Source organism: Colossoma macropomum, unplaced genomic scaffold, assembly GCF_904425465.1.
Source record: "Colossoma macropomum unplaced genomic scaffold, Colossoma_macropomum, whole genome shotgun sequence".
Classification (NCBI taxonomy): Eukaryota; Metazoa; Chordata; class Actinopteri; order Characiformes; family Serrasalmidae; genus Colossoma; species Colossoma macropomum.
In genome coordinates, this window is record NW_023494790.1 from 39,370,657 (window position 1) to 39,514,835 (window position 144,179).

The following is a 144,179-nucleotide window of genomic DNA, read 5'->3' on the forward strand; positions in this document are numbered from 1 at the left end:
GTAGTCCTAGAGTGAACTGTTCCCTCCCATCTGGCTCACAGTGCTGCCCCACAAGCCTTAAAATGAAATTCACAGCTCCCATTGGCCGCAGAGAATCAGCAGACAGCATTGCATAAGCGAGAGGGGTATTAAAAGATCAGGCTGGATTAAGAGTATATTGCACCAATTAGCATTCAGCAAGGGCGGGGTTATGTAATTTCGCCTTGTAAAAAACACCAAGGGTCTCTCAGTTTGTGGTTAAAGCACACCCCAACGTTATTATAAAACACAGACAGGAGACGTACGAGCAGCTTAGAAAACAAAGGTAACAGTGTTGTGGTTCACTGAGGTTTCTGAGGTCTCACCTTTGTGTAAAGCGTTTATTTTAAGGGACACAAACTGAGAATTCACATCTAAATGGTTTATTCACTGTGTTATTAACTCATTATTAACTGCATTAGTACATGACTGGTGCTCTCGAGTGAAAATACTAATAATAATTGCATTATTGGTTGCAATAAAACTTTGCTTTGACCTTGTTATGCATTTTTTGAGCATTTTATGAATTGTTGAGCTTCTTATTGGTGTATAATTGGTAGGATTTCATTCCTATAGGTTCTAGATAGCAAGTGACTTCTAGAGGTTGTTACTTTGGAGCTATTAAAAGTTTTGCATCACAATTTCAGTGTTTGTATATTTAGACTGTGAAAAAAAAACATTAAAAACTCTTTCATGCAAATGTTTGATTGTTAAAATGTTTTGAAACACAGTTAAAATATTTCCAATTGTACTAAAAATCAAAGAAATCGTCTTTACGTTAGAATATAGGACATAAATTGACCTACTGAAAACCTGCTTAATGCTGAACTCCACTCAGCTCTTCAGTAATAAACTCTGGAAGTCATGCCATGCTAGAACCTGTCGCCAGATATATGCTGATAAGATGTAAATGAAGATGATTGATTCATGCTCAGTGATTTGCATAACAAGAATAAGAAAGTGTTGTTGAGCATCACACCAGCAAATAATACGATTATTAGTTGTGTACATGCAATGGTATTAATACAGGTCATAATGAACAAATTCACGATTAATAACGTATTTACAAGTGTCTAATTATAGCTTTACTAAATACGTTTATTGATTAATGCCCATAATGTGTTCCTTAAAATAAAGAGTTACCAGCATTTTGTGTATGACGATGCTTCCAAAATAAAGTCATGCTGTAATAACTCATTCATACTGCAGATTGATGTCATCACTCGTGCTGACGGTGGTGGTGATATCCCTCAAATACATATATTTATGTACAAATGCTCAATAATGAGAAGGAATCCAAGCAAAAGTCATTTTCATATTAGATTAACCCTCTATTCCATGAATTATTACTTAAGCATGATAAAAAAAATAAATGGGGTATTTGGTAAATTGTTGCCATATGGCAACACTGCGCAATCGTACCATATCACCATAAAATAAAATAAAAAAAAGAACCATAAAATCTAAACATCCTTTTATTGAAAACAAGAACAAACAAATCCAACTTATACTTAGTGAAATGTACAACCCAGTATTTACAAACATTGGAAATGAATGCAATTTCAATTGGTATTTGGAATGTATGGTAATAACAACATCATAATAAGAATTCCTGGTCATGTAATGTCATGAAGTATTAGTCCTTTCAAAGTAAAAGACCCTTTTCCTACAATTAAATAGGAAAACACAGATTTTATTTTACTGATTTTCAGTGAAATTGAGATAAAGTAACTGTTGCCATATGGCGACACTGTGCAATACAGGGTTAATTCAGTGATTTGTTCAATTGATGATTTGCTGACTTGGTCTGTGGTTATCTTTATCTAGGTCACTCTAAAATTTTGTACCTACTGAAACACACTCTATCCACCACTCCACTTTGAAACAGCAATTTTTGCCTGTTATTGTCTTCCTGATGCACCAAAGATAATGCGATTAAAGGTTTATTCGGTGGAAAAGCCTCTTATGTCAGTGTTGTTGTCCAAAACCTGGCGGTGAAAGCAGAGCCTCATCTAACAAAGAACTGCTTCCTCTGAATGAATGGGTAAAAACAAGAAGAAATACAGCAGACATGGCTAGTGTTTCAGCTTCGTTTGCTTTGATTTCAGTCTTCTGTCGAGTCTTAATTGCTGATGCATCATTTCAACCTGCCCTGGTGCTGGACATGGCTAAAATTCTGCTCGACAACTACTGCTTCCCAGAGAATCTAATCGGCATGCAGGAGGCAATCCAGCAAGCTATAAACAGCGGAGAAATCCTGCACACATCGGATCATAAGACACTTGCGGCTGTACTGACCACCGGCGTGCAAGGTGCACTCAATGACCCCAGGCTGACCGTGTCGTACGAGCCTAACTACGTCCCCGTCACGCCACCTGCTCTTCCGACTCTCCCCACAGAACAGCTGATACGGCTAATCAGGAATTCAGTTAAACTGGAGCTGATGGATAACAACGTGGGCTACCTGAGGATTGACCGCATTATAGGTCAGGAGCCAACAGCAAGACTGGGGCGTCTTCTCCACGAGAACATCTGGAGCAAACTCGTCCATACTTCAGCGATGATCTTCGACCTGAGGTTCAGCACAGCAGGAGAGTTGTCCGGTGTTCCATACATTGTTTCGTATTTCTCAGACCCTGACCCACCTCTCCACATAGACACAATCTATGACCGACCCACTAACACAACTAGGGAGGTATGGACGATGGCAAATCTTCTTGGAGATAGGTACGGTAAAAGAAAAGACTTGATCGTTTTAATCAGCAAGCGCACCGTGGGGGCCGCAGAAGCTGTCGCCTACACTTTAAAGCATCTCAAAAGGGCTATTGTTGTTGGCGAAAGGTCTGCAGGAGGGTCAGTCAAGGTTCAAAAGATAAATATTAACGATACAGGTTTTTACGTTACAGTCCCTGTTGCTCGATCCACCAGCCCTATTACAGGCCAGAGCTGGGAGGTCAATGGGGTTTCACCATCTGTTCCAGCAAACCAGAGAGAAGCACTGTCAAAGGCCAAGGCCCTGCTGGCTGCCAGAAGAGCCATCCCAAAGGCAGTCAAGAGAGTATCGGAAATTATCCGACAGTTTTATTCATTCACAGACAAGATCCCGGCTTTACTGAACCAACTAGCAACCACAGACTTTTCCTCAGTCATTTCTGAGGAGGGCTTAGCAGCCAAACTGAATTATGAGTTGCAAACTGTGTCTGAAGACTCACGTTTAAGTGTCAGGGTCATGCAAGAGGTTCTGGTCATCACTGAAGATGTCCCAGATGTAGATGCAACCATACTGGATGCAGACCTTGTTGACACGTTGTTTGAAATTGAAATATTGTCTGGAAATATAGGATACGTCCGCTGCGATAGGTTCCCCAAATCATCAGTCTTTGGTAGGCTTGCAGAACAGGTCTGGGAGGTGATCAAGGAAACTGAAAATCTTATAATCGACTTGCGCTACAACACTGGGGGATCATCAGAAGCACTGCCTGTTCTCCTCTCCTACCTGTATGACAGTTCACCAACCATTCATCTCTACACAATCTATGACAGGATTCAGAACGTAACTACTGATTTCCATACTTTACCTAACATCACCGGGACCTCTTATGGTTCCAAAAGGGGAGTATACGTGTTAACAAGCTATTACACTGCTGCAGCTGGCGAGGAGTTTGCCTACCTGATGCAGTCCCTCCACCGGGGTACGGTCATCGGAGAGATAACGTCCGGGACACTCCTTCACTCAAGGTCTTTTCAAGTTGAAGTCACAGGCATCTTCATTACTGTTCCAGTCATGAACTTCATCGATAACAACGGTGAATGCTGGCTAGGCGGTGGTGTAGTCCCCGACGCCATAGTGCTGGCCGAAGATGCAATCAATCAAGTTCATGATATCATAGAGTTTCACAAGAACATTCACTCCTTAGTGCAAGGAGCAGGTGACCTCTTAGAAACACATTACGCCATTCCTGAGGTCGCATCCAAAGTCAGTCAAGTGCTCCAGTCCAAGCTGGCAGAGGGAATGTATCGCTCAGTCGTCGATTATGAGTCTCTTGCATCTCAGCTCTCTGTGGATCTCCAGGAAACCTCGGGTGACCACAGGCTTCACATTTTCTATTGCGAAATTGAACCAGAGTCCCAGCACAAGCCGCCCAAAATCCCGTCGCCTGAGGAAGTGGCCTATATTCTTGAGGCCCTCTTCAAAACGGAGGTGTTTCCCGGGAACGTCGGCTATCTGAGGTTTGACATGATGGCTGACATAGAAGTTGTGAGAGCCATGGGCCCACAGCTGATCAAAATGGTGTGGAGTAAGCTGGTGAACACTGACATACTGATCATCGACATGAGGTTCAACACAGGAGGCTATTCCACGGCCATTCCACTCTTCTGCAGCTACTTCTTCGAGGCAGAACCCTTGAGGCACTTATATACCATTTTTGATCGCTCCACTACAACCATGACTGAAGTTATGACTCTTCCAGAGGTTCTGGGACAGAGGTATGGCTCAAAGAAAGACGTTTATATTCTGACAAGTCATGTGACCGGGTCGGCTGCGGAGACATTCACTCGGACTATGCAGGACCTGAAAAGGGCCACGGTGATTGGGGAACCTACGATCGGAGGCTCCCTCTCTAGCGGGACGTACCAGATTGCAGACAGCATCCTTTACGCTTCCATTCCTAATCAGGTAGTTTTGAGTGCAGTGACTGGAAAAGTGTGGAGCGTATCTGGAGTTGAGCCACATGTATCGGCTCAGGCGAGCGACGCTCTGAATGTTACCCAGAGACTAATTACTGCAAGACGCCAGACATTAGAGTCCGGGATGTAGTGCAGGGGGTAGTACACTTAGCAAATGAAAACATTGTAAATGTAGTTGATATATATATAATTTCTTATTATAACATTGTTGAAAAAGTATTATAAGGTGATTCATTTTGTCTAGACAAATTATCTTTATGCAAAATTATCTGACAATAGAAAAAGACAGTTTGCCTAGATACATTTCTTTAAACAAGTAAAAACACACAGAAAGCTGAATAATCGTATACTACTATTATTACAACTTTATAATTAGATATATCAACTAGATTTAAGATGCTTTCAGTTGCCAAAAAAATCACTTTTTGCAGTGTAGCTTATCTACAAATGTTAAAATTGTTAACTATCTGGTGAAAACAGTGTATGAACAGTATTAGTAGAGTTTAATTGAATTTAATACATATTTAGTTGGATGTAAGTTGGAGTGGAATTCACCTTTTTTTCCAAATTCCTGCATAACTCAGTGTGTGAGATGTAAACAGAGAGATTCAGAGTGGTTTGGTGTGAAATGGTTCAGATGTCTTTACAGTGGTGGTGATAGGAACCAGGGGTCGCCATGACTACAACACAAATATAGACATTTTAATCACCATTATCACCAACACTGTGACTAAGTAAGTTTCTCTAGAATGGAGATTTCACATTAAACCGCTCTGAATGACTCTGTTTATCTTAATCATGTATTTATGCAAAAATCTGAGAGGAAATTTGTGGAATGCCCACCGACGAGGCGTCTGTGGACCATCAAAATACGATGTTTCCTAAATGTTCTTTTATTTTCTGAATCGTTCTTTGCACTTTTCTTCACTTGACCACTGAACACGTTTTGTTTGTGTCTGTGTTTTAATGAACTTCGAAAGAAAGACAATAAAACACACTTTGTCTTTAAAGCTATTTATCTTGTTAATGTGATAAAAAAAATATATATATTTTTATGTAATTATTTTCAATTTTGAATTTAAGGACCATCACAATAAAGTGTTTCCAGAACGTTATTTATTTCCTGTATTGTTATTTGCACTTTGAATGGTTTTGAATTTAGATTTAGGTTTTGAATGGAACATTAACGTCACTGTCCACAAGTAAAACATCCTGTTGGACTATGGACAATTTGAGAATCCTCTGTTTATGTTACTGTACAGACCTAAAGGAGACTGTATTGATGTATATGAAAGCCCATTCTCACCAAGTCAGGCAGGAAATAAATAACCCACATTTTTTTTTCTTTTTCTCTATTTCTGGGAGTAATATGTCAAAATAACAATAACAATGATCTTGAAATAATTACTTACTTTATTTTACATTTGAAATTTTACATGTTTGGTCATTATTACTAAGTCAATATTTTGAGAAAATTATTATTTCAAAGTACCAAGTCAATAATTTCAGAAAACATATATTTTTTTTAACCCTAAGTCAATTTCTGAGAAAATAAGTCATCATTTTGAGATACTAAGTCAAACATTTAACATACCCCTGCCGAAAACAGAGAAGAAGAAAACACCTGATCTTTTCTCCTCTACCTGGTCAGAATGGGCTTCCATAGATAGATCCCACTTGCAGAAATACATACATTTTATAGCTCTACCACTTTTTCTGCATGTAACTGTTACATAAAACTAACAAATAATGTTTACATTGTGCTCCTAAAGCCTGAAATAGCTTTAACCCCTATTAGGCTTAATAGATTCTAAGCTTACCTAACAATAAATGCTTTTATACAACACACAGAAATGCTTTAATAAAACATACACCTCAGTGAATAAAATAAAGACTTATCCTCACTCCAGATGTTGCGTATCTACAAATACAGCATCTTTTATTTTAGGCCACATGCAGTGCATACATTATTAGTCTGTTATTGTCTTACCAAAGCAACTGGGCTAATGAGATTAAAGGTTTATTGCAAAAGCCTCTTATAAGAAACCTGATTGTGGAAAGAGTCTCATTTGACACAGGACGTGGCACTGCAGCAGCACCAGAGCTACACAACCGGCCAGAATGGCTCGAGCGTTAGTGGTTTTAGTGTCCCTGTTGGCCTTCAGCAACGTCCTTTATGCTTTTTCGCCTACACTTATTAGGGACATGGCTAAAGTTCTCATGGACAACTACTGCTCACCAGAAAAGCTGGCTGGTATGGAAGAGGCGATCGATGCTGCCAGCAGCAACACGGAGATCCTTGGCATCGAAGATCCCACTATGCTTGCGAGCGTGCTGACCGACGGAGTTAAGAGTACGCTCCGAGACTCCAGAGTTAAGGTCACCTATGAGCCAGATTACGTCCCGGTGGTACCGCCAGCAATTCCTGACATCCCACCGGAGCAACTGGCCGCTGTGGTGAAGGGCACCGTAAACGTAGAGGTCCTGGAGGACGACATTGCCTACCTGAAGATCCAGCACATTATCGGGGAGGAGATGGCTCAGAAGATCGGACCACTTCTGCTGGAGCATGTCTGGAGTAAAGTTCTCCCGACCTCTGCGATGATCCTGGACCTTCGCTACGCGGTCACTGGGGAGATGTCCGGCATCCCTTACATTGTGTCCTATTACACTGATGCTGAGCCACTCATCCATATCGACTCCATCTATGATCGTCCCTCAGATAATACCACCGAGCTCTGGTCCATGCCCACCTTGCTGGGAAAAAGGTATGGAACCTCCAAGCCCTTGATCATCCTGACCAGCAAGAATACCGTTGGTGTTGCGGAAGACGTCGCCTACAGCCTTAAAAATCTCAAAAGAGCTACCATCGTGGGGGAGAAGACCGCTGGAGGATCGGTGAAGATTGACAAGATCAAGGTCGGTGATACTGACTTCTACGTCTCGGTTCCCGTAGCTAAATCCATCAGCCCCATCACCGGCAAGAGCTGGGAAGTCAAAGGAGTAACGCCAGACGTTGAAGTCGACGCAGAAGAGGCCATGGATGCCGCCATAGCCATCATCAAGCTTCGTGCTGAGATCCCTGAGATTGTCAAGGCTGCTGCTTCTCTGGTTGCTGAAAATTATGCCTTCCAAAGCATCGCGGTCGACGTCGCTGAAAAACTAGAGGCTCTCGCGAACAGCAGCGAGTACAGCATGATTTCCTCGAAGAAACAACTGAAGGAAAAACTCTCGGCTGATCTCGCAAAATTGTCAGGGGACGATTGCCTGAAGATCACTGACAGCTCTCCTATGATGCTTCCAACGGTGAGAATTCAGTATTTCACTCTCAAAAGTAAAGGTTCTTAAGTGTTCCTCAGCTTGGGTACATGGTTCTAGAAAAATCTTTAAATTGGTATAAAACCTTTAAATGTTAAAAAAGTTCTTCACACCACAAAATAGTTCTTTACAATAGTTTTTGGTTCTCAAACTGGTTCACATTTTTGCTATATCCCCATGTGTTGTGAGTTTGGTTTCCATGGCTCCAAAGAACCATCTTTATTTAGAACAGTGTTCCTACTTTGAACCATTAATACACAACCTTATCAAAAAGGATTCAAGGTTCTATGGCTTGTAATAATAGTGGAATCCTTTTTGGTGCTCCATGGAACCACTTTGTAAAAGTTCTTTAGAGAACCATACACAACTCCGTTTAATCATGAAAAGAACCATTTATACTTTCAAGACATGCTTCTATATAACCATTACCTGTACTGAAGAACCCCCTTTTCTAAAGGTATACAGTTATTGTAATCATCAAGAGACACACATTTTTTAAAAACAACGGTTCTTTAAGGGTTCTTAAGTAAAAGCAATGGTTATTCATATAAGCGTGACAGCTCAAAGAACCATCTGAATGCATAAATGGTTCTTGACATGGTTAAATGGTTCTATTCTGTGTTGCAGCTGTTGTTTGAAATGGTTTTAAAAGTTGGTTCTATGTAGGACCAAAATGAGTTCCTTTAATGTGGTACTATGTAGTGCCTCTTTTTTGCTACACTATTAAAAAAATATATCTTAGTAAGCTAAATTATCTTAAATCTAGTTGATATTTCTAATATAATAAAGAATATTATAAGAATACTTAACTTATTCCTATGCTCTTAAATAAGATGGTTCTTCAAGGGTTCTTTAGCAAAGAAAATGGTTCTATATAGGACCATGAATGGACAGAGAACCCTTTGCATGATTAAAAGGCTCTTCAGATTGATGGAGAATGCGATTTAGATGGTTCTATACAGAAGCTTTTTGAAAAGGGTTCTATATAGCACCAAGAAGGGTTCTTCTTTTGTCACAAGCTTTTTGTTATATAGCAGAACCCTTTCTGGTGCTATACAGAACCCTTTTCAAAAATGTTCTCTATAGAACCATCTAAATCGCATTCTCCATCAATCTGAAGAACAATTTCACAATTCAAAGACCCTTTAATCATGTAAATGGTTAAGTGTTCATGGTTCTATATAGAACCATTTTCTTTACTAAAGAACCCTTGAAGAACCATCTGTTGTAAGTGTGTGGACTTGATTAACACTGACGTGGTGGTGGTGTGTTAGTGTGTGTTGCGCTGGTCTGAGTGGATCAGACACAGCAGTGCTGCTGGAGTTTTTAAACACCTCAGTGTCACTGCTGGACTGAGAATAGTCCACCAACCAAAAATATCCAGCCAACAGCGTCCTGTGGGCAGCATCCTGTGACCACTGATGAAGGACTAGAGGATGACCAACACAAACTGTGCAGCAGCAGATGAGCTATCGCCTCTGACTTTACATCTAGAAGGTGGACTGACAAGGTAGGAGTGTCTAATAGAGTGGACAGTGAGTGGACACAGTGTTTAAAAACTCCAGCAGCACTGCTGTGTCTGATCCACTCATACCAGCGCCACACACACCAACACACCACCACCACGTCAGTGTTACTGCAGTGCTGAGAATGATCCACCACCCAAATAGTACCTGCTCTGTGAGGGTCCATGGAGGTCCTGACCACTGAAGAACAGGGTAAAAGGGGGCTAACAAAGTATCAGAGAAACAGATGGACTACAGTCTGTAACTGTAGAACTACAAAGTGCACCTATATAGTAAGTGGAGCTGATAAAATGGACAATGAGCGTAGAAACAAGGAGGTGGTCAGAATGTTATGCCTGATCGGTGTACATTCTTATACATTTTGATATATATATATATATATATATATTAAATGGCTCCTCTCCTCCAGGACGCTTCACCAGAGATGCTGATTGAGCTCATCAAAGTCTCGTTTCAAACCGACGTGTTCGAGAACAACATCGGCTACCTCCGTTTTGACATGTTTGGGGAGTTCAACCAAATCGCTGTTGTGGCTCAGATCATTGTGGAGCAAGTTTGGAACAAAGTGGTGGACACAGATGCCCTGATCATTGACCTCAGGTAAGTCCTCACAGGGCTGGTGTTCTAGCCGTACAGTAGGCCTCTTGAATTAAAGGGCCCATACCATGGAAAAACAAGCTTCCCTTCACTTTTTTGATACACAGTTTAAAAAACGCTGAGTTTGATGTAGCATGAATACGGGGCTAAAGTTTTAGCACGTACCTGCTGTTTTACAATCCTCGTTTTTGTGATGTCACAAAACCTATTCATATATACAGATATCTGTTTAAGGATCCCTTTATAGGCCTCGTCTTTTCACACTGAAGTTATAAGGAGTGTTTTAGTCTGGACTGCTTTTTGAACCAGGCAGCCAATCAAACCAGAGCTCATTTACGTATATCAGCCTTAAAGGGACAGTAACAAATACAGCCTGTTTAATTCTATGGCATAAATAAAGGCCATGTAAAAATTAATTATGACTTTTTTATTAACCATGAATTGTGCGAAAAATGGTATTTTGACCACTGAAATCATCTTAAATCCGGCTAATATATCTCATACTTCTCATTTTGAGATTGTTGTGAGCTTATTATAAATTATTAATGTATATCTTATAACTTATAACTTATTTTTTTTATTTTAGTAATCAAATGATCTCACTAGATTGGCAGATAACATGAGCAGATTTCTTACAACAAGCAAACTTACCTCACAGTATAGTGAGATAATTTCACTTATTAAAATCAATTAAAACAGGCAAAAAATGTCAAGAAATAAGTTAAATAATCTTTGTTTAGTGAAGAAAATGGTTCTATATAGAACCATAAACACTTCTAGAACCCTTTGCATGATTAAAGGGTTCTTCGCATCATGAACATGTTCTTCAGACTGATGGAGAATGTGCTGTGTATTAGTTTACAACAGTCTCAAAATGAGAAATATTAGATATATTAGTTAGATTTAAGATGATTTTAGATTTGGCAGCATATAAGCAGATCTCAAAAAAACAAAATTCATGAAAAATATAGAATATAAGCCCTTTAAAGTTACAGTCAGCTGTTTAAAATAATTTTAATGTAACCAGATTGAGTCTCTACTCAAATAATAATATCTTGTCAAGTAAAATTATGTTAAATATAGACAATAAATGTAATATTTCTCCTGTTGTGATTGCTGTGAGCTTAATCTAAGATTGTTTACCTCATTTCTTGACATTTTTTACTTGTTTTAAGTAAAATTTATTAAGCATATAATTGTGCTTGTTGTGAGAAATGTGCTTGAAACCAGCAAAATTATCTGCCAGAATACTGAGATAATGTAACTTCATAAAATTACTGAAAGCAAGTGAAATATAGAAAAATAGAAATAAGACAGATAATCTTATAATAAGTGCACAACCATCTCAACATGGGAAATATTAGGTATATCAACTAGATTGAATATCATTTCACTTGACAAGAGACTTTTTTGCAGTGTGCCCTTCATGTTCATCTGGTGTCCAAAAATGTTAAAATATATTTAACCAACATTGTTTAAATTGAGTTTCATTGATGTTTGATTGTTTTGAAGGAACAACGCTGGAGGGTCTATAAACCCGATTGCCGGATTCTGCTCCTACTTCTTTGATGCAGACAGGGAGATTGTGCTGGACAAACTGTACGACAGACCCTCAGGCACCATGAAAGACCTCGTCACCCTTCAGGAGCTGACAGGTAATGCGCACACCTTACGTTTAAAGAGCCTGTATGAACAGCTCGCTCTCATGTCACTCCCCGAGCTCCACTTATAACATTTATATACCAAATAAAGTCTTAATTCTTTTTCTGCATAAACATTTCAAACCACACTTTATCCCTTAGAATGAAGCAGGCTGTGTTACTGAGCCTTTAAGACTCATATATGAAAATGAGCTCTGATCTGATTGGCTGCCGCATTGGCTGAAACACTCATAGATTCAGTGTGAATGGGCGGAGCTAAACTGCTATAGGCTGAATATTCAGATTTATGGATGATTCTACTGAACTGGTCCAGAGTCAGAACCGAAACTCATTTGGGACTTTTAACTGATCTTGGACTTTAGACTAAAATCCTTTTCTGAGTGACTCTGAACCTTAATTATGATTATTTTATTAAAACTAATGATTGAACATTCCAAAACGATCATAACTCCACCAAACTGTACCAGATGTGTCAGTAGTGACTGTTTCAGTGACAATTTTAGCTCATTTAGCTCAGAATCTCAGCCAGAACATGATAAGAAACACAGCTTTGAACAGCTGTTCACACAGAAAATCATCATATTTTACATTAAAACACTAAAAAGTGCTGAACTGCAGAAAATATGGCGATTCTTAATGTTCCACACTGATTTTCAGACTTTGGGACACATTTACTTCAAAACAATGGGATCTAACTGCTCACCATGTGGCCATGAGGGGCAGGGATGCAGCCTCACTTCCTGCTCTAAGTGCAGGGGTGGGGCTAAAATAAGGCTCCACCCACTGACTGAAACTCTGTGTTTCTGAAGTGACATAAAAAAAAATGTGGGACAGCATTTTCATTGAAAAATTAAACTGATGACAAATCTAAATCAACTTTAAAAGAAAACGAACAGATCTTCAATAAAAGAACAACAATGAAAAAAAATACAAATACATTTTAAGTGTTATTTTCACAAGTGTGAATTTAAGGGTTAGTGTTTGGGACAGACTCCTCCCAATGATGATTTTGTATATATTTAACTTATCACTATCTCTATTAATGCTTTGGGATTAAATAGATCAGAACATAATCCTTGTAAATATCTATGGTCTGAATACTTCGTTGTTTTTTAAAGAGTGTTTTTTACAGAGAGACCTGAGTTTCAGCTGATTCAGTCCACATATGTGACTGTTCTGTTTTTTGACGTTTCAAAAACAAAGAATGAAAAATGGTCCATTTTTGCAGCTCATTTTTAGACTTAGGAGTGAATGGTACATTCTGAGATGCTGTTTACATGCTAGTTTTAACCCTTTAATTAAAAAAGAAAACCAATGAAAGTTTTCAATATTAAGGGGCCTTTAACCCTTGTGTGGTGTTGATGTGTGTGTTGCTCAGTGGTCTGCTGGACCCACCACATTATTGTTCTTTAAATCAATACAGTCAAAACAATTTATGTAAAAATACCAGATGTTTAAAATATCACAAGTGTCCAGCGTAGGGTTCTCCTTTAGCAGCTGTAGCCAGTCAGCAGCCTGTCCATGTTGTCCACCCTCACACACACACACACACACACACACACACACACACACTAACAGCAGGCCATGTAGGAGGAGAACAGAGTGAAGGACACAGCACCTCCACACTTTTACTCCCTGTGGGTTCAGCCCAACACCACATGTGTAATATAAATGTGTGGGGGGTGAACAGAGTGAAGACACTGAAAATGGATTATTTTATATGTTCTTCACAGAAAATAGACACAGGACAAGAATCTGAGGCTGAAATAATAATAAATCACATATTTTTTTATTTTGGTAAACATTAGACCTGAACACCACACAGGGGTAACTGATGTTGCAATAATCCCTTCAGCACAAATCTAACCATGCTGCTCTCTGCACAGGCAGGAGATACGGCTCCAAGAAGAGCCTGCTGATTCTGACGAGCGGCGCGACGGCCGGTGCGGCCGAGGAATTTGTTTACATCATGAAGAATCTCGGCCGCGCCATGATCGTGGGCGAGCCGACCAGCGGCTCCTGCCAGCCCCCGAAGCCTTTCCAAGTCGGTGACAGCGACATCTTCCTGGCCATCCCTACCACCCACTCATATACGGTCCAGGGTTTCGCCTGGGAGGGGACCGGAATCGCCCCTCATATCCCGGTGCCTGCCGACACGGCGCTGGACACGGCCAAGGGAATCCTCAACAAGCACTTTTCAGGCCAGAAATAAGCTCCTGAGCTGACGAGGCGGCCTAAGAACAGAGTTAGAAGTTAGAGGTGCTGTTTTGCATCCGTTTCTGAAGAAACTGTAGACTGTAGACCTTTAAAGGGCCCATATCATGGAAAGCTGTACTGAAATAAAAGAGTTTGAGGTAGCTGTCCGGTCGTACCATTCCCTTCTCAGTCTGTACTGTCTATATATGGAAAGTGAGCTGCTTTATTTTTGTGATGTCACAAAACACTGACACATTTATTTACATACATTCACCTATCCAGCCCATAGCTGTTTAGCCCCGCCCACTCACACTGAGGTTATTAGGAGTGGCACAGTAACAAAAACAGCCAGTTTAATTCTGAGGGATGAGAGAGGTTAGAAAATGGTCAAGAACAAATGAATTATGGCTGTTTTTGACGCATGAAACCACACTAATGTTATAAATGGACCTCAGTAGAAAAAAATAAAGTTATGGGCCCTTTGATGCTCTTTTATGCCACGATTCTCAAAGTATCCAGATACATCCAGATGTTATTTATGTTGTTTTGTCTCTGTATGGTCAGTTTACTTCTGTTTAACATCTGAAGTAACCATAAACGGACATGTACAGAGCGTGAAACTGTTACGGATGAGAAGCTGATTGTAATTGTTCCCTTTTTTGCTGCATGTGTGAATAAGTAAGAGTTGTATCAAAACCAAACAAAAGAGAGGAATAAAGGCAAAGGGGAGGAGAAGAAGACTGCTGGTGTGTTCTGAAGAGCCTGTGTCACTCCAGTGATGTTCAGTGATGGAATTTAGGATTCGGTATTCAGTGAATTTGTTGGAATTATAACCTACACTGTTTATGAAAGTCGAATTCAGAGTCAAGTGGTTGGGAGTTTTGTCTGAGAGTGCTCTTAACAAAAACACGACAACAACAACAACAACATCAACAACATAAAAAACATTAGACTTAAGCTTTAGAATTACTACCTTATAATCAAAACAAAAAAAGGGGAATTCCACCAATGTTTCAAAATTCCTGCATAGTTCAGTTGATGAGGTGTAATCAGAGAGATTCAGAGTGGTTTGGTGTGAAATGGTTCAGATGTTTTTACAGTGGTGGTGATAGGAACCAGGGGTCGCCATGACTGCAGCAAGAAACCACGCTTGTCTTTATAGTTTTTATATGGTGGTACAATAGTGGAACATCTGAAATAATAAGTTTTCTTTGGGGACTATTTTGACTCACCCTGCATGTTATGTATCCCTCCACCATGAATGGAGTTTAGGCCACAAATCTTCTCAAAACTATCATAAAACAGTGTCTCAGTCATCAGGCAGGGAATTCATAACCACCTCATGTAGTAACTTTCTGTGAGGGAGCTTTTAGAGGTGGACGTCTGGTTCCTATCACCACCACTGTGAACAGTTCTGACTCACCAAACCACTCTGAACCACTCTGTTTACCTCTTAACTGTTTAATTAGGCAGGAATTTTGAAAAGTTGGTGGAGTTCCTCTGTAAGTTCTGCTAAGTTTTGATCTTCTCTGTTTCGTCTGCCTTCATGAAGCTCTGCCTGCAGTACAGAGCGCTGTGTGGAATATTATTACTCATTATTGGTTCAGTATTCCAGTGAAAGACACTTATCAGGGTTTTTCACACACGTGCCCCCCCCCCCAACACACACACACATACAGTAAAAAAGAAGTAAACAATGCAAAAATAGATTGTGGGTTATGAGAAAGTGGGCATGAAGGCAGAAATGTCCATAATGTAATAATAATAACCACAGCTGTTTGACAGCTCCAGTTCCACTTCTGCTTACGGGACACGTCGTCTTAGTAATTCCGTTTCTCTAGAACCATTTAGTCATGCAGAAATTATGAAAAATTGGTAGACTTGCCCTGTAAGTGTCCAAACAGACACTGTGAAGTTGTTCTGCCTGACCTGAGCCTTGTCCTCCTGAAGGGAGAGGGTGTCAGGAGGGGGTTACATGGTGCAGTGATTTCATACCTTTGTGCCAAATGCTGGAGAGACATTGAGCTGTGAATACAGTTCTCTGAAGCTCACAGCTGTGGAGCTACCTTAGCAAACAGGTACACTGCAACAAACGGCATCTCGTCAAGTGAACTGATCTTAAATCTAGTCGATATATCTAATATTTCCCATTTTGACATGGTTGTGCACTGTTTATAAGATTATCCAGCTTATTTCTAGACATTTTCACTTGTTTCCAGTAACATTATAAAGTAAAATTATCTCACCATACTGGCCGATAATTTTGCTGGTTTCAAGCTCATTTTATTTAACTTACAATTACTTAAAACAAGTAAAAATATCTAGAAATTAGGTAGTTAATCTTAAATTAAGCGTACAACGATCTCAACAGGAGAAATATTAGATTTATTGACTATATTTAAGCTAATTTTACTTGACAACATTTTTGCAGTGTATAGAGAGTGTGAGCTCACTTTCTATCAGTTTTGTAACCGGTCAAGTGAAATTATATTATTTTGAGTCAATATATCTAATATATCCAATATATCAATATATCTATATCACATTTCAAAATGTGAGATGGTTGAAGGAACATTAGACTATGAAGATTATGTCACTTATTTCTAGTCATTGTTTTAAGTAATTGTAAATCAAATAAAATCACCTCACTGTATTGGCAGGTCATTTAGAGCATGTTTCTGACAATAAGCAAAGTTATCTGCCAGCATAGTGAGCTCATTTTACTTGACAAAATGGTAAGAAATGATGAGAAATACATCAAACAAACTTATAATAAGCTTTCAACAATCTCAGCATGAGAAATATTAGAGGTATCGACTGTATTTAAGTTACTAATTCTGTCACAGAAGGAATGAGGTCACACTGTAGAGAGCCATGAAACTGGAGCTGCCAGCCTGGACTAAAGCTTAGAACCTGGACATCCACCAATTCCTGACATTCTTATGCAGCAAAAAAGCCTCTTATGAGTTTGTCCTGTGATTGGGCAGATTAGTATGACTGCGGTCACGTCAGGCCTACTTAGGGACACTTAATTCAGGGATTATTTAAGAAGATTTCACAGCTTAACAGACCACATAACGAAGAGTGTCACCTTGACACCGATGAATATCTGCAGCTCTGCCTGGGCTTCGCAGTGTTGTTCTAGAATAGGAAGGTATTTCTCAATGAAATACCATAATTCCTCCAGAAGAGGGCAGTAGGTCACTTATACACAGCCTAAAGCTGTATTTCTGCACTGCAGAATGTGTTTGTCAATAGAAATACACTTACACAACAGCGCAGTTGAATTACATTCCAGGAGGACATACAGTATAAACACACGCCAAACACAAGGATCAGGGCTAAACCTCAGTAAATAAACAGCCTGCTGTTGCTAAGATCAACTAGCAGGAACACTTTACTTAAACCCTGCTACGTAACACTGACATAAACCAAAAAATCCTCGTCTAGGCCCCATATGTCAAAAACAAGGACCACGGGCCAAATCAGGCCCACAACACAATCCTATCTGGCCCACAGGAGTATTTTAATTTTCCGTCAATATTAGAACATTTCACAATGAGCTGCACTACAGCCCCCAGCATGCACTGCAACGTAATGTGCGCTCTGACTGTCCTACCCATAGATATACATACCTAGATGCCGCATTGGGTCCATTCATGCACGTCAACAGCGCCACCATTTTGGGGAGGTCAACATCGCTGCTGGACTGCATTCAGTACCTTTCCAGAGCGGCAGGTTAAGAAAGATACTGTCCAAATTTTCCTGTTCCACCTTAAATGGTGCAGCTTCTGGCACCAGAAAGTGACTGCTGCACCATTTAAGGTGGAACAGGAAAATTCGAACAAGAAGCTGGCGAATAGGAGGCCAGCTTCAGCTTTGTCCTTCTCACTCGCTCTAAACTCGGACGGCCAATTAGCACAATCAGTTATTAAAGTAATAAAAGCTACAGAGAGGAGTTGTTAATCCTGAGACTCTTCGCCTCTCAATACAAGTGAATTTGTTCACAAGCGGATCTTGACCTCTCCAACATGGTGGACGCGCAGACGTATCACCTCAGATAGAGAACAACAGACAACGTAGCATCTAGGTATGGATATCTATGGTCCTACCCCAACAATAATCTATGGGACAGCAGTTACACCTCAGTTCTACAAACGTCTACACAATTCCACATCAGTCAAATCACCAAACACACTAACTGTGTTTCAGCTGCAGTTCAACCAACATAAACACTGAACGTCAGCTCAGCAGCTCAGAAACAGAACCTGCAGTAAAGAAATGATTCCAGGTGTTTAGTTCAAACATATAGGCAGGTTTAAAAGACTGAGCTCCTGGCGACATTTACATTATGAGTATTTCAATATTGATGTAATATTTCAAGGTCTACACCAAGTGCCTGTATTTTACTGCTGAAGTTTTTGCGTATTTTGAATAAACAATGTCCAGTTCGGGTTGAAGCACAACTTTGTTAAAAAATAAAATACATTTTTTTTTCTCTGGTCAACAGATTTGTTGAGATTTGTTAAAATGGCCAATTTAGTGGTTGAGTTTGACACTCCTGGTCTAGGGCTTCAGAGAATAGAAGGCCTACACTGCAAAAAATTGTGTCTTGTCAAGTAAAATGATCTTAAATATAGACAGTAAATCTAATATTTCTCCTTTTGAGATTGTTTTAAACTCAATTAAAGATTATTTACCTCATTTTCTTTCCTGGTTTTTAGTAATTTTATTAAGAAAGGTGAGACAAGCAAAATTATCTGCCACTACAGTGAGATAATTTTACTTAACCCTTTTCTGCACACATTATGAGAGCAATTTAAAAAAAAATCAATTCACTTTTCTAGCATAAAATGGTCCTTGATTTATTTTTTCGGACCTGATTATTAAATTCAAAAACATTTGAAAACAAGGGGTCCCTTTTGGAGTACGTTGCCTTGAGGCAACACTGTGCGAGAATGGTAAGAAATGATATAGAGCTGTATAGAGCTGTATTGGGCTGGATTTCTGCATGACCTGTGCAGGTTGCTAGAAGGCTGAACCCCCTGTTCATTGGAGATCGAGTGTAAGCATGGAGAAAGAGGAGGAGAAGGGAGGGGTGTGAAATTTCATCATAAGAAGGAAGGACATTTATAGGAGTTAGGAAGTGAGAAGGAGGAGTTTCAGGTGTGGTCTTTCCCCAAACTTCAGTTATTCCATAAGTCAATCAAACACTGTTAGTTGCTGCATCCAGAAGTGCAACTTCAGACTATAGTATGCTCAGTGGAAGTGATATACCTACAACCTCTAGAAACGCCGCCGACTTCTCTGGGCTAAAGCTCATCTGAAATGGACTGATCCTCAGTGGAAACGTGTACTGTGGTTTGATGAGTCAACCATATGAAAATAATGGATGCTGTGTTCTCTGGGCCAAAAAAGAAAAAGACCGTCCAGACTGTTACCAGTGTAAAGTTCAAAATCCAGTGTCTGCTGTAACGCATTAAAACTTTTTGGAACAACATATGCTGCCTTCTAGACCAGGGTTCTCAGCCTTTCCCAAAGCCCACCTGTGCATAACTATAAAGCCCACAGAAAAACTAAAATCAAGTTTTTTTACTAGCTTTTTTTCTTAATTGCTCACACTGAAAGCCTGTGAATTGGGGCCTGAAAAAGATCAGTCCCATTTCAGTTTAATCACAGAAACCAAAATTTGCAGTTACGTTAAAAAAACATGACATGTTCAAAAACCACACGTTTGCAAAGATGTCAAAAAAGGGGAAAAGAAATAAAGGATGATATAGACGTGGACTTTGATTTGGAGCTGCAGCCCATCGCATTTTCACTGGAAACACTCTTGTGGCTCCCACAGGAGTCACTGTTTGGTCTCTTTAGTTTTGAGGGTTTTAGCACCTCATGTTTTAGATTAGCGTTGTCACAGTCAACCATAATAACAGACCTCAATAGATGTCACAAATGTTGTGGATGAACTCTTTAGTGTCTGACTTGTTTCACCCCAGTCTCAGCTGAGTAATACCTCCATAAGAAAAGTGTGAGATCTTATCGTTCTCTTATGCAGCTCTGTTCTAGATCACAGAACCCTCTCAGCAGTCTGTCAGTGCAGAAAGAGAACTCATGCTTTTCTCCTTCATCACCAGAAGAGACACTGATGTTAATCTCCTCTTTTCTCCTGAGGAGGTTCAGGAGGAACAGTTCAGAAATCAGTCATCCTTCATTAATATAATACTGAGATCAGCTTTATTTCTCTGAGAAAAGCTTCTTTGTCATTAGTTTATCAATTAGAGTTTAACGACTCAGGTCGCTGATGCTCGGCCAATAATCAAACACATCTCTTCACTATTATTTTATGGCTCATCTGTCATTTTTATCAGCTGCAGCTTGAGCTGCAGGAACGACATGAGAGTCTGTAAAGAGTCAGACGTTAAAACAGGCAGATTATAGTGACAGTATACAGCGCTGATGTGCTGCTAGAAGAGGAAAGCTGGCTCTGCTGATTAATCTGCTGATTGATCCCCCGAATACAGGCCAACAGACCACTAGAGGGTGCTTCACAGGCCCACTGGTGGTCCGCGGCTCGCAGGTTGAGAAACCCTGTTCTACACCATGTCTTTTTCCTGGACGTCTAAGCTTATTTCAAAATCCCAACATGAAGTCACATTCTGCATAACAGCATGGCTGTGTAAACAGAAAGTGTGTGTGCTTGACTGCTAGTGTGTCACGCCATGGAAATGCACTTGTGAAATGTGTAAACATGAATGGAGATTAAAAATGTGCATTACATGTGAAAAGTCCAAATGTGTGAAAAATCCAGTGACTGGGGTGCAACCTGTGTCCCACTGATACTACATTTAACAGTATATATGTCAAAAGACATTCTAAAGACAGATAAAATGTCCTTCACAAAGATTAATAAGTAGTTTCAGATAAGTAACTTGAAACATTAATCTACAGTACTTAGAATACCCACCATCACTGCACTTTATCTTCAGATATAATCATCAAAATAGTTCAGAAACTGTTTATTTTTGCATTTTCCCAGAGGAAAAAAATCTTTCTTAAGATTTTCTCAGAGAAATAAAGCAGATCTCAATATTATTTTAATGCAGGATTATTGATTTCTGAATTGTTGCTCCTAAACCCCTTTTATCGCACATCTTGCACGTCTGGACACTCCACCCCTAAACACTTTAGACACTTATTTATTCAGTATTGTCATTATATGCTGTTACCTGCGCGTCCTTGTACAGTCATTATTGCATCTAGATCAATGATCTATCTATCTATCTATCTATCTATCTATCTATCTTAGGAGAAAAGAGGAGATTAACATCAGCATCTCACAGTGAGAAGTTCTGGTGATGAAGGAGAGAAGCGTGAGTTCTCTTCTGCACTGACAGACCGCTGAGAGGGTTCTGTGATCTAGAACAGAGCTGTATAAGAGAACGATGAGATCTCACACTGTTCTTATGGAGGTGTTACTCAGCTGAGGCTGGGCTGAGACGAGTCAGACTCTAAAGAGTTCATCCATATGTGGGACCACATTTTGATCAAAGTGAGAAAATCTGAGTTTTATTTCTCAGGAGCCGAATTTCAGAATCAGGAGAAAACGGCTTCAGTCTCACTCTGATCCAAAACTGGACTGAACTGTGTCCAGGAGAAGAACCTGAGATCAAGAGGAGATTCATTTAGAATATTTCTTTCCTCTGGGAATGTATGTGAGTCAGTTTAGCATCTCACTCTCAAAACACCATTTTTCATGAGTCATGATATATTTGGAACATTCATCGTCTGAATTTCACGCTGATCAGAGGAACATGTGCTCAACAACGCTCTCATTCTTTATGTCTCTTTATTTTCAGTGATATTGTGATGTTGACTGGCGATGTCAGCTCTGTTGCCCTAATTACAGGATGAATGATGATTATTAATTAGAAAAATAAATATTAAGCAAATTATTAGAATGTCCTTAAAGGGGAATTCCACAGATTTTCCAAAATCACTGCATAATTAACTGATTGAGATGATGTAAACAGAGTCGTTCAGAGTGGTTTGGTGTGAAACGCTCTGTTCTAGAGAAACTTACCGAGTCAGAACTGTTCACAGTGGTGGTGATAGGAACCAGACGTCCACCTCTAAAAGCTCCCTCACAGAAAGTTACTACATGAAATGGTTATGAATTCACTGCCTGATGACTGAGACACTGTTTTATGATAGTTTAGAGAACTTAAACTCCATTCATGGTGAAGGGATACATGCAGGGTGCTGTGAGGCAAAATAGTCCCCAAAGAAAACGTATTATTCCAGATTTTCCACTATTTTCCCATCATCAACATTCCATATAAACTCAGAAGACTCGTGTAGGTTCACTGGTGGTTCTGGATAGTAAATAAAATGTCTATATCTGTGTTGTAGTCATGGCGACCCCTGGTTCCTATCACCACCACTGTAAAGACATCTGAACCATTTCACACCAAACCTCTCTGAATCTCTCTGTTTACGTCTCACACACTGAGTTATCTTCCTGTTTGGTTAAATGCATGATGTTGAAAAATGGTCATTACTGGAATATATGTGACTGTTTACACATATGGAAAAAAATATATGGACATATATGAATTTATATTTGAACTACATATCAAATACATTGCAGGCCATTCTGAAATACATTCCAAACACTAAAATATATTTCAGAATATATCACCATGTTAAGCAAATATATTTTAAAATGCATTTATTTTAAAATGTATGGGGAAATATTACACATAGAAATGTACCATACAAAAATAAATGTATGTAAGTGTGTTTATCAAAAATTGATAGTGGAACTTCCCTAGTAGGGGTGGGCAATATGGCAAAAATATTGTGATACTTCAAGATATTTCCACCATATTGAGAAATTATATAGTTTAAATAAAAATAATATCAAAGCGGTGCATGCAATTATACAACCCCATTTCCAAAAACGTTGGGACGCTGTGCAAAATGTAAATAAAAACAAAATTCAATGATGTGCAAATCATTTAAATCCTATATTTAACTGAAAATACTACAAAGACAACATATCAAATGTTGAAACTGAGAAATTTTATTGTTTTTTGAAAAATATTTGCCCATTTTGAATTTGATGCCAACAACACATTCCAAAAAAGTCGGGACGGGGGCCTGTTTACCACTGAGTTTCATCACCTCTTCTTTATCAACACTCTGTAAGCGTTTGGGAACTGAGGAGACACTGCTGTAGTTTAGAAAGTGAAATGTTTTCCTGTTCTTGTTTGATACAGGATTTCAGCTGCTCATCAGTTCAGAGTCTCATTTGTCATATTTTTAATTTCATAATGCGCCAAATGTTTTCAGTGGTGACAGGTCTGGACTGCAGGCAGGTCAGTTTAGTGCCCGGACTCTTTTAATACGGAGCAATGCTGCTGTAATACATGCAGAATGTGGTTTTACATTGTCTTGCTGAAATAATCAAGAGCTTCCCTGAAAAAGACGTCGTCTGGATGGCAGCATATGTTGCCAAAACATGTATATATCACTCAGCATTAACTTCTGTTGCCCCGTCCCAACTTTTTTGAAATGTGTTGTTGACATCAAGTTCAAAATGGGCATATATTTTTCAAAAAACGATAAAAATTCTCAGTTTCAACATTTGATATGTTGTCTTTGTACTATTTTCAATTAAATGTAGGGTTTAAATGATTTGAACATCATTGCATTTTGTTTTTATTTACATTTTGCACAGCATCCCAACTTTTTTGGAAATGGGGTTGTGTTCATTTAGCATTTCACACATTGCACTGAACAGATAAACAGGGCTAATTTTGCTCTCTTTGTAATGAAACCTGCAGTTATTCAGATAAATATTATCATTTTGTCCACCTTACAGCCAAAAACAGTGTTTTTTTCAAAAATTATTTGAAAATGTGTGAAAGTATCCAGAATCCTGTCTGATGCTCTTCACTGTCTGAAATGAATTTGTGTTCCAGTATCTTCATTTTAAATCTGATCTAATGATCCTTTATCAGGACAGAAGCGAGTGTTGTGGGTATTGATACTCTGTGAAAATGCAGTTATGATCTGATATCTTGTTTATGTGAAATACATTGTGTGTGAGAGTCTGACTGCAGACGTACATGGTTAATGTAAAGTACAGTGCAGATCACAGTCAGTACGTTTAGGTACATCTGGAACCTTCATTACACAAATCTGTTTTAAATATATTTAACAAATATGTTTTTGGCCGTTTTCATACATTGCAAAAATATATCTGATAAATACATTTGGGATATATTTTTTCCATATGGCTACATGTGAAATTGGTGTGATCAGTGTGGGCTGACCCTCAGCAGGCCTTCAGAGTGAAGGGGGGGTGGACTTCTCCTGTAAAAGTCACAGCCATTTTTTTCCCCAGAAATTTGACACCAGGCGGTTTGTTCAGCCCCTCTCAGCCTCTGCGCTCTCATTCCTCCACAAGCCTGCGTCCGATTAGCGCAGCCCAGGCGAACCAAGCTCACCTAAAAGCTTCATTTCGGTCAGAAAGCTGAACTCAGAGCGTTGCTGACCGGCTGAGGAGCTCACGAGACAGACAGTCTGCGAGCCTCGCGCCTCCTCGGATGCAAAAGTCAGCGCGAGCTCCACAGCCGCCTGCGCTCTCGTGCTCTTTGTGTTCATTCTGCCTTGCCTTGGCGAGCCGCGTCGCGCGCTGCAGGGCGTTTTTCCTCCGCGCGCTGCGGGGATAATGTGAAGAGGCGCTGTTTGGAGGAGAGGGTTTCTGTTTATTCTCTGGTCAGTGAGGATGGCGAGTTTTCTGCAGCGCGCGCTGCTCCTGGCTGCTCTGTCTGGATTTCTGTTCTTCTGCGCGCCCTCAGGAGCTCACGCGCAGGACGAGGAGGATCAGAGGTCCTGCCAGGGCGCCTTCGACCTGTACTTCGTCCTTGACAAGTGAGTGAGAGGCTTTTACAGCTGTTTCTAACCTCTCTCTCTCACTCTCTCCCTCTCTCACTCTCCCTCTCTCCTCTCTCTCTCTCTTTCTCTCCCTCTCTCCCTCTCTCACTCTCTCTCTCTCTCCTTCTCTCTCTCCCTCTCTCTCTCTCCCTCTCTCACTCTCTCCTTCTCTCTCCCTCTCTCTCTCTCTCTCTCTCTCCTTCTCTCTCTCTCTCTCTCTCTCTCCTCTCTCTCTCTCTCTCTCTCTCTCTGTGTGTTGTGAAGACTCTGCATCTGGTTTTGTGCTTTGTTGGCTTGTTATGCTCAGCGTTTCCACTGGACGGGGATTCTTTAGTAAAGATAGTGGTTCTGCTTCATGCTTAAAGGGTTCTTTGCATGGTGAAGTGGTTCTTCAGATTAATGGATAGTGTGTTGTAAATTGTTCTGTGTAGAACCTTTTTAAAAATGGTTCTAGAGCCCCCAAAAGTAGTTCTGCTATTGTTACAAGCTTGACATCATAACAATACACTCTTTAAAAGATGGTTCCTCAGGGGTTCTTTAATAAAGATAGTGGTTCTATTTCATGCTTAAAGGGTTCTTTGCATGATGTAAAGGTTCTTCAGATTCATGGACAATGCATTGTAAATGGTTCTGTATAGAAACTTTTTAAAGTGGATCTATATAGCACCAAAGGGGCTCTGCTATTGTTACAAGCTTGATATCGTCATAATATGCCCTTAAAAAGATGGTTCTTCAAGGGTTCTTTAGTACAAGGGAATGGTTTTGTTTAGAACCATGAGTTTCATAGAGAGCCATGAGTTCTATATATAACTATTTGCATGCCTAAATGGTTCTTTGCATGGTGAATCTGTTCTTCAGATGGATGGAGAATGTGTTGTATATGGTTCTATGTAGCACCAAAAAGGGTTCTTCTGTTGTTACAAGCTTGACATTGTCACAACATGTTCTTAAAAAAGATGGTTCTTCAAGGGTTCTTCAGAAATGGGAATAGTTCTAATTAGAAACATGAGTTCTGTATAGAACATTTGCATGCTAAATGATTCTTTGCCTGGTGAAATGGTTCTCCACATCGATGGAGAAAGTGTTGTATATGGTTCTATATTGACCCTTTTTTGAAAATTGTTCTCTGTAGCACCAAAAAGGGTTCTGCTGTTGTTACAAGCTAGACATCGTAAAAATAGAACCCTTTTTGGGGCTATATAGAACCATTTTCAGTCTCAAGAACTATTTCACCCTTTTACTATGCAAAGAACCATTTAAGCGTGAAATGGTTACATATAGAACTCATGGTTCATTCTGTTTACTAAAGAACCCTTGAAGAACCATCTTTTTTTAAAAGTGCCTAAGTAAAAGAACCTTTCCAAGAAAAAGAAATGAGTGAAAAGACAAGCTGAGCATAAAACATCTCAGGCATCATTAAGCTGATTACATTTAATCTCAGTGGACAGTGATGGACAGAATTCACCTAAAGGGCAGATCTGCATTTGTCTTCAGGTCCATTTATAACATTTGTGTGGTTTTTATTTCCCAAAAACATAATTAATTTTCATTTGACCATTTTCCATCATCTCTTCATCCTTAACAGTTACACAGGCGGTTATTGTTACTGTGCCTTTAAGACTGATATGCAAATGAGCTCTGCTCTGATTGGCTGTGCCTCATTCAAAAAGCAGTCCAGGCTAAAGACTCCTCATAACTTCAGCATTGGTGACAGAGCTAAGCTGCTGCAGGCTGAAGAGATGGATATATATGTAAATGTGTTGCCTTTTGTGACATCACAAAAACAGTGAGATGCAAACAGTCTGCTGAGTGGATTGGGGTGTGAATAGTTTTGAAAATGTAACTACTTTTTTTGTTTACAAACCATTTAATCTTGCATAAAACTTAAAGGGCCCATATCATAGAAAACTCTTTTTTTTTAAATAAAAGAGTTTTCTATGATATGGGCCCTTTAAGTTTTATGCAAGTGACCACTGGAGGGCCCCTGTTATTACATTGCAGTGGAACTTCCCTAGTAGGGGTGGGCGATATGGCAACAGTATCACGATACTTTCACCATATTGAGATATTATATAGTTTGAATAATAATGATATCAAAACTGTGCATGCTAATTTGTTATTAAACAGGACTAATTCTGCTCTCTTTGTAATGAAACATGCAGTTATTCAGATAAACATTATCATTTTGCCCACGTTACATCCAAACACAGTGGTTCTTCAAGGGTTCTTTAGTAAAAGCAGTGCTTATAGAACCGAGAAAGGCTTATGTGAAGTTTTTTGCATGGTTGAATATGATGGAAAACCTGTCATATATTAAAGAACCTTTAAAAATAGTTCTATGTAGCACCAAAAGGGCTTTGCTATTGTTGTCATTAAGTCATATTCACTAATATCCTTATTTAGAAGTGAGTGTTTTCATCTGAAAGTGCTCAAAAAAATGTGAATCCAAAATATTATTGAAGTAGATGGAAGTGAGTAAGTGAAGCCAGTTTCTGGATGTGGATGGGTTTGAGAGTGTGTTCCACATTAACCTGGATTTACTGTATGTTTACATGATGCTCTGCAGTTGATGGGATTAATTAGTGTTAGTCAGTGAGGATAAGGAACACTGAACTAATGCGGTTCTGCTGTGCGCATCATTTCATTCTTTCCTTCTTTCCTTCTTTCTTTCTTTCTTTTTTCTCCTTAAAGGGCCCGTATCTGATGTTTTTCCTGTTTTTTTCTGCTCAGGTCCACTTATGACAGTTCTAGGTAACAAAAATGTCACTATATCATTATTTTACATGAATAATGTAAATGAGCTCTGTTCTGATTGGCTGCCTGATTCAAAATACAGTCTTGCCTGAGACACAGCTTATAACTTTACTGTCAGTGGGGGCGCATAAGCTGAACAGGCGGATACACATGTAAATGTCTTTTTTATATCTTTTACTTGTATGGACTGTCTAGACTGTGTAAATCGTACCTCTGGAAACTTTTAACAGTGTTTACATACTTTATAAGTCTCTTTTGTTTAAAAGAAAGTGAGGAAAAGTGAGGAAATTTTAAATTTCCATGACATGTGCCCATTAAAGGGCCCATATCCTGTATATTTCTATTGTTTTTTTTGTTTGTTTGTTTTAAAATTAAACAGGCTGTTTCTGTTACTGTGCCTTTAAGACTGGTATATGTAAATGAGCTCTGTTCTGATTGGCTGCCTCATTCAGAAAGCAGTCTGAGCAGAAACACTCCTTATTATTTCACTGTCAGTGGGCGCGCATAAGCTGAATAGATGGATACAGATGTAAATGTCTTGGGTTTTGTGGCATCACAAAAAAATCTAGACTAGACTGTCTAGACTGTATAAATCATACATTTGAAAACTTTTAACAGTGTTTACATACTTTATAAGTCTCTTTTGTTTAGAAGAAAATGAGGAAAAGTGAGGAAATTTTACATTTCCATGGCACATGCCCTTTAAAGGGCCCATATCCTATATATTTCTGTTGTTTTTGTTTGTTTCTTTGTTTGTTTGTTTGTTCTTTTTTCCCTGAGGTCCACATATGTCTTTTGTCTAGTTTTGATAACAAAAACAGTCATTATTTACTTTACCTGATCTCTCTTTATCCCTTAGAATTAAACCGGCTCTTTCTGTCACTGTGCCTTTAAGACTGATATATGTAAATGAGCTCTGTTCTGATTGGCTGCCTCATTCAAAAAGCAGTCCAGGCTGAAACACTCCTTATAACTTAACTGTCATTGGGCACGCATCATCTGAATAGGTGGGTATACATATAAATGTCTTGGGTTTTGTGACATCACAAAAAAGTGGACTATTTTTGCATCTTTTACATGTATGGACTGTCTAGACTGTATAAATCATACATTTGGAAACTTTTAACAGTGTTTACATACTTTATAAGTCTCTTTTGTTTAGAAGAAAGTGAGGAAAAGTGAGGAAATTTTAAATTTCCATGGCATGTGCCCTTTACAGGGCCCATTAAAGGGCCCATATCCTGTATAATTCAGTGTTTTTTGTTTTCCCTGAGGTCCACATATGACTTCTGTCCAGTTTTGGTAACAAAAACAGTCATTATTCATTTTACCTGATCTCTCTTTATCCCTTAGAATTAAACAGGCAGTTGCTCTATCTTTAAGACTGAAATATGTAAATGAGCTCTGTTCTGATTGGCTGCCTCATGCAAAAAGCAGTCCAGGCTGAAACACTCCGTGTAACTTCACTCTAAATGGCTGGAGTTAAAGCGCTGCAGGCTATACAGGCAGATATATGTAAGATATATGTATGTAAATATGTTGATTTCTGTGACATCACAAAAGAAAGAATTCAAAACGGGCTGTTTTTGTGGCTGAGTTTGTGTGTATGGACTGTGAGTGGTGCGTTTGAAACAGTGTTTACATAATACAGAAAAAAAGAAGTGTTTTCCTTTATAGGGGCCCTTTAAATAGACCTAAGCTTTTGTCTACAAACAGATCTAGATATCCTCTCGGCTCCGTCTGCGTCCGTGTCTGTTTGTGTAATGACGCAGAGAGGGCTGGTATGTGTAAAGTTTGCTGAATAAGCAGTTTGAGGCGATCACAGCCTCGCTCCTCTGCGGTCAGTCTTTTTCCACCCCAGCAGTCCAAGAAGGATACGTCCAACATATAGGGTCCAGCCAAACAACTTCCTTTCTCACGATATGTTAGCGTCTCTAGCTGGAAGGATGTCTTCTGAACTCGTTTTCCTGCGCTTGCTGCTGTTCTTAAAGTGAGCGGCACAGCCCGGGCCTTTCTAGAGCTGCCCATGGCCTACTTTTTGGCCCAGACTTTTAAGCCACATGGGAAATGTCTGTGGTGCCCAAACCCGACGTTCATCCACGGAGGGGAAAGAAAAGAAACTGCGCATTTTTTTCTTGCTTCTTTAAAAAGTTAGAGCTGATTACTGGTAGCCTGGCTGCTTCTGAAGCTGGAGGAACTTTATAGGAACTTTAAGGGTGTTAGAAGTTCACTGGTGTTCCTTCAACACTTGAGATATGTTACATAGGCTGCTGCTGACTGCACAAATGTTTGTTCAGATGTGTGTAGATGGTATACGGGCTTGCTGGCTGTGAGATCGAGACCTAAAGCTCTGTAAAAGAAGTGATTATTGAACTTTATGACATTCAGGAAACCGTCAGCAGGAGTTCAGTGGAGTTTAATGACAGTGGGGAGCAAACGCTCTTAGGGAATCAGGTGAAAGTGCTTCTCATCTGTATGTAAATAATATATTTTGTTTGCATAATGTGCGTGTAAAGCAGAACATTGAAGAGAAAGTCAAAAAACAGTGTACAGAATCGGATCCAGGCTTGGGCCAGGCTGTGTCTGTACATACTGTATATATATATATATATATATATATATATATATATTTGTATATATATATATATATTCTTTTTTGTCGTTTTTCTGTTTTTCACATAATTTGAAATACCTGTTGGCTTTTGCATTGTGTGTAAATTTCATGAAGTATGTTTTTTCCTTCTCCTGTAAAGTTACCATTTTGGAGATACAAGGTTTTCTTCCGACAACAACGAGATAAATATACATACATATATAAGACAGAAAGCACCAGCGAGCAAATAAACAGCTAAACAGCTGCTTCTTATTAAGGGGAATTTCCCAAAATTTCTTTTTAGGTTAATTGTGAAACTTACTGACTCACATATGTTTACAGTGGTGGTGATAGGAACCAGACGTCCAGAGCTTTTAAAGGAGAATTCCACTGATTTCTCAAAATTTATGGATAATTTAATTGTTGAGTCGTTCCAAGGAGTTTAAGTTAAAATGCTCCATTCTAGAGAAACTACTGTGACTGCAACACAAATGTAGCCATTTTTTTTGCTATCCAGAACCACCAGTGAACCTACACAAGTCTTCTGAGATGTTGATGATGATGAAATAGTGGAAAATCTGAAAAAATATGTCCTCTTTCGAGGCTATTTTACTCCTCCATCCTGAGTGGATTCATGAGCCCATATCCCGTATTTTATTTTTCCCCCCTGACGTCCATTTATGACATCGACGTGGTTTTATTTACCAAAGTCATTTTGTACATGTTTTCCAGCCTCTCTTTATCCCTCAGAATTAAACAGGCTGTGCCTTTCAGACTGATAAATATAAATACGGTCTGTTCTGATTGGCTGCCTCACTGAAAAGCAATCCAGGCTGAAACACTCCTTATAACTTCAGCACGAATGGGCGGAGCTGGACTGCTGTAGGCTGGATAGGTGGATATATCTAAAGGAGCTGTTTTTTGTGACATCACAAAAACAATGAATTTAAAAGTGTTTTTGCAGCTTAGTTTCCATGTATGTTTGTTTACAAACTACACCAAACTCTTTTGTTTAAAACACGTGAGGAAAATTACATTTTCTTTAATGAAAACAATTTTTGGGCCGTTTTTTGTGTTGGAGGTTCAGAGTGCAGTGTTTGTGGTGGACCAAGGGCTTTTTATTACACTAGCCTATATTTTTTGTAACTAAAAAAACTTCAATATACAATCATAAACAAAGTTACGGCGTAAAAATATGTTTGTTCTGTTATGAGAAGGGGCAGGGTGGGATTGGGATAACTTTCTGGTGGGCCAAATCAAATATCACTCATATTTATAACCATTTCATGTAATACCTTTCAGTGAGGGGCTTTTAGAGGTGGACGTCTGGTTCCTATCACCACCACTGTGAACAGTTCTAACTCTTTAACTTTCCTCTGAACGGAGCGTTTCACACCAAACCACTCTGAACCACTCTGTTTACCTCTTAACTGTTTAATTAGGCAGGAATTTTGAAATTTCAGTAGATTTTTTTCTTTCATGCTTTCAGTCTAGTCTATTAATGTTTCGTCTTCATTCATGAAGCTCTGCCTGCAGTACAGAGCGCTGTGTGGAATATTATTACTTATTATTGGTTCAGTATTCCAGTGAAAGACACTCATCAGGGTTTTTCATACAGCCAACCCCGCCCCCCCCCGCCGACACACACACACACATACAGTAAAAAAGAAGTAAACAATGCAAAAATAGATTGTGGGTTATGAGAAAGTGGGCATGAAGGCAGAAATGTCCCTAATGTAATAATAATAACCACAGCTGTCTGACAGCTCCAGTTCCACTTCTGCTTACGGGACACGTCGTCTTAGTAATTCAGCATCGGTGTTTCAGCCTCAAAACACAGATAACATGAGCTCTGTCATCACATTGCTCACACTTTACCCCTATGAAAAGTCCAGGAACTCAAATATCAGCAGTATTGGACAATATCCGACTAGACTAGACACATTGACCTGTTATCAGTGCGCTTTGGTAACAAACCTTGTTACAGTAGTGTAAATTCTCAGATATATTTATTACAATATATTGCAATGAGGAAGAGACTCAGATGTCTTTACAGTGGTGGTGATAGGAACCAGGGGTCGCCATGACTACAACACAGATATAGACATTTTATTTACTATCCAGAACCACCAGTGAACCTACACGAGTCTTCTGAGTTTATATGGAATGTGGATGATGGAAAATAGTGGTTTTACCAATAGATAGATTGATGTGTTGTCAGGGTGCTTTAGTAACAAACTTTATTTCAGTGTTGTACACTCTAGGCCTGGGCGACAGAACGGTGTAATGGGATATTGTCGATAATGGACAGGTAACCCGATGGCGATTTGTAAAAGGTGATAATTGCAGTTTTGGTAAAAGAACTGGGAGGGAATTAGAGAGGACTGATTTACCGTTAAACAGCTCGAAAAATGTGCTGGGAAGCTGGAGTTCATTATGAAAATGCCAATGTAAAGAAAAAAATGCCTTGTTTTTAACGTGGAAAGTGCACCGGCATGGCTTTGGAAATCAGCTGCAGTCTGAAGTTTCTCCAGCAAGGGCACTATTAGCATGCAAGTCTCCATGAATCTGCGACAGAAGAAACTCATGAACACACGTTTGTTATAATTAAGCAGTAGAACACAAAGGGAGTGTGTTATCGCGAAATAACATCACAGCTGTGATTCGGTCGCCGTAGATCATCACAGCCGTGATGTTATTGGTGATAACACACTCCTCGAGTGTTCTACTGCTTTAATACAACAGTTAAATAAATAAAGTAATAAATTAATAAACTGGGCTGTGAACGCGGCGTTTAATATGTTTTAATGTTCGCAGCTCCTTCACCAAATTATAGTTCCTTAACGAGCAGCTCGTTGCTACGTCAGAGTAACGAGCTCCGCCCACTCGCTGCACAGCCGGCAGTTCGTTCTCCAGCTCCTTACACTAAATTCCCAAACTGTCATCACCACTGAGCAGCTTTTCAGTCGGCAGCTGTGACAGAAGAACAGCTGAACAACCTGGAATCAGCCAGAAATGAACCCAACACCATTCGCCAAACTAAATGGGCTGTAAGATGCTTTACAGACTGGCTGGAACAAAACAACATTAATACTGATCTGGCAAAAACTGACAAAACTGAGCTGAACTTGATATTGCGGCAGTTTCATGGCTCAGTCTGATTTGGTCAGACTCTGAAGATCAGACTACACGTTTGGCGAATGGTGTTGGGTTCATTTCTGGCTGATTCCAGGTTGTTCAGCTGTTCTTCTGTCACAGCTGCCGACTGAAAAGCTGCTCAGTGGTGATGACAGTTTGGGAATTTAGTGTCGTCTCATCTTCAGAGTCTGACCAAATCGACTGTCGGTCAAATGTGATCTTAAAAGTGTCCATTTTCTGTTTGTGGCAAAGTAAGAAGTAAAAACGTTCAAATGTCTTGAGCGTCTCCTACAGCTGTCAAAGTCGTTGCTTAGCAACAGCGTCTCAGCGGAGTGATACAGCGTTTGTGAAAAACCTGTGATGTTATGGTGAAATAACAGCACGGTTAGAACACTTCTCAACCAATCAGCTCGCGTGGCCGGAACTGTTGTATAATGTCAGATGAAGCAGTTAAAAGATGTTGGGTTTCTCAGTTTATTATTTCATGTGTGAGTTTTATTAAAGATTTTCATCAGAACAGTTAATATTAAAAAAGCACATGAACTAAAATGGAATAGAAAGTAGGTCAAAGCTGCCGCAGACCGCATGTATTATTATTTATTTTTTTGGAAGGGGGTTGGGGGAGTGATATTATCGATAATCACAATTTTTTAATGATTCAATATTGTGCTAATTATGTTTATATATCACCCAGGCCTAGTATTGATTACAGTATATCGCAATGAGGAAGAGACTCATTAGCTAATGCAAAGCAATTGTATGTACTGTACCTAATATGCATTGTAGGGATTACAGTATGTGGTCTTGTTTGTGCTCTTCACTTACTGACTAATGAGGAAAGAGAGGAAAAAAGAGGACAGTGACTAACCGAGTCCTGTAGTTGTGTTTATTTTGGTTCAGTGCAATATTTCAACAATAGTATCTGGCCAATTGTGTCACAATAGCAATATTGCAATACAGTTGAAATTGACGTAGTTAAGCTGTCCACCTCTTATTCACATTATTGCAATACAGTCTAACCCAAAACTGTGAGAAACCCTAATCAAATGACATGGTTTTCATATTAGGAGAAAAGTATATATGAACCATTCCAGTAAATTAGTTCACCCACAGAAAAAAAACTGTTCAATAAAACAATGAAATATTCAAATCTTAGATATTTACAAAGATCATGTCCTGATCTATTTAAACCCAAAGCATTGATAGAGACAGCAATAAGGCAAATATATACACAATCATCATTTATAGGGTACTTTCTATTGGGAGGAGTCGAAGTTGATTTAGATTCATTATGACATTAATTTTTAAATAAAAAATGCTGTCCCATGATTTCATGTCACTACCAAAACACAGGTTCAGTGCCACGCCCCTGCATTTTAGAGCAGGAAGTGAGGCTGCATCCCTGTCCCTCATGGCCACATGGTGAGCAGTTAGATCCCATTGTTTTGAAGTAAATGAGTCCCAAAGTCTGAAAATCAGTGTGGAACAATAAGAATCGTCATATTTTCTGCAGTTCAGCACTTTTTAGTGTTCTTGGTGAAGGTCTCAGTGCTCTATGGCAGGTTCTCGAATCCAGTCGTGAATCATAGTGAAACACAGTGAGCAGCATGATGTGGACAGTTTTGCATTTTTATTTTTAATGATTGTTTTATTGTACATATTGCACATGTAGACTGCTATTTAAACAAATTACATTCATAATGTACCTTTATGACATTTTTATGTATTGTTGTTTATTTGAAATATTGTGACAGTATCATAAACAATGAATTTTTTTTTACTTGTTTTAAGTAATTTTATGAAGTAAAATTATCTCACTATTTTGGAAGATAATTGTGCTTGAAACCTTTTTTACTTAATAAAATTGCCTAAAACAAGTGAAAAATGTCTAGAAATGAGGTATAGACTAGATATATCGACTAGATTTAGGATCATTTCACTTGACAAGAGACCAATTTTTGCAGTGTAAATGAAACTGCAGCTCTTGCGATGTGAAAATTGCAGTTTTGTTCGTCTTCCAGCCTCACATTTTACTTTGTTTTTTAACTTTGTCCAAAGCAAAGCAGAGGGAATCTAGCGAGCTGTGGCGTTTTTCAGACATGCTTTCTCACTTTAAAGCTTTGGAGTCGACTCTCGATTCCCAGATGCCTGGAATCTGAAATCGCCTCTTGTTTGGGATCGACTGGCAGCCCTGCTGTGACTTCTAGGCCAGGACTCTGGACAGGCTGCGCATTGTTGCTCATGTTCTTGGTAGATAAAATGAGGTTCTCAGTACTGTTGTGAAAGTTTGAGCTCAGACTCAGTTCCAAAGTAATAGCATCATAGCATCAGACTCCAAGCATCTGTTCTGAGAAAACTCTTTTATGTTTGTCCTTCTAGGAGCGTTAAATCATGGCGAGGTGCCGCTGCTGCTCACCCAAGTGTTCTTTCACTTAATGCTGCTTCATCTGCTTTGCAGACAACAGCTGTGAAGTGTAAAGAACTCAAATATGACAGGAGTCTGTTTGTGAGGGACACACAGTTATTAGACAGTAAGCCTGGATTCAGCTTCATTAATGCCTCGTTAAACGTTGTTCGGCGGTGTATAAACAGGAGAGAGGCGGCGGGGAAGTTTGCACCTCAGGTTAAACGGTGCTCGGGCGTGCAGAGGGTCCATATGTTTGGATTGGGGGAGAAAAAAGGGGGCCGAGGATGAAAGGAAGTTGTGGAAAATGGCGTATGGGGGTGGGTGGTGGGGAGGGGGGGGAGTAGGCTCAGTTGCGCTGCGGAGGCCTCAGGCTGAAAGTAGGTTAGCGGTTTCTCTCAGTACAAATCCCAGTGCCTAGTCAGTTAAATTGGAGTGTTGTCATTGGTCCCAGGCTGGGGTGGTTCTCGCCAAGGCTGGAACAGGACCCTTTTCCCTCTCCCTACAGCGTGAGACAGGCCTGGACGATCTGAAGAAAATATCGAATTGCGATTTTTCTTATCATTTCTGTGTTTGAGATTTAAATCGTGATTATTTTCTATAAAATAAGTGCAAGGCCTGTTTTGGTTTTGGCCAAAAATGCCAGCCAATCCAGTCACTTCTGGTCTAAACTCAGGCTAAAAGATTAATAATTTTATTTTAGGTCATATTCGCTTTTTTAGAGAACACATTATTAACAAAGTTGTCTTGCATTTAAAATGGGGAGATTTAACCTAATAACACAGAGTATGAACTACCTGTAGAAGAGTTAGACCAATCAGAAGCTAAAGAACACCCAGGTTCTGTACTTGTGACATCATAACCATCGCTACTAACTGGTAGTCTGGTCTTCAAGATTCATGCCATAAAAAGTGGATATTCTGCTCTTCTTTGCCAAAAAAAACAGGCCTGGATTAATTTATACACAATAATTGCATTGAAATTGCAATATCGATCAGAAAAATCGCAATTAGAAATTTTCCCCAAATCGTTCAGCCCTAGACTGAACGCTGAATGTAGTGCACCTGACTGCCAGTCACTTGTGGTTGTGATGTCACATTTGGTTGCTTCTTATTGGTCTAAAGGCAGATTATGAGCTTCATGTTATTGGATTATATTTCCCCACTTATTAAAATAAGTTTTAATAAAATTTGCAGCTCTTGCGATTTGAAAATTGCACTCTTATATTGCGATTTCAATATAAAAACTATTAATTGTCCAGCTCTGGCATGAGAGCAGATTTGATGGTGTTGTGCTGGACCTGTAAAGGGCAGTGTTGGGGAAGTTACTCCAAAGAAGTAATACATTACAAATTAATAATTAGCTGAAAGATTAATTGTAATCAAATCAAATAAAGGAGAAGTGAAGTCTTAAAATGGAATATATCCCACACCACTCAACTCTTTTCAGTTATAGGAACATTTTTGATTATTTCTCTATTTTATTGGCCACTGGTTCCATCTATTTGCATGTTGGGCATCTTTTCTCCTTGTTTTATTTACCGTCTCTGTTGTCTTTCTTCTCTTGAGTGGTTGTTTATATTTTGGGCCAATGTTGTTGGCATTTCCACATTCTCTGTTGCTGAGTGTAGTTCTGAACTGACTGGACATAACAGTGACCACTTTTAGACCAGCTGTAGTAAGAGCGGTTGGACGAACAAATGTTAAATCAACACTAGTAATTTAAGATCAATGAACTGTAATGAGTTGAGTTGGAAATCTGATTAAGTTTAGCCAATTTAAGTAAATAAATAGACCTACAGAATCACCTTATTTTGAAAGAACGCGTTTTAATTGTATGGAAATCTTTTCCATAAGTCACTTAATTTCAGGTAAAACATGTTTTAGTGTATTAATTAGAAGGTAGATTAAGGAAGATTAAGACTTGTTGAAAATTAAGATTAATATATAGATAATATTCCTAACCTGCCTAAAAATCTGTCAGTGCTACTGAATGTAGACAGGCTGAAAGACTGTATGAGCATGCAGGCTGCTTTCCACTGCATTTTAATGTAAAACAGCCCTGAAGAACTACAAATAGAGGTGGGCGATATGGCAAAAATATAGTATCACAATACTTTAAGAACATTTCCCAATACATGATATGTCACGATATTTTGTTTTTCTGACAACTAATCAGTTGGAACAGAAAGAAAAGAAGCAGAAGTGCCACATTTACAAAAATATATCAAAAACAATGAATGCTATGATTTGTGTTCAACATTTCACATCCATTAATTCCAATTAAAGAGCACTAATTATCTCGTTCTAGTAAAATATGCAGCTGGTCAGTGATAATGATAAATATCGTCATATTGTCCAGCTCTAACCATGAACTCTTCTTAGTATTAAGTTTGCAATGCAGTCAAATTAAAGGCTCCATTCGGGAGTTCTGTTGTATCAGGGGGCCGTTTAGCTGCTGCTTGATTTTGTTCAGGCTCTGTTTTAGTAGAGCCGTTTAAGCACAGCGCTCCAAATCAGTTTGCTCCGCTTTAGTTTGATGGTGCTGTATTGGCTAATATTGGACAGTGTGCGCAAAATATGTGCAGCTGAGCTCCTTTATGTTTCTGTGATGCAGCTCTTTTTCACATTCACTGCTGTGAGACAGCAGCAAAGGCAAAAAAGGAGTCTCTGACTACCAGCTCTACTAAACCGTGGTTTAGTTTGGCCAAGCAGGAGAACAATTTTCCACACTGTTAGAAATGAAGGTTCTGTTCAGGTACATTTTACGTTCATCAAGGTACAAACAGTGTAAATGTTCCCTCAAAGCTCCAACAGTGGTTCTAAGGTCTGATTGTGAACCTTAAATCAGTTTTTCCAGGTGAAAAGTTGGTATTTGTACCTTTTCATAACCGAATGTTTTAAACAGAACAGTAAAATAAAAGCCTGGAGACGAGACGGGGTGTGTGGAGTCAGTACAGCTTAGAACATATCATTTCAGTGGATTATGGTTCAGTTATGTTCCCTGACTAAAGGTACTGAGATGGAGCCTTGAAGGGAGTGCCACGGGGACAATAGGGGAACTGCCCCAGTGACAGTTTAGAACCTTTATTTCTGAGAGTGATGTAATGAAGAGGTTGGCAACTCAAGATTTGTTCTCGTTCTAATTCTCTTAGGGGTGTGTTCAGACTCGGCAGGTTCGGTTGGATTAAATCGAGGCCTGGTGCGATTGCTCTGTTAGTGTGGTTCATCAGAGCGGGTTTGAACGCTGCTATCCGAATTCTGTTGCACCAAGTAAGAGGACCAAGACCCCCTGAGCAGGTCGGTCTCAGTTCGCTTCTAAACCAACTGATGCAGATCGTTTGAAGTGTGAACGCAATACAGACCAAAGACAGAACAAACCGGCGTCTCCTCTCTGCAGAACCTCTCTGCCTCGTGGAGAAGACGAGACTCTGATGCTGTTCGGCTGCGTACATGTTTATCATCTCTTCATCAGCTCTGAATCTGTAGTTACAGAACGGACAGTTTGGGTTTTAAACGATGTTTGAAGTCATTCGACTGCACACATAAATGATATTCTGTATTAAAGTGTTGGGGTTTCTCTGTTCTGTAAAAGCAGTGAGGCAGTCGAGGCTGTTTCAGTTGGATGTCACTCTGCTCTGTGTCATAACCACAGTAATGCTGTGAGTCTCTCGGCTTGTTGCTCTAATATCACAACACATAAATAAAACCAGCGAGTCCAGACAGAACAGAGAACAGCATGTGGCATGCGCCCACCCCCCCCGGCCCCGATGAGGGCTGCAAGAGCCTGTCGGAAGGTGGGGCCCGAACACCGAGCGGTGACGAACCCTGGCGAGGATGGCGGGGAAAGAGCTGCAAGTGGGTGGGGGACGGAGGACAAAGCCCAAGCTCCGCCGAGGGACAAGAGTGACGCAAGTGACGGCGGGAGGAGAAGGACAACAGTCCCGGCCACAAGAAGCAGCCTCCTCGTCACCGCCCCCCGCTCACAGCTTGTCCGCCCGGATCAACGGTGAGGCTAATTAACGTGGCCTCACTGCGGGACCGGAGGTGGTGCCCAGGAGGCAGGGCTCGGGAGTCGCACGCCTTCCCTCTCTCACTCACGGTGTTCGTCTCCCCACTGTCCTTGTCGGGCTCTGTCCCCGCTCGGAGCTCGGGGCCCGGTAGATGAGCTCACGCCACAGAGCACAATTCAGAAATTTGGTTACAATTAAAATCCACCCAATCAGTTGTGACCTTTCACCCGTCTGACTTTTGGATCGATGTTAAATGTGTTAGTGTGAACGCTGAGCGCACCAGAAGTAAAATGCACCAACGTATCATTTCTGCTTTGCTCTCCAGACCAAGAGAACCCAACTACAATTATAAACACACCCTTAATGTAAAAATCCGGTTTGCATTGAAAATTCGGTTAGCATTTTGCTCACGCTGCAGAACCCTGAACAGTCCTGTTTGCTTTAGTTGTGGATGCTGATGCTGTTTGAAAGCTCAGAAACTCAGAAAGAGTTGGAATAAATAAAAACTCATATCAGAGTGGTTAGTTGATTGGACAGAATGTTTGTTGAGTCATGCAGTCAGCACACAAACACACTGATTACATACAAGCACAGACAGACATAATCTATATAGAGGAAACTGATGATTTAAATGCATCATGAGTAATTAATATTCTCAGTTAGAGACATATAAGTAACGCGTAAAGTGATATAATTCTTATTAAAGTCGACATGAATCAGAAGTCAGAACACATTTTTCTTCCTGAAACATGACGTAAGTAATAAAAGACACTCGGCTGGCAAATTAATGTGGCCAGGACGCTCAGGATTTGATTGGATTGTACAAAGCAGACCATCCGAAACAAACAAACGCTCTGAATTCGTCTGTTTTGCAGAAAAAATCTAAGAAAAAAAACAAAAATAAACAGATCTGATCAAAAAATGAAGCACTACGAAATTCTGAAATTCTGTAGTTTCCAAAACACGAGTCTTCATTTGTCGAAAGCTTGATTTTAATGTGTATTTTTTAATTTTTAAGACATAGACAAGGCAAAGCGCTGGTTAGCATGCTAGCTTTTTAGCATCCACGTTGCTTTCGCTTTTCTTTCACTTTCACAGCAAAGCAAAAGCATAACTTCAGGACAGAAGAAGTCAGGCTATCATTAAAATAGACCTGTGTATGAGTTTAACTACCAAACGCATAAAACTTTAGAAAACAGCACAAACACTGACAGATATTTGAACCTCCTCACTCGTGTTAACATGAACTCGGGTTTTCAGCACAAATCAGCTGAAATAACTGAAATAAGTGATTTTATTTTATAAGTAGTCCAAAAGCTGAAAGTGAGAGAACAAAGTGAGGAGGAGGAAGGAGGTCACCTGCCGACTTAAATGTCCGTGCAGACGGGAGTGGAGGTGATGACGAGTGTCAGTGATTGGTCAGGTGGGAGGAGGGAAAACATGGTCAGATATTATTGGTGTTTATTTTTTTTCACTCCCACGATTACATAAATAACAAACAGCATTTAGAAGCTTTTAAATGATATGACTCAATCGACTGAGCAGAAAACGACCGCAGGCACAAAATAACAAAGTGAAAAGGTCCCTTTTGATTTCGGGTTGACTTTGAGTCGTCACTTTTTCCTGTAATGAAGCCGGCAAGTGTATTTACTGATCACCTTTCATTCACTGCTGTCGTTCTCACACAAATGAGACATACAGAGTCATTTAAAAAGGAAAGTAAAGGAGAATAGAAATTAAAAACATGATTAAAACAATCGATTTAAAAAAGAAGATCATAAAATGCAAAATCAAACTGGAAACTAAATTAGGATCATTAAAAATGAGATTAAACACAGTAATCGCATTACTGTATCGTGGTGCAAAGCAACCCCCAACGCTGGTGAAGGACCTTGTTTTCCTCACTGTCTTTCATGCAGCTAATCCTTTTAGTGCTTATGTTCAGCAGAAAACCGTTACAAAACACATCATTCAGGCCGGTAATGGACAGTGACTCAGACGAAGGCCTTCGCTCAGATGTAACTCTGAAAGCACTGCTGGTTCTGTTAAGCTCTGTGAGGGACGAGTCATCCTGAGAGTCACGCTGTGATCCAGCCATTACAGCTCCTGGAGGAGGGAAGGGCTGGATTAGTGCTCTGCTGACTCCGCACAAAGCCTGGAGCTCCACATTCTCAGTTCCTCTGGTGCTTCTCAAAGAACACAAATGGGAAGCAGGTCCACTGGAAGGTGATTTCCCACAATACGAGCTGCTGTGGGTTTTGTCGCAATGTGTCACTCTTGATGTGGAGGCCACTTTTAAGGAAATTCTGTCCCATGCTCTTTTTTTGGAAATGGCTAATCTTGGCAACGTTGTGGTTGCAACTGTCAGCATCAGTGATTAATGCGAAGTGATTAACAGTTTCTTTTTAAATAGATGTCAAAAAGTACAGGAATCTTGGGTACAGACTACATCACACCGGGCGCAACAGTGACGACAGACAGCGACGACTGTACTAAAAACTATTAGAAATAAAGGTTCTGTTCAGGTACATTTTTCGTTCATCAAGGTACAAACAGTGTAAATGTTCCCTCAAAGCTCCAACAGTGGTTCTAAGGTCTGATTGTGAACCTTAAATAAGTTTTTCCAGGTGAAAAGTTGGTATTTGTACCTTTTCATAACCGAATGTTTTAAACAGAACAGTAAAATAAAAGCCTGGAGACGAGACGGGGTGTGTGGAGTCAGTACAGCTTAGAACATATCATTTCAGTGGATTATGGTTCAGTTATGTTCCCTGACTGAAGGTACTGAGATGGACCCTTGAGGGTTCCACCCCAATGACCAGAGTGGAACTGACCCAGTGACCGTTTAGTACCTTTATTTCTGAGAGTGCATCAAACCCAGGGCCTGAAATTTACACTGAGAACAGTGTCAGTCTTCATACCTTTTAGCTGGAAAACTCGCTGATATCTACCCTTTAAAATTCACTAAAGGACAGAGAAAGTTTTATTCCGTTAAATCTGTGTGAGTAGAGTGTAAAACAAGCTTGAGCTTCTTATGGGCTATATCTGTGCTTTGTACTATCTGTGATTTAGCACTAGAGAGAGACCCCAGCAGAGATGCAGTGATGCAAACTGGTCAAAATTCATTCATTTTCAATAAGAGCTGGTGTTATCTGCCAACAGGATGCAACATTGGCAGCACAAAGTGAGCGGAATCAGTGATGCAACAAAGTGTAAGTGACCCTTATTCGTCCCACAACGGGGAAATTTCACCTCCGCATTTCAACCCATCCGTGCAGTGAAACACCACATACACACTAGTGAACACACACACTGGGGGCAGTGAGCACCCTTGCCCGGAGCTGTGGTCAGCACTATCCACGGCACCCAGGGAGTTGGGAGTTAGGTGTCTTGCTCAAGGGCACTTCAGTCACATACTGTCGGCTCAGGGGATCAAACCGGCGACCTTCTGGTCACAAGGCTGGTTCCCTAACCTGCAGCCCACGACTTTGTGCAGAGTAGGAGTGACGCAATGTGGTGATGCCCATTGGGAATTGAGCAGGGTGTTACATGCTTGGTCTCCACCACCTTCGGAAATGGGGTGACCCTTTTTTGGTTCCTAGGTATTCGTTTGTACTAGGAATAAAGGAACGCTGCTGGTGCTTCCGCAACAAGTACACGGCAGCAGTCGCAAAGACCAAACGCTTTTCTTCACAGACTTTTCTTCACAGAGTGTGTGTGTGTATTCACTAGTGTGTATGTGGTGTTTCACTGCACAGATGGGTTAAATTGCAGAGGTGAAATTTCCCTGTTGTGGGACTAATAAAGGTCACTTAACCTTAATTCTGTCCGTGAACATATATCTTCACTTTAACCCCTTAAAATCTCTTATTTCATTGCTAAGGCTTATTATTCAGTAACTACAGGGACTTCACTGCAACCTGGCTGAGCTATTCTTAGGTTATAAAGTGTGTAATAAAACTTTGACCATGAAAGGGTTAAAACTTAATTATTTACAAGTAGGAAACAGAAATGATGAGCATAATTTAGCACCCGTATGCCTTTGTGATGTGTGGGTTAGAGTTCAGCACAACCTGCTGTCTAAAGTAGTTTTGACCTTTTTTGTTTTATTTATGCAGCTCATACTGTGTCCTAAACTACATCTACAAGTCTGCACTACCTTAATAAAGAGCTGGATGTGGTTAGAGAGACGTTTTGGGGATGTATTTACAAAAAAGATTTGGGTGACTATTGACGTCAGGTGTTAGCAACATTAGCCTCATAGCTTCAGTGCAAAATGAAGAAGCAAAATGTGGACACCAGACATATTTTACATATCAAACATATTATTGTTGACTAATATTAATTTTACTCAGTGTTTCAGTAGGTTTTACTCACTTCAGCTGTTTTATAATAGAAGATCTATACGCAAGTGCATTTCCTCTAGAGTCGGTTTATAGCGGGCTGTTTGTGCTTTGGCAGGCAGATGACAGTCTTAGATGATCTCAACCGTCCTGATGAAACACAGTTTTCCAATTATCAATCCAATCAGTCGTCCTCTCTGAACTCTAGTACCATCTCCTCAAAATGACTTTCTTGAGTCCCCACACAGGCATCCATGTAGGAAAACATCAGTCTGGTTATTTTGAAATGACATCACTCATTGGCCGCAGATCATTTTTTAAATGAATAACATGGTGTTGGTCGCGTTCATCCTGCTGAAATCTGAACTTCTGGATCTCGTGTGGCCTGGTGCAGTCCATTAAAACGAGATCAAAGCTCTGCAGAACATTTCATCAAGGATCTCACATGAAAATAGCCACTTCCTGCTCCGACGCTGTTTGCACAGGTGAGGAAAGTGCTAGCTAGGCACCAGTGCTGCGATTGCTGGTACCTCAGAAAAACCCACTCGTCCAAGATAAACAGCCTCCATTGTGATGTTAGGCAACTTTAAAGTTGAAAACCATGGCAAGTCCTCAGCCTGACCCTCCACATCCATGGTAGGGTTTGCCCCTCTCTGGCTTTTGCTCTGTTTTGCACGTTTTCTTGGTCTTTTGTTGACTCTGTTGGACCAAAAAAAAAACTCCTGGTTTTCATTCTGTGAGTCATCAAGATGAAACGAATTCATTAGCAAGCACTTTTTTGGAGGCGGATAACACAAACATGCTTTCCCATGACCTCTGAAATACAAACAACCTCTGCCTTGACTGTCAGTGTCTTAATCCTTAAAGGAACATTAAGTTTACAGAATTTCCTCACATTTCCTCCATCAAATGTAGTCATTAGACAGGTAGTGGCGTAGGCAGACACAGGTTTTTGGTTAGGGTTAAGGTTAACTTGGTAGATACATTTTCCATTGTCCTGCAATGTCATAACATCCGGTTATAGCCTCTTTCTAACCGCAGTGCAGTCGTGACCTCACCTATACCAGTTCTTCCCCCTTATAGTGATACAAAACAATAGGAAGGCTGTGTACATGTTAGCGAGAATGCTGGATTCATATAAAGGCAACCAAAACTGCAGCACCTTCACTATAAAGCATGCAGTCACCTCAGGTACCACTTCTGCCCAGTGAAGTAGTGTAGTGTTGTACCGATACCGTATCGGTGTTGGTGCCGATATTGGCACTGAAATGCAGTATCAGTATCGGTGATGGGGATACTGATGCCTATGACCGATTCCACGAAACAATTTATGACGTGTTCAATGGCACCAGTAGACAGAACTTAACAACACGTTGCTGGTGTGGGACGACAAGCACCAGTATAAACATGCATTGCGGAATGTGTAACGGCAGTTTTTGGTGGGAAAAACATGCTAATGGAGCCGCTTACCTGAACGGCCGAGCTGCTTCTTTCAGTAATCGCTTGTCTGCTGCTGTGTGGTCACTTACAGTCTGAGTTAATGTTATTAAAGAAAGCGTAAGGAACTCTCGGTATAATGATAGCCTTAGTCTTGATTTAGCCTTTAGCATAGCAGCCCACTAGCCATGCCTGTGCGTCCACCAGCCCCGCCTGCGGTGCCTCCATCAGTCAGCTGTATTTCTCAGCAGTGCGAGTGAACAAGATGCACATATGAGACAAATGACTTTGAATGAATTTGGGTGTGAACAACATTCAGCTCCACTTTTGAGCCAGAGAAGCTGCTGTGTGCTGATGTTTTCACACCAAAGGATTATCTGTTTACTGCTCAGCTCGGATTTTAACTGTTTTGCACAATAAAGCTATTTTACATTTACCTAAGTTGTTAATCATGGTTCTTATAACTAACTATACGATAGTAAATACTAAATATATACCGGAAATGAACAAAAAAAGGTTTTCTTAAGCATCTAATAAATATAATCCAACAAGTAAATGCCATCTAGCCAAGCTGAGTGTTTTATTTTCGACACAGAAAATAGATTTAACCAAAATAAAATATTTTAAAAATGTAATTGTATAAATTTCAGGACTAGGTGAGTTAGGTTAGAGTTAGTATCGGTAGCAGTATCATTATCAGTATTGGAAGGGAAAAAGTGGTATCAGTGCATCTCTTACAATGAAGACAACATAACAGCGCAAATCAGCTGAGATGCACAAAGATGAAGAAAAACAACACCTTGAAATACCTAGAAAGCTACATCATCCTCGACTAGTGCTGTATTTACACTTCTCTGGCACGTCAGTGCTCTGCAACTTATCCTGTTCATTTTTCAAAGTCCAGTGCGAAGCCCAGTCTTGCACGCCCTCCCTGATTTCACTTCCCAGTGAGTGTTAGCAAGTTTTAATGATCATGCAGCCATTATAGTTAACTGTAAAACTACTGTAGCACTAATTTAATTCAGTTGTTTGCTAGATTTCTTGCATTTGTTCACAAATATTTTCAAGTTCACAAAAAGGCAGGCGCACATATATTTACCTGTGTTTTTTGAGGTCTCTCTCAGAGTTGTTGATTGACAGCTGTGATATGTAAGATTCATCCAATAACACTGGGAACATTGCAACATTGCGGGAGATTGAGATCCGGCCAACGTGATGCGTTTAACCAATCAGGAGGCAGCCGGTGTTGCCGTGATTCATGTCTGCAGCTCAACATATGAAACATTTTTCCACACGACATGAAAGAAATTTTTTAAACACAACTGTTTACTTCCAACATTTACAATCAGATCCGTTGGATGTTAATAAATTGAAATGACTGATGTTGAGCGTGCGAGTGGTAATCAACAACCTAAATCCTAATCTTTGGTTTAATCTTATTAACATTTTTTTTTAAATATTAATATAGTCATGCATACTACTTTGACTTTCTGATTATGTAAAAAAAAACAGAAGTAAATAAAAGGATAACTATAATAAATATTGAGTAAATTTCAATTGAATTGGGGGAGGATGCATTCATGTCACTGTAAAAGCACCTTAAACCACATTGGCATGCATGAAACAAGTTTAGCGCCCATTTCTGTCTTACTTTTGATGACTCGATGCACTGCAGTAGACGTTTGCTTTGACACTTTGACAGTCTATTTCAGCTTTTGTAGCAAAAGAGACCCCAGGTTCATTTTTTGACCACCGCTAGAGCTTCAAATTCAAAGCACCAGCATGCTGATAAAGAACTGAAGGTTTGAGGCAGTGGTGGATAGCAACGATTGCAAAGCTGTCACTGGAGGGCAAATAACATTAGGCGAAGCTTGGGAGTGGACAGTTGGACTATACCTCGTATATTCAGCCATGATGCGGAGAGCATGATGATTCTATTGACCCAGTTACAGTGGCAGCACTCGCAGAAAACAACATTTCTTAAAAAGTGCAGATTAATGAATACTCTTTCCTCGTTTGATTGGGCAGACCTGTGATCACTCAGTGATACCCCCCTGCAGACAAAGCATGTTTGGTGTCTGAAGGCTGCTCCTTGGGAACTTGAAGCTAAAGATTTAACCATAGCTACATGAGTTGTAAATATAAATATAAATCCTTTTAAAGACTAGGAAAACCCCCGTCTGATGATGTTTCTTGAGGGGTGATGGAATTACTACAGCTGTTTTGGGGTGGATGTTTTGGGGGCTGTGTTGAAATGTTTGTTTTTATTGTTAGTTGGTGACCGCAGAGGGAACGCGATAGCTAACGTTACTGCTAGCATCTTACTGCAGCTGTAGTAACTGTCTTCAGATCATCATTACAGTGGAGATGATTGTTCAAGTCACAGAAATGACTCTTCAGATGAGGAGGACAAGAAGCTAACAGCTAAAGTTCGAAAAGTAGCTTGGCTGTCTAGATACTTTCCTTCAGTTTGGCTGGTTTCCTCTGAAAATGAAAAAGTGCTCATTTAATGCTGAATAAAGATTGTTTTCTTTATGATTTTGTTCACTGTGTGAGTTAAGAGTTACTCTAGTGCTAGCTTGTTTGTATTTATTAGTCTATAGTAGGGCTGGGCAATAAAAAAATAGTATATTGTGATACTTCAAGACTTTCGATATGCATCGTGATATTTAGTTTCTCTGACATTAAGTTGGACCAGAGAAAATAGAACCTGTAGTGCCACAAACAAAAAATACCATAATGAAGGTAATAATAATAACAATAAGCCTACAACTACAGTGATTTTTATTCAATGTTTCATTAACTACACTGTATTAAATCCAATTAAAATGGCCTAGTAGTGCTAACTTTGTAATGTTAGTCAGTGTTTCTTAACTTTAAGTACTGACAACATCTACAATATGCTCAGAAAAGTGTATTGTGACATAATTTATCTCAATAACAATTATATATATTGACATATTGCATACCCCTAGCCTATAGCTCAGTGGCTAGCACATTGATGAACCAAAAACATAAAATTTTGAATTCTGTTGATCTGAGGAGGTTAAAGCCCAGATAGCAAGCATATATCAGTCCGCTGGCTTGATAAGGTCGGCACCCCACTAACTATACGCCACTGGCGGTCCACCCTGCATACATGCTCTAACTAGTTTTTTATCCCCCCCAAACAGATTTTAAATGCACACGTACTTTTATTGTAGAGAATAAACTAAGACAAATATTGCAAACAACTGAGAGAGAAAAAATAATGACTAGGTGCTAGATTGAAATTACTAACTAAACTACTAGTTTATAAAGTATAACTAAAGAAAAGAAGGAAGGAAAAATCAGTAAATTGGACTGAGAGTGGAGAATGAGTGACGATAAGTGGAATTTTGTCTAATACTCTACTTAACCATCGGTGGACTGCCCAGAAAACGCTGAGCAAAACACCATTGGATCAGCGGGCCAACAGTGGTCCACTATCCTCTTGCTATCAGGGAGGACACAGTGGTGCCCCACAGAATACTGCATAAGACAACAAACAGCATATAAAACTGCAGTTTTTGGCCGGAATGCCTGTTTATGAAGCTCAGAAGTAAAAGAATCTTATCACCTACCAGTTAGCATTATACTAACTTCATGCCTAACCCACTTGCCTCAGACGATGTCGAGTTGATAAGTGCTCTCACTTACTTATGTGGTTTCCTTACACACTGTTTCTTAGATCACAGTTGCTTGGGCACTTTGCAGTAAACGCTCATGGATAGATAAAAATGTGGTTTATTTGCAGATACATATGACAACCCGAGAGAAAACCTTCCCGCTCTGATGCTGGAGAGCAGAAGGGGTCCTCTGCCAGTGCAGCGAGAAGTACAGGCTTTATACAGATACAGATCTAACAGAGGCCTTGTGGCCTGGTGTGAAGTCAGACCCCAGACTGTCTACATGATCCAGCAGTGAATGTGGATTCAGGGGGCTGAGGTGTGAGAACAAATGGCAGATCTCCAAATTGGTTGATGGGGCTATTAGAATTACAATAGAGCAGACGCCCTGAGACCAAATGTCCTAAGTATCGGTAATAAGTAAGCACGGCTGTACCCGCCACTGAGGTCCTCAATTTTTTCTGAGGTATATAAAATAAGAGATGTCAAATAATTCCTTAAAAAATCTAATTTGCTGCTGCAAAGATGTTGTACAACGCCTGCTTTCTCATCTGATCACCAGCGTCATTGCTTTACCGTAAGTGGAGAGAATGATCTCATCACTACTACACAGTCTTTACTCAACACGGTGGTTTATTGATTATGTGAACAAACTGGACAGGCAGCTTCTTCCGCCAAAGTGTGATAGACATTACTAGGATTTTACTAGCAGACTGTTCAAGTTCAGTGCAGTTCATCCTCAGACATCAGGTGTGTCCACATCCCTAGTGAGCTGTCATGATGCTGGTGTTGCATCCAGTTCTGCTCAAACTTAAATTCACGTTCCGTCTGATAAATCAGGCCACTGGCGCACACATTCATGCTGGAACAACAGAAAGGGTCAGAAAGTCTTAAACGCCTTAATTCAATAACCCAGGCAGCGTCAAAGCGCAGATTTACACCCTTTCCGCCATCACTTAGTTGCAGTGTTGGTTGTCGCTGATTTCTCCTTAGTGGATTCGGCTCCTGGGACTTGATTCACAGAGAGGAACATGATGGAATTAATGTTAGCTGCCCCCCGGACCCCGCTAGCAAGCTCGGTATTCCTAAAGCCCTGTGTGCAGCCATGTCTAGAAGCCTGAATTTTGTCTGTATTTTTTTTCAATTTTCTCCGCAATTTAGTATCCAATTCCACCCACTAATTAGGACTCCCCCAATTATATGATACCACCAGCTCTAGGAAGGCGAAGGTGAACACAGGCTTCCTCCGAGACCTGTGAAGCTCCACCACATCTTTACGAGCTGCTGTTAATGCAACGTCAACAGCTGAACACGCTTGGAGGAGAACACTAATCACCAGTTCTGTTACAGCAGCTAAGAGACTCCTGCGCTGGCTAGCATCACACTGAGTGATGGGGTGGAGACGGGGGGGGCATCCTACCCACCCAGAGAGAGCGAGGCCAACTGTGCCCTCTTGGACAACCAGCCACGGACGGATGTAGCATCACCAGTGAACTTCCTGATAAACAGGGCCGACGCTTAGACAGGAGCTTGTCTGTAATTTTGTCTGTTATTGTCTGCTTGTTAGATAGTTTATCCTCATAGCTACAGTACAAAGCTAAACCATCAAACTAAACAGTTTGAGCCAAACGTGTGATGATTTAGGTGTGCAGTTAGCAGTGTGCTACTTGGAGTGTGCGATTCCCTTACTAACTACATTAGCCTTGTAGCTCTAGTGCTAAAACTAAAGAAGTAAACGTCAGACCTGACTGACCAACTACATTGTTGGCAGGAGAGGACACTGGGTCAATTTTGATGTTTGGTGAACTGTCCCTTTGAAGTTCCCTTAGGTCTGTGATGTCTGTCAGAGAGGAAGACTGTGAGCTGCGGTTAACGTTATGTCTGGCGTTATTAACGTTATGTCTGGAGCTCTGACTAAACCCTGTTACGTCAGCGAAGATCCGCTTTAGTGCCTGTTTCTCAGTTTTTACTGAAGTTAGACGGACTCGGCCGCGGATGGAGACTCAGTTAGATCACTTCCTGTTTGTCAGCTAATGCTAATGAATCACCAGTGGCTCTCTCAGTGTGGGGGCAGGAGACGTTCAGCCCACATACACTTTTTACTGCCCTGCCTCGGGGTCACAGAGCAGAGCGGGGCAAAAACAGCGGCCCATTTATTCCTTCTGCTTCTTTCCTCGTAGCTGTGGTGCAGCAGTGAGCTGGACTTCAGCACAGCTGAGTTCACCACAGGAGTCTCTAAACTCGCTCGCTGGTGTCACTCAGTCCTTTCTAACCACTGTCAGACAGCCTGGAACTGTTTTAGTCGAGTTAAAATTTTTTCCTTCCTTCTTTTTGTTTAATTTTATTATTTTTCCAGTTTTTCATTGTATTTCAATTGTATTTAATTTCATTTTATTTGGCTGATTAAAATCTTAATTTCTTTATTTGATCTTCATTCTATTACTGTTTTTATTTAACTACTTATTAATCATTTAACTTGATAGTTTCAAATTTTTGTTTGCATTATTTGTCCTTTTTTGCTGAAATGTATTCATTTAAATCAATTTATTTAATTGTTCCCCTTCTTATTTAAATCGTAATTGTGCTCTTAATTTTTTTTCCTTTTATCTTGTTTGATTTTGTTTGTTTTTACTCTTAATCTGTTCATGTAGATCTGTTCATTTTAGTTTAAACTGATTAAATTCCATTTTGATTTCTTTTCTCTTTGCCCTTTAAATGATCGGCTGTATTGAAAATGAGGGTCCTCCTCAATGTATTTCCCAGTGACAATGAAGGCTGATTGATTGATGGATGGATGGATGGATGGATGAATGGATGATGATTGATTGATTGATTGATTGATTGATTGATTCGTTCGTTCATTCATTCATTCATTCATTCATTCATTGTACATTAATTGAGGGTGTTCCTTTATAATGTGCAGATTTTACAAATTGATTGATCTGAATTGAGCTGTCTAATTCGCATGATTTGAGAATATCAGTTGCTGCTGTAGTTTGCAAACTCACACACTCACATTTACGATTTCTCTCTCCGTTTTTCTCCTCAGGTCTGGAAGCGTGAAGCACCACTGGCATGAGATCTACTCCTTTGTTGAGAGTTTGGCAGAGAAATTTATCAGGTACAAAAAAATACCTTCCAGATTTTTTGTCTGAAGTGTTAAATGTGTGAAATATGACTGTAGTTATTGCTATTACATCACAGTACGCTGAACACTGTATATACAAGCTGTATATGGAAACGTTTTGGTCAAATTACATGATTGTGTTGATGTTCTAACAGAAAATAAGTGAAGACGTCCTCTACGGAGACTTCTGCACATTTTAAAACACAATTACTGTTTATTTACTGAATTTAACATGTTGGCGGGACAAAAACATAAAATGTGGCCTGTGCGAAAGTTATGGTACAGAATCCTTATCATGGTCAATGTCACAAACAGACTCAAATTTGACCCACAAATAGTTCAGAATCTTCAATATTTCTTCTGGTCATAACTTTCTGTTGTTTGTTTCCAGGTTTAAATGTAAAATAAGCCCAGATTTTCAGTGTGTCCTCAGACTTTTGGACACCACTGTATATCTTAAACGTAGCCTAAGTATTAGATTTTTCTCATTATGAGATTGTTGTCAGAATATTACAGTATATTTGTATTATTTTTATCTGGTCATATTGTCTTATCCTATTGGCAGATCATTTACTTTAAACAAGCTAGATTAGCTGCCAGTGGAGGAGATATTATTCTACCTTTAGGACAGTTTCACTTACCAAGTTTTCGTTTTTGCAGTTCATATTTTTACGTGTGGTGTTATCATTAAGGATGCACAGATGTGGGTATTGTGGGCCGATGCTGTTGCCTGATACTTTATGTATAACATATACACTTACATGCAAAAAATATAATGTTTCTGCTGGTTCTGGCTGGTCAGAGTCCAGATTTAAACCCTGTAGAGAATATTTGGTCTGATATTAAACTCAAACTAGCTCAGCAGTGTTTTTCAGCTGTGTGAAGCCGTCAGTGCTGAGTCCATCAATACTGACTCTTCTTTCTGTAAAAGACTGTCTGCAAATTTACACACAAAACTACAACATTTAAAGACTTCAAAGGGAAAATATCACACATATATATATATATATATATATATATATAATATATATATATATATATGTGGACCAAAAGAAACCCAAAAAGACTTTGGAGAAAACTGGATAAATCTATACACATTGCTGTTGTGCGAGCAAAACCTCGTATCTCCAAAATGGTAACTTTACAGGAGAAGGAAAAACATACTTTACTTTTAATGTAAGTCAGTGGAACCAGACTTTTTTCCAAGTAATTTTGGGTCGTTTCTTTTGGTCCATTCATCATCAAATTTACACACAATGTAAAGGACAACAGATATTTTAAAATTTTGTTGAAAGTTAGTAAAGCCTTTCTTCTGACAGCAGCTATATATATATATATATATATATATATATATATATATACAAAATGCATAGGTTACAAATGCAGTAAGATGAATAAAACGCAGATATTTTAATGCTCTTTTGGAGAATGAACACATCATCTCATATCAGTTTGAAATACCAGTCAAATCTAAACATCTGCCCGATGTCAATCTTTCTTTTATCTGCTGATACGACTCCAGTCTCATCATTACTGGGTCAACGCATCAAAGCTCACAGAAGTGAAACTTTGTGATGTGTATCTTGTCTTGTAAAGTGTTGTACAGTACAGTGTTATGCTAATGTCTTCACCCGTATGCCGTGTGATGTTTTTCTGTTAGATGTGCTACACAGGTCAACATGATGTGGTTCACTTGTTATTAACGCTAGCTCTGTTGTGTCTAAGTCCACCTGTGCTGTGTTTGTTGTGTCCTGCAGCCCGCTGTTACGGATGTCCTTCATCGTGTTCTCGTCTCGGGGGAACACAATAATGAGGCTGACTGAAGATAGGTATGGTGGGTACATGGGGTGTGATTTACTGAAGCTCTGGTCTTATAGGGAAGCTCTGTAGTGAACATGAACTACAATCTGTCCACAGCCAGGAGCAGATCAGCTCCTGTAGGAAACATCCTGATTCCTCAACGTGCTTTGCTTCTTGGGCATATTCATGAGGGATTGTGATAGTAGTGGACATGCTTTTAAAACGTTTTAGTATGTTTCATCTTATATACAGAGCCAGAACACCTCTGCTCAGTTTGCATTCAACACTGGTGACCAGTTATAGTTTATAAAACAACAGGAAAAGCTGAAACTGGTTAGTGCGCTCACATTGCTGCTCACAGCAGTGTGTGAGACGTAAACAGAGTGATTCAGAGTGGTTTGGTGTGAAATGGTTCTGATGTCTTCACAGTGGTGGTGATAGGAACCAGGGGTCGTGACTGTTTGTGTTACTGTGCGTTTAAGACTGATATATGTAAATGAGCTCTGATCTGATTGGCTGTGCCTCATTCACAAAGCAGTCCAGGCTGAAACACTTCTATAACTTCACTGTCAGTGGGTCCGGATCAGGTGAATAGGCGGGATATACATGTAAATGTCTGGGTTTTGTGACATCACAAAAACGCAGATCATTTTTGTAGCTTAGTTTATGTGGATAGACTGTCTAGACTGTGTGAATCATACATTTGGAAACTTTTAACAGTGTTTACATGCTTTATAAGTCGCTTTTGTTTAGAAGAAAGTGAGGAAAAGTGAGGAAATTTTAAATTTCCATGACGTGCCCTTTAAAGGGCCCATTAAATGCATAGGCGGAGCTAAACTGGCATTGGCTAAATTGGTAGATATATGTAAATTAGTTGTTTTTTTTGTTTTTTGCAGCTTAGTTTTCATATATATGCAGTATATTTACATAAAACGTCAAACTCTGTGAAATGGACCCTTTAATAAAATGTTTTTAGACCATGGATGTAATTTTTTGGGGGGTTGGGTATTTTTCTGGTGGGCAGTGAATTCATAACCATTTCATGTAGTAACTTTCTGTGAGGGAGCTTTTAGAGGTGGACGTCTGGTTCCTATCACCACCACTGTGAACAGTTCTGACTCGGTAAGTTTCTCTAGAACAGAGCGTTTCACACCAAACCACTCTGAACCACCCTGAACCACTCTGAACCGCTCTGTTTACATCTTCCCTGCTTAATTATGCAGACATTTTGGAACATCTGTAAAATTCCCTGCTGTTAACTAGAAGTACTAAATTCCATATGCTTTACTAATGGAATTTATTAATTGTGGCCTTTTGCAGTTAATTAAGTACAGATCGCTGTTGGTGGTTGTGCAGTAGGTCTGTTAGACCTTGTGAGATGTTAGAAATTCCCTTGATCATTTTTGGTCTTTGTTTTTAGGGACCGCATTACAAAAGGCCTGAATGTCCTAAGAAGGGAGATTCCAGGAGGAGACACGTTTATGCACCTTGGCCTGAAAGAGGTAACTTTGCTAATCCTGTTACAGAACGTTTTGAAGAGGGTTTTGGTTCTTTGTGTTAATCGTGTTATTGTCATTTACAGGCAAATGAACAAATTCATCAGGAAAATTTTGGTGAGTCTTATTAAAAAACCATTGAGAAGTTTGGCATCTTGTTGAACTTATTACGTTCAGATAAAGTGTTACCAAGAACTCTTATGACTCTTCTTTGATTTTTCAGGCACAGCAGAAGATTTGAGCTGATTTCAGTAAATAATAACATCATTTAACTTCTACTTTTCAGGCAAAGCAAGTGTTATCATTGCACTGACAGATGGGGAACTCAACGAGCACCAGCTGGATGCAGCACAACGAGAGGTTACATCACTGACTTTCATCGCTTGTTTTTACACTTATGTTTTTCCACATGCTGTTTACTGTACTGTACAAAAGTCAAAGACCACCCATCATTTGCTTAATTTCCAGTCAAAACAGCCATGAAGTACAAGGTACTCATATTTCAGTGGAAAACCCTTAAAAAAATAAGTTTTCTTTGGGGACTTTTTGCCTCACAACACCCTGCATGTATCCCTCCACCACAAATGGATTAACACAGCCTTTTTAGACCAAAACTATCATAAAACAGTGTCTCAGTCATCAGGCAGTGAATTCATAACCATTTCATGTAGGAACTTTCTGTGAGGGAGCTTTTAGAGGTGGACGTCTGGTTCCTATCACCACCACTGTGAACAGTTCTGACTCGGTAAGTTTCTCTAGAAACCAAACCACTCTGAACCACTCTGTTTACATCTTAACCAGTTAATTATGCAGAAATTCTGGTGAAAAATTGGTGGAGTTCCCCTTTGATGGCTGTTTTGACTGGAATTAAACAAATGAAGGGTGGTCTCTTGATTTTGCAGTGCTGTGTTGGAAAGTCTTTGACATACTTTGCATTTTTCCAACCAGGCTGCCAGAGCCAGAGCGTTAGGTGCCATTGTGTATTGCGTTGGAGTCAAAGATTTCAACGAGACGCAGGTGAGACGAAGCTGATCGCTGTGATGGTTGTGGCTCTGAAGATGGCAGTGACATTTTTACTGGTTATCTCTGACTGTAAATTGTCAAAAGTGTCCAAAAGTATCCAGACAGTCCTTTTAATGAATTAAATCAGCTACTTTAAGGTCAGTTCAACCGTGCACAGCCTCTCTACTCTCCATAGAAAAGCACTGAGCGTGGGCTAGAGAGTATTGGGGCTGTGGAGCAGTGGAACTGTGTTCTCTGGAGTGATGGACCTCCATCACCCTTTGGGATGCGTTGGACTGATCCAGAACTGACCATCCAACATCAGTACCTGACCTCACTAATGCTCAATCAAATCCTCACAGCAATATTCCAACATCTAGAGTCTTTCCAGAAGAGTAGAGGCAGTTACTGCAGCACAGACTCACTATTAACACCTTCATTTCAGAACAAACCCTGGAGTTGACAGACTTCTGGACGTTTCAGCGGCTCTTTCTAATCGTAAACTGTATTGAATTTCGTCTCTTGGGTCCCACATTTCCAAGTTTGGGCATAAAAGAATTGTACTTTGTGCTTCTTGTGTCTGTAGCGGCTCAGTGAAACTAATGGGAAGCTGAAATCCAGTGTAAATAAATATCTGTGTTTTTCTTTCTGTAGCTGGCTACCATAGCTGACACCATAGAGCACGTGTTTCCTGTGACGGGAGGATTCCAAGCCCTTAGAGGAGTGATTGACTCGGTAAACAAAGATCCTCACTTAATAAAACACAGATGAAATGGAAGCTAGCTGGAAGCACAGGCATTGTCAGTAAGACGTTTAAATCACTGCAGTCGAATAGCTGGGAGCGCTGTTTTTCAGTGGTCCACTGCAGGTGCTTGCCATTAACTTGCATTCAGCTAGGGCTGGACAATATGACAGTACGTCATCACTACCGATAGTACTGTTGGTAGACTCAGACACTGGCCAATTGCATTCTTCCTAAAAAAGTACATTTAGACGAATTGTAGACAACCTATACTGTCAAATCGCGTTTAGCGAGCTCTTTAATATCATCTTAACACTTTCCTAACCCTAAACGTGTTCTGTAACCCAGAACTCAGATTTGGATGAGTAACAGACCCTTCAGGTGAGCTTACGCTAACACTACAGCAAACCAGTACAACAAAGGAGACTCATCGTCTTCTACAGGAGGCCTTTTCTCTATGGTGTATAACGACAAGAAAACGTTGAATAGATTTTTTCACTGTTTCGCTTACATCCGCTAGAATAGTTAGCCTAGTTAGCTGTGCAGGCTCTCAGTAGCAGTAATGCTGACTAGTCAGCGCTCAGTAGCAGTAATGCTAACCAATAAGCACTCAGTAGCAGTAATGCTGACTAGTCAGCGCTCAGTAGCAGTAATGCTAACCAATAAGCACTCAGTAGCAGTAATGCTGACTAGTCAGCGCTCAGTAGCAGTAATGCTAACCAATAAGCACTCAGTAGCAGTAATGCTAACCAATAAGCACTCAGTAGCAGTAATGCTAACCAATAAGCACTCAGTAGCAGTAATGCTAACCAATCAGCACTCAGTAGCAGTAATGCTGACTAGTCAGCGCTCAGTAGCAGTAATGCTAACCAATCAGCACTCAGTAGCAGTAATGCTAACCAATAAGCACTCAGTAGCAGTAATGCTGACTAGTCAGCGCTCAGTAGCAGTAATGCTAACCAATCAACACTCAGTAGCAGTAATGCTAACCAGTAAGCACTCAGTAGCAGTAATGCAGACCAATCAGCACTCAGTAGCAGTAAAGCTAACCAATCAGCACTCAGTAGTAATTGGAGGGTCATGTAACCCGAGTGCTTCACCCCACCCCTCTATCTCAACAAGAATCAGGACACCCTACCCCTAGACGTGAATGTGCACAACAGAGGGGTAGGGCTGAGTGGTAGGGGCGGGGGGTGAAATGGGACTGGGCCTAAGAGTTTAAAATGTTCATGTGACATCATCAGGCGAGGCTTTAGAGTTTCCTGTTGTGCTGACTTTCGCCTTTCTAACCTGCAGATCATCAAGAAGTCCTGCATCGAGATCCTGGCAGCCGAACCGTCCAGCGTGTGCGCAGGAGGTGAGGCCAAAGGGCAGAGGGCAAACGTCCAGATCAATACCTGATCTGTTCTCATTTGCTAAGAGCTGAGCTCATTTCATTAGAGCTCCTCTCGTCCCGCAGCTGGGCTGTAGAACCTGGTCTCGTGGGAGTTTTTAGCTTGGAGTGAAAGTGATCGGCTCTCCATGCAGTAAGAGCCATTTAACGTAATGACTCTAAAGATTTACGGCGCAGAGCCCGTTTGTAGAGCACCAGCTCCGGCCTTTATGTGAATGATTCTGTGGGAACTCAGCAGGAGAAGCCTGGAAGATGCATTTTCCCAAGAGGAGCGTCAGATCGCTGTGGTTTCAGCTCCACTTTGTCCACCAGAGCGCTGATTGTTTTAGCATGGAAGCCGACGTGAATGGCTAAAATCATGAGGCTGTCAGAAAACAGTGGTTAATAAAAAGCAAATGTAATAAACTGCCTTTGAAAACTGAACTCTGTCATAACAGAGGAGTGAATTCCCGTTTCAGAGTCGTTCCAAGTGGTGGTCAGAGGAAACGGCTTCTTGCACGCCAGGAAAATAGATCAGGTGATGTGCAGCTTCAAGATCAACGATACGGTCACATTAAGTGAGTTTCATTCCTCACTAAACCGTTCGTACACTCATTTCATAAGAATTATTAACATGCTTGACTTTATTAATCCATGCTAGCAGTAAAAATACTGATTATAAAATGCAGTTAATTAAAATGGATATGAGGAACAACATAAACAGCCAGTATATTGTTAACGTAATAATAGTAATGTTATTCTTATTACAGTGTAAATGATTGTATTTGTATAATAAATCAAAATTTTATGAGAATAAAATGAAGTCAATTATTATTATCACTATTATTGTTATAAGAAATAATAATAAGTGTATGCTAATAAAATTCATCAGTAAAATATAGTAAAAAAAACATTGCTCTGGCAATTTTATGGACCATTTTATGGTAATTCATAATAGCAATATAATGTTAGTTATGAGTATAAGAAACTTTGTTGATTAATAAATTAATAAATATATTGATTAAAATTATTGAAACTGTTCTGCACTATTAATTATTAATATTAAACTGGAGATGAGCTTGATTAAGAGGTTGATAGGTTAATAAATTAATAGATATATCAATAAAATACATTTTATTATACATTTCTGCTGCATTGGCACTTTTATCCTGGACTATAGCCTTGATTTGTCTTTATTAATTCATGCTAATATCACTTTAAGTAAATATTACTTTCAGTGTAATAAAAATAAAGGTTGGTATTTATATAAAGGTTAATAAATTAGACATGTATCAGTAGAATATAAACATGCTGTATTGAATGTCTCATGTCTCATGTCCTGCTTTTCATCTCCAGATGTGAAGCCGGACGGTATAGAGGACACGTACCTGCTGTGTCCAGCGCCGGTCATTGATGAGGTTGGAAAGTAAGTGGCTCCGTTCTAGAGCAGGAAGAAGAAACCTGCCTCACGTTAGTCAACACTTACAGTGTCTGTCAGGGGTCACATTCCACTGAGCCCCCCAGACCGTTCACACACACTGGAGCTCAGTTTTCAGCCTTCATTTCCAAAACGAGGACCTTTCTGACCCTTTAGTGACTTTTATTCTCGGTGGTGTTTAAAATCAGACAGTCAGTGATGTTTTAGTGGAAAACGCCTCGTTTTACAGCCTCATATCTGCAGCATTACAGGGTCCAGACTAGCACAGGGTTAAACGCAGCATGGATATTCTATCTGCACTCTTAAAAAAGATGGTTCTTCAAGGGTTCTTTAGTAAAGAAAATGGTTCTATATAGAACCATGAACAATAAAAACCCTTAGCATGATTAAAGGGTTCTTTGCATCATAAAATGGTTCTTCAGAGTGATGGAGAATGTGCTGTATATAGTTCTGTAAAAAAACCTTTTTGAAAATGGTTCTATATAGCACCAAAAAGGGTTCTGCTATTGTTACAAGCTTGACATCATAAAGCATATATGTATATATACATATATATATATATATATATATATATATATATATATATATATATATATATGAGAGAGAGAACTGTGAACACTTAAAGAACCGTTTGCTTGATCAGAGGTTTCTTTGCATTGTAAATTGGCTCTTTAGACTGATGGAGAATATGTTTTCTATGATTTTATAACAAACCTTTTTATAAATGGTTCTATAGCACCAAAAAGGGTTCTCCTATTGTTACAAGCTTGACGTCTTTATAATAGAAGAACCTTTTTTGGTGCTATATAGAACCCTTTTCAAAGCGGTTCTAAATAGAGCCATCTGCAGCATATTCTCCATCAAGCTGAAGAACCATTTCACAATGCAAAGGTAATCATGCAAGTTGTTCTTTGAGCGTTCATGGTTCTGTATAGAACTGTTTTCTTTACTAAAGAACCCTCTTTAAGAGTGCCTTACTCTGATCAGCCCACCGTCTTAATGTCTTTTTTTCATACGCACATGAGCAGTGTTGTCTTCAGTGGTCAAAATAACTCGTGCCTCAGTGTTGCCGCCTGTTTCATCATCTCATACCCCTCTCTCACTCTCTCTCTCACTCTCTCTCTCTCTCTCTCTCTCTGTCTCTCTCTCTCTGTCTCTCCGCTCTCTCTTTCTCTCTCTCTCTGATCAAAGCCTGCTGGTGCCTGGCCTCTTCCTTTTATCTTACTGACTTTACAGATGTTAAATCACCAACACTTCCTCTCTGGCTTTACTCTTCTTTCACGTCTACTGAGCAGCTTTTGATGCTTCTTTCTGCCCTCGACTGAAAAACATGCTGTGGTTCTGCTGAACATGCTCAAAACCTACAAACACACTTTGTCAAATTGTCCCTTCTAATGAGAGAACTCAGCTACTTTCAGATGAAAATCGCTGACCATAGAATGGGACACTCTGAATCAGCTGCACATGATACTAAGATCTCCATGTCCAGTGCCAAGCGTGGGCTAGAGGGTATAAAGCCCCCAAGCATTGGGCTGTGGAGCAGTGGAACTGTGTTCTCTGGAGTGATGGACCTCCATCCAATACCTTTGAGATGAGTTGGAGTGACCCAGAACTGACCATCCAACATCAGTACCTGACCTCACTAATGCTCCATCAAATCCTCACAGCAATGTTGAACATCTAGAGCCTTCCCAGAAGAGTAGAGGCTGTTACTGCAGCACAGACTCACTATTAACACCTTCATTTCAGAGGAAACTCTGGAGTTGACAGACTTCTGGAAGTGTAGAGGACTCAGCCGGGTCTCAGTTGGTGTGTCAGCATTGGATGTTAGGTTAGATCGGATTTTCTCAAAGCGATTACAAAAGTCAGTCTGCCCAGTTTCCCCACTTCACCCCAAATTTGGTCCATCAGCCAAGACGCGTTTTGGTGTCTTTAGTTTTAGCACTGAAGCTACGAGGCTAATGTAGCTAACAAGTAATGGAAGCTTATAGGACAAGTCAGCCTCAGCACAGAGCTGAGCTTCACTGGTACAACAGGATTTTGTACGAATCCTGAAGATGTTGGAAAAATTGAAAGCTTTTTTTATCTGATCTTCAGAGGTCAGTAACTTTTTATGATTCGTTTTTGTCATAATTATGCAGCCACAGATTTCAATGCAGAGTTTAATAAAGAAACACTCTGTATTTGCACATTTGAAGACAACGACTGACACTAATATGAACCGTCAGAGCTTACGTTTCTAGTTCTAGTTCTGCTCGAGAGAACTGTAACTGTTCATAACAACCACGATTAACAGTTTAATGGTCTTTCTGGTCATTTTCTAAACCGCTTATCCTACTGGGTCGCGGGGGGGGGGCTGGAGCCAGTCTCAGCTGTCATTGGGCGGAAGGCAGGATACACCCTAGACAGGTCACCAGTCCATTGTAGGGCATGATATGAAACAATACACTATAAAATACTATATAAATCACTTTCACTATATGATCTATGATGATATACTGTAAAATATTACTCCGTGGCCAATAGCATGAATGCTAATACCATTAGCTTCTTATAGTTTGCATCACCTTATGTCTCTACAAAGTAGTGATTGTAAAAATAGTGATCGAGCTGCTGGAGCTCTTACTGGTGATGGTTTAGTGTTTGGCAGCTTCACCTGGAAGAGTAAAGAATTTACTAAATTGTTGTTGATTTCAGCTGCATTATCACCCCTCAGTGAGACCGGTGCTACAATACCTGAGGGGTGTTCCACAGAGCAAGATTTCTCAGTTTAGCTAGATAACTTAAGCCCAAAGTCATGTCTGTCCAATAGGAAAAGTGCTGAGGGACATTCCCATTGGACAGTCCCTATCTTTGGGCTTAAGTTATCTGGCTAACTGAGAAATGCTGCTTACACCCTCCTGCTTTAGAAAGTTGGAAACTGTGTATATACATCTTGTTGTGTTTGAGGCTGTAAAGTCAAATGTAAGTATATATACATATATATATATATATGTTATACATTTGACGTCACAGTCATTGACAATGTCTTGTGTGTTATATTTGAAATTATTGTAAATTGTGCCATAAATTGACCTGTTTTCACACTGACTGATGCAAATTATCCACCCGGAACAGTTATGTTTACAAACATCCTGATTTGGTCTGTATCCCAGCAGTTAGCATGATGCTAACTGCATGCCTCAGTTGTCAAACTGTGTTATTCAGTATCTCTAATAGACTCGATTAAGTGGTTTCTGACACTGTATGATACACTGTTGTCCAGAAACTGGCTCATTGTCCACTGCCAGCAAAATCTTTGTGCAGTTTGGTTATATTTATTTATTGCACGTATCTCTTTGACGGAAGTGAAGACGTTGTGTGTAAAGTGCAGATTGTAAACTTTCAGTTCAGACCATGTTTGTGTTTGTAAGCGGAAGAGGAGATATTTCATTATGATTTGAATGGTCGAAGGTTATCGCTGCCTGGACAGACAGAGGCTTCTGAGGAAAAATCACCCTTTACATTTTTTCCATGTTTTTCTTGTTTCTTGTTGTCAAAACAAACAGTACGAATTTGAGAACCTGACGATACAGAACGTAAATGCACACTATTAGCAAAAAGGGTTCTGTGTCGTACCAAAAAAGGGTTGTGTGGCTAAAATTAGTGGAACCCTTTTTGGTGCTATGTAGAACCCTTTTCAAAAAGTAGCACATTCTCCATCGATCTGAAGAACCAAGGCGAAGAAGCCTTAACTCATGCAAAGGGTTCTTTGAGTGTTAGAAACTGTATAGAACCATTTTCCTGATTAAAGAACCCTTGATGAATCTTTTTTAAGAGTGTAGTTAAACATGCAATGACAGAATTACATTTGAATAGTGTAGCGGAAATGACAGTGTTTTGTTCCTGTCTGCTCGACTGTATTTCGGTGGGAACGTTGTGTAAAACTGGTTCTGCTCTAAAGTGTTAACAGTTTCAGAACCCGAGTGAAAAATAACGGAACGTCTTTTCTGTCTCCTTCAGGGTGGTTTACCTGCAGGTGAGCATGAATGAAGGTCTGTCGTTCATCACCAGCTCGGTACACATCACCACAACCGAATGTGTGAGTAAACATCCGCACAGTCAGAGGACAGTCATTACGTCAGCACTGCTGGCAGTTTCTAAAGGGCAGCTCCACCAAATTTTCAAGATTTCTGAGACAAGAGTGATTCAGAGTGGGATGGTGTGAAGTGGTTGATTGTAGAGACTCACATTTCTTCACGTTCTCAAAACTGCTGTAAAATAATGAGTGCGTTTACATGATCTTAATAATCTGATAACTGCAGAAGATCAGATTTTGTCAGTAATCCGATCAAAGCATTTACACGCACTTGGGTAATCAGATAATGGGGAAACTCCGGGTCTATATGAGTCAGACAGTAATCAGATTTCTGCTTTGCAACCAGCCAATAAACTCACAGAAGACGTCGTGACGTAAACATAACATAAAACTTCACACCACAGCTTTTTTTTAAAGCATGAAACTATGAACATACATCATCTAGAACAGAGGTCACTAATAGGCCGGACCCAGGCGCTGTCCTATGCGGACCTGGACCTGTAACCGATAAACTATAGAGAATTATTTAGTTTTGATGGGGTGGTCCTATTTTAATCAGCGAAGCTTTTCTAGCCTTTACAGTAGCTTTAGCGGCCCAGTAAACTCACAGACCAATCACACGTGTTGTAAATATCACACGTGACGCTACTCAGCCAATCAGATCTGTGCATTACAATGAGCACTGAGGCTCGAGTGAGTGACGCACAGACAGGGGAGGGACGAGGCAGGAAACAGCAGTCGGAGAAGAAAGTGAATCAGAGGGAGATTATTTCACATGATGGCTCTAAAAAGAGAAAACTGACAGTAAATGTTGCTGAAATATGACTGAACTGTACTTTATTTGATTTGACATTCAGTTGTTGACTGTATAAGATGTTGATATACCTACTAGGCTACTTCAGTAAACAGTATATGGCACTGAATCATAATACAAGTTAGACGTTATGATGTTCCGGACCTTTACTTGAGGACATTTTCTGTAAGATTTCTCTAAGAAGATGAAGAATATTTAAATCCTTCATTTTGTCAATCATGTAGTCGGTTTTAGCGTCGCTCCAAAATTGTTTTGCTGCATCTCGCAATAACACTGCTCACTTATTTCTGGTACCGCCATCTGTTTTCGCACATGCGCAGACTGAGAAATCCAAAAGAAATCTGAATAAGAATCTACATGCACTGAAAAATCTGATTACTGAGCTCTAATCTGAGATAACTGAGATTACTGAGATAAAATAAATTAATGAGATATAATAAAGATTTCTAGACCTTCCTCCGATCTAAGAAATCAGATTATGATTGGATTACCTAGTGCATGTAAGTGCACTCAGTGTCTCAGACATCAGGCAGTGAATTCATAACCATTTCATGTAGGAACTTTCTGTGAGGGAGCTTTTAGAGGTGGACGTCTGGTTCCTATCACCACCACTGTGAACAGTTTATCTAGAACAGCGTTTCACACCAAACCACTCTGAACCGCTCTGAACCACACCAAACCACTCTGAACCACTCTGTTTATGTCTTTACCATCTAATCATGCAGGAATGAAAAGTTGTGATGTAGAGGAATGACTGTAGCACTTTCACTGATCCAACATCAGCCAGAATTTTTCAAGCTTGTTTGAATTGTTAGGCAATGTTTATCTTGTTTTGTCTTTCTTTGTGCATTAGCGATCTCTTTCAGATTTCCTCTCTTTCCTCATTAACTCCTTGTTTTTCCACTCTTCTACTTTTCTCTCTTTGCTCTCTTTGCTTTCAGACCCTCCTCCTTTCTCTGGGTTTTGCCAGAGGGGTCTCTTTCCCTCACAGTGAGTTCTTTTTTTCTTCTTTGCTCCGACTACAGCCAAACCGCAGGGGCTTTCGAGCTTATCCAGCCCAAAGCCCCCGCAGATTCTGGCTGTGATCTCGCGAGGCAGCAGGACTCTCACCCACAAAGCAGCTGAGGAGAAACATCTCGTTCACACAGTTATCAGCTTTAGGACGGGGCTTTTCTGGTACCCATTAGAAGCCCCTGAAAGATCGCCGTTTAGATTTGCTTTACATGGTGCAGTAATTCAGTTCAGTTAAAAAGTTAATAGGATTTAAATGCACAATTTAACCATTTTTCCATTATAAAGCAGTTTGTTGTGTTAGATCTAAATAAGTGGACAAAATAAGCTTCATCAGAACAGACTGATTACTTTGAGTAATCCAGTAACATTAGCCTGAATGCAAACCCTGAACATGAAAATCACGTTTTCCACAGAGTGAACAGTTTCCAATTTTCATCACCGACGTCCAGTGAGAGCAACAGTGTCTGCATGTTCCATCCAATGAGTGTATATTTCATACGGTCAATAAGTGCATATATATATATATATATATTATATATTTTATATGGTCAATGAGTGGATATATCAGATGCATAGTATATACAGTCAGTGAGTGTATATATCATGTATACAGTCAGTGAGTGTATATATCACATGTATAGTATATACAGTCAGTGAGTGTATATATCATATATGTAGTCAATGAGTGTATACATCATATATGTCATGCTGTCAATGAGTGTATATATCAGATGTATAGTATATACAGTCAATGAGTGTTTATACCATATATATCATATATGGTCAGTGAGTGTATATATCATATATTATATATAGTCCATAAGTGTGTATGTCATATATATCATATATATATATTCAATGAGTGGATATATCATATGGTCAATAAGTACGTAGATCATATATATTATATATGGTCAGTGAGTGTATATATTATATATATCATATACACAGCCCATAAGTGTATATATCATACATACTTATTGACTATATATATGTATCATATATACAGTCAATGAGTGTGTATATCATTTATATATACAGTCAGTGAGTGTATATATTATATATACAGTCAGTGTCATCATATATGTTGTATATATTCAGCACTTTGGCCCTACAGAACTCTCAGTATTTACATGCTGTATCAAATTCTTTTATTTCAAAAAGAGGAGAATTCAGTTTTCGGTGAAAGGGCCCTTTAAAACTGCACTGTTTCAAATTGCGATTTCCGTACAGAAACAGTTAATTGTTCAGCCGTTGAAGGTCCTGTATATAATGAGAACACACTGTGGAACCTCTTTGTTTCTCTCTCTTTTCTCTGGCAGTTTGACGGTACCATCCTCCTGATTACCCTGCTGGTGCTGTTCTTGTTGTTGGCCCTGTTGTTCCTGTGGTGGTTCTGGCCGCTGTGCTGCACAGTAGTAAGTCTAAGCCTCATTTACGTCCTTGAATTGAAGATACGCTCCCATCATTATCCTGTCAGTGCAGCAGGTCTTGCCAAAAGAACTCGAGCTGGCCAGTTTAAGGTGGAAAATCTGGTCACTCCAATGCAAATGAATGAACACAGTGCAGCCTTGATTACTGTGAACTGAACGCTGTGGTTAAAACTGAAGCTCTATGTAGCGCATAATGTACCTCACAGTGATTCTAGGAAAGTCCTCACCAGTTAAATCTGCTTCTGGAACAGAAATTTAGTTGTTTAATGTGTTAATAGCAGAATACAGCTGGGCTTTGTGTTACCTTTAACATATGTACATACAATTAATACATAATTTCTCTCCGCAGGTCATCAAAGAGCCGCCTCCTCCTCCGCCGCCACAGCCAGTGAGTCTTATTCACATCCTTTTACTGCTTTTGTCCATTTGTAGATCGATCATATGCAGGATACTATGTTAGAAAAGCCTACACACTTAAAAAAGATGGTTCTTCAATCCATGAGTTCTGTATAGAACCATTTCATGCCTTTTGCATGGTGAAATGGTTCTTCAGATTGATGGAGAATGTGTTGTATATGGTTTTATGTAGCACCTTTTTGAAAATGTTTCTATATAGCATCATAAAAGGGTTCTTCTGTTGTTACAATGTCAAGCTTGTAACATTAGAAGAACCTTTTTGGTGCTGTATAGAACCATATACAACATATTCTCCATCAATCTGAAGAACTATTTCACCATGCAAAGCACCATTTAAGCATGAAAATGGTTATTTGAGAGTTCATGGTCCTAAATAAACCATTATCTTTACTAAAGAACCCTTGAAGAACCATCTTTATAGGAGTGTACAAATAATTTTTCTTTTATTCAAATTAAAGCCGCACAGATATGAAAATTAAAAAAAAAAAATTCACATTTAATAATATGTCATTTAATACGGTCAATAATTAAACAGTGTTTTACTGACTGATATGACTGTCAGGTCCCATTTTTCACACAATCTTAAACTCAAATAAAATGCAAAATATTTTAAATCCTAAATAGCATAAATATTGAAGGGCAGTGGGCGGAGCTTATTAAGGCTCCATTCACGCTGTATTGCTGTAATAAACGCTCACTTTAAACGTTCCGCCTCAGTAGATTCCCACCAGGATACACCATAAGATTTTAGCCTGTTTTAAACACACAAACACAACCACAACCACTAATCACAACCACTTCCCCAGCAGGAGGGGAGACACTCAGGCCAACAAAACGAGGGCGAGTGCACAGTGTGGTTAGCCGGGCTGCGGTAGTTCAGTGTCTCAGCATGTTTGCTCAGTACTCGGTTATTCTGAATGAATCAGCTTTATTGATAATGGTCTGTAGACAGAGCGTCTGTAGAGGCTGCATTTCCCGTAGCAGGTCAGTCAGATGGAGCGTTTTCGTGCAGTGTGAGTAAATAAGATTTCTAAAATCACAGTGTTTGTCTGGCTTTAGAGGACATTCAGCTACAGCTCAACCAGCCGATCAAAAGACTCCAACAGCGTGATTCCTGCTGTCGCTGTGCTGCTGCTGAAAGAGACAGATGAGGATCAAAACTATGAAATCTACTTTACTTACAGCTGTACAGAAGAGCTTTTCTGACAGGGAACTAAACCTCCACTGCAGCGCTGCTCGATCAGAGATCACTACTGTAGCATAGCGAGCGAACCACCTTCATTTAAAATCAGAAACTGTTTGCACTCATTTACACTAACAGCTACTTCATTCTAAGCAGGTAATCCCAAATTCTGAAACTCGCCATTTTTACTGTTATTACTTTATAATACAATCATCATCTGATAATATCTGTTAATAATTGTTAGAACTTATGTAATTGTTATTTGTGGATTAGTAAGCACTACCATTTGAATTATTGACCAAAAAAGTAGCGAGATAGTAAAAAACATAGACAATTTAATGTAATTTTAAATAATTAAATGTATAAAGTTATAAAGTGTTTTAGTGCTGATTTTCAAATAACAGTCATTATCAAACAATAAATAATGATTACGTTTCTACGCTTCAGTGTATATAGACATAAATATTACGCAATTCTTAGCAAACTATTAGATAAATGTTAAGTTGCTGTCTATTATGGCTTATAATTCTATAATTTTACCAATATTTATTGTTTTTTCGAGGTTTGAAATTCGTTATGGTATTGGATTTGGCATCGACGAGTACCAAAAAGTATGTACTCACACTCGGCCTGAAAGGAACAGTATCAGTGCATCCTAATAGGAGGTTTCTGTAATACAGCCTCTGGTGCTTATCTTCCATCGTTAAGCACATTTTTCCAGTGTGATTTAAGCCTCAGCTCTGAAACAGCATCTTTGTGTTGTGCGGCTGAGAGGACAGTTTCACTCAGAGGGAATTTGACGACTATGTATTTAATGGTGATGATGGTGTGCTTGGATGGTTCTATATGAGCCATATCACCATTAGCAGTTCCCATGAGCACGTATGATCTGACAGAACGCCAAACTCTGTGCTCAGAACTGAAACATACACTGCAGCTGTCTCCACAAACACTGTTGATACTGTGTGTTAGAACCGCTCTGGCTTCAGCTTTCCCAGAGAGTTCAGAGCAGGTGTTTCGTGTCCTTCATCCTAATCGCTGTGTGAAATCTTTTCCTCTGTCAGGAGTCGGATGACGAGGATGGTCTGCCGAAGAAGAAGTGGCCGACTGTGGATGCGTCGTACTACGGAGGACGAGGAGTCGGAGGGATAAAACGAATGGAGGTGAATGAAGAATGACTGTATGAGCGTGGAGGTGATCTAGAGTCGGTGATGTCCATCAGGCTTCAGTGAGGTCCATTAAGCATAAGACGTTTTGCCGGACCACCATCGTCTGCATGGCGTTTGTCACACGGTTGTCTGTGACACCTGATATACAGGCTGATGCAAAAGTCTGTGCACCCCCGATCAGATTACATGTATTTATTAATTTTCTAAGTGAACATAAGTTTACACATCCTCTACAGTGAGCACAACACATTTTAATGCACAATTACTGTTTATTTATGAGAGTTATATTTTGTGTTAACTTGTTTACACTTAGAAAATCAACAAAAATTGTAACAAAAATACTGTAAATATACATTCTGGGAGAAATGGGTCAGTTTTCATGTTAAAATGTTTGATTTTACAGTGATTAGCATCATACTGATATTGGCGAAGTGCCTTTTAGTTTGCATAGACTCTGGATATTGCACTGGGCGGTGGGGCTTCTACATATATATATATATACATATATATATATATATATATATATATATATATATATATACACATATATAATAGAGAAATGTGTATTTACGAATGGTTTCTGGTAACATATATATATATATATATATATATATATATATATATATATATATATACATATACCAGAAACCATTCGTAAATACACATTTTTTCTATCATAGTATGTCTACTACTACTACCACTACTACTAATAATAATAATAATAATAAATAGAGTATGCTGTTTAGTAATATAGTAAATTAAGTTGGCTTATTTAAACAGTACAACTATATGGTACCAGATGGTTCCACTGTACCAGATTACATCTGGAATCAAGAAACAAGTTGCTGTTACATGATTTGAGGGGTTTTGATGAGAAACTGTCCAGCGTCCATCTGTCATCTGATATCACTCAGATGTCATAAATGATCAGGGATGAGTCTGGAGGTCTGCGAGGTTTGGAAGACCTCCAGCAGCAGATCAGACTCTTCTGAAGCAGCCGCAGAGCCGAGAACAGAGCTTAGAGCGTTCCTCCACATCTGTTCTTGTCTGCTGCCTTCAGGTCCGCTGGGGCGGGAAAGGTTCCACTGAAGAAGGCGCCAAGCTGGAGAAGCCCAAAAACGCGGTGGTGAAAATGCCTGAGCAGGAGTACGAACCCTTCGAACCCAAACCCAAAAAACAAGGAAACAAGAAGCCCGCTCGGGACAGGAAGTGGTACTCCCCGATTAGGGTAAAATCCCAAATTCTGAAACTCACCATTTTTACTGTTATTACTGTATAATAACAGGCCCTTATAAATAGCACCTTAATCATCATCTGATCATTAATAAGCACTACCATTTGAATCATTGACCAAAAAAGTAGCAAGATAATAAAAACATAGACAATTTAATTAAATCTAATTTTAAATAATTAAATGTAAATAAAATTTCAAATTATAAAATGTTTTAGTGCTGATTTTCAAACAACAATAATTATCAAACCATGAATAATTAGGTTTCTACGCTTTAATGTATATAGACATATAAATATTATGCAGTTATTAACAAACTATTAGATGATTGTTAAGTTGCTGTCTATTATGGCTTATTATTATTTAATGTTACCAAAATTCGTTGTCTTTCGCGGCTTATCATCTCACATAGCTTCAGAATATTAAGAAATGTTCAAATATTAATGTTAAATATTTTTCTATTAGATATTTTTGTTTACTGATGTTGCTGAAGTGTTTCATTTTTGCATCTGTTGACTATAATTGCATTTACTGACTATAATATCTAATGCTTTCAGTGTTTGTTTTCTGCTGCCCTCCTTCTTCTGTCCAGGGTAAACTGGATGCGATCTGGGCTCTGTTTCGTCGTGGTTATGACCAAGTTTCGCTTATGAGGCCACAACCAGGAGATCATGTGAGTATTCAGGCCTGTTGTTCGCAGTGAGACTCATACGCATCTCCCAGTTACTGCTGCTATACGTCTGTAATCTGTATATCGTCGCTGTTTCGAAGAAAAACATGCATCTCCACTTTTGCTGTTTTTATTTTTCTCCATCGTTTAAACACGGCAGCTGCCCTTTACATGGTGTGACCATTTCATTATGAATGGACCCACAGAAATTCTCCAAAATGGCTTGGAATGAAATCCCCTTACATTAACTTACATTAAAAGTAAAGAACATTCTTACCTTCTCCTGTAAAGTTACTGTTTTGGAGATACTTGTTTTTCTTTGGACAGCAACGAAATACAGGGTGATTCAAAAAGATTAATCCAATTTCTAAATGATTTATTTCACCTGTAAATCATTACAGATCAATGCAGTAAACTGTAAATGCTTTAAATGAGCATAAAGTTTATGATGTAATTGTACAAGGTCTCAGTCTGAACCTCCTCCAGCTGTACAGACAACATCAACGCCATAGTCAAACTCATCCCCATACTGGATTGAGCGTGTCGGGTGTCGCTGCACTCACGGCTCTTTCAGTGCGATTTCGGAGATCATCCAGTGTTGTGGAACCAATGCCGAACGCTCTGAGCTGTTGGAGCTTCACTGCCCACCAAAATCACACTGCACAGTTATGACGGATTCACTCTTATTGAAGTGGAGAACGCAGAACGCTTTCTGATCAGGGGTCGCATCTCCTCTCAGACTGAAGGGAGCCATCTTCCACTGACAGTCAGAAACTCTATGACCCCCTCTTTCAATTGGATTGTGATTGGTTCCTAGGCGGATTAATCGGATTAATATTTTTGAATCACCCTGTATTTTCTGCAACGTTCAGCTTCTTTGACTCTTGATGCCCAGAAGGCGAAGTTGTCATCAGCAGTAATAAGCGTGTTATAATTTTCCACTCCTCACTCTGTGTAAGTCAGTTTTCTATGTCGTTGCTGACTAATTAGTCTCTTCGTTGCTCCGCCCATATATGCAAAGAGCATCTGATATGTTTTGAATGCTAATTTTGCCAGTACTATCAGGATTTTGTCAGTTGTGTTCTGATTGGCTGAAGCGCTTCTGTGCAGCAGGTTTTATCAGTCCTGCGCACCGTGACACCGTGAGCCGTTCAGAGGTACCGATGTATTTGCCGGACTCTAAACAGTTTGTGAACTTATTCAGAAGTTCTCTTTGAAGCTGTTGGCTGGAGAAGGTTGTTTCCCCCTGGGTGTGTTTTTGTTGTAGCCCCATTTTGAAAATCACCTGCCCCTATATGTCCCACAGAAACAGCACTGTAAGGTGTGTCAATTCAAGAACTTGACTTCATGTGCACCCTAAAAAGTGATGTATTCAATAACAACACGCTTGTGTTACCCGTTTTAACTCTTTTGTGTTGTATTGTTTTCTGATTTAACATATTGTGTGTAAAAAGTAACTGAACACACTGCTGTGTCTAACACATCTGCTTTTAGAGTGCAGTAACAAGCGGTTTAACTGGTAAACGAATCAAGACAAAGCAAACTGTTAGTTTAGATGAACAGAAGCAGAATTTTACCTCTATTCAAACCTCAGAATCTCTGAGTTTTACAGAGAACAGTGGTTGGCTATTATGCACGTCAGTCTGATGGCCCTTTTCTGTCAAAATAGCTGGTTCTTCACCATGCAAGGATGTCATAAGCAATGAAATGGCTCAGTGGTTCTAAATAGAACAACTGCCTGTATTAAAGAACCCTTGAAGAACCGTCTTTTTTAAGAGAGTACCACCTTCCACTACAGTCTTAAAAATAAAGGCACCAATAAGGTTCTTCGGAGCGATGCTATGGAAGAACCTTTCGGCTCCCGAAAGCCTGCAGAGCTCAGCTGAAACCACTTGCGCACATGGAAAGGTTCTTCAAGGAACCAAAAGTGGTTCTTTTACGGCATTCCTCCACAGAATCGTCGGTTTAAATTTTTAAACCCCTCATCCATCAGTTCCAACCAACAGCACCCCCAAAGCCCGTCTGGTGCCAAGACACATCCTCGGCAACTTCTGCCACCTGCTTCAAATCAGCGCCCATAAAAGTGAAGTGAAACATGACGTTGAGCAGCTCCAGACATGCAGGCTGGCTCTCCCCTCTCAGCCCGGCCACATGGTTCGACTTTGGATCACTGACCTTTCGTGTTGAAGTGCAGATCAGACCCCTGAGTACCCTCTGCACAGTCTGTCTTTGAGGTTTATGCTGAGCTTGCAGCTTTTGTGAAAGCTAACGCACCTTCTACACCGTCCAGTCCAGTCCGGTCTCCACATTTGGATCTTCTCCAGGCTGCAGTTAAAGTCCTGCATTGTTTGCAGAAACGACTCTATAACCTTTTAACTGGAATTCCACAACTGCAAAGGTGCTTTTTTCAGGCACAATTAGTAACAAAGGAAGAACCAAGACTGACGTTCTGAAACTTACGTGGAAGCTTAGCAAACATGCCCGATCTCTGGGTTATGGCTAAAAGGTTCTCGTTGAGGTTTGTGCGAGTTTGTGCCCTTGTGGTCACTCAGCTAAGGCATGTTTGGTGCTTCCTTAGTTTCAGTTTTAGTCTGGTTTAGTTCATTATGTTTATTTTCTGCACAAAAAATACGTTCATTCAAAAGAGAAGAGATGCTTTGCTAATAACCTGATTTCGGTAACACTTTACTTGAAGGGTGTCTTCATAACACATCTTAGTTGAGTCAAAAGTTATATTCATTTTTTTGACTAAAGAAAAGGGTTCTGTATAGAACCATGAACACTCAAACAACCATAATCATGCACAGGGTTCTTTGAGTGTTCATGGTTCTATAGAGAATCTTGTTCTTTACTAGAACCCTTGAAAAACCATCTTTTTTGGGAGTGTATGATGGAAAGAGCCCAGCTGCTGGAGAAACTGAGTTAAATATGCAAATTCTACTTTGTTTACTGAGATTCTAGAAAAGCACTAAAAATTATGCAGCTTTTAAACTTAAAAAAGTCAGTAACTTTTTAACTTCAGTTAACTTGAAATGTTGAGTTCATTGCACTTCAAATAAGAAGTGGATCATTCTCAGCACTGCAGTAACACTGACATGGAGATGGTGTGTTAGTGTGTGTTGTGCTGGTACGAGTGGATCAGACACAGCAGTGCTGCTGGAGTTTTTAAACACCTCAGTGTCGCTGCTGGACTGAGAATAGTCCACCGACCAAAAATATCCAGCCAACAGCGTCCTGTGGGCAGCGTCCTGTGACCACTGATGAAGGACTAGAGGATGACCAACACAAACTGTGCAGCAGCAGATGAGCTATCGTCTCTGACTTTACATCTACAAGGTGGACTGACGAGGTAGGAATGTCTAATAGAGTGGACAGTGAGTGGACGCAGTGTTTAAAAACTCCAGCAGCACTGCTGTGTCTGATCCACTCGCACCAGCACAACACACACTAACACACCACCACCACTTCAGTGTTACTGCAGTGCTGAGAATGATCCACCACCCAAATAGTACCTGCTCTGTGAGGGTCCATGGGGGTCCTGACCACTGAAGAACAGGGTAAAAGGGGGCTAACAAAGTATCAGAGAAACAGATGGACTACAGTCTGTAACTGTAGAACTACAAAGTGCACCTATATAGTAAGTGGAGCTGATAAAATGGACAATGAGCATAGAAACAAGGAGGTGGTCAGAATGTTATGCCTGACCGATGTAAATACTTTGAATGAATGATTCGTTCAATCAAAGTAATTCGAGTTGAGTAAACCAGTATTTTTTTTTAGGTTGAACTGATGAACAGATTTTTATAGTGTATAGTAACAGTATATATAACCATAGACCGCAGTTAGCAGTTAGCACCTCGCTAATTGTTGGTGTATAAATACTACTTGTTAGCTACATTAGCCGCGTAGCTTCAGGACAAAACTAAAGAAGCAAACTTAACCCAGCATGTCTCGACTCTGCAACTGGGATTATTTTTCTCCGAACTGTTACTTTAATTGTCCACACATGTGAAAGGTTACATGATGCAGAGTTTATTCCGAGAGAATCATTTCCGCCCTTTCGTGTAATGGCATGGCTCGCTCCCTTCATCTGCGGTCGGTGACGAGAGGGCAGAAGAATGCCCAGACCTGCTTTTTTTCTCTCTCTGAGTATGGAAAACAAATGAAATTGGCATCGTTTCCCGTCTCGAGTTACTTTCAGAGAGCATGCAGACTCGGTCCTCTGCGTTTCTCCCTCTAGCTTTCCACAGAACCGCTTAACCCCGTCTTATCTACCGAGCGGCCGGTGATGCATTTGTGATGTTTGTGATTAAAATCTGCCCCCAGAGTGGTTGGCGGCTGTGCGTGCCATAGGAAAACTGCAGGTGCGTCGCTAGTCGAGGTTTAGGGGGCTTTAACCCTCCCAAATCTTCTTTAGCCCTTTAAATAAATACACATTATCAGTTACATCATCAATAGTTCATAGACTCGTTCATTAATCAGCCATGCCACAACATCTCCGAAGTATAAACAGTACACTGAGTTAGCAGAGCGCTAGGACCGGCGGGAGGTGCTGCTGCTGCGGCTCTAACCCAGCGCTGCCTTGACTGCTCAGCAAAGTCAGTCAGAAACCACTGAAATTTAAAAAGCAGTTTTATTCAGAATTCTGAGGGATCAACAGGCAACCTAACTACGATATGAATTTGGGGCAACTAATAGTTGGGCAAGATAGCTGGCTAGAGAGTTTTCTGTTTTTTACCTGCTTGTTAGCTAACTTTTCCTGTAGATACAAGGCAGATCTACTGTGTGCCAACTTCACCAAATTGCCATATTTTTGATTGATTTTACACTATCGCTCTGAAAAAGATGGTTCTTTAAGGGTTAATAAAACTTTGGGTGGGCCCTGGCCATTTAATGGGTTAATAATGTGTAAAATCATCTTCGATATGTTATTTGTGTTTACATATTTGCAGCATTTTTATTGTTTTTTGGTATTACTTTTCCAGCTAAAATTGCTTTTTGCTATATAGATACGTATATATATATATGTGTGTGTGTCTATATCTATTCTTTATCTCTATATAGTGTTTACTATCTGTTTAATTTTGTAATGTGTTCTGTGTATGTTAAGCCTTTATAAATGAATGTTTAAGCAGTACATCGTCCAATAAACCAGCATCTTTTTATTTTTTGTCCATTGATCCGGCGAAATCAATTGTTTGAAACTATGTAATTCGACATGACCTCATTAAGTGTTTTCTGCATTTTAACATGCCGTTTCATGAAACTTGTTTCACGTAAAATTGAGATGGGTGCAACTGTTGCAGCTTAGTTTCATATGTAGGGCATGTTCTATGTTGTAGGACACTTTACATTTTACATATGCTCTAGTGCAAATTAGTTTCCTGTAGGTTTCAAGAAACTAAAGTTGCATGTAAGTTTCAGCCTGAGCGATCAGCAATACTGCATTCCTTCTATGATATGGAAATGAAGACCACTCGAAAGTCTTTATGGGAACATTTCGCTGCCTAAGGCCAGGCTTCTGTGAATGGTGCCATTTAATGTTGTTGCTACGGAAACCCAGATGGTGACAAAATACATTGAAATATGGCTGTAAAAGACAGTGGGGGGACTTTTATCAGTCTGGCCTCAAATGCCAAGCGTTGTAATGGTTCAGGCCTCAAAGGCACGAGCAAAAAAATGATCAGCATTTACCGTCCAAGACCGAGAAAAAAACATGAATATATTTTCAAAGAGTTCTGACACAGAGCTGCCATCGCTGTTTTCCATTTCTAACAACTGACTGAAACCTGTTACACTATGACTCATATTTACAGTCAGTGGCAAATCTAGAACTTTTAGTCAAAAAGAGATGTAGATTTGGGCGGGCCCTGGCCACGTCATCTGCGACATGTTATTTACGGTTCAACATTTTCAGCATTTTTATTTTTTTGCATCACTTTTCCAGCTATCATTGCCACTCTTTTTTCTATATCTGTGTATCTATCTTTTATCTCTGTATCTCTGAGTGTTTACTATCTATTTAAGTTTGTAATGTGTTCTGTGTATATTAAGCCTTTATAAATGAATGTTTAAGCAGTACATCGTCCAATAAACCAGCATCTTTTTATTTTTTGTCCATTGATCCGGCAAAATCAATTGTTTGAAACTATGTAATTCAACATGACCTCATAAAGTGTTTTCTGCATTTTAACAGGCCATTTCATGAAACTGAGATGGGTGCAACTGTTGCAGCTTAGTTTTATACGAGTCGTAGGACACTTTACATTTAATTTAGATTCCTGTAGGACTGATAAAAGTCCCCCCCACTGTCTTTTACAGCCATATTTCAGTGTATTTTGTCATCATCTGGGGTTCCATAGCAACAGCGTTAAATAGCATCATTCACAGAAGTCTGGCCTTAGGCAGCGAAATGTTCCCATAAAGACTTTTGAGCAGTCTTCGTTTCCAAGGAATGCAGTCGTACTACATTGTTTACATATTTTGAGTTCTACATAGCACCAAAAAGGGTTCTTTCTGTTCTAATAAGCTTAATATCGTAACAATAGAAGAACCTTTTTTCATGCTATGTAGAACCATTTTCTTTACTACTGGACCCTTAAACAGCTTTTATGCTGATTCTTTTTTAACTAGTTGAGCTGTTATTTTGATATAGAACTGTGTAATAAAACTTTGGGCCCTGAACATTTAAGGAGTTAACTAACAACATAATTAGGAAGTAACAGAGGAATCAACCAATCACGCTCCGATTTACAATGGGTGGAATTCCGTGAGAAAGAAGTCCTTCTGGAAGTTCTAGATGCATCACGTAGTCTAAGCAAGTTTCAGTCCGTTGTTAGAAATGGAAACAGGTGCTAGGTGGTTGCCGTGGTATCCCAGGTGGTTGGTAGATGGTTGCTATGGTGTCTCAGGTGGTTGCTAAGGTGTTGCTAGGCAGTTACTGTGGTATCCCAGGAGGTTGCTAAGGTGATGCTAGGTGGTTGCTACGGTATCCTAGGTGGTTGCTAAGGTGTTGCTAGGCAATTACTATGGTATACCAGGTGGTTGCTAGGTGGCTGCTGTGGTGTTCCAGGTGGTTGCAAAGGTGTTGCTAGGTGGTTGCCATGGTATCCAAGGTGGTTGTTAAGGTGTAGAAATGGAAAACAGCGATGGCAGCTCTGTGTCAGAACTCTTTGAAAATATGTTCATGTTTTTTTCTCGGTCTTGGACGGTAAATGCTGATCATTTTTTTGCTCGTGACTTTGAGGCCTGAACCATTACAACACTTGGCATTTGAGGCCAGACTGATAAAAGCCCCCCCCCCACTGTCTTTTACAGCCATATTTCAATGTATTTTGTCACCATCTGGGTTTCCGTAGCAACAGTGTTAAATGGCACCATTCACAGAAGCCTGGCCTTAGGCAGCGAAATGTTCCCATAAAGACTTTCGAGTGGTCTTCATTTCCATATCATAGAAGGAATGCAGTATTACTGATCGCTCAGGCTGAAACTTACATGCAACTTTAGTTTCTTGAAACCTACAGGAAACTAATTTGCACTAGAGCATATGTAAAATGTCCTACAACTCATATGAAACTAAGCTGCAACAGTTGCACCCATCTCAGTTTCGTGAAACAAGTTTCATGAAACGGCCTGTTAAAATGCAGAAAACACTTAATGAGGTCATGTCGAATTACATAGTTTCAAACAATTCATTTCGCCGGATCAATGGACAAAAAATAAAAAGATGCTGGTTTATTGGACGATGTACTGCTTAAACATTCATTTATAAAGGCTTAATATACACAGAACACATTACAAACTTAAATAGATAGTAAACACTCAGAGATACAGAGATAAAAGATAGATACACAGATATAGAAAAAAGAGTGGCAATGATAGCTGGAAAAGTGATGCAAAAAAATAAAAATGCTGCAAATATGTAAACATAAATAACATGTCGCAGATGACGTGGCCAGGCCCCCCCAATCACTTCTACAATCTAAGAATCAGCCAGTTTGCACTGAAGTCCCTGTAATTACTGAATAATAAGCCATAGTGTGTAATAAGACTGGGATTATAAGGGGTTAATAAAAATGAGAGCTGCTGATTTGGCTAACTAGTGGAGGAATCAGGTGTCTTACTGTTTTTGAGTTGTGTCATGTAACTTTTAGGTTATATGGATACATTGTTGCTTACTAGTTGCATGGAAGTTTCACCGTGTAAAGCCTTAGAAGTCTACAACTAGTACTGTTGTTTTTGCTATTTAAATGTAATTACACAGTTATTTACACCATCCGTGCAATGCTGTATGAATAATTTCTGACTCGTACTTCACTGGAACAAACATCCAGCCCACAGCACATTTAAAGATATTTTATGATTTGAGTTTGATGAGAAGTTTTGATAGCGTGCACAGAAAAAAACGTCCTTTACTGTTTCATTATGTTTTTGTCACTTATTGACATCAAAACTGATGAAAGGAAACCCGAAGATGTTGATTTAGAGAGAAAATGAAATGTTACTGTAACTCGTTGCATAACATTTTTTGCTGAAGGCTTACTGTGGTGTCCCAGGTGGTTGCTAAGGTGTTTTTAGGTGGCTGCTGTGGTATCCCAGGTGGTTGCTAAGGTGTTTTTAGGTGGCTGCTGTGTTATCCCAGGTGGTTGCTAAGGTGTTGCTAGGTGGTTGCTATATTATCCCAGGTGGTTGCTAAGGTGTTGCTAGATGGTTGCTTTGGTTTTCCAGATGGTTGCTAAGGTGTTGCTAGGTGGTTGCTATGGTGTCATAGGTGGTTGCTAAGCTGTTGCTAGGTGGTTGCTACGGTATCCCAGGTGGTTGCTAAGGTGTTGCTAGGTGGTTGCTTTGGTTTTCCAGACGGGTTGCTAAGGTGTTGCTAGGCGGTTGCTACAGTATCCCAGGTGGTTGATAAGGTGTTGCTAGGTGATTGCCATGGTATCCCAGGTGGTTGCTAAGGTGTTGCTAGGTGGTTGCTTTGGTTTTCCAGATGGTTGCTAAGGTGTTGCTATGCAGTTGCTATGGTATAAGTATGTAATAAGTATGTAGTACATTGGAGTGGTACAGTGAAAGCTCGGCTCCTGAAGGGTTAAGCGTTCATGCTCGCAGTGTCTCAGCTCTGCAGCAGGTCATTATCTCGCCCCGGTCTGCTTTTCTCATCTGCGCTCAGCTACACAGGCTCTCAGTTATGCGCCGCCATCAGCTTCCCTGACGTTAAACCCGGAGGGCCGAGCTTCGGGACCCTAATTACAGGCTTCGGGTTACACGCGCGCGGTCCGGCAGACTGGTGGAGGGTAAAGAGATGAGGTCATCCACAGAGATGTCTTCACAAAAGGGCCACATCAAACATCCAGCACGTCATCATGAGGCTAAGAACAGACTGTGTATAATTGCAGGCATGTCAGGAGGTCAGGAGGTCACGCTGCACAGACATATTTGTCTCTGTGCCATGAAGGAAAACAAACACCTACACAAACACACTTCAGACGTTCACTGTGGAGGACAGTAATGCATAAGAGGCTTTTCTTGCATCACCAGTCGGGTCACTTCTTTCTCTTTGGAGTTCTCAAACTGGCTTTACACGGTGGAACTTTCATGCAGCGAGCTGCACGTTGTTAGTTGCATGCAACATAATTTCTGTGCAACTGGACATGCAATTCAGAAAATTCCCCTGGAGAAATGGCAAATCGTCTGCTTCTTGTTTAAAAGTGGTGGCTGCAACATTTCTAAAATATTTCTAAATATGTAAAAATAATAATGTAATCTGTCGTGTAGTGTTTACAATTTAAAAAGATGGTTCTTCAAAGGTTCTTTAGTAAAGAAAATGGTTGTATATAGAACCGTGAACACTAAAAGAGCCCTTTGCATGATCAAAGTGATCTATGCGTTGCGAAATGGTTCTTCAAATCGATGGACAGCGTGCTGTAGATGTGTTTGTATAGAACCTTTTTGAAAAGGCAACAAAGATGGTTCTTCCATTATGACAAGCTTAACAATGTAACAGTAGAAGAATCATGTTTCAGTCATGTGGTCCACAGTTGCACTCTGGGAAGTGTAGTTTTGTGGGAGATCAGCCTCTGAACCTAGTAAGTCAGTGAGCTTTATATGGATCTGTATAGCATTAACAAGGGTTCTGCTCTTGTTACATTGTCAAACTTGTATTAACAGAAGAACCCTTTTTGGTGCTATAAAGAACCAATATACAACACATTCTCCATCAATCTGAAGAACCTTTCCACCATGCAAAGAACCATTTTAGCATACAAAAGGTTCTATTTAGACCTCATCGTGGAGAATTTGTTGTGTAGGGTTCTATGTAGCACTAAAACTTCTATTCCTACACTCAAAAAAAGATGTTGGGTTCTTTATTAGAGCAAATGGTTCTGTTTAGAACCATGAGTTTTATGTGGAAACCATTTCATGATTAAATGGTTCTTTGCATGGTCAAAGTGTTCTTTAGATTGATGGAGAATGTGCTGTATATGGTTCTATATAGCACCAGAATAGGTTCTGCCTATGAGACGCTGTCAAGCTTGATACAATAGAAGAACCCTTTTTGATGCTATGTAGAACCATATGCAACACATTCTTCATCAGTCTGAAGAACCATTTCAACCTGCAGAGAATCATTAAGTGGTCAAATGGTTCACTGAGTGTTCAGGGTTCTATATAGAACCATTACCTTTAGTAAATATCCCCTGCAGAACCATCTTTTTAAGTGTGTATATGATGTAATTTAGTTCGTGTTTATGGATAACGGTGTCGGAAATCACACGATCGTGTCTATAATTGATCACAGAACAGTTCCACACGGATTGTGTGGTTTAGGAATGCAGTTAGCGTGGGTTAACATTAGCCTCGCAGCTCCAGTGACCAGCTTAGGACGCCAAACGTGATTGGCTGCGTTTCAGATGAGGGGGAACTGTGTAAATTTGGCCAGACTGTTGAGAAAATTCAGCTTTTTGAGAGGATTTCAGCGACTGGTAATGGGAGATTTTTTTTTTGAAGTTTTTTCTGTCACCCATAATTTACAAGTTGGGGTGAATTCCTCTGTGGTTTTCACAGGGATCCAGCCAGCATGAGCCAGACAGACGGATTGGAGAGAAAAAGAGAAAAGGAGTACGAGAGCAATGTGTCCTTGCCACAGCATGCGCTGGAAAAAATAGGGCAGGGGTAATAAACGCCTGCTGGAATTCGGCCAGTGGAAGCAGAGAGCAATCCCATTACTGAAGTGACGTTAATAATAATATTCAATAAAGCACATTTTTTTAAGAGAAATATAATTTTCTGGCCACTTTCGAATGGAAAAGTACAGAAAAAGCTTGGTGTATTGTTTTATTGTGTATATATATACGCTACTGTTTGTGCAGACGCTTTTATCCAGAGCGACTCAACATGTAATCATGTTGCCGAATGTGGAGTTAGGAGTCTTGCCAAAGGACTGTTTTCAGTGTAGCGTGGTGAGTCTGTTTGAGGAGTCGAACCCCAGTTTGCTGCATGAAGGGCTTTCAGGTTAATCCTCTGGAGTCCATAAACTCGCCCGCACATCAAATTCTCTGTCTCTATATCTGTGTCTGTATCTTTGTGATGATCCAGCTCAGAAATCCAGTTCAAACACTTCCTGAATCTGTAGAGTCGCCCTTTCCATTCCATCTTATCACGAGATCATACGAGACTCACATCCGGAGTTATGAGCCTATGAAGAGGGGCTGAGATACACGTCATCTGCCTCTCACCGTGTGGAACTGGTGGATTGGTGTGTCCGTCTACATTCTGTGTGAAACTGACCGATGGACACTCAGGAAATCACTACGGACTGACCATCACGCCGGAATCCCTTCATTCTTCATTCAGTCCACATCGGAGACTCATGTGAAACAGCGTGCAGAGAGTTTACAGCTGCTGAAGCTGCTGCAGCGGTTTTGGAAAGTAGTGATGAAGATAACGGAGCATTTAGATATGAAACATATGAGGATCATGATATATGAAGAGCCTTTAAAGGAGGCTTTAAGAAGAGATGGATAAATGGAGAAAATGCAGCATTAGAAGATACCGCTGGCATGTTGTACCGTGGCATCATTTGCACGGCTGCGTTCAACACCAACATGTAAACACAGCATTGATGCTGCTGCACCAAAGAGAGGGACAGTCTCCATGTTAACAGCTTTGTTTTTATAAAGAAATGTTCAAGTTTCATTTTTGAACACTGACTTTTTCAACAGTGCTTTTTCTTTGTCATCCTTTTACCTTCTATTAGATCTGTGTGCTTTTTAACACCCAAGTGGAGTGAAGTTGTATTTGCTAGTTAACCTTCGGGAATATTCAACCTTCCGATGAGCACAAATGCAGCAATATTCCAGTACTATTTTCATTATTTTTTTTTTATTAATTTGTTTTATTAGATGCCTAATAATTACTCTAATGTTGTGCTTACCAGAGGGGTACCCAATGTCCAGCCCCAGGGCCAAATGCGGCCCGCGGACAGGTTTTAATCAGCCCATAGCTTCTGTTTTAGAGTGTGTTATTAGTGGCCTGCCAGCCAGTACACTGCAGTTCTTCATTTCACCTGATGGTGGCATCAGTCTTAATTGTTTGTTTCCTTTTTAACTGTAATCTGGTTATATGTTATGTAGATTTGATTGTTTGAACAGAAACACATGGATGTGATGTTCTTTTGTCTGAGTAATTTTGTGTGATTGTACATTTGAATATTATAGCAGTAACTATTAGAACAAGAACCGTCAGCCGAGGTGAACGCTTTCCCTCTTCTCTCTCTCCTCAGGGTCGATGCATCAACTTCACACGAGTGAAAGAGGAGGCAGCGAAAGCCCAGCCAAGCGCCCAGGGCCCACCTCCACCCCCGCCGGACTACCGCCCAGCCCCCAACCCCGTGAGCCCACCTCCACACTGCCCGCCGCCCAAAGGACCGCCCCAGGCCCAGCCGGCCCCGGGACCGCCCCCGGCCAGAGCGCCGCCCGGCCCCCCCTGCCCCCCTCCAGCCCGGCCCCCTCCCAGACCCTGAGACCCCACAGCAAGAGCACCAGCACAGTTCAATGCAGTTCATTTATCCAGCCAAAATATGCTCTTCTCACCATAGAATAATAACACAAACGATGATATTTATCAGTGTCAGGGTTTGGTCGTAGCCTCCGGTATGTGGTTTGTTGCTGGACAGCAAAAAAAAAGATAATAAAAATTATTGTAACAATATCAAAACATAAACTGCAGTAAAGGAATGTTAATATCAACTACTGAACACCAGCAGAGTCAATTACAGCGACAGTTCATTTCTATTAGTAGTTTTCTCCTTTACTCGAACGTAGTCCGCCTGTAGGCACGTTTAGCATCTTTGCTTCTTTACTTTCAGATGCTAATGATGCTAACAAGTGATAGAAGCTTGTGCCCCCACCAATTAGCATGTTAGCATAGCTAAATAGGTTTAAAACAGCTATAAAATGTCTCATTTTTATAGATTTTACTGACAACAGTGAGTCAGAAACCACCTAAGCAAGAAACAAGACTCGCTTGAGTTTGCATGATGCTAATAAGCTTCCATTGCTCATTAGCTACATTAGCCTTGTAGCTCCAGTGCTAAAGCTAAAGAAGCAAACTTCGGACACCAAACGTGTCCTGGCTGATCGACTACGTTTGAGGTAAGGTTGGGGGGAAACTGGAAAACTGGGTAAATTTGTTTTAGAGTAGATGAAAAGATCCCCTCTTTCTTATTGCCTGTTAGCGCTAACGCTAAAAACAATGAATACAGTACTATTAATGCAGTTTAAACCCGTCCGTTTAAATCGACTATATGGCTTTGTTTTATCAAAAGGCTTATAAGCAAGTGGATCGCGTTCATCGTAGCTTCGGGTGGGCCTCGTTTGTCCCACCAGAAATGAATTGTACCGGTTGTCTCAGGTTAGCCTGTCCAGAAGACGGACAGGTGATGTAAGAACGTATCGTAAGTCGCAGGTGTCCAGAGGTAGCGCGCTTTCGGAAGTCACATTTTATCAAAATGTCTCAGATGCTTTTGGTACGTTGCGCAATTCCTAAGTAAGTTGGTCGCCGTCCAATGAGGGACGGCCGAGGAGCTGCAGGTGTGGAGACGGAGTCCACGAACGGTCCGATTACGGCTTTGTTGTTGTTGTTTTTGCTTCTTTTCCATAGTGAGTCCTCTTAACGTATGCAGTCGGGTCAACATTTGTCATCGTAAAATGTTCTATATTCCCACAACTGTACTGTATTTTGATATTCGCTTCCTTTCGTAACAACATCATCAGACACATCACGACTGCAGGGCAGTTCACAGTATCTAATTTATTATCCCCCCAGCTAGAGCACGTAAGGGACTTGAATACGACAAGGTGTCCACTGTAAACAGCAGGACACTGTGCATGTAACGATCCGAAGAAATCTCTTCTACCATTCTCTTTTTGCAGTTCTTTTGTTATTACGATCTGTTTCACACTTTTTTGTTCTATATTGTGTTTCCCCCAGATGTGATTTACACTGTCGAACCCTTCGGTCAGCGTTCAGACAAAACAAGCACTCGTTCAAAGTGTCATTGACTGTAATTAACTGAAAGTGCAATGTAATTAGTTAGTGAGGTGATTTCTCTCGTTTACTGCGAACCATGTTGCCAGTTAATTTGTGATTTCATTCGTTTACCTCCCCTTTTTCATTAAATTTGACATCATGTTTGCTGTATTATGTGATACGAGAATGATAAGTCATAGTCATACTGTCTTTCAGATTAGTATCGCCTATTAACAGCAGTGTCGATGCAACTAGAGAAAGGCGCATAAACTGTTTTCCTTTTTATACGTTATTAATAAAGGTCATCTTCCGAGCTTTTATCTGTGTCTCATGGTCTTCATTCTCAACTCAATTACATTTCTAAGAAAAAAGAAGACATACCTGCTCCTTGCAGGACAACTCCACCAATTTGTCAAAATTTCTGCATAATTAGGTGGGATAAGATATATGAAGATTTTTTTATAATAAGATGCCAAGTCATTCAGAGCGGTTCAGAGTGGTTCAGAGTGGTTTGGTGTGAAACGCTCTGTTCTAGAAAAACTTACCGAGTCAGAACTGTTCACAGTGGTGGTGATAGGAACCAGACGTCCACCTCTAAAAGCTCCCTCACAGAAAGTTACTACCGTTTCATGTAATAACTTTATATGAGGGAGCCTTTAGAGTTCGGTGTGAGACATTGTTTTATGATAGAAGATTTTGGCCTTAAAATGCATTCATGGTGGAGGGATACATGCACCGTGTGAGGTGGCAAAATAGTCCCCAGAATGGTTCACATTTATTGCTATTTTCCATCATCAACATTCCATATATAAGAACATATTTGTGTTGTAGACATCGTAGAAATGGGCGATATGGCAAAAATGTAATATCACAAAGTCTGAATTATGAATCCAATGATTTCTGTTTAACATTCTTACATACTGTGCTGCATTAAACCCAGTTAAACATGACTAATTATGCTCTCTTTTAAATCAAACAAGCGGGTGGGAAGTGTTTTTAATACTGAGGGTATCTACAAAACACCCAGAAAAGCATATTGTGGCATAATTTATCATGATAATGGTAAATACTGTAATAATGCTCAGCTATAAGTCATGAATTTTAAAACATTGGTGGAATTCCCCTTTTAAGTACAAAGTACAAACGACAGGTGATTTTTTTCGTGCATTTTAATTTATTGTTTTCACTAAAATTAACATCAGTGACTGAAATCAGCCACAACTGTGATTAACCACTGCATGACATCACCAACAAAACAAACAACAAACACCTTTAATTTATTTGTTTACCTGTACGTCTTGCTTTTATGCACTTGAGTAAGTTTAAGTGCTGATACTTCTTCACTTTCGTTCAGGTTTTCACACTTTTGATTGAGTAAAATGTCCTGTAGTCTCCTCTCCTGGCTGATTCTCCTCTGTCGACTCTCAGTGAGTAACTGAGAATGATTTTTCATCATTGGCTAATTCATGTAATCATTAAAGCTGCACTATGTAATTTTTTGTTGTTAAGGCTGAAATAAGTGTCGTTACTGAGTGAGGAGAAGATAAACAGGCTAAAACATGCTGAGTGTGTTCTGCTGAGAGTCGCCTGTAAAGCCTGAAATAATCATTTAAAAACTCAGAGGCGTCGAGTTTTTCACACCACGTCGTATCGTCTTTACGTATTAACATCACTCAGACTCTAAAAGAAGGTCCGGCTCGATGTTTCGGCCTCAGATTATCTCAAAATCAACATCACACTGATGAAGATGTGACGACAGTAGTAGATAATTCACTTACATCCTCAGAAGCCACTCAGAATATTCTCCTTCACCAAGTTTACACTGAGTTCTCTCTGAATTCTATTTCCATCGTCAGATTCATCCACTTGAAGAATGTTTTGCATGCAGTTACACATTTCCACCAGAGAGGCCACCAAATCCCCAAATCTTACACAGTGCAGCTTTAATTTAAACATCATCCTTTAGGGAACTAAAAGCAGTTCTTCCAAATCATTTGGTGAAACAAATCATAGTTTTAGTACTACAGACTGAACAGCCATCTTTTATACTGAAAAAATGGATTTCTACCCCAGTCGTATAGAATTTTTATTAAGTGGTTTTGATAGTAAATGCCTACAGTCCTATGCAAAAGATTTAATGCAATTTAATGCACAATTTCCATTTATTTGTTTATTATATTGAACAAAAATAAAACATAACATATAACGTGCCATAACCTTTAAACATGCCACATTTTAACCTTTGTACACGTGTCCAGCATGTTAAATCAAGCAAATAAACAGTAGCTCTGCATTAAAATGTGCAAAAAACTGTTCTCTGTACACTCTCGGAAAAAAGGGTTCTAAACTGTCACTGAGAAAAAGGTACGAATGAAAAGGTACAAATACGAACTTTTCACCTGGAAAAACTTATTTAAGGTTCACAATCAGACCTTAAAACCACTGTTGGAGCTTTGAGGGAACATTTACACTGTTTGTACCTTGATGAACGAAGAACGTACCTGAACAGAACCTTTATTTCTAACAGTGTAGAGGATGTGTGAGCTTATTTACACTTAGACCTTCAACACAACGTGGAACTGAGCAAGGCACACAAAACCTCTCCTACAGCTGTCTGTACATGTATGTACAGTACTCAGTCTGTTCCTTGAGCTTTTCTCAGGAGTCACACCCCTCAACCACGACCACGTTCCTCTAACAATGCTCTTATTATAAAAAACAGGCAGTGAGAGAATTTACCCCCCGACCGACCCAGCTGGACTCCACCTACAGATAATCTGGCCTCAACTTTAGGTTTCTGTCAGAGTGCCTCACTTCCACATCAGCTACAGCATCTGATGTGGTCTCTTTGTGAAGCCTCACTGCATCTGAACCCCTGATTATACCCTTTAAAGTCAACTCAAGTTTGTCGTTTTCTGATCTCGGCCTCATTTTCTGCATAATTAAATGTTTAAGGTCTAAACAAGTCTTCCAGAGTGGTTTGACGTGCTCGGTTTCAGAGAAATTTACTGACACACATTGAACAATGACCAAATTTTTTAAAATGGTGCGATCTAAAGACGCTTCTGGCATTTTTCAGGAAGATCCCTGAGGGGATTAGATTAAGGGGATATATTAGAGGACAGATTAGGACTGAGAGGAGAGAGAGACTGAATCTCTTATGCTAAATCATAGGTTTATTTTATCTATCTGCACATATGGACACCTTACTGTACATACTGCACTTCTGCAAACCTTATCGCACATCTGGCACATTTGGACACTCCACACCTGGACACTTCATTTCAGTACCAATATATGCACATATATATTCAGTATTGTCATTATATGCTGTTACTTGCGCCTCCTTGTACAGTTATTACTGCACTGCCTTTATCTCAGGATGGTCATGTGTGAAGGCTGAGGACATATTTTGAAGAAAAAACATGTTTTTCTGCAATTTTAAGTACAATAATCTCTACACGACTATAGAATATATAAATTAAATGAAATAAAGAAAACAAATGCCAAATAAATGTTATAAAATATATAATGGAAGTTCCCCAGGAGTCGTGTCACTGGTGTTACTGCGTAACAAAAAATCTCTTATTTTAAATAAAAGTCACACTGATGACATCACTCGACTTCCTTTTACCTGTTTTCTGAGGATCTATGAAGAAAAGCTCATGGTGAGTCCACTGTGTCTTTCAGTTATCAGAGATTTTCTCATTCAGCTCATGATTTCATATGAAGCTTTTAGCTGAAGTCACTGGTGTGACCGACTTTATTCTGAGGTAATTATGAAAAAACAGAACACAAATAGATTAAATTCCATATTTTAGTGGATATTCCATGATTGACAACATGTGGTTTGATGCTCTGTAGCAGCCGTTTGGTAAAATGCACTGTTCATTAAAATGTCTCTGGTGTTCCTTTATTATGTGTGACACCAATGAGGATCAGTAACACCAGTGACTCCTATGGAGAGACAGAAGAGTGGAATGTAGAATGACCCATGTATGCCTGTAGACAGGTTTTTTGTGTATATTGTTCTTTTTATATTGTATCACCCTTATTATTGTGTGACTCATACTGGCTGATGAATTTCCTTTGGGATCAATGATCTATCTATCTATCTATCTATCCATCCATCCATCCATCCATCCATCCATCTGAATCTGAATGAAGGGAAAGAGTGTGAAGAATGTATCCCTATCCTGCCCACCCTGCCTGCTGAACAAAGATCTGCATTTCTTCTGTAGAGCCACTATAATGCACCAGAAATAGAAACATGAGCAGTTCCAGCTGTGTAATTGCCCTGCCGTCTCTTTTTTCCTCTCTCTGAGTGCTGAAAAGGAGGGATGCTGGAGAACGAGTTCACTGACTGCAGGGAGAGGGACAGTGGGTGGGTTTTGTGGGGATAATGGATGTGAGGTTTTGGCATTGTTTCTCATCATCAGACACCACCAACTCCTCCACATACTTTATAAGAATAACTCCCAGAAGATCTTCAGTTGCACCGACTCCCAGAGGCGAAGCTCCACACATCAGAATGAAACGGCTGCCCAAAGTGGAGCCCTCTGAACTCTCGTTACCAAACACAGCATTGTTATACATGCATAAACAGAAAGCACTGCAGATTATACTGCAGGACGTTTGGCTTTCGATAGTTACAGATCTGAAATACTCCGTTACTTTGCAGTGACATGTTCAAGTTGACAAAACTTTGATCCATAGCATTACTTACTGAAGGTTTGGGGGGTTTAACGCCCTTAATTAAGCCTTAATCCCCACCAGTGAGGAGCCCTCAGGGCCTCCTAGGCCTTCTGAGAAGACCTGATGATTTCTAGCAACAAAATAATCCAAAGTTCAATAAAAAATTTTAGTTCATTTATTTATTTTGGTTTTAAATTAAAGGTTTAAAATCCTAAAACACCAAATGCAGAATTATCCAATCAGAGTGCTTTCTCTGTGGTGTCTGGGTAGATACAGCCAAGCTGCTCTCCCATTGGTCTGGACTTCAGGAGCTGCACTGAAGGCCTTACACTTAGATTAACTACCAACATAATTAGGAAGTGACAGAAGAATCACACTTTGCTATACCATGGGACTAAATTTGTTGGAACTAGGTTATTCTACATACTTAAAAATGATGGTTCTTCACGGGTTCTTTAATAAAGAAAATGGTTCTATATAGAACCATGAACATTTAAAGAACCTTTTGCATGATTAAAGTGAAAGGGTTCTCCCGACTGATGAAGAATGTTCTGTAGACGGTTCTGTTCAGAACCTAATTGAAAAGTGTTCTATGTAGCACCAAAAAGGGTTCTTCTCTTGTAAAAAGCCTGACATCGTAACAATAGAAGAACCCTTTTTGGTGCTACATAGAACCACAGGTTTCACCCTTATGGTAATCAACTCCCAACAAATAACACCCACACCTCCTGACACAGAATAACACAATAAACACACACATATATCCCAGACCAGCGGTATCAAACTCAAACACTAAAAGGGCCAGATTAAAAAATCTCAACCAATCTGTGAGCCAGCTGTGTGTTCATTTTATTATTACCTAACATTTTGCCACGACCCCAACAATGTTTATTCAAAATATGCCAAAACTACAACAGAAAAAAATAGGCACTGAATATTTGAACGATTCAAAAATCATTTTAAATAAAAACAACTTGTTTTATATAAAACAACAGACCACATTATCTGCAGGTCACTGTTAAACCTTATTATACAACAGTGAGTTCCGGCCACGCGAGCTGATTGGTTGAGAAGCGTTCTAACTGTGCTGTTATTTCACCATAACATCACAGGTTTTTCACAAACACTGTATCACTCCGCTGAGACGCCGTTGCTAAGCAACGACTTTGACAGCTGTAGGAGACGCTCAAGCCATTTGAACGTTTTTACTTCTTACTTTGCCACAAACAGAAAACGGACACTTTTAAGATCACATTTGACCAAAAGCCCATTTGGTCAGACTCTGAAGATCAAACGACACTAAATTCCCAAACTGTCAGTTGGTCTGTGTGGAGCTGGAGAACGAACTGCCGGCTGTGCAGCGAGTAGGCGGAGCTCGTTACTCTGACGTAGAAACAAGCTGCTCGTTAAGGAACTATAATTTGGTGAAGGAACTGCGAACATTAAAACATATTAAACGCCGCGTTCACGGCCCAGTTTATTAATTTATTACTTTATTTATTTAACTGTTGTATTAAAGCAGTAGAACACTCGAGGAGTGTGTTATCGCCAATAACATCACGGCTGTGATGATCTACGGCGACCAAATCACAGCCGTGATGTTATTTCGCGATAACACACTCCCTCTGTGTTCTACTGCTTAATTAAATGTCCCAAGTGTACAGTAGGTTTTTAAAACTGCCCATTCGCTTGAACTGGACACCAGCCATCTTTTTTTTGTCGTTGTTTTTCTGGTGCTGTCCCATAGATCGTTGGGAAGGGGGTGGGAGCACACATTACGTTGCAGTAGTAACAGTAACTGTAGTGCAGTTCATGGTGAAATAGGCTAATATTAATAAAAAATAAATAATTTTGCCGGCCGACTAGGATTGGCCCGTGGGCCTTGTGTTTGACACATGGGTCCTAGACTAACAGTACAACAACATTAAAAACATTAAATAGTCCTTTTTAGGTGGTCGCGCCAACCATGAGCCTCCGCACATGGTCATCTGCATGTTGTCTTCACAACCAGCCAGTATCGGGGAAGCTACAATATACAGATGTCTGTAATAACCTTAAATACTGCATCAGCGTATTCAACACATCACAGCAGCTGAAAGCATTTAAATTCCGTGATATTCTGTCTTTTGTCCCATCAAATGGTCTTGTGATCACAAAAGTGAGTAACGGCTGTGTGTCTGTGTTTGGTGGGGCTAATCAGTGTTTGCTTGACGTCAGCTTAAGCCAGCGTGAGTCCTGCTAACATTCTGGCATTTACTGCATTCTTTGTCCAGCTTAAGCAGAAGAGATCATTGCAAAAGTCACTCATCATTAAGTGTCACTGGAACAGAACTCCAGAGCTCCTCCTCCTCCTGACTGCCTCTCTGTGTCAGACTGATGAGAGTAGACTTTGATAGCATTTTGGGGAGATTATGAGTTTTTTCCTGCTTATGCTTTTTGAAGATTTCTCCTCAGCTCTTCAGCTTCTTTCCCCTCATGGCATCGGACAGCCGGTTGCTGTTGTTATTACTGCCATGTGGCACGCAGCTCACCATAGCTGTATTTTATCTGTCACGGTGCTTTATTGACTAATGCTGCACTAACGGTGGCAGCAGCACTACCAGCAGCACTGTCACCTCCGGCTTGACCAGCAGAATTCAGAACCATCAGCTGTGTTTGCACACTGTGGAATTAGACCTCCGCATTTAACTCATCCATGCAGTGAAACACCCACAAGGGGAGCAGGTGCCCTAACTGCTCAAGGGCACTTACTCCCCTTGTGGGTGTTTCAGTCATGGACTGTCAGCTGAGGGGATCGAACCGGCAACCTTCCGGTGACAGGGCTGGTTCCCTAACCTCCAGCCCACAGCTGCCCCATAGACAGCAGCGATAGGTGTGATGTCAATCGAATACTATCTATACTATGTGGCTAGGATCCCTGTGCAATCACTGTGGGTGATCAAAACTGACCCCCCACCCACTACAGAAGTACTTCTTTGCATTCTGTTCTGATGAAACTTCAGAAACAACCCCTCAGGTTTCAGATTACAGCCTCTCGGCCCCGTCAGCCTTTCGGCCGCTGTGGTGACCCCATAGCCAGCACTGTAAATTCCCTTCTTTTTCTTTGTTTATGCGCCGCCCGCCACCATGTCCATGAGCAGCCGGCTCTGTTTCTTTCGTCTCTGAAACCCCAAGCCGTAAGGAATGTGCTGATAGCTTCGGTTGGGTTTTTTTTTTTTTCTCGCATTGTGGCCCCGTCTGAACTTCCCTGACCGAGTCATCTCTTCACCATTCCCTCTCTCTCTCTCTCTCTCTCTCAGTCTTGCTGTTTGGATGCCCTTGTCTCCAAGGCGACGCACAAAAACACAGATGTTTCTCGGACGCAGCCAAAGCTTTGCGAGGACGCAGCTCGAGACTAGATGTTAGCGACTAGGCTGTATGTAGTATGAAGGACGTAGGCCTGGTAGTGATGTTATGGTGCTCAGGCTCTGTTCTTTTCCCCTTCATGTTTGGGTGGTCCTCCGTCCCAATACGAAAAATATTTACACATAAGTCTCTGCAGTGCAATGTAAGATTTTGGAGGATGTGACCAAACTTCTCTGGCTACGACTGCAGCAAATGTTTATTGTCTAGGTTCATTGGTTTTGCATCTGGCTTCATTTCTCTATCTGGAAGCAGATTGTTTGGGTTCATTGGGTGCGCTTTGTTCCTTCACTTGCCGAAACTCTAGAATATCCCTTCTCTCGGTAGCACCAAACTCACTGACTGAGGGGAACTGACTGAGAAGTTCCAGAAAGTTGCATAATTCAGGAAAAAATCGCAGTTCCTTTGTTTCTAGGAAAGTAAACTGAACCGCTCTCTGTTTTGTTTGTGTTTTGGGAAGCTAATCTCTCAGATTCTCCAGGAGTTTTAGCAAAGTTTAGCAAACAAAGCATTAAAAGAAAGTTTCTAATCAAATTCACACAATTTCCACGTAGTGTTGATCAGTCAAGACATGTTTTGGTGTCTGAAGTCTGAAGCTTCATTTTAGAACTGGAGCTACGAGGCTGATGTAATGCTACAAGTGAAGGAACCACAAATTAGCATAGTGTTAACTACACGCCTAAATCATTACATACTCGTCTCAAAGCGTGTGGAGATGTTCAGAGTCTCTAATAGACTTGATTATGTGGTTTCTGACACTGTATGACTCACTGTTATCTATAAACATGGACTAAAGTATGTCACATAGCTAAAAACAGTAGCAGCAGTTATGTGGAGGAGTGTCTCATCCTGCCTGCAGCTTAGTCCATTTTTATAAATAACAGGACATTATAAAACCACAAAAGTAAGCATGTTTCATCACTTAAAGGGGAATTCCACTGTTATGTTTTCAAAATTCCTGAACAATTAGACGTGAACAGAGTGGTTCAGAGTGGTTTGGTGTGAAACGCTCCGTTCTAGATAAACGTACCGAGTCAGAACTGTTCACAGTGGTGGTGATAGGAACCAGACGTCCACCTCTAAAAGCTCCCTCACAGAAAGTTCCTACATGAAATGGTTATGAATTCACTGCCTGATGACTGAGACACTGTTTTATGATAGTTTAGAGAAGATTTACACCTAAAACATGCTTTAAGCTCTGTTCATGGTGGAGGGATACATGCAGGGCTCTGTGAGGCAAAATAGTCCCCAAAGAAAACTTAACCACCACTGTAGCAATAGAAATCTTTGATTTGAAAACCTTTTGAAACATTGGTGGAATTTCCCTCTACGACTCAGGGTTTAAGGGAAGTGTGTCCTGATTTAAGCACGCAGTTAGCGCCTTGCTAATTTGTGGGTTCTAAGCTGGTATTACACTACAGTTCCAGTGCAAAACTGAAAGATACCAAACATGTCTTGGCTATTTGGCTTCATTTGCAGTGAGAGGAAATCTGCATCGGCTCGGTTTTGTTTCCTAAAAGTGAGCGAGAAGCCAAAAAGACGCTGTAGCCTCCAGTAAAACAGCTAACAGGTTTAACAGCTTGTAAACACGTACAGGCTGTGTGAGCTGGTCTTGATGCTAACGTGGCAACCTTGCCCCCCTCTTCCTGTCCCGCTACGACCCTCCTCCCTCACCTCCGCTTCTCCTCCCTCACCTCCGCTTCCCCTCCCTCTGTCTCTCTCCCAGCGCCAGACCGCCGGGGCCTTGTGGGTGATATGTGTGGCAACGACCACCCCCACCCCCACTCCCTGGCTAAGCTGGGAGAGATTACGCTGACTCTTCTGGAGGTGAGCTGCTCCACATGTGGGGCTTTAAGTCATGTTCTGCCTCCGGTTTTAGCCACAGCGGGTCGAAACCAGGGTGCAAATTACACAGCAACATTTTGGGGTGGGGGGTGGTGGTGGTGGTGGGGGGGTCAGCTATTTTCACCCATCATAATTGAACAGGGACCCTACATAAAAGAATCTAAGTGTTAGCTTACCAGCTGATGTTAGCAGATAACCAAAAAGGGATGGCTCTTCAAGGGTTCTTTAGAAAAGGTAATGGTTCTGTTTAGAACCAGGAGATCTATTTAGAACCATTTCATGCTCAAATGGTTCTCTGCATGGTGAAATGGCTCCGTATAGCATCGAAAAGGGTTCTGCTATTGTTACGATGCAAACCATTTTCAAAAAGGTCCTTCGGAGAACCATATACAGCACATTCTCTGTCAATCTAAAGCAGGATTTCACCATTTTAAGCATGCAGATTGCTCTATGTAGAACTCAGGGGTCTAAACAGAACCATTACCTTCACTAAAGAACCCTTGAAGAACCATCGTTTTGTGTACAGTACTGCGGAAAAGTCTTAAGCAAACTGTTTACAACTTTATCTGGGCAGTGAATGTTATTTAACATAATGAAGTATTGATTAGGGATTGGATGATAACTGCAAATAATACTGGGCTTCCCCGAGGAGCGGTCAGGGAATGGTTAGATGACCACATTGATGGACTTCACTACTTGTATTGATATTATTTGTATGTATGTATATATTAGCATATTAGTGGGTTTTATTGGGAAAGTAATATGTAATGAGGGAACATATGGATGTGTATTAAACATATTCGGTATGAGTCGTATTTAATAAGCCCTCAGTGTTTTTACCTCAGTGTAAACCCGGCTGGAAAACCGAATTAGCTGCGCTGCTGCAAGTCGGCGGTGTTGATTCGATCTGTCAACAAAAGGTTTAGGAGCTGGAGTGTTGGCCTGCTGTCGCCTGCTGTCCATCAGTGGCTGATTTTAGTCTCTTCTTTCTGTTGTCTGTGAGGAAGACAACCGCAGACCGCTGGAGGACTCAAGCTCAACATGCTTACAGAGAAACAGACATGTTTGTTTTTATATCACATCAGGATGTGAGGCCACACGTGTCCCATATGTATTATATATACAGTATAGATAAGTGCCTGTATGTAATAATATGCCTCATATGCAATATATATACAGTACACATAAGTGCCTCTAAGTAATGATAATATTTCCCATATGTATTATGTGTACAGTGTAATAATGTGTCCTATATGTAATATCATACCTTTTTATTTTAAAATGCGTCTTAAAACAAAATATACAAATACAATATTAAAAGCAAGAGGGAAAACATGGAATACACAATTAGGAGTTTAGAGAAGTTTTTATTACATATACAGTTTTATATAGAGTATATGTAAGTGCCTCTGTGTAATAAGATTAAATCTATATATATATATATATATATATATATATATATATATATTTATGTATATATACACATATATATATATGTGTGTGTGTGTGTGTGTGTGTAATAATATTTATGTAAATAATATATATATATAAAAGAAGAATCTTAATTCTAACTTTTACCTTCAGAACTAAAAATAAAAATCCTGTTTTTTAGCGCTGTTTTGCTCTGATTTCCCTACAAAGTCAGGAATTCCTGAAACAAACACACTGACCCAATCACAGAGGGTCCGGAGGGAAACATCAGCGTCCTTTAGAGGACAATACTGCAGCTGAGGTGTCTGTCCACACTGACTTCCTTCCTCTGAACCAACAGCTGTTAGAATCTTAGCTTCCTTTTCCAGCCTGGTGGACATGATCCGTTGCTCCTACTGGACACAGAGTTGAAGGAATAGTGGACTAAATGTGTTAATGCAGTCGATGGAACCTATAGTAGCCACTAAATTGCATGATGTCATATAAATACATAGAATAAAATGTTATTATCCATTTTTGGAAATGTGGCTTCACCTGGTTGCACAAGATATATAAAATAAATAGAAAATATACACCGATACACAAAAACTCCAGCAGCACTGCTGTGTCTGATCCACTCAGACCAGCACAACACACACTAACACACCACCACCACGTCAGTGTTACTGCAGTGCTGAGAATGATCCACCACCCAAATAGTACCTGCTCTGTGAGGGTCCATGGGGGTCCTGACCACTGAAGAACAGGGTAAAAGGGGGCTAACAAAGTATCAGAGAAACAGATGGACTACAGTCTGTAACTGTAGAACTACAAAGTGCACCTATATAGTAAGTGGAGCTGATAAAATGGACAATGAGCGTAGAAACAAGGAGGTGGTCAGAATGTTATGCCTGATCGGTGTAAATACAAAATACCACATTACAAAAACACATTCAGTAAGTACCAAAGTAGCTAAAGTGATCAGATCAAAGTCATATTATGGAGCTAATCGCTGACTTTTCAGCTTCATGTACTGTCAGCATTGTTGAACTCCTCCTTCCAGCTTGTTATTAAGCATAATGAAAAAAATGAAAAATTAAATAAACAGGGCTATGAACGTTTATGTAATCCTGTGGTTCCTGACTGCATCAGCAAGTTGGGTTGAATTTGGGAAAAGAGGGCATGTACAGAGAGAACATGCCTCCTAATGCAGAACAGATGATGGTCATTGCATTAAAGCCCACAAAGGAAGTGTCAATCAAACCCCCCCACACACGACACCATGAAAAGAATAAAAACATAAGAGGTGTGGCTAAAAGAATGCTGCGCTTGATACAAAACAAAGCAGCCAAATATGCTTAAAGGGGTCTGTCGGTTTGTTTTGACAAATTCCTAAAGAGGACAAGAATAGACGGCAGTTTAGTACATTTTTTGGTGACCATGAAAATTCTAAGCAACATATGTGGTCAATCAGCCAAGACTTGTTTGCTGTCTGAAGTTCACTTCTTTAACTTTAGAGCTGGAGCTACGAGGCTAATGTAGCTAAGAACTAATGGAAGCTTATAGATGCTGGATAGCATGGTGCTAACTGCATGTCTAAATGCCTCGAACCGTGTAGAGATGTTAAGTAATAGTCTTGATTATGTGGTTTCTGACACTGTATGACTCACTGTTATCTGTAAACAAGTGCAAACCTGTTTCCAATAAAGTTGGGATGCTGTGCAAAATCTAAATAAAAACAAAATGCAATGATGTGCAAATCATTTAAACCCTATATTTATTTGAAAATAGGATAAAGACAATGTATCAAACGTTACAACTGAGCAATTTTGTTATTTTTGAAAAATATTTGCCCATTTTGAATTTGATGCCACCAACGTGTTTCAAAACAATTAGGACAGGAGCAACAAAAGGCTGGTAAAGTTGTGTAACACTGAAAAACACCTGGTGGTTAATTGACAACAGGTCAGTAACATGATTGGGTATAAAAGAGCATCTCAGAGAGGCGGAGTCTTTCAGAAGTAAAGATGAGGAGGGGTTCACCAGTCTGTGAAAGACTGCACCATCAAATAGTGCAACAATCCAAGAATAACGTTTCTCAATGTAAAACAGCAAAGAACTTCTGCTTCTCATCATCTACGGTACAGAATATCATTAAAAGATTCAGAGAATCTGGAGAAATCTCTGTATGTAAGGGACGAGGCCAAAAACCAGTATTTGCTGGCCGTGATCTTTGGGCCCTCAGACAGCACTGCATTAAAAACAGACATGATTCTGTAGTGGAAATCACTGCATGGGCTCAGAAACACTTCTGAAAACCACTGTCTGTGAAAACAGTTCATCACTGTTTAAACTCTACAATGCAAAGGAGAAATTATATATGAACAAGATGCAGAAATGCTGCCACCTTCTCTGGGCCTGAGTTCAATTAAGATGCACTGAGGGGAAGTGGAAAAGTGTTCTGTGGTCCGACGAATCAACATTTTAAATTCTTTTTGGAAATCATGGACGCCGCATGAGGAGAGGAGAGGGACCGTCGGGCTTGTTATCAGTGCACAGTTCAAAAGCCAGTATTCATGATGGTATGGGGGGCTTTAGTGCACATGGCATGGGTGACGTGCTCATCTGTGAAGGCACCATTAATGTTGAACGATATAAACAGTTTTTGGAGCAACATATGCTGCCATCCAGACTATGTCTTTTTCAGGGAAGATCTTGATTATTTCAGCAAGACAATGTCAAACATGCAGGAATTCTGCATGTATTACAGCAGCATTACTCCATATTAAAAGAGTCTGGGTGCTAAACTGACCTGCCTGCAGTCCAGACCTGTCACCCACTGATAACATTTGGCACATCATTAAATGAAACATATGATAAAGGAGACCCTGAACTGTTGAGCAGCTGAAATCCTATATCAAGCAAGAATGAAAGAAAAAAATTTCACTTTCAAAACTACAGCAGTTGGTTTCCTTAATTCACAAAGGCTTGCTGTTAAAAACATGGTGGTTTCAACATTTGATATATTGTCTTTGTACTATTTGCACAGTGTCCAACTTTTTTGGAAACAGGTTTGTACAAAACAGTAACAGCAATTATCCCGAAGCCTGAATTTTGCCCATACATTTAAAAATCTGCTGGACTACTGATTGTTTTGAAGATATTCAGGATGTTATGTATGAGAACATGGGTAAAAAGTTCAGCATGACTGTGAAGCAAGTTTACAACATAAACAAGCAAGTTAGAAGTTCATGCAGCAGTTCACAGTAATGAATCTCATTATGAACCATGACAGAAGTTCCAGTTGGATTGTTTGTGCTGGCAGAATAATCCAGAATCATTCTGATGGTTGATAATGCCGCATGTTGACGTTTAGTGTCCTGCAGCCAGGAGTGCACTTTCAAAACCACTAAAAATCAGCACACAGCAAAGTTTTCCCAGCATGCCGTTACAATCAGATCTTTCAGTAGAGAATCAGTCCTGTATTCCACTAAACCATCCTCATATTCCACTAAACCAGTCCCATATTCCACTAAACCAGCCTCAAATTCCACTAAACCAGCCTCATATTCCACTAAACCAGTCCCATATTCCACTAAACCAGTCCCATATTCCACTAAACCAGTCCCATATTCTAATAAATCAGTCCCATATTCCACTAAACTAGTCCCATAATCCACTAAACCAGTCTCATATTCCACAAAACCAGTCCCATATTCCACTAAACCAGTCTCATATTCCACTAAACCAGTCCCATATTCTAATAAACCAGTCCCATATTCTAATAAACCATTCCCATATTCCACTAAGCCAGTCCTGTGTTCCACTAAACCAGTCCCATATTCCACTAAACCAGCCTCATATTCCACTAAACCAGTCCCATATTCCACTAAACCAGTCCAATATTCTAATAAACCAGTCCCATATTCCACTAAATTGGTCACATATTCCAATAAACCAGTCTCATGTTCCACTAAACCAGGCTCATATTTCACTAAACCAGTCCCACATTCCACTAAACCAGCCTCATATTCCACTAAACCAGTCCCACACTCCACTAAACCAGCCTCATATTTCACTAAATTAGTCGCATATTCCACTAAACCAGTCCCACATTCCACTAAACCAGTCCCACATTCCACTAAACCAGCCTCATATTTCACTAAATTAGTCCCATATTCCACTAAACCAGGCACATTTTCTACTAGTCTCATATTCCACTAAACCAGTCCCATATTCTACTAAACCAGTCTCATATTCCACTAAACCAGTCCCATATTTCACTAAGGCAGTCAAATATTCCACTAAACCAGTCCCATATTTCACTAAATTAGTCCCATATTCCACTAAACCAGTCTCATGTTCCACTAAACCAGTCTCATATTCCACTAAACCAGTCCCACATTCTACTAAACCAGTCCCACATTCCACTAAACCAGTCTCATATTCCACTAAACCAGTCCCATATTCTAATAAACCAGTCCCATATTCCGCTAAATTAGTCGCATATTCCAATAAACCAGTCTCATGTTCCACTAAACCAGGCTCATATTCCACTAAACCAGTCCCATATTCCACTAAACCAGCCTCATATTCCACTAAACCAGTCCCACACTCCACTAAACCAGCCTCATATTTCACTGAATTAGTCCCATATTCCACTAAACCAGCCTCATATTCCATTAAACCAGTCCCACACTCCACTAAACCAGCCTCATATTTCACTGAATTAGTCCCATATTCCACTAAACCAGCCTCATATTCCACTAAACCAGTCCCACATTCCACTAAACCAGCCTCATATTTCACTGAATTAGTCCCATATTCCACTAAACCAGCCTCATATTCCACTAAACCAGTCCCACACTCCACTAAACCAGCCTCATATTTCACTGAATTAGTCCCATATTCCACTAAACCAGCCTCATATTCCATAAACCAGTCCCACACTCCACTAAACCAGCCTCATATTTCACTGAATTAGTCCCATATTCCACTAAACCAGCCTCATATTTCACTGAATTAGTCCCATATTCCACTAAACCAGCCTCATATTCCACTAAACCAGTCCCACACTCCACTAAACCAGCCTCATATTTCACTGAATTAGTCCCATATTCCACTAAACCAGCCTCATATTCCATTAAACCAGTCCCACACTCCACTAAACCAGCCTCATATTTCACTGAATTAGTCCCATATTCCACTAAACCAGCCTCATATTCCACTAAACCAGTCCCACACTCCACTAACCAGCCTCATATTTCACTGAATTAGTCCCATATTCCACTAAACCAGCCTCATATTCCATTAAACCAGTCCCACATTCCACTAAACCAGTCCCACATTCCACTAAACCAGCCTCATATTTCACTAAATTAGTCCCATATTCCACTAAACCAGTCCCATATTCCACTAAACCAGGCACATTTTCTACTAGTCTCATATTCCACTAAACCAGTCCCATATTTCACTAAATTAGTCCCATATTCCACTAAACCAGCCTCATATTCCACTAAACCAGTCCCATATTTCACTAAATTAGTCCCATATTCCACTAAACCAGCCTCATATTCCACTAAACCAGTCCCATATTCCACTAAACCAGTCCCATATTCCACTAAACCAGTCTCATATTTCACTGAATTAGTCCCATATTCCACTAAACCAGCCTCATATTCCATTAAACCAGTCCCATATTCCACTAAACCAGTCCCACATTCCACTAAACCAGCCTCATATTTCACTAAATTAGTCCCATATTCCACTAAACCAGGCACATTTTCTACTAGTCTCATATTCCACTAAACCAGTCCCATATTCCACTAAACCAGTCTCATATTCCACTAAACCAGTCCCATATTCCACTAAACCAGTCTCATATTCCACTAAACCAGTCCCATATTCCACTAAACCAGCCTCATATTTCACTGAATTAGTCCTATATTCCACTAAACCAGTCTCATATTCCACTAAACCAGCCTCATATTTCACTGAATTAGTCCCATATTCCACTAAACCAGTCCCATATTCTACTAAACCAGTCCCATATTCCACTAAACCAGTCTCATATTCCACTAAACCAGTCCCATATTCCACTAAACCAGTCTCATGTTTCACTGAATTAGTCCCATATTCCACTAAACCAGTCCCACATTCCACTAAACCAGTCCCATATTCCACTAAACCAGTCTCATATTTCACTAAATTAGTCCCATATTCCACTAAACCAGTCCCATAATCCACTAAACCAGTCCCATATTCCACTAAAACGGTCCCATATTCCACTAAACCAGTCCCATAATCCACTAAACCAGTCCCATATTCCACTAAACCAGCCTCATATTTCACTAAATTAGTCCCATATTCCACTAAACCAGCCTCATATTTCACTGAACTAGTCCCATATTCCACTAAACCAGTCTCATATTCCACTAAACCAGCCTCATATTCCACTAAACCAGTCCCACATTCCACTAAACCAGTCTCATATTTCACTAAATTAGTCCCATATTCCACTAAACCAGCCTCATATTCCACTAAACCAGTCCCATATTCCACTAAACCAGTCTCATATTCCACTAAACCAGTCCCATATTCCACTAAACCATCCTCATATTTCACTAAACCAGTCCCACATTCCACTAAACCAGCCTCATATTTCACCAAACCAGTCTCATATTCCACTAAACCAGCCTCATATTCCACTAAACCAGTCCCATATTCCACTAAACCAGCCTCATATTTCACTGAATTAGTCCCATAGTCCACTAAACCAGCCTCATATTTCACTGAATTAGTCCCATATTCCACTAAACCAGTCCCATATTCCACTAAACCAGCCTCATATTTCACCAAACCAGTCTCATATTCCACTAAACCAGCCTCATATTCCACTAAACCAGCCTCATATTTCACCAAACCAGTCTCATATTCCACTAAACCAGCCTCATATTCCACTAAACCAGTCCCATATTCCACTAAACCAGCCTCATATTCCACTAAACCAGTCCCATATTCCACTAAACCAGCCTCATATTCCACTAAACCAGTCCCATAGTCCACTAAACCAGCCTCATATTTCACTGAATTAGTCCCATATTCCACTAAACCAGTCCCATATTCCACTAAACCAGTCTCATATTTCACTGAATTAGTCCCATATTCCACTAAACCAGTCCCATATTCCACTAAACCAGCCTCATATTCCACTAAACCAGCCTCATATTTCACTGAATTAGTCCCATATTCCACTAAACCAGTCCCACATTCCACTAAACCAGTCTCATATTTCACTTAACCAGTCTCATATTTCACTGAATTAGTCCCATATTCCACTAAACCAGTCCCACATTCCACTAAACCAGTCTCATATTTCACTAAATTAGTCCCATATTCCACTAAACCAGCCTCATATTCCACTAAACCAGTCCCATATTCCACTAAACCAGTCTCATATTCCACTAAACCAGTCCCATATTCCACTAAACCATCCTCATATTTCACTAAACCAGTCCCACATTCCACTAAACCAGCCTCATATTTCACCAAACCAGTCTCATATTCCACTAAACCAGCCTCATATTCCACTAAACCAGTCCCATATTCCACTAAACCAGTCTCATATTTCACTAAACCAGTCCCACATTCCACTAAACCAGTCCCACATTCCACTAAACCAGCCTCATATTTCACCAAACCAGTCCCATATTCCACTAAACCAGTCCCATATTCCACTAAACCAGTCTCATATTCCACTAAACCAGTCCCATATTCCACTAAAACCATCCTCATATTTCACTAAACCAGTCCCACATTCCACTAAACCAGCCTCATATTTCACCAAACCAGTCTCATATTCCACTAAACCAGCCTCATATTCCACTAAACCAGTCCCATATTCCACTAAACCATCCTCATATTTCACTAAACCAGTCCCACATTCCACTAAACCAGCCTCATATTTCACCAAACCAGTCTCATATTCCACTAAACCAGCCTCATATTCCACTAAACCAGCCTCATATTTCACTGAATTAGTCCCATATTCCACTAAACCAGCCTCATATTTCACTAAACCAGCCTCATATTCCACTAAACCAGTCCCATATTCCACTAAACCAGTCTCATATTTCACTAAACGAGTCTCTGATTTCTTTGCATTGTGATATTTGTCTGATATTTAACTGGTATTATTCAGACTAAGTTGGTGCTGTACGGTGCTATGGTCCAGTCTCCGGTCAGGTGAGGGGAGGACTGCAGTACTCTGACACCGAGCTGTCTGAGTCTCACCTGCGGGAACATCCATTACCAGATTAGTCTCTTAGTCACAGTATAATCAGCAGCCAGTCCAGACAGCAGGGGATCTACTAGTAAACAACGATCAGAGAGCCAGCAATCAGCTTAAAATCAGCACACAGCAAGAGAGAGAGAGAGAGAGAGAGAGAGAGAGAGAGAGAGAGAGAGAGAGAGAGAGAGAGAGAGATAGAGTGAGAGGGAGCGAGAGGGAGAGATAGAGTGAGAGAGAGAGTGAGGGAGAGAGAGATAGAGAGTGAGAGAGAGAGTGAGAGAGAGAGATAGAGAGGGAGAGAGAGAAAGAGAGAGAGAGAGAGAGTGAGAGAGAGAGATAGAGAGGGAGCGAGAGGGAGAGAGAGGGAGAGAGAGAGAGAGAGAGAGAGAGGGAGCGAGAGGGAGAGAGAGAGTGAGAGAGAGAGAGAGAGAGGGAGTGAGAGGGAGAGAGAGAGTGAGAGAGAGAGAGAGGGAGAGAGAGGGAGCGAGAGGGAGAGAGAGAGTGAGAGAGAGAGAGAGAGAGAGAGAGAGAGATAGAGAGGGAGAGAGAGATAGAGAGAGCTCAGTCCATGCAGCCAGTGTGCTGTACTGCACTGCTTGTTCCTCTGAGCTCCAGCTGGCAGACAGTGTGTGTCACCGTGTCCACAAGCGGTCACTGTCGGAAGCGTAGGAGCCGTCGGATGCCGATAAAGTAGGTAAGTAGGAGAATGAGGGAGTGAATGACCTCACCTCAGCTTGACCCGACACAATCGGGTTCATACGCTCCTGCCCAGATTTACTGGCACCCTAGCAGTTTTCAGCTTTTGAAAGAAAGAAACAAACAGGAAATGAACACATAACATAACACTTATATGAGTTCCTGCTTTTTATAGCAGAATAAATAAACAGATAAGGAGAACTTGACAAACAAACTTTGATGGAATTAGAGCCTCTCTAATGGGCTAATCCTGCTATGGTATAATCAGAGTGATTCAGAGAGGTTTGGTGTGAAATGGTTCTGATGTCTTTACAGTGGTGGTGATAGGAACCAGGGGTCGCCATGACTACAACACAGATATAGACATTTTATTTACTATCCAGAACCACCAGTGAACCTACACGAGTCTTCTGAGTTTATATGGAATGCTGATGATGGAAAATAGTGGAAAATCTGAAATAATAAGATTTTTGGGGGACTATTTTGCCTCACAGTGCCCTGCATGTATCCCTCCACCATGAATGGAGTTTAAGTTCTCAAAACTATCATAAAACAGTGTCTCAGTCATCAGGCAGTGAATTCATAACCATTTCATTTTTAGTAACTTTCTGTGAGGGAGCTTTTAGAGGTGGACGTCTGGTTCCTATCACCACCACTGTGAACAGTTCTGACTCTGTGAGTTTATCTAGAACAGAGCGTTTCACACCAAACCACTCTGAATGATTTTACACCTGAATTTACTTCTTAACCATTTACTTATGTTAATTTTGACTTATGCTACAATCTGTTCTTAGTGCCATAGACTGGCTCCGCTTACACTAAAGTTATGAGCAGTGTTTCAGCCTGATTTTCGACTGAGACAGCCAATCAAAGCAGAGCTCATTTACACACTTCAGTCTTAATGGCACAGTGGCAAAAACTGTTTAATTCTAATCGATGAAGAGAGGTGGGAAAAATGGTTATCCAGAAATGAATTATTAAGTTTTTGGTGTGTAAATTCACATACTGTAGGCTGTGAATACTGCGAGAGCGCCCCCTGCTGTTTATCAGAGCGTCGCCGCTCCCCAGTTTCAGTGTCCATTTCCCAAACGCTTTAGCCGAGCGCGCTAACGTTACTCCTCCTAATAAGCAGACACACGTTCAGCTTCGTCTCCTCATTATTCACCACCATCACTGTAATATTTCATCATCAACATTAACACAGTTGGATCTCAGGAACACAAGAAACTGTGTCTGTAAAAGCTCATCCATATTTAATCTAGTATAGACCAAAATGTTCATCTTCAGTGTTAGCTTAGTGCTAACGTACTATTAGAAATCCCATATGGGCGCTAGCCAAAATTAGCATTATTGTATCCTTGCTTTTGACCAACTATTGATATTTGTGTGAACGTATCTAATAATCACAGTTCACTGCTGTACATCTGTAGCTGCCCTGAATGGTTTGTAACAGTTCGGCAGGTAAATCCAGGTGAGTGTGTTCATTAAGGACACAAGATTTACCCCAGATGCCCCCTCCCCTCCTCTTCCCCCCTCATCCTCCACCTCATCCTCTCATACGCCGACTGTTTTGAGCTTCTGTCCAGGTCCTGAGAGGATTTGTCTTTATCTATTCCGGCTGGCCTTTTTGGCAAGAGAGGCTTGTTTTACCTGTGACACTCAACCAACATCTCTCTCTCTCTCTCTCTCTCTCTCTCTCCCTGTCTCTCTCTCTCTTCTTTCTCTCTCTCTCAACCCCCTCAGCACTTACTCATCAACAGCTGTGACCTCAAAACTCCCTTTTTCTGTCCTCATGCTCGGAACAGCCAGCCTTTTCCTGTAAATCTGCCCAGACACATTGGAGACGGCCGCACGGAGGGACAGCAGCTCCGTACCTGCCGGAAGTAAAGCCGTTCAGGGCTCAGAGACCCCCGCCATCACTGCCCCCCCATCGCCAGGCCCACACATGTGCCCCCCGCACCAACGAAGCAGACGCTCTGGCCGGCACCGTTACAAGAACGCAGAAGAGCGTGGGCGGGTTGGGGGGGGTTCAGTGGGGACGGTCAGACTTTCCAGAGAGGAAACTGAGCAATTCAGCTGGAGGGCCTGGAGAGGAATGTTTACTTTTTATTAGCTGCTCTGGCTGCGAACTGATTCAATCATCCTCACTTACAAGCATCACGCTTTGACCGACCATTCAGAAGTTTTAGTTCAAAAAATATAGCTTTTAACATATTTTATATATTTATAGGCTACATTCAGCAACTAAACAGTACCTGTGCATTAAATATGCAGAAGTGTGTAGAGGATGTGTTCATTTATTTACACTTGGAATTTGACCTGGGCGCACAAACTTTTGCATATGATTGTATATTAGAAATAGACATAAAAAGGTATTTTAAAATGTTGCATTCAATTTTGCACTTTTTTGGGGAAAAAAAATTATTAAATGACAAATAAAATTATGTAATGATCTAGTCATTTTTGTTATCTGCTTATGGAAGTTATTTGATATACAGGACAACCTGGGTGTTAATTTCATTAGAACTTTATTCTAGATATTAATTTCATTAGAACTTTATTCTAGATATTAATTGTATTAAAACTTTACTCTGAATGTTATTTTATTGTAGAATCTTCTTACATCATCAAACGTCTTAAGTCTGAAATCTGATCTGTTTGGTCTCCATGACGACTGAATTTGGGACAGTATCTATTCCAGAATATCAGTTCCTAACTTCATCATCTCATCATGAACTCTGCGTTTTAAAGATCTCAGACGCTGCAGACTCGATCTCCACCGCCCCTCTGATCACCTTCGTGTGTTAATATTGATGATGAAATATTACAGTGACGGTGGTGAATAATGAGGAGACGGAGCTGAACGTGTGTCTGTTTATTAGGAGGAGTAACGTTAGCGCGCTCGGCTGAAGCATTTGGGAAATGGAGACTGAAACTGGGGAGTGGCGACGCTCTGATAAACAGCAGGGGGCGCTCTCGCAGTATTCACACCTTACAGTTTATCACACTTTAGCTTTGACCTTTTTTACCTCCTGTTTACTTCCTGTTTACTACCTGTTTACGTTTCACGTGTGCATATGACTGGTTGCTAGGTAACAGGCATGGCAGTTGATGCTTGACTTTGATCGAGTAGGTTAAGATTTCCTAACTGGAGCTGAGAAGCTGTAAGATAAGATAAGATTCCTAAATTTAGGTCAGATTTGCTTCTGTAATACGAGTTTGTGAAAATTCGTATCGTGACCTGTCAGATCTTCAGGCAAAAAGAGAGGAAGTTTCTGTAATACGGCCCCTGCTGACCATTCTGGACAGAGGAGAAGAGCATGCTGGATGGAGCTCTGGCTCTGGCTAAGCACTGTGTAAAAGCTCATAAATCACAGGAAGTGATTTGTTTTAATGAGAGTTATAATCTGTTCCACATTCTTTTCTGGATCTGTTGCATTCAAGTCACAGACGCTTTCGAAGAGACGGGACGACAGACGGAAAACAAGCGCAACCCTGCCAACATGGAAGCTTCAGAGAGGAGTTTATCAGCGAGAGAGCGACTCAGCAAACACAGCACTGAAATAAAACTCCAGCCTCTTTCAGCAGATTAAAGCGTTTACTGTGTCCAGTCTTTTTGATGTGCATTCAGGAAAACAGACTTAAAACACTAATATAGAATATTGCAGTATTTGCACTTAAATTTTGGTCATTTGCAGGTCCACTATCCATTCCATGTATTTGTTGATGTTCTGAGTGTAAATGTTCCTTTAGAGTATGGTATTGTTGCCAAGCAACCATGGACCGCTGAATGAGGAGAATGTTCGGTCCATCGCCGTAAACTGTGGTCATTTCATGAATTTTTTACTTTTTGTCATATAACAATGAACATATGATATCACAGCACTGTTTATCACAGAGGACAAAATCAAACTTAATAAGATAGAGGACTGTGTCAAAGACATTAAAGAACGGGTGTCAAGTAACTTCCTCTTACTAAACTCGGACAAAACAGAAGTCCTTCTTCTTGGTCCAAAAGCTGCTGGGGATAATCTGCCTACGTTTACTCTTAATCTCGATAGTTTCTCAGTTGCACCAGGCACATCTGTAAAAAGCCTTGGTGTCACGATTGATCCCAGTCTGGCCTTCGATGAGCATATTACCATATTACCAGAACAGCTTTCCTCCACCTGCGTAACATCGCTAAATTATGAAATGCACTGTCGCTACAGGATGCAGAAACATTAGTTCACGCCTTCATCACGTCCAGGTTAGATCACTGTAACGCTCTGCTTTCTGGCTGTTCCAGCCAAAACCTTAAAAAGCTTCAGTTAGTCCAGAACGCTGCAGCCAGAGTTCTCAGCAAAACCAGGAAATTTGACCACATTAGCCCAATTTTGTGTACCTTACATTGGTTGCCAGTTAAATTCCGCATTGAGTACAAGATTCTTCTGCTGGCGTATAAAGCTCTGAATGGCCTTGATCCTCAGTACCTCAGTGACCTTATTTCCTATTATCAACCGACACGCCCACTTAAATCACAAGGTGCTGCTCATTATTAGTACCCAGAATTAATAAAGTTACGTCAGGGGGAGGAGCCTTTTCATACAACACCCCCCAGCTTTGGAATAACCTACCAGTCTGTGTTCGGGACGCAGCCTCCATCTTTAAGTCTAGGCTAAAAACGTACCTGTTTAGTTGAGCCTTTGGTTAATTTGTTGTCCTAACTATGTTCCTCTCATCCCCCCCCCTCTTCCCCCTCCCCTTTCCCTGAGCTGAGCGGCTGCCTGTCCTAAGAGGGTCTGACCTGGACGTCTGGTTCCTATCACCACCACTGTGAACAATTCTGTCTCGGTAAGTTTCTCTAGAACGGAGCGTTTCACACCAAACCACTCTGAACCACTCTGATTACACCTCAACAGCTACATAATTATGCGTAAGAATTCCTCTTTAATACCCAGATGATGTATGAGCAATGTTTACATGGTAAAAGGAGAGGAGCCAGCAGAGGGCGCTGCAGTTTGAAATTTGAGATGTAAGTTAGTCTTTATTTTTATAGCTGCATTTTTGTGCAACGTTATTTTTTTATCAGGCTTTTTGGATTATGCAGCTAAGGACTTCAAAATATTATTAAAGTATTTGGGCCTGTTATGCTTTAGCTGTCTTTAGCTTGCTAGTATAAGCTAACTGCTAATCTAGGTGTGATTCAGTGACAAAAAGACTAAACCTTGATCCAACCCTAACCCTAACCCCAACCCAAAACCTAAACCTAGCCTTCACCCTGCTCCTAAACCTGACCCTAATCCTAACGCCGTTGATATCAAGATAGCTTGTTAATAATTGCAAAAGTTATAGGACGTTTTATATATATATATATATATATATATATATATATATACTGATCAGCCATAACATTAAAACCACTCAGCTCCACTTACTATATAGGTGCACTTTGTAGTTCTACAGTTACAGACTGTAGTCCATCAGTCAACTCCAGCAGCACTGCTGTGTCTGATCCACTCAGACCAGCACAACACACACTAACACACCACCACCACGTCAGTGTTACTGCAGTGCTGAGAATGATCCACCACCCAAATAGTACCTGCTCTGTGAGGGTCCATGGGGGTCCTGACCACTGAAGAACAGGGTAAAAGGGGGCTAACAAAGTATCAGAGAAACAGATGGACTACAGTCTGTAACTGTAGAACTACAAAGTGCACCTATATAGTAAGTGGAGCTGATAAAATGGACAATGAGCGTAGAAACAAGGAGGTGGTCAGAATGTTATGCCTGATCGAGATAAAGATTTATATATATATATGTTTTATGTTTGTCCCAATATGTTAAAGCCAGCAAATAAACAGAAATTGTGCTATAAAGTGCTGTATTTAAGGTGTACAGTGAGCAGAGATGGTTAGCTCGGGTTCAGAAAGCTAAAATCCTCTCCAGAGTTTTGTTCCAGCTTCTCTAAATTGGCTCTGAGCTCTGCAGGCAGTTGGAACAAAACCCTGAGGAGGATCTGCACCTTCTGGACTCAAATTTTTCCACTTGGGTCACGTTCACGTCATGTTTTCTAAGAAAAATAAAAGAAGAAAAAAAGATGGAAAAATGCGCCGCTGCCAATATGGAGACTTCAGAGAGGAATTACTGGTGACCCAGAATTTGACACAAATGTGGCACTAAAACGAAGATGAAGATGAAGAGATCCCTCAAACAGCCTAATAACCCCAGTTAGAGTGAGAGACTAGCTTCTTGACTTGCTAAACTGGACTCGGGTTCTAGATATGGAGTTACTCCTGTGTTCGTTTCACTCTCTGTGTGCTGAGCTACTGTGCAAGAGCCCAAACACTCAGCTCCTTGTGGAACTACATCAATAGTGTCTTTTTCCTCCGCACTTCCAGCTCCTGGACTGTTTGCCTAGAGCGTGGGTGCAGCGTGGAGTCGGCCCAGAGGACCATGAATGTCTCTTTGAGGCCTACAGCCCTGCCTTTCTCCTCTGCCGCTCCTGACCGGAGCACTTCTCACGGCTGGGGCTTTTTCGCCCTCCTCCGGCTGGACTGCCTAGCAGGCAGATTCTAACCTCAGGCCCTCCTCTTCACCCTGACCTGAACCGCAGTGGCCTGAATCACTGCTGCTTAAGTAATGCTGAGTTCGGGAAGCAACCACAACATAGAGGAGGTACGATATTATCACGATGCTTCAGCCACGGTGCGATTCTGATGTGATTTTCAAACATTTACTGCTGCGATTTACCACTTTAAACTGCCTCTGAATTAAAATATTCTCTCCTTTATCTAATAAATAAAACATAATCAGCTTTTCTGCATAACTCAGTGTGTGAGATGTGAACAGAGTGATTCAGAGAGGTTTGGTGTAAAATGGTTCAGATGTCTTTACAGTGGTGGTGATAGGAACCAGGGGTCGCCATGACTACAACACAAATATAGACATTTTATTTACTATCCAGAGCCACCAGTGAACCTACACGAGTCTTCTGAGTTTATATGGAATGTTGATGATGGAAAATAGTGGAAAATCTGAAATAATAAGTTTTCTTTGGGGGACTATTTTGCCTCACAGCATTTTGTATTCCTCCACCATGAATGGATTTTTAGGCCAAAACCTTCCAAAACTATCATAAATCAGTGTCTCAGATATCAGGCAGTGAATTCATAACCATTTAACGTGAGGAAACGTTTAGAGGTGGATGTCTGGTTCCCATCACCGCCACTATGAACGATCCAAAACACAACCCACGCTAATGTTTTTCATGCAGTTACACATTTTCACCAGAGAGGTCGCCAAATCCTTACACAGTGCATCTTTGACGACCACACCGGACTTAGCCTGCTGGTTTGTGTGGGCTATTTTGGTGAGGTCAGTCTTATGATGTCAATTCAGTCCACAGCCTTTTTATATTTTGAGTCTTTGTGATCTCGTAAGTCAGATAAAGCATGTACATAGGACACAACATCAGGTTCCAGGTTTGGAACCTTTTGAAAGGTTCTCACAGCTTGAACTGCTACCAAAAAAAGAGGCTGCTAATGTCTACACGCTTTCGCTTTTAGTTACATAAACCGCCCGCCCAAAGTCCTTCAGCAGCACATATCGCTGTTGCCTGCTCGTAAAAGTACATGCCTCAGAAGACCACATAGGTCTAAGAAAACAGTAATTTCATGGCTCTCGCCTGTGTGCTGGACCTCCAGCCTCAATATAACAGGGTACTGAGTCATCTGGGGTCAACTGGGGTCACTGCTTTTCATCAGCAAAGTAATAGCATGGGAGCTGAGTGGGATTGTTTTATAATCTACCTTTAAAAGAAGGATTTAAAAATAATAGGTAGGAAATGACTTGGTCCAGACGGGTCAACAAAGGCAGCACAATGATTAGGCCGTCCCATGTGACAAACAGAGAAGGGTGGTAACTACATCTACTCAGTTCCATGTATTTAAGCAACATTTTTGATGGATTTGTACATTCCTGAGTATTGATTGATGACAAAAGTGGTCTACTTTTTCCTCAGTTGCACTTCAATTATTAATATTTAGTTCCTTTTTTTTTGGGTTTAATTTCATGCTGTGGTGTTTACTGTTGCTCACTCCTCTTTTATTTTGGAGATTTGGTAGTTTATTTTAGACCAAAAGGTTCCAAAAGGGAGTAGAGCCTACCAAACTTTAGCCTCTTATTCTCCAGCTCCACCTAAATGCAGCTGGTGCAGAGAACTTCCAGTTTCAGTCTTTTGTCTGCTATGCTGTGGTTATACATACTGGATGAGTAGGTTTTTCAGCTTCTACTTAGGTGTTCTTTTTTGGAAAGGTACTTTTACCATTACTACGCAGAAGTAACAAAGCTTTTACTTGAAAATGGACTGTTCTGCCCACATCTGGTACACAAATATGAACCCATGTCAACATCAGGCCACAGTATTTACAGGTTTAGTAAAAGGAAATGAGAAAAAAAAGCATTAGGACTCATCCAGTGTCTTTTGTTTGTGCACACTGCCATCTGGTGGTCGTTTTCAGCAAACTCAATTGGAACCCAGACGTTCCACCAGGCCCGGCGTGGCTTGCGTGGGCAGAGGCGTCAGGAAGGTCACGGCAGGTGAACGTTCCTCTCCAACCCAGCAGGCCTCGTCAGCTCAGCGAGAGAAGCCACGAGAGCGTCCAGAAAGCAGAGTCAGCTCTCTTCACGCTGGGCGAGTCAGCTTTCCTCAGATTCCAGCAACACCTACCTCATTTGTTCCAGACCTTCACAGGCCTTCCTCTTCCTTTCTTCCAGCCACATAACAAGGATCATTAAACGCTGAGAACAAACTAATCTCAGTTTCCAAACTCTGCTCACTCTGCTTTACTAAAAAAAGTTGTCCACACTTTTAGAATTTAACCTAAGTTTTATTTTAGAAACATAAAATACATTAACAATTGCAAAAAAGTATTTGTCCCTTGTATGTACAGCACAAAAAGGTTCTATACAGAACCCAAAAGGTTCTGTAACTTGTAACAATAGTGGAACCATTGTTGGTCCTGCTGTTGTGGGATTTTTTTTGCAAATGTTAATGCACAGTTATTTTAAAGCTGATTAACTGAAAAAAATAGAAAAACAATAAAATATTAATTGCGGCATGTGCAAAAGTTCGGATATCTTCCAGAATTTAATTACCTCGTTAGGCCTTAATTGACTCGAATTCTCAGACTCTTCAAACCTTGTACAAACACTCGACAACCTCTAAGCAGCTGACTGAGAATCCGATGACAGTTTTGATAGTTTTGAGAACTTCAACTCCATTCATGGTGGAGGGATACATGCAGGGCGCTGTGAGGCAAAATAGTCCCCAAAGAAAACTTATTATTTGAGATTTTCCACTATTTTCCCATCATCAACATTCCATATAAACTCAGAAGACTCGTGTAGGTTCACTGGTGGTTCTGGATAGTAAATAAAATGTCTATATTTGTGTTGTAGTCATGGCGACCCCTGGTTCCTATCACCACCACTGTAAAGACATCTGAACCATTTCACACCAAACCACTCTGAATCACTCTGTTTACATCTCACACACTCAATTATGGAGGAATTTTGGGAATTTGGTGGAATTCCCCTTTAACAGCAAATCAACCACAGAGCAGCCAGAGTAATGCTAATGCATCTGTTAAAGGAAACCACTTGCAGCATATCAAAAACCCACATTAGCTCGTTAAGTCAGTTAGCAGCCATTAGTGAAGTCAGTCTAACTGAATTTCAAACAACAATATTATATTTCATTTTCAAATTAAAAGACTTTGAGCAGTTCTGAACTGCCCACTTTGAGAGCTTCTGTTATCTAAGTAGCATGAGCTGAAATGCAAAACTAAAATCACACAATTAGCGTGTAGTTTTGTGTTTTTATGTCTCAAATGAATTATTTCACATGCATGTGTGTATTTTTGTTAAATTAAAGCATAATTAGACAAGCAGAGGTTGAGAGATGCTGATCGCTTAGACCAGGACGTCAGCAATTTAATCAGAAACAGACACGTCAGCTGCAAGTCTTCTTATCTACCTCTAGATGGCAGAAGAATCTAAGATGAGAGGCAAGTTGATACACATTAGGCCCAAATTGAGTCAACTCAGTGTTCTGTCTGGGATCAGCTCTTTAAGACTAAAGCTAACATTAAACACAAATTCCTGTTTAATTAAATGGTTAAGATGTAAACAGAGCGGTTCAGAGTGGTTCAGAGTGGTTTGGTGTGAAACGCTCTGTTCTAAAGAAACTTACCGAGTCAGAACTGTTCACAGTGGTGGTGATAGGAACCAGACGTCCACCTCTAAAAGCTCCCTCACAGAAAGTTACTACAGGAAATGGTTATGAATTCACTGCCTGATGACTGAGACACTGTTTTATGATAGTTTTGAGAAGCAGGCCCTGGAAGAGGAGAGCGTCCAGACAAAGCCACTAGAAAAGAAAGAGAGGTAGCCGCAGCGACAGCAGCTTCTTCAGTCCTTCTGATCGGAGTCTGGAGGCGAAAGAACATCTTGAAACGTCAGAAAACAGCACTTTCACTTTCACAAGCCAAAAAGCAGCAAAACAACAACTCCCACGAGAGTCTACCACTCACATGGCCTACACTGTATAAACATAAACAGTGTATATACAGTATACGGGTCATTCTACAGAAACGTCCACTCTTCTGTCTCTACATAGGAGTCACTGGTGTTACTGATCCTCATTGGTGTTACACATAATAAAGGAACACCAGAGACATTTTTAATGAACAATGCATTTTACAAAATACCTGCTACAGAACATCAAACCACATGTTGTCCATCATGGAAAATCCACTAAAATATGGAATTTAATCCATTTGTGTTCTGTTTTTTCACAGTTACCTCAGAATAAAGTCGGTCACACCAGTGACTTCAGCTAAAAGCTTCATATGAAATCATGAGCTGAATGAGAAAATCTCTGATAACTGAAAGACACAGTGGACTCACCATGAGCTTTTCTTCATAGATCCTCAGAACACAGGTAAAAGGAAGTCGAGTGATGTCATCAGTGTGACTTTTATTTCAAAATAAGAGTTTTTTTGTTACGCAGTAACACCAGTGACACGACTCCTGGGGACCACAGCTTTCTTTAAATATTTTATAATATTTATTTGCCATTTTTTTTCTTTTTGTAGCTTAATTGATATATTTCATAATCGTGTATAGATTATTGTAGTTAAAATTGCAGAAAAACATGTTTTTTACCTCAAAATATGGCCTCTTTACACATAACTGTGGGGACGAGCTCTTCTGTGGTGCTCTGAATTCTAGATGATTGATTTAAAAACCAATATTGCTAAATTGAGGCTCAAAAAGGTGTAATTGATAAAATAACAGTTTTATTTTAAAATCTAAATAAATTGTAACTAACATGTTAAGTGTAATATATCTGTAAACACTAGGGACACAAAAATGGACATTTCTGTAGAATGACCCATATACAGTACAAGTATAAAATGAAAATTTCATCTTTTTTAAAAACAAACAAACAAACAGTCTTGGACTGCAATTAGCAGACAGTGTTTGCATGGCGTTAGCAAAGCAGCTGACGAAGACTGATGTCATTTAATCTTCAAACCTGTTAATTATTCATTTCAGTTGCTTTAAAAGGAACCGTACCTCCAGAGGAACCAGAGGAACTGACCGCTGTTCCACTTGCACTTCGTTTCTTAGTTTGGACACTGAATGGGTGTGTGTGCTACCACACATTAGCATTAGAATGAGCAGGTCAGGCAGGTTTAGCAGCAGGCCAGCTAGCCGGCTAGCTATTCGTTAAAAAACGGACATGATGAGAATCTTATGGAAGCCAGTTTTCACCACTGGATAAAAAAGTCATAATATTATATATTATATTATATTTATTAGGAGGTTAGTCATAATTGAGATAGTAAAGTCATAATTTGTTGATGCTAAGTAAATTATAAGACGGTAAATCAATTATGAGAAAGTAATTCATAATTGAGATATTAAGTCTTACTCATGAGATTCAATCTTATTATAATGAGATAGCAAGTCATGATTATGAGATGCTAAGTTATATTGATGAGAAAGTAACTCATAACTATGAGATAGTCATAATTATGATATCCTAAATCATAATAATGAGAAAGTAATAATTATGAAATACTAAGGCACAATTATGAAGTGCTAAGTCAATTATGAGTCATAATTATGAGATGCTAAGTCATAATTATGAGATGCTAAGTCATATATCCTAAATCATAATAATGAGAAAGTAATAATTATGAGATACCAAGTCATAATTATGATATCCTAAATCATAATAATGAAAAAGTAATAATTATGATACCAAGTCATAATTATGAGATGCTAAGTCAATTATGAGTCATAATTATGAGAAAGTAAGTTATAATTATGAGATGCTAAGTCATAATTATGAGATAGTGTCTTTATAAGATGACTTGCTAAGTCATTATTATGAGAAAGTAAGTCATAATTACTTGTCTTTATGTTATTATTGCTTACTAAATTTATTTTTTTCTATATGTATTGTTTTCCAGTGGCTGAAATGGGCTGAACAGTTAAAAACAGCAGGGTTTGCTGAAGGTTTGTTGCCATAACAGGAGGGCTTCAGATTCTGCTGAAGGGGAGGAGCAGGTCAGGCAGGTTTACCAGCAGGCCAGCAGGCCAGCTAGCCAGAGGTCACGGCTAATCAGCTGCTTCAGGCTGCGTTTCGAGGCCTTGGCTGAAGAGAGCTGGATGGGTCTGATGGAGGACGTTAACACGGTGCTGTTTGTAATTTCGGACTGCAGTGGGGTGAAGAATTTTAATTACATGAATTTCTTTCCATTTCGTTCAACACCTCTAGGCTTCCACGCAGCCCGTTTGTCTTTGGAAGCACATTTGAAAATAAAACATTATTTTCTGCACTTTTAAAAACAGACTTTATTAAAAGATAGTGGTTCTATACAGAACCATAAACACTCAAAGAACCATTTTCAAGCCTAAATGCTTCTTTGAATGGTGAAATTGTTCTTCAGATTGATGGAATGGTTCCATATAGCACTGAATAGGGTTCTGTTATTGTACAAGCTTGACATTGTCACAAGAACCCTGCTTGGTGCTATATAGCTCTATATAGAGCTTCTATTCTGTACATCTAGAACCATATACAACACAACCTCCATCAATCTGAAGAAAAATGAGTGTTCATGGCTCTATAGAACCACCGTCTTTACTAAAGAACCCTTGAAGAATCTTTAAGAACGTATTTTCTTCACTTTCCGGCAACAAGGTGAGACGAAGCTGAGCAGAACGTTCACAAATGTTGCCCCGACTGTGAGAAACTCGACACGTCGTTCTCGTTCATTTAAGGATGCGATGCTGCTTTATGTCCTGCAGATGAGTTCAGAGATGAAAAGTGTGCATAGATGATTCTTCAAAAAGTCTAATAGTGGGACGTCCATCTAGGAACCTCTGCAAATGAAGCTAGCAAAAGGTTCTGCAGTTTTACAGGGACCAGAGACAAGCGTTCTTAGGTGGACCACAGTCTGAAATGAAGCCAGAATGAATTATGCGAGAAAGCACAAGACAAATAGGAAATTCCTCCATAATTAAGTGGTTAAGATGTAAACAGTGGTTCAGAGTGGTTTGGTGTGAAACACTCTGTTCTAGAGAAACTTACTGAGTCAGAACTGTTCACAGTGGTGGTGATAGGAACCAGACGTCCACCTCTAAAAGCTCCCTCACAGAAAGTTCCTACATGAAATGGTGATGAATTCACCACCTGATGACTGAGACACTGTTTTATGATAGTTTTGAGAAACTCAGTCGACTCGTGTAGGTTCACTGGTGGTTTTGGATAGTAAATAAAATGTCTATATTTGTATATGTATATACTTTGGTGAAATTGCCCTTTAACAAATAGACAGCTTGAACATTACGTAAAGGAAGGAAAATCTTTATTTTATCCTGCTACAGTGGCTGTAAAAGTCCACTGGGAGGCAGCCAAACATACAAGACAAGATCATAAATCTCCAACGCTTATCCCAAGATTCAGACTGAGCCGCGAGGAACTCTTACGTAAATCTTCCTTTTATTGAGCGTTCTGGATTGGATTTAAACCTGAAAGTACAGTAGGCCTGTTTCGTCGTCCGTCGCCCACAATGAACCACTTCTGTGAGGTCAGTAGGGACAGTAGAGGCATCTACACAAACTGAGGGCCCCAAAACTGAAATACGACCCAAACGTAAATTGCATAGTCAAGTTGTGCTGTTACACAGAATTTCAGGTATTACACAAGTAGGGACGATCTGTTGACCCAGATGACAAAGGATATCTTTGTGGGTCCAGCCGCTACAAAGAGACAGACCGCATGTTGAAAATGCTGGACAGACAGACCTCAAAACATACATCAACAATCAGCAGAGAAGAAGTCTCTCCTTTAAAGGCGCACAATACGTATAGAAGCTTGTACGTATATTCAAGTGTGCAAATGAAGCTCACGTGAGATTATCATGTTCTTAAAAAACGAATAGAAAGAAAAAACAATAATCAAAACCCCTTGAGATCTATTCCGGAGCAGGACCACTGAGGTATGGGTCGCCCTGATCCTCCAAATATTAGGCTTTTGCAGACGATGCATAGTCCAGAGATTATGTGCTTTTTCCTTCCCGAAGCTGTTCCTCATATTGGCACTTAAAAAGCTTTTCTTTAGGGCGAGTTTTCGTCAGAGGGGCCTCCCAGGTGGCCACGGTTAGACGTATCCACTTTCACTGGGTTCTACTGAGAGTTCACGCTAGTGAAAAAGCCAGCTCATTGTTTTTAATCGGAAACCAGCAACGTCATTTCTCTAATGAGTCTATTTGATGGTAGAGAAGAGCAATAAAAGCAGCACTGCTTTATCTTTCTTAATAAAAGGGGAATTCCACTGATTTTTCAGATTTTCTGCATAATTCAACTGTAAAGACGTGAAGAAAGTCATTCATAGTAGTTTGGTGTGAAATTCTCTGTTCTAGAGTCACAGTGGTGGTGATAGGAACCAGACGTCCACCTCTAAAAGCTCCCTCACACAAAGTTTCACGGCAGTACAAAGACAAAACACCATCAATCAACATTCCATATAAACTCAGAAGACTCGTGTAGGTTCACTGGTGGTTCTGGATAGTAAATAAAATGTCTATATCTGTGTTGTAGTCATGGTGACCCCTGGTTCCTATCACCACCACTGAAAAGACATCTGAACCATTTCACACCAAACCACTCTGAATGATCTTTACAACTGAATTATGGAGAAATTTTGGTGGAATTCCCCTGCAATGTCTTTTTTATTCCTTTAAAAAACGAGGAGAAAAATAGAAATAAAAATACAGCTACACATCTTGTGCGAGATACGTCCACAGCTACGTTGATTTGGTCCGGAGCTCCGAGCCTGGCTCGGTTTAGTGGTTGGGTGGCGTCGGCTGGTTCACGATGACCTGGATGACGAAGTCCTTCTGGATCTTGGTGTCCTGCAGGCGTGTCTTGTCCGTGAGGAGCTTGCCTGAGAAGAACCAGCGCTGGTGGGCCACTTCGATGCCCTCCTGGGCCTGGAGCTGCTTCTTCAGCAGGCCAATGGGGTCGGCCATGCTGGCGTTGAGCCGCAGGTCTTTGCCCGTAGAGAGGCGGACCTTCAGCTGGAACTCCTTCTTGGAGGCCGTTTGGGGTTCGGCATTCTCCACCGGGTCCTCCTCGCTGCGCTCGGTGATCAGGTTGACGGGTGGCGCCAGGCAGTAGACGGGCAGCTGGTAGCGGTTGCCGAGCTCGTCGTAGCACTCAGTCAGAGACCCTGCAGGTGAGATATGAAGATCTGAGCTTTGCGCAAAGTGCACTAGAAACTCGAGGGACAATTGAAAGAAAACTACGTTCTGTTTTTAATAAAACATACAGTTACTAAATACACACAAACACATACTGGCCCTTATTATAGCGTATATTATTATAGCTTATTATAGCTTATTATAGCTTATTGGGTGCCGCTACATCTCAGCTATTATGCAGCCTGGACCAGCCGCTTGAGTGACGCTGTATCGCGGCTACGAGGCTCTCTGGATTGGGGACCTGACTGACGCTACATCGCAGCCCGAGCTGGCTGCTTGGTAGACATTGCATTGCAGCCATGAGGCTGCCTGGACCAGTAGTGTTCGGCTGCATGAGCAGAGCCACACCACAGCTACAAGGCCTATCGGACCAGATGTCTAAGCGAAGCTACGTGGCTGCCTAGGCCGGCTGCTTGGGTGGCACTGCATTGTGGCTGCCTGGACTGCTGGGGTTCGGCTGCAGGAAAATGCTCCCCCTTTGTGGCTGATGACATTTTCAGCCTTCAAGGCTTCCCTAGACGGCCTCCTGTGTGATGCATCATAGTTGTGGAGTGAAACTTTCCCTGCGGCTAAGGACTCTTTCTGGACTAGCTAAGTGACTCTATACTGTGGTCAGTGAAATCCCCTCTGCTAGCTGTGGGAACCATGGAGTGTGTGTGATATGTATTGTTGACTATGTACTGATTGTAAAGCGTCCTTGAGTGTGGGAAAGGCGCTTTATAAATAAAAGTGATGATGATGATGATGATGATGAAGAAATGAGCGGAATGAATGAGTGCAATCAGCTTCAGTGCGTGAAATCAAGCGCCAGCCTACTAGCACCTCATTTACATATCATTTACATGAAGCACGCCCTAATTCATGCACATTTCTCTATAAGAAGCCAATAGCATTCAGCAGCTTGTGAGCCAATGGCTGAGTGGTGAGTGCACTGCTCCCCCTACTGGTCAAAGTTTAAAGTGTTAAAATTAGGACCACTAGAAAGAATAAAATGAAGTGTTTTTAAGATGGTACAATGACGTGATTGTGTAAAATAACGTATTTATACGCTGTATTACTGCAGTGCGTCAGTATGAGATGATCTGCACTAACCGTGTTTTGTATTCTTTATTTTGTGGGTGAAGTCAGTATAAAACAAAGACAGTGCAATGTGCCTTTAAATGGAATGTGGTGTATTTATATCAATGTGTTCTTTAGTTAAGAAAACTGTTCTACAAAGAACCTTGAACACTCAAAGAACCCTTTGCATGATTAAAGCATTCTTTAGATTGAGTGAGAATGTGCTGTAGATGGTTCTACATAGAAGCTTTTTGAAAAGGGTTCTGTATAGCACCAAAAAAGAGTGTTTGTTTCAATGTCAAGTTTGTATCAATAGAAGAACAATTTTCAAATAGCTTCTATAGAGAACCATCTACAGCACATTCTCACTCAATGTGAAGAACACCTTCACAGTACAAAGAACCCTTCAATCGTGCAAAGGTTTTTTTTGAGTAGTTACGGTTCTTTACAGAACCATTTTCTTTACTAAAGAACCCTTGAAAAAAACATCTTAAATGTGTACCAGATGTGTTTGATAGTACAGACACACCAAAAATGAAACTGATGAAAAAACAGAACTGTTGGTGAAATATGAGTCGCTCATTTTACGATCAGAGCTGACCACACGGAACTCCGATGAACAAGAACCAATGTGACGCAATGTATTATGATAATGCTAAAATACTGTCGTATTGCCCAAACTAGGTTTGTATTGAAAGTTTAGAATCAGCACTTTCCAGAGAAACGCTTGTTTCAATGCATTTATGATAATCTGTCATGATCTGTGACTTGGAAGAGAAATTTAATACAGAAACTGAGCCAAACTGTCCAAATTGCTCTGTAATCCACTGAACTCTCATTATTATATTATACAACAGTGAGTTCCGGCCACGCGAGCTGATTGGTTGAGAAGCGTTCTAACCGTGCTGTTATTTCACCATAACATCACGTTTTTTTTCACAAACGCTGTATCACTCCGCTGAGACGCCGTTGCTAAGCAACGAGTTTGACAGCTGTTCAGTCAGCAGCTGTGACAGAAGAACAGCTGAACAACCTGGAATCAGCCAGAAATGAACCCAACACCATTCGCCAAACTAAAGGGGCTGTAAGATGCTTTACAGACTGGCTGGAACAAAACAACATTAATACTGATCTGGCAAAAACTGACAAAACTGAGCTGAACCTGATATTGCAGCAGTTTTATGGCTCAGTCCGATTTGGTCAGACTCTGAAGATCAGACTACACGTTTGGCGGATGGTGTTGGGTTCATTTCTGGCTGATTCCAGGTTGTTCAGCTGTTCTTCTGTCACAGCTGCCGACTGAAAAGCTGCTCAGTGGTGATGACAGTTTGGGAATTTAGTGTAAGGAGCTGGAGAACGAACTGCCGGCTGTGCAGCGAGTGGGCGGAGCCTGTTACTCTGGCGTATTATCATCAAGCTGCTCGTTAAGGAACTATAATTTGGTGAAGGAGCTGCGAACATTAAAACATATTAAACGCCGCGTTCACGGCCCAGTTTATTAATTTATTACTTTATTTGTTTAACTGTTGTATTAAAGCAGTAGAACACTCGAGGAGTGTGTTATCGCCAATAACATCACGGCTGTGATGATCTACGGCGACCAAATCACAGCTGTGATGTTATTTCATGATAACACACTCCCTCTCGGGTTCTACTGCCTAAATATCAAGCTACAGAAAAAGGAGGATGTTTGTCCAGCTCCTCTCACCATGTGGCAGTGTGATACTGGCTCCATCGACTATAGCCTGAGCCAGATCATGGTCATTGCATTCCAGCGCGACAGCAGCCGCTTTCAGGGCGTCCCAAATCTCCTTCCGGCCTTCAAACGCAGGAGCAGTGTCCCAGAACTCGTCCCTCTTACTGCGGAGCTGGCCCTCCGTCATGGGGTAGTCACTCTTCCACCGGGGTTTGTCCTTCTTCAGGGGTTCATTACGGGCTGGAGGAACGAAAGAATTAGAAAGAGTCGAGTTTAATTTACATTCAACAAATAAAACATTATCAGGGTTGTTCTCAAAGGGGAATTCCACCAAATTTCCAAAATTCCTCTATAATTCAGTGGTTAAGATGTAATCAGAGTGATTCAGAGTGGTTTGGTGTGAAATGGTTCAGATGTCTTTACAGTGGTGGTGATAGGAACCAGGGGTCGCCATGACTACAACACAGATATAGACATTTTATTTACTATCCAGAACCACCAGTGAACCTACACGAGTCTTCTGAGTTTATATGGAATGTTGATGATGGAAAATAGTGGAAAATCTGAAATAATAAGTTTTCTTTGGGGACTATTTTGCCTCACAGCACCCTGCATATTATGTATCCCTCCACCATGAATGGGCTAAACAAAATATGTCTTAAACCAAAATCTTCTCAAAACCATCATAAAACAGTGTCTCAGTCATCAGGCAGTGAATTCATAACCATTTCATGTAGGAACTTTCTGTGAGGGAGCTTTTAGAGGAGGACGTCTGGTTCCTATCACCACCACTGTGAGCAGTTCTGACTCGGTATGTTTCTCTAGAACGGAGCGTTTCACACCAAACCACTCTGAATGACTCTGTTTACTTTGCAGTGATTTAATTGTACAAATATTTTGAAAAATTGGAGGAATTCCCCTTTATACTTCGCTATAACTGCATGTACACACGTCACTACATATGCAATAATTCCAGTTACAAGAGACGGAAAATAGAAATTCCCCTTCAACATAATGAGTTATGAGTAAGTCAAGCAGTCTTCATTGTAAAAGTAAAGTAAAAGGAACAAAAACGTAATTTTTTTTTGCCGTTTGCTCTTTGTGTAACGGAAAAACTTGTGGTGTATGTCTTTACATGTTTTCAGTGATATTTTTAAAGCTGCCCTGTTGTTTCTCTCCTCTTGTTGATGAAGTAGCTGGTTTAAAATGAAATCCATCAATGTCGGCTAATCCTAATAAGGGAGGGACTGTGTGTAACTTAACCTAATCAGGTTAAACCCCAAGACAAACACGTGTGAATTCAGTTTACCCACAGAATGGAGCAGGAGTTCCAGTCCCAGTGGAACCCTTTAGTACTCAGTGTACAGACGAGCTGCCTGGACAAACATCACGTCCTTCATGAAATTAGTATAATCTCCATCATAACAACGCAGCATTAACTCCAACTCCACATATTCAGCCTTTCAGTCAGAAACTGGTTCAGGATCAGCATTAAATAACAATAACCCTGATAACAAGAGCAGCTGAAGTGACGCCCAGCTGGTTGCTAGGAAGCTGCCAGATGTTTGACTTTTTAGGTGGTTTCTAAGGTGCTGTTAAGTGGATGCTATCATAACACAGGTTGTTGCTATGTGGTTGCTATGGTACCCCAGGTGGTTATATGGTTTTGCTAGCTGGTTGCGATGGTGTTGGTGTTGAGAATTTCCCTATTGGGGACTAATAAAGGGTTACCTTATATTATTCCAAGAGGTTGCTAGGGTGTTGTTGGGTGGTTGCTATAGTATCCTAGGTGGTTGCTATGGTATCGATGGTGGTTGCATAAGTGTTGTTAGATGGTTGCTATGGTACCCCAGGAGGCTACTATGTTGTAAGGTGTTGCTATCTGGTTGCAATGGTGCTCCAAGTTGTTGCTAGGGTGTTGTCAGGCAGTTGCTCTAGCATTCTAGGTGGTTGCTAGGGTGTTGTTATGGTATCAGTGGTGGTTGCATAGGTTTGCTAGCTGGTTGCGATGGTGTTGGTGTGAGAATTTTCCTGTCGTGGGACTAATAAAGGGTTATCTTATCTTGTCCCAAGACGTTGCTAGAGTGTTGATGGGTGGTTGCTGTAGTATCCTAGGTGGTTGCTATGGTATTGTTGGTATAGGTATTGTTAGATGGTTGCTATGGTATCCCAGGGGAGTTCTGTGGTGTTGCCATGTGGTTACTATGGTGTCCCAAGTTGCTGCTTGGGTGTTGCTCGGTGGTTGCTATGGCATTCCAGCTGGTTGCTACAGTGCTGCCAGACGTTTCCTATCGTATTTTCTATATGTTTCTAAGGTGCTGTTAAGTGGTTGCAATTGTATCACAGCAACAGCTAGGTGGTTGATATGGTATCTCTGCTGATTGCTAGGGTGTTGCAAGATGGTTGCTAAGATATCTGCTACTCGGTTACTAGGGCATTGCTTGGTGGTTGCTATGTTACCCCAGGTGGTTACTATGGCGTTGCTAGCCATAGACACAGCAGTGCTGCTGCAGTCTTTAAACACCTCAGTGTCACTGCTGGACTGAGAATAGTCCACCAACCAAAAATATCCAGCCAACAGCCTCCTGTGGGCAGCGTCCTGTGACCACTGATGAAGGACTAGAGGATGACCAACACAAACTGTGCAGCAGCAGATGAGCTATCGTCTCTGATTTTATATCTACAAGGTGGACTGACAAGGTAGGAGTGTCTAATAGAGTGGACAGTGAGTGGACACAGTGTTTAAAAACTCCAGCAGCACTGCTGTGTCTGATCCACTCGTACCAGCACAACACACACTAACACACCACCACCACGTCAGTGTTACTGCAGTGCTGAGAATGACCCACCACCCAAATAGTACCTGCTCTGTGAGGGTCCATGGGGGTCCTGACCACTGAAGAACAGGGTAAAAGGGGGCTAACAAAGTATCAGAGAAACAGATGGACTACAGTCTGTAACTGTAGAACTACAAAGTGCACCTATATAGTAAGTGGAGCTGAAAAAATGGACAATGAGCGTAGAAACAAGGAGGTGGTCAGAATGTTATGTCTGATCTGTGCATACTGCACACAGGAAACGGTGATGAATTCACAGTTTATGTTCTGTAGGTGTGTGAGGTTTAATGTGGGTGGAGGAGGTTCTACTGGGAGCAGTGCTGGTTGTACAGTCTAACAGCTGCAGGGAGGAAGGACTTTTAAGCAGGACTTTGAGTTCTAAGACAAAACGTTATAAGGAAATTGCTAAAGAGCTTGTATGCAGTTGCAGAAAACAGCATAAGCTGAAGAAACACTACAGTGGTATTTTGCAATACCTGCAGCTTTGCACAATAAAGGGCAGAGACCGATTTGAATTCCAGACCTACAGTGTCATCTCGGCAGTGTGTGATGTTAAGAATGGCATCAGTTCACACAATGAGTCTCGTGGGTTTGCTGTTTATTTGACCACACTGAGGACTCTCCCACTTTAACTGCACATTTAGGGTAAACAATATGTCTGCAAACGACATCAACAATAGCGCTTACAGGCAATAAGCCTGACGAATTCACAGCCAGACGCTGCTCCGAGAGGGGACAACAGAGGCCTTGTTTACAGTAAACAACGTATGTTGAGCCCAACACAATAGGGAGTTAAGATCCTATATCACTGAGCCTTGTGGCTTTCTATAAGATTGTGTGTTGGGCACAAAAACAGCCTTGTGTACAAGACGTATAGATCGAGCACCATGTTTACAGACTAGAGGAAAAGAAACTATCCCAAAATATACGGTCATAAAAATCCTGAAAAGAGCACGTGGAATACGTGGGTCATTCTACAGAAACGTCCATTTTTGTGTCCCTAGTGTTTACAGATATATTACACATTAGAGTTACAATTTATTTATATTTCAAAATAAAACTAAGTTATTTTAACAATTACACCTTCTTGATCCTCAATTTAGCAATCCTGGTTTTTAAATCAATCATATAGAATCCAAGCACCTCAGAAGAGCTCGTCCTCACAGTCATGTGTGAAGGTGTAGAGGCCATATTTTGAAGTAAAAAACATGTTTTTCTGCAATTTTAACTACAATAATCTGAAAATATATAATGAAAATATATAATTTAAAAAATTATATATATATATAAACAAAAAAAACATATAATGAAAGTTGTCCCCAGGAGTCGTGTCACTGGTGTTACCGTGTAACAAAAAATCTCTTATTTTGAAATAAAAGTCACACTGATGACATCACTCGACTTCCTTTTCCCTGTTTTCTGAGGGATCTATGAAGAAAAGCTCATGGTGAGTCCACTGTGTCTTTCAGTTATCAGAGATTTTCTCATTTAGCTCATGATTTCATATGAAGCTTTTAGCTGAAGTCACTGGTGTGACTGACTTTATTCTGAGGTAATTGTGAAAAAATAGAATACAAATGGATTAAATTCCATATTTTAGTGGATATTCCATGATGGACAACATGTGGTTTGATGCTCTGTAGCAGCCATTTAGTAAAATACATTGTTCATTAAAAATGTCTCTGGTGTTCCTTTATTTTGTGTAACACCAGTGAGGATCAGTAACACCAGTGACTCCTGTGGAGAGACAGAAGAGTGGACGTTTCTATAGAATGACCCATGTATGTTTTCCTGCATAATTAGATGGTTAAGATATAAACAGAGTCGTTCAGAGTGGTTTGGTGTGAAACACTCCGTTCTAGAGTCAGAATTGTTCACAGTGGTGGTGATAGGAACCAGACGTCCATGACATGAAATGGTTATGAATTCACTGCCTGATGACTGAGACGCTGTTTTATGATAGCTGTAAATCCATTTATGATGGAGAGGTACTTGCAGGGTGTTGCTAGGCAAAAACAAATAACTTATTATTTCAGATTTATCACTATTTTACCATCAATAACATTATGTATAAAAATGCAGAAGACGTATAGGTTCACTGGGGTTGGGCAATATGATCTATTGTTATTGTGATTAATTATGCCACAAAATTATGCTTATCTGAACGTACTGACGATATTGCCGGGACTTTTACTGTCGCATGCTTGTTTCTAAAGCGAGCATGATTAGTCCTGTTCACCTGCATAGGCTTTCTTACTATTCTATTTGATAGTATGTTTAAACCTGGTATTACTTGGTATATTTTGGTAGATAACGTGTACCATAAAACTTCTTAAAGTATCGAGGTATTACATATTTGCCATCTTGCCCACTTCTGTAGGTTAACTGGTGGTTCTGGATAGTAAATAAAATGTCTATATCTGTGCTGTAGTCATAGCGACCCCTGGTTCCCATCACCACCACTGTAAAGAAAGCAGAGTCTCTTTTGAATGTAATAAATTTTGAAAAATTGGTGGAATTGCCCTGTTATGCAATGAGCACCCGCTCTACCTCACCTGGCCTCGTCTCGGGCCTCGGGTTAAACAACAACTAGGATTCCCACCCATTTGCATGTGAACTGATAAGCTCCAGCTCCTGATCAAAACGCAAAGCTCGGTCAGGTAAACATACGGCGCCCGGCAGAGGCCACGGAACCTCATACTCCAAGGAAGCAGATTTAAAGACCCATTATATGGCAAGAATATGAATATCAGGGGGCTTCTGGACAGCCTCTGCGGCTCGTCCGACTCGCGGACGGCACAGAGGGACGACTGGCTGCTACTGAGGGTTTAAAAAGGTCACCTTTCATCCAAACAAATTATTTATAGTGTGGGCGGCTTAGATGCAGCACGTAATCAGGACACGCTGGAGGATTTGCTCGGCTGTCTCGTTTCACTCGCTCTGACTCACGGCGCGCTGCTGCGCTGAGGCAGGTGAGAGGCAGAGGTGTGAGAACACAGCGGATACAGTACATGGACATTTTGGACTAAAAGAATATCAATAGAGTGAAGCTAAAATCAATAATCACACCTTTTTAACTACACTCTTAAAACGCCTTTAGTAACGTAATGGTTCTAGATACAACCATGAACACTCAAAAAAACATTTACATGCTTCAGAGGTTAATGGCATGGGCAAATCGTTCTTCAGATTGATGGAAAATGTGTTGTATTTGGTTCTACACAGCACCAAAAAGGGTTATGGCACACAAACTGCTTTGGTGCTACATAGAACCATATAAAACACATTCTCCATCAATCTGAAGAACCATCTCACCATGCCATTAACCCTTAAAGCATGCAAATGGTTATTTCAGTGTTCGTGGTTCTATTTAGAACTCCTCTCTACTAAAGAACCATCTTTTTTAAGAGTGTAGAACACATGGTGCTAATTATGTTCAGATATCGCCCAGGCCTACACTCTTAAAATGATGGTTCTTTAAGGGTTCTTCAGTAAAGAAAACGCTTCTATAAAGAACCATGAACATTCACTTTGCATGATTAAAAGGTTCTATATAGCACATTTATATGGATCCTTCTTGAAAATGGTTCTATATATCACATAAAAAAGGGTCCTTCTATTGTTAAAAGCTTGACATCAAAATAGCAGAACCCTTCTGGGTGCTATATAGGCGCCTTTTTAAAAAGGTTCTACATAGAACAGCACATTCTGAGGATAGTAATGCAAAGAACCCTTTATTCATGCGAAGGGTACTTTGAGTGCTCATAGTTCTTTGTAGAGCCATTTTCTTTGCTGAAGAACCATCTTGTTTAAGACAGTAGTTCAGTCCATGTTCTAAGCGTGTCTGGGTGGAGACTTTAGCTCCAGCCTGTTTTACAGACACTCGGGTTCTACTGCTGTGGAATGTTACAGCCAGTGAGGATATAATGAGCCAATCACAGGGCAGCGTCTCTTCTGATGCCTATAAAGACACAACAAAGGAGGAACATAGTCGCGGTTCACCATAAGGCTCCTCTGAGGGGCCAAACAACTGAGCAGAACAGAACTCCTCCATTACGGCGTCCCCACACCCGGTTATTTCTACAGCGTTCTCCGTTCAGCACGGAGCCAAAACCACACGCAGATCTTTAGTCTCAAATAAGCAGCTGTGAGCCAGGCAGCCTCACTCCAGCGCAGACTACAGTCAGCTAGTGCTGCACCCTTAAAAAGGACAGTTCTTCAAAGGTTCCTTAGCAAAAACAGCGGTTCTACATAGAACCATGAACACTCAAAGAACCATCTGCATGCTTAATGGTGAAATGGTTCTTCAGACTAATGGAGAATGTATTTTATATGGTTCTATATAGGACCAAAAAGGGTTCTTCTAACGTTACAAGCTTCACATCGTCACAATAGTAGAACCTTTTCTGAACCAGTCTCACAAGGTTCTATGTAGAGCCATATACAACACATTCACCATCAACCTGAAGAACCATTTCACCATGCAGAGAACCATTTAAGTGTGCCACTGTTTTAAGAAAGATGGTTCTTTAGCAAAGACAGTGGTTCTATATAGAACCATGAACACTCAAAGCACCATCTGCATGCTTAATGGTGAAATGGCAATTCAGACTGATGCCGCATGTGTCATGTATGGTTCTACATAGCAACAAAAAGGGTTCTTCCACTGTTACAACTTAGACATCATCACAACAGCAGAACCCTTTCTGAACCACTTTCAGAAGGTTCTATGTAGAACTACATACAACACATTGTCCATCAATCTGAAGAACCATTTCACCATCAAGCATGAAAATGGTTCTTTGTGTGCTCATGGTTCTACATAGGACCATTTTCTTTACTCAAGAACCATTGAAAAACCATCTTTCCTAACTTACGTCCTGAAAGCTTCACTTCTGATAGACTCTTGTTTTGAGTTTTTTTGTTTTGGTGTTGACGTTGAAGGATGTCAGCAGAGTGGAGACAAAAGGGAGACCAGACAGAACCTCTGACTTTACTAAAGAACCATAAAAGAACCACCTTCATTAGTGTGGGAGATATATGAGTATATGCAGTGATACTGACAGTGTGAGGAGATGCTTTTCAGTTTTAGAGAGATTTTAGCTCCGTATCTGATGGATAATGTGGATTATATCCATGCTGACATCCATAAAAGCAGCATTCCTGCTCCTGTTCCTGCTCCTGCTCCTGCTCCTGCTCCTGCTCCTGTTCCTGCTCCTGCTCCTGCTCCAGGTCCTATTTCTGCTCCCAAGCTGTTCATTTTTAATTCTGTTTTGAACTCTTTACTGATGTTATCCAGGACCTGACAGTGAACGGCGACATAATTCACTGCCAGCTTCAGATTATTTTGAAAGAGCAGCTTAAAATCCATAAAAAAATAAACAGTATGTTTCCTTTCTGCTTTCTGTCTGATTGATGTTTACAAAAATGTAAGATTCTCTTTTTAAGAGAAGAAAACAGAACAAATCTGTCAGGAGTATAAGACATTCTGCTCAATACCTTTATTAACGATAACTTATTAACGTCACTAACGCTGACTTCCACATTACTAATGCTAAATTCATTATCTCAGCCAGGACACTCCTGAAAAAGAGCTTTTTAATCTCAGAGAGTTTCTTTTCTGGTTAAAAAGAATAATAAATAATAATTTTAATACTACTACTAATAATAAATATTATTATTATTATTATTATTATATATGAGTTTACTAACGCTCTTAATGCCAACTCATTACCTTTATTAATGCAAACTTAAGAACATTATTAATGCCTGGCTTCATTAACTTTAATGCTCACCTATCATTAATGGGCTCGTTAACCATACTAACACAAATTCATCCACTTTAGTGTTAACTTTATTAATGCTAACGCCAATTCATTAACTCTTAACGCTGGCCTGAATATCCTGATATGGTGAAATATTTGTAAACTATTAAAATATCAATATTGTTCAGCACCATAAGAGGATCTGGGGTCTCATAAGCGTCTACGAACATCTGAGCTTCAGACTCGGCTGCGGTTCCTGCAGAGAGAGGCAGGAAGTGAGCATTACGCTGCAGATCTATAGGCTAGGCCATATCATCAGCCTGTGATGGTGACACGGCAGCAGACAGTCTTATCTCCTGCTGAAGACGCCGCGTTCACCGCGCTGTGGGTGAAGATAAGCGAGCGGTGCGGCGCTCTGAGGGTGTTGGCTGCCAACAACTCCAGTATCACAACTTCCATTAGCGAACGCCCAGAATTCCATCTGAACCAGCGTCCATCATGCTTTACACGCCCAGACGCCGTGAGTACGTCCTCCGTATCCGTAACATAAACCACTCAAACAAATCGAATAAAGACACTGTAAAACAGAGGAGTCATTTCACGGCAGCATTACGGTGATGCATGAACGTCTGACACACAAACACCCTTCACACACACTGCGTCTGTGTGGCGTGAGCAACACCGGCTGCGCGGGCGACGAGGCGGAGTTCCAGGAACCGCACTGAAGCGCGCAGTGTTTAGAGAAGGGACCCCGCACCAATTTTTTTTTTCGCAGCTTAATACACTAAATATGCCATGAAAATTTAAAAAAAACAAACAGAAAACTGTATACAAACTGAAAAATTTAATTCATGATGAAATACTAACACCATTCGCCAAACTAAATGGGCTGTAAGATGCTTTACAGACTGGCTGGAACAAAACAACATTAATACTGATCTGGCAAAAACTGACAAAACTGAGCTGAACTTGATATTGTGGCAGTTTTATGGCTCAGTCTGATTTGGTCAGACTCTGAAGATCAGACTACACGTTTGGCGAATGGTATTGGGTTCATTTCTGGCTGATTCCAGGTTGTTCAGCTGTTCTTCTGTCACAGCTGCCGACTGAAAAGCTGCTCAGTGGGGACAGTTTGGGAGTTTAGTTGTATAAAAGCAATGGAACACTCGAGGAGTGTATTATCACCAATAACATCACGGCTGTTCTGATCTACGGTGACCAAATTAAAGCCGTGATGTTATTTCACGATAACACACTCCCTCTCGGGTTCCACTGCTTAAGTATATTATAAACAGTAATATAAACATACAAAATGTGGTTTTCTATAGAAAACTGTTACAGGCTTTAATCGTAAATAACATAAATATTAATATTTATATTATTATTAATATATTCATATAAAAGAAATCCTGGAGATCTCTGATTTTATAGTTTTATATAGTTTTAATAGTTAACTTCACTGTGCTTTGCTGAATAAAGCATTACCTTCACTGAAACTCTCTCTAAACAGGTACATTAACCATCTTTGCTGCATGCAAATAGAAAAGCATGCAAATAATCCAAATATCCCCCTTACAGAGAGTACAAACATGGTTGCGAAGAGGAAAAAACACGTTTAAACATGTCTCTGACGAGGAGCAATTTATCTAGAACTCTGCTCTAGGCACGATCACACTAACATAGTACGACTTACAGATTGTAATGGAATGTGAAGATGGTTTTGTAGTGCAGGAGCAGGAACACTGACGGGGTTTATTCTGCTGAGCTGGACGCAGACAGAGACGCAGTATCGGCTCCTCACTGGAATTACAACTCAAATCCTTTCAATCCAGACGCTGCTTAAAACAGACGAAGGGCTGGAGTGTTTTCTTTTCCCCTGGGCTCCTCATACACTGACTGGCCATGTCATTAAATCCACCTCCTTGTTTCTACACTCACTGTCTACTTTATCAGCTTCACTGACCATATAGTTTCAGTCTGTAGTTCTACAGTTACAGACTGTAGTCCATCTGTTTCTCTGCATACTTTGTTACACTGTTCTTCAGTGGTCAGGACCCCCATGGACCCCCACAGAGCAGGTACTATTTGGGTGGTGGATCATTCTCAGCACTGCAGTAACACTGCTGTGGTGGTTGGCGTGTTTGGCCCAATCCCATTTCTTATTTTCACCCCTACCCCTTGTTTTCGAGTGTCGCCTTACCTCTTGGAACTGAGTTACAGGGTAGTGGTTGAAATCTTCCCTCTGAAATGGGACCCTCAAATAAAAAGAGCATCACTTCATTAACAGCTACCAGCGTTGCTCTGTAGGCGACCCTGCCAGTCTGCAGTGACAGCAGAGGAGGGTAAAGTTCAGCTCCTCACTGCTGGGCTTTAGTTACATTTAGGGCATCATATGATCTTCAAAGAGGGGGGCAATTATTTATTATCACCCACCCCTAATTCTTCAGTGATATGAAGCTGAAGTCAGATATTCACCAGATTCTTGTTCGAATTTTCCCGTTCCACCTTAAATAGAGTAGCAGTTCTGATGCCTGAGGCGCCAGAATGTAACTGCTGCATCTTTTAAGGTGGAATGGGAAAGTTAGCTACTGAGACATCAGCACTACTAGAGATTTTTAATGCTTGTTATGAAGAAAAGGACCAAAATACACTGAAACAACATTAAACTAAGATAATATGGTGATTATTGTAATTTTTTAACAGAGTAAATTCTCACATTTGTGGGTTTTTTTGGTTTCTTGTTCTCCATCTTTCCGTTTTTTTTTCCTTTTTCTCATAACTCTCTGTTTGGAGTCTCTGAAAAACCTCCGTTTGGAGGGTCATGTAGCCCCAACACTTCACCCCTCTATCTCAACAAGAACCGGGGCGCCCTACACCTAGACGTGAATGCTGAAAACGGAGGTATAGGGCTGAGTGGTAGGGATGAGGAGTGAAATGGGATTGGGCCTTAATGTGTGTTGCACTGGTGTGAGTGGATCAGACACAGCAGTACTGCTGGAGTTAACACACACAATAGATTAAAAACGACAACTGCATCATAAAAATCTTCTGCTTTCTGATTCTGCAACAACAGCGATCACAGCTGGAAAAAAATACCAAAAATCGTCACAAATATGCAAAAAATGTCACAGATGACTTTATTCAGCGATAAGGCAGCAATGCAGGCCTATCAAAATACACAAGCTGGAGCTGTGGAGTAATCCTGCAACTCTGATTTCTGCTAATGATAATGGTAATTATCAGACTCACTCCAGTGGTTGGATCACATGACAGGTACCGAGAGTTTTTAACTGAACTGGAAAAATCTGCCTTTAGTTCCAGCATCAGTGAGCTGGACCCTCACTACAGGAACCACTACAGCTCGGCTCGCTGGGTCACTCAGTCATTTTAAACTCTTACTCTATAACCACCTCCACTCTGCCTCACACTGTTCTACCTGTTTTTTACTATTATTGTCTTATTTTCATTTTTTTAGCTGTTTTATTTTATTTTTCCCCATTTATTTTTTGTTTATTTATTCTTATTCTTGTTTTAATTATGATTTTTATTATTATTTCAGTCATTTTAATTCATTTTAGTTTCCTTTTTGATTTTATTAACTTTAACATTTTAGTTAAGCTTTAATTATTTTTTATATTTTCTACAGTTTATGTATTTTTATTATTGATGTTTCATTTTTATACTTACCTGATTTGAGACATTTTATTATTAAATTTACTGTTATTATTTGGTATGTTTACAACGAATCCCTTTTCACTGTATTTACTCAGCAACACTGTTTATTGAGGTTCACCCTCAATGTTCTCCAAGGTTAAATAAAGGTTGATTGATTGATTGACTGATTGATTTCTTCTGAATTGCTTTGTGTAACACAACTCCCAACATGCAACTATTTGCATGCTTTGCCGAAAGGCAACAAGTTCGCAAGTTTGGCCCGTTACCCTGCTGACTCCAATGAGAATGGCCTCGATATACAGCTGTACCCAAACAGATCAGCTTTATTACTGTCATTAAGGAAACGCTCAATGAAATTTCAGTGATAATTCAGGCTGAGCAACATACATAAAGTGAGGGGGCTGTTACATTTGCATGAATAATGCACTGGGGCTTCACAAACTGAGGACGTCCCCCGGTGTATATAAACTCTGACCTTACAAAGGTTCATAAACTAGAGCAGAGGAGCCAAATTAGTGCATCACAGACGGTCAATATATCTGTTTAGATCAGGGGTCGCAACCCAAATGTTAAGAAGAGCCATTTTGTCCTTTCAATAAGAATCAAAACACCTTGGGAGCCACAACGTTTTATGTCCATTTTACCTTCTTGGCTGTGAATATGTCTCAGTAATTGCTGATGTACTATAGGGAGATTCACTCGAAAGAGGCCCCGAATATCATGTAATAACTCTCTCTAGGACGAATCAATCTGAATGAAACAAGGTGCAATGAGCTCCTCAGTATATGAGGCTTTGAACAAGCCGGGACGCCCCTGCGTCGAGCCATGAGGTCGGCGCCGGACAGCTGTCGCCACATTTAACTCTTTTTGCAACTTCCGGGTGCAGACCCCCGTACCCCTTCATATGTCTGGCCGAAAACGGAGATCACTTCCAGCATCGCATGTAATGTAATCAATTACACATACGTCAAGGTATGTAGTGCATTTTTTTGGTTCAGATTGCTTCATCCTAACGGGAGTTACAGCAAAATATTCAGGGCCTCTTTCCAGTGAATCTCCCTGTAGTATAGGCTAAAAATATAATATAAGCGAAAACACAGACTTACTTTGCTCTGCTTTAAGCTTTAGCTCAGCTATAGCCGCTTTTCTCGCATCTCCAGCAGGAAAGTTTTTTCTTATGAGGCTGAAGTCGCTTCTCATTCTCCAGTTTCTTGTTTGAATTTACCCGTTCCACCTTAAACGGTGCTTGAGACACCAGAATATAACTGCTGCACCATTTAAGGTGGAACGGGAGAATACAAACGAGAAACTTCAGCTTTGCGACTTTTTAGTGTTTCAGTTTCTTGTTGCAGATTAAACGTATCAGGAAACCAGCTGGAGTGATTATAAACACTAATAAGTCAGTTTGTCTCCAAATTATCGATGTTCATCTTAAATCTCTCTCTTTGCCGTTTCGTTAGCTACTAGCTAGGCGAGACTGTTGTCTGTGTTGCTACGGTGACCAGCAGTCTGCGCTGATCTTCAGGGTTAAAGGGTGAATTAGCAGTTCTACATTAACTCCAGAGTTTAAGACCATTTATTGTTAAACTGTGTTGAACGATCAGCAGAGCTTTATTTTACTGTAAAGGAGGATTATTTTATTTTTACCTACAAATCTGATTCAGCTGTGGAGCCACAACAGGGCAGTAAAAGAGCCGCATGTTGCCGACCCCTGGATTAGAGGCTATTTTAACCCCTTAAATGGACACAGCCCACCAGCAGGGCCAAAGTTTTACTACACAGTTCTATAGCCTATTCTGCATTGAAGCCCATGTAGTTAATGAATAAGCCCAAGTAAGTCATAAGCCTGGGGGTTTGAGGGGTTAATGGAATTAAAGGGCTCATATTATACATTTTGTTGTACTTTATGTACCAAAAACAGTCATAATTAATTTTTCCATGACCATCCAACCCCTCTTTATCCCTCTGAATTAAACAGGTTGTTTTTGTTGTTGTGCCTTTAAGACTGATGTATGTAAATGAGCCCTGTCCTGATTGGCTGCCCTCATTCAAAAAGTGGTCTTAGCTGAAACACTCCCTTTAACTTCAGTATGAACAGGCGGAGCTAAATTAATGTAAACGGGTTGGTATTTGAAACATCCTAAAAACAAATAATTAAAAACAGGACGTTAAGCAACTAGTTTCATTCAAATGACATTGAAAAAATCGTTCATTCAAAGTATTTTTAGGCTGAATAAAACTAGTTAATTTACTCGTTACCACACAAAGTACTTTTAAGGTTGATCTAATGAGCCATTTTTACAGAGTGCACTACATCTTGAAACTTTATCAATGTTTACATATTTCAAAAACAGCAAAGAATTCACTTTTACACTATAGGGGTCCTTTAAATATGGAGGTACTCAAAGAAACACTTGCTTGGACTCTCCATGGCCCAAAACAAGCAGATATGTGTTGTCCCAACTCAACAGAGCGATTCTGCACATGACAACGTCAAATGACCTAAAAACTTGATTTTATGAGGCGATGTGGACAGTCGGTTGTAAATTCCTAAACTGATGACTGATTTACAGTCCAGCACTGAGCTGTTTGGTTCAGTGCTTGAGCAGCGAAAAACAGCCCAGAACCAGAACTGAACACACTTCATCTAACTGAACTGACTTTTTGGTTCACTGTAACCGAATCAGTTTTATTCAATCTAAATAAACACTTTGAATGAATGACTCTTTAGATCAAAGTACATTTAGAGTTGAATAAAACTAGTTTAATTGCTTGTTACCAAATGAAGTACCTTTAGGTTGAAATGACAAACCATTTTTTTTTACAGTGTACGAATATGTAGCTTTCATAGCAACCGTTGCTAGGTTGGACAAGCATTTATTTATTAAACTGCACTATTTGTAAATTTATCACTACCTTCCATAGATGTGCAATATCTTATAAAATTATATATTATTGATTTTTATCATTTTAATTTAAATAATTTTAAATTATATAGTCTTTTCCTTTTAATATCTTGTATTTCATAGTAGCTCATATTTTTCTTTTATTCGTTTGATGTTATTTTGTTAATGAACCACTAGGATTTATTGTACAATTCGGATTGTTGTGCAATGACAATAAAGCATCTTATCTTTACAGAACACTAAAAATCCTATTCAACCTGATGAGAAACTGCAGCGCACAACTAGAGGTGGGCAATATAATGTTTTATTGTTATAGCGATAAACAATGTTTTTGTGAACGTATCGTAAATATCATCAGTACCACATGTGTGTTTCGGTAAGAGGGAGCATAAATAGTCCTGTTTAATTTGATTTTGTACAGTGCAGTAAGTGAAATGTGTACACCCCTGTGCACTTCCCTGTTTTGGTCTAAATATCCAGATTTGGAGTGCGTTGTTAATGTCAAAAGATATTTTGTGTGTGCACCAAAGGTCAGACTGTGGCAAATTTATTAATTTTAGCAGCTGAAATTAGGGTGGTGGCTAATTCTGTCGTTCACAATGATTAGTTACAACGTCATAAGCCGTATTTGGACAGAATTATGTCTAATTTCCTCTTTTAAAGGTGCTTCTCTGTAGTGCTGAACGATTTTGGGAAAATACCTAATTGTGATTTCTCTCGCCATTGCTGTGATTGCTATGTAAATTGGGGTGCACAATATGATATTTTATCATCATTGCAATAAATGATGTCACAATATGCTTTTCTAAGCATATTGTGAATATCGTCAGTACTCAAAGACACTGACTACGTTTCATTACAGAGTGGGCATAATTATGTCTGTTTAATTGGATTTAGTGCATCGCAGTTTGCAAAACATGGCATTATTAAATCTTAGAAAAACTCAATATCATGATGCCTGTCGTGCATCGTAAAAAAGTGGTATTTTTGTCATATCATCTACTCTCAATTTACATTATGATTGTTTTCTGTAAACAGGCCTGTTTTTTGGCCAAGAAGACCAGAAAATCCACATTATTTCAGATTTTCCACTATTTTCCATCATCAACATTCCATATAAAACTCGTGCGGGTTCACGGTGGATTCGGATAGTAAATAAAATGCCTATATTTGTGACCTCTGGTTCATCACCGCTGTAAAGGACTCTCTGAATGACTTTCTTTGCATCTCACCAATTGAATCACGTGTGTACATACATATACATACATATGTTTTCATAAACATATATACATTCATACATATATATATATATATATATATATATATATATATATATATATATATATATATATATATATACACACACACACACACACACACACACACATACATTATATATATATATATATATATGAGTTTTAAATCAGTTGAATTCCCCTTTAAGTTAATTAGACCCTCGTTAAGCACTAATCACTCGTCTTACCTCCCCGTTTTCTCTGATTCCTTCCCCCTCGAGACGATCCCTGTCCGCGGGACTCCTGCCGTTCTCTCCCCACACATCCTCCCATGGCTGTCAGTTAAATCCCAGCCTCATTCTTCACTGGAGATTGATCACGTCCAACACCAGGAAGCTGGAGCTCTGCGCAGAACTGTGTCGGCTATCAACACACAGCTGCTGCTCCAAACAGGAAAAACTTCGCTTCAGTAAGGTAAATGAGGGCAGCGGTGACGTTTTTCCCCCTTCAGCTACACTGTAAAATACAGAATAATTTACAGTAATTTACTAACAGCAGGGTTGCCCGTGAAGTACTGTATATTCATAGTAAATATTTTACATTTTTACTGTAAATTTACAGCACTTTACTGCAAACTCTGCTGCCAGTATATTACTGTAAATTGCCGTTTGGTGTGTTACTGTAAATAATGTACCTCTCTAAATATGCCATCTTTCACAGTAAATCCAAATACAATATAAATACAAAATACAAAACATGCAAACAGACACACTCATCTACAGAAACAGACGATCATTCTCAGTGCTGGCAATAAAATGTTTAGACTGTTAGAAATGATTAATCAACAATAATAATAATAGTCACTTATTCATTTATTGTTATGAACTCATTAATTGGCCAAAACACAGCAATTTTCTGGCAGAGGGTTGCCAGTAAAGTAGCATATACTCGCAGTAAATATTTTACATTTTTACTGTAAATTTACAGCACTTTACTGCCAGTATATTACTGTAAACTGTTTGGTGTGTTGCTGTAAACAATGCACCTCTCTAAATATGCCATCTTTCACAGTAAATCCAAATACAAAATACAATACACGCAAACAGAAACACTCATCTACAGAAATACCTTTTTACAAAGAGAAAAAAGACGATCATTCTTAGTGCTGGTTGTTTAGACAGTTAGAACTGATCAGGGACTAATATTACTGTTGATTAATCATTAATTGTTATGAACTCATTGTTATGCATTCATTTATTAGCCAGAATAAAATTCTCAATACAGTAATTTTCTAGCAGGGTTGCCAGTAAAGTAGTATATATCCACAGTAAATATTTTACATCTTTACTGTAAATTTACAGCACTTTACTAGTAACCCTGCTGCTGGTAAATGACTGTAAAGTGTCGTTCAGTGTGTCACTGTAAACAATGCACCATCTTTCACAGGGTGACCCTGTAAAGCAACAAACCAGTATTTCACTGTAAAGTAAACACTGTAGAAGTTACAGCAGTTCATCCAGGGCTCACCTTGAGACGACATTAGGAGGTTTTACCTCCCAGAAGGCACTTTAGGGAAGTTAGCGAGCCTCCAAGTACGCAAGACCGAGTCTGCGAGTCTGCAAGTACAGACTTGTAGAGTAGTGTTGTTCCTCGGAGGGTCCGACGTTCACAGGGGCGAAATCAACCGGTAGCAGCAACTTTTTACTATCTTTTGTCCCTCTTAGAGTCCAGAAAGAAGCAGGAATAAGAGGTTCTTAAACCTGACCCACTCCCGCGACTATTTTACCGAGCTCGGTTTCGGTTTCTGAACTTCTGGTGCGAGGCAGGCTAACGTTAGGCTAGCTAACCTAGCTAGGTCGACCTACGTTAACCGTCAACGTTACGCGAATTAAACCGAAACGTTTCCGCCAAAACGACGTCCTGAAGCATAACTGCCGGACAGATTCGACTGCAGGAAGGTCCGTCTCTTCGCTGAGTGTCCGGCCAGCATAGTTCACCAGCTCTCCGGCTCAGTCCGAGTCCGCTTCTCCACTTCTCTCGGTCCGCCAGCAGAGCTAA

At 40.3% G+C, this 144,179-nt stretch overlaps 4 protein-coding genes across 5 annotated transcripts in view; 3 read left to right on the forward strand and 1 right to left on the reverse strand.

Moving 5' to 3' along the window:
• Positions 1–2,182: 2,182 nt before the first annotated feature.
• On the forward strand, positions 2,183–4,837 carry LOC118808782 (retinol-binding protein 3-like). The gene has a single exon (XM_036571659.1). It carries the CDS (start codon positions 2,183–2,185, stop codon positions 4,835–4,837), a length of 2,655 nt encoding a protein of 884 aa, XP_036427552.1.
• Positions 4,838–6,828: 1,991 nt separating this feature from the next.
• On the forward strand, positions 6,829–14,021 carry LOC118808922 (retinol-binding protein 3-like). The gene is made up of 4 exons (XM_036571802.1): positions 6,829–8,013; positions 9,961–10,151; positions 11,661–11,803; positions 13,696–14,021. The coding sequence occupies exons 1-4, from the start codon at positions 6,829–6,831 to the stop codon at positions 14,019–14,021; spliced, it is 1,845 nt and encodes a 614-aa protein (XP_036427695.1).
• Positions 14,022–24,463: 10,442 nt separating this feature from the next.
• On the forward strand, positions 24,464–87,104 carry antxr1c (ANTXR cell adhesion molecule 1c). Its single transcript, XM_036573355.1, has 18 exons — positions 24,464–24,943; positions 52,324–52,395; positions 54,159–54,230; positions 55,622–55,703; positions 55,784–55,814; positions 55,984–56,057; positions 56,646–56,714; positions 57,354–57,434; positions 58,738–58,798; positions 59,293–59,391; positions 60,170–60,239; positions 64,254–64,332; positions 67,480–67,575; positions 67,940–67,978; positions 70,255–70,353; positions 71,420–71,587; positions 72,183–72,263; positions 85,039–87,104. Exons 1-18 carry the CDS (start codon positions 24,798–24,800, stop codon positions 85,276–85,278), a joined length of 1,659 nt encoding a protein of 552 aa, XP_036429248.1. The 5' UTR covers positions 24,464–24,797; the 3' UTR covers positions 85,279–87,104.
• Positions 87,105–122,364: 35,260 nt separating this feature from the next.
• The window catches only part of ubtd1b (ubiquitin domain containing 1b), a 22,074-nt gene continuing 259 nt past the window's right edge, over positions 122,365–144,179 (reverse strand). For both annotated transcript variants that reach the window (XM_036573357.1, XM_036573356.1), the window contains 4 exons: positions 143,649–144,179; positions 142,370–142,637; positions 125,716–125,943; positions 122,365–122,917 (listed from right to left, as the gene is read on the reverse strand). The exon at positions 143,649–144,179 is cut by the window's right edge. In XM_036573357.1, coding sequence (XP_036429250.1) covers positions 122,532–122,917; positions 125,716–125,943; positions 142,370–142,454 — 699 coding nt within the window. In that variant the 5' untranslated portion in view covers positions 142,455–142,637; positions 143,649–144,179 and the 3' untranslated portion in view covers positions 122,365–122,531. The remainder of the gene's footprint in view (positions 122,918–125,715; positions 125,944–142,369; positions 142,638–143,648) is intronic.

Bases quoted from the DNA above. Each gene is read 5' to 3' on its own strand.
- antxr1c (XM_036573355.1), top strand. From the start codon at position 24,798: ATGGCGAGTTTTCTGCAGCGCGCGCTGCTCCTGGCTGCTCTGTCTGGA. The intron at 24,944-52,323 runs GTGAGTGAGAGG...TTTTCTCCTCAG, and splicing joins CTGTACTTCGTCCTTGACAA to GTCTGGAAGCGTGAAGCACC. The intron at 67,576-67,939 runs GTAAGTCTAAGC...TTCTCTCCGCAG, and splicing joins GGCCGCTGTGCTGCACAGTA to GTCATCAAAGAGCCGCCTCC.
- LOC118808782 (XM_036571659.1), top strand. From the start codon at position 2,183: ATGGCTAAAATTCTGCTCGACAACTACTGCTTCCCAGAGAATCTAATC.
- LOC118808922 (XM_036571802.1), top strand. From the start codon at position 6,829: ATGGCTCGAGCGTTAGTGGTTTTAGTGTCCCTGTTGGCCTTCAGCAAC. The intron at 8,014-9,960 runs GTGAGAATTCAG...CCTCTCCTCCAG, and splicing joins CTCCTATGATGCTTCCAACG to GACGCTTCACCAGAGATGCT. The intron at 11,804-13,695 runs GTAATGCGCACA...CTCTCTGCACAG, and splicing joins CACCCTTCAGGAGCTGACAG to GCAGGAGATACGGCTCCAAG.